The sequence below is a fragment of the Gastrolobium bilobum genome, unplaced genomic scaffold, assembly GCF_033153095.1.
Source record: "Gastrolobium bilobum isolate Gb01-03AN ecotype WA unplaced genomic scaffold, APGP_CSIRO_Gbil_v1 utg11686, whole genome shotgun sequence".
NCBI lineage: Eukaryota > Viridiplantae > Streptophyta > Magnoliopsida > Fabales > Fabaceae > Gastrolobium > Gastrolobium bilobum.
Window position 1 is genome coordinate 1 of NW_026897523.1, and position 107343 is coordinate 107343.

General features: G+C 33.5%; 5 protein-coding genes and 1 long non-coding RNA gene across 16 annotated transcripts; 3 read left to right on the forward strand and 3 right to left on the reverse strand.

Moving 5' to 3' along the window:
* Nucleotides 1-4765: 4765 nt before the first annotated feature.
* On the reverse strand, nucleotides 4766-6505 carry LOC133307631 (uncharacterized). Of its 2 annotated transcripts, none has more exons than XR_009751057.1 (3): nucleotides 6097-6505; nucleotides 5547-5826; nucleotides 4766-4814 (listed from the first exon to the last, which is right to left on the reverse strand). It is a non-coding gene; the product is annotated as an uncharacterized LOC133307631 (long non-coding RNA). The 2 variants fall into 2 exon arrangements; XR_009751058.1 differs by having other exon boundaries at nucleotides 5547-5838.
* An 11224-nt stretch (nucleotides 6506-17729) lies between these two features.
* Nucleotides 17730-29273, forward strand: LOC133307639 (signal peptide peptidase-like 5). Of its 2 annotated transcripts, none has more exons than XM_061508186.1 (14): nucleotides 17730-18023; nucleotides 18193-18351; nucleotides 18584-18695; nucleotides 19727-19843; nucleotides 20745-20902; nucleotides 21328-21498; nucleotides 24117-24151; nucleotides 24256-24412; nucleotides 25020-25073; nucleotides 25181-25273; nucleotides 25627-25769; nucleotides 28399-28469; nucleotides 28940-29023; nucleotides 29108-29273. In XM_061508186.1, the coding sequence occupies exons 1-14, from the start codon at nucleotides 17922-17924 to the stop codon at nucleotides 29203-29205; spliced, it is 1554 nt and encodes a 517-aa protein (XP_061364170.1). In that variant the 5' UTR covers nucleotides 17730-17921; the 3' UTR covers nucleotides 29206-29273. The 2 variants fall into 2 exon arrangements, with proteins under 2 accessions (XP_061364170.1, XP_061364171.1); XM_061508187.1 differs by having other exon boundaries at nucleotides 20826-20902.
* A 17244-nt stretch (nucleotides 29274-46517) lies between these two features.
* LOC133307632 (importin beta-like SAD2) lies at nucleotides 46518-58061 on the forward strand. Of its 3 annotated transcripts, none has more exons than XM_061508172.1 (22): nucleotides 46518-46674; nucleotides 46853-46988; nucleotides 47063-47153; nucleotides 47267-47416; nucleotides 47660-47822; nucleotides 49124-49308; nucleotides 49409-49582; nucleotides 50692-50837; nucleotides 50924-51047; nucleotides 51121-51301; nucleotides 52212-52371; nucleotides 52468-52509; nucleotides 52592-52710; nucleotides 52820-53018; nucleotides 53561-53692; nucleotides 54127-54230; nucleotides 54357-54543; nucleotides 55014-55146; nucleotides 55291-55430; nucleotides 55569-55732; nucleotides 56927-57053; nucleotides 57164-58061. In XM_061508172.1, the coding sequence occupies exons 1-22, from the start codon at nucleotides 46594-46596 to the stop codon at nucleotides 57322-57324; spliced, it is 3099 nt and encodes a 1032-aa protein (XP_061364156.1). In that variant the 5' UTR covers nucleotides 46518-46593; the 3' UTR covers nucleotides 57325-58061. The 3 variants fall into 3 exon arrangements, with proteins under 3 accessions (XP_061364156.1, XP_061364158.1, XP_061364155.1); XM_061508174.1 differs by having other exon boundaries at nucleotides 55572-55732; XM_061508171.1 differs by having other exon boundaries at nucleotides 54357-54536; nucleotides 55007-55146.
* A 3263-nt stretch (nucleotides 58062-61324) lies between these two features.
* On the forward strand, nucleotides 61325-76935 carry LOC133307635 (ATP-dependent DNA helicase 2 subunit KU70). 5 transcript variants are annotated; one of them, XM_061508180.1, is made up of 19 exons: nucleotides 61325-61495; nucleotides 61597-61674; nucleotides 61879-61995; nucleotides 62170-62284; nucleotides 63058-63163; nucleotides 63254-63371; nucleotides 63474-63557; nucleotides 63672-63730; nucleotides 65368-65501; nucleotides 65698-65741; nucleotides 66762-66838; nucleotides 71981-72128; nucleotides 72624-72685; nucleotides 73197-73257; nucleotides 74191-74283; nucleotides 74404-74524; nucleotides 75464-75566; nucleotides 75760-75943; nucleotides 76526-76935. In XM_061508180.1, exons 1-19 carry the CDS (start codon nucleotides 61427-61429, stop codon nucleotides 76637-76639), a joined length of 1887 nt encoding a protein of 628 aa, XP_061364164.1. In that variant the 5' UTR covers nucleotides 61325-61426; the 3' UTR covers nucleotides 76640-76935. The 5 variants fall into 5 exon arrangements, 3 of the variants coding, with proteins under 3 accessions (XP_061364164.1, XP_061364165.1, XP_061364166.1); XM_061508181.1 differs by having other exon boundaries at nucleotides 61325-61478; nucleotides 61583-61674; XR_009751060.1 differs by lacking the exon at nucleotides 76526-76935 and having other exon boundaries at nucleotides 75456-75566; nucleotides 75760-75893.
* A 540-nt stretch (nucleotides 76936-77475) lies between these two features.
* LOC133307654 (probable protein phosphatase 2C 33) lies at nucleotides 77476-79552 on the reverse strand. The gene is made up of 5 exons (XM_061508205.1): nucleotides 79349-79552; nucleotides 78998-79267; nucleotides 78786-78903; nucleotides 77801-78024; nucleotides 77476-77712 (listed from the first exon to the last, which is right to left on the reverse strand). The coding sequence occupies exons 1-5, from the start codon at nucleotides 79550-79552 to the stop codon at nucleotides 77476-77478; spliced, it is 1053 nt and encodes a 350-aa protein (XP_061364189.1).
* Nucleotides 79553-87830: 8278 nt separating this feature from the next.
* LOC133307634 (phosphoglucan, water dikinase, chloroplastic) lies at nucleotides 87831-102323 on the reverse strand. 3 transcript variants are annotated; one of them, XM_061508178.1, is made up of 19 exons: nucleotides 101935-102323; nucleotides 101116-101743; nucleotides 100775-100861; nucleotides 100548-100679; nucleotides 99822-99947; nucleotides 99552-99730; nucleotides 98733-98817; nucleotides 97745-97912; nucleotides 97592-97644; nucleotides 96586-96794; nucleotides 96368-96486; nucleotides 95840-95910; nucleotides 95549-95666; nucleotides 92136-92222; nucleotides 91971-92057; nucleotides 91802-91878; nucleotides 91497-91647; nucleotides 90460-90571; nucleotides 87831-89201 (listed from the first exon to the last, which is right to left on the reverse strand). In XM_061508178.1, the coding sequence occupies exons 1-19, from the start codon at nucleotides 102126-102128 to the stop codon at nucleotides 88297-88299; spliced, it is 3588 nt and encodes a 1195-aa protein (XP_061364162.1). In that variant the 5' UTR covers nucleotides 102129-102323; the 3' UTR covers nucleotides 87831-88296. The 3 variants fall into 3 exon arrangements, 2 of the variants coding, with proteins under 2 accessions (XP_061364162.1, XP_061364163.1); XM_061508179.1 differs by having other exon boundaries at nucleotides 87832-89201; nucleotides 102068-102323; XR_009751059.1 differs by having other exon boundaries at nucleotides 89064-89201; nucleotides 91520-91647.
* Between the last annotated feature and the right edge of the window lie 5020 nt (nucleotides 102324-107343).

Here is a 107343-nt window from a genome sequence, read left to right on the forward strand (position 1 = left end):
TGATGTTTATGTAGCCTACCTTTCGTTAGGTTAAGTCTATTGTGCTACTAATAGACACTTGATTATGATAAATGGATGACTGAAAATGCCTTGGTCATGACCTGGTTGACTAACTCCATGAATCCTGATATCAGTCAAACTTATTTGTTTCTTGATACGGCTCAGGAAATTTGGGATGCCGTTAAAGAATATTATTCTGACCTGGGCAATGCTTCTCAGGCTTTTGAACTCAACACCAAGGTAAGCGAGTTACATCAAGAGGGGATGTCTGTTACTGAATACTTTCTTACTTTAAAAACTTTGTGGCAGGAGTTGGATCTTTATGATGCAGCAGATCTTCAAGGTTTAGAAGCTAATGCAAGGTTTAAGAGTTACTTAGAGAAAAAAACGTCTCTATGATTTTCTTGCTGGCCTTAATCGTGATCTTGATGATGTTCGTGGTAGGTTATTGGGTCAGAACCCATTACCTTCCATTGCAGCTGCTTTTTCTATGGTACGACGGGAGGAACTTCGCCGAAAGGTAATGTTGGGAGACAAGAACTCTAAATCCTCCGATGCATCTGCCTTAGTAGCAAAACATACTCCTCGTCCCCCTAGCGATGCAAAACGTTCTGACCGATGGTGTTTTCATTGCAATAAGAGTGGTCACACTCGCGAAAAATGTTGGGAAATTCATGGAAAACCACCAAACTGGAAAACAAAGGGGTTGAACAAGAGTCGTGCTTATCAAATCTCTTCTGATGATAAGGGTGAGGAGTCTCGTGCCTCTCCAAATCCCGATGGTGTATTCATCCCTAAAGCTCAGTATGAGCAATTTCAGAAGGTGATGTCTCAATCAGCTGAGGCAACTAGCCATGTTGATCGTAGTAGTCGTTGGATTCTTGATTCCGGAGCTTCTGATCATATGACAGGTAATGCAACCTTGTTCTGTTCTTATACCCCTTATTATCACCAGTCACGAATAAGGACTGCTGATGGTAGTTTCTCTAATATTGCGGGACATATTACTCTGAATTCTGTCCTTCATGTCCCTTCTCTTACTTGTAACCTTATTTCTATTAGTAAATTTTCCTCTGAATTGCATTGTGTTGCTAAATTCTCTGCCAAAACCTGTGTTTTTCAGGAACAGGATTCGGGGCTGATGATTGGCAGTGCTAGAGAGGAAGAAGGGATTTACTATTTTGAAGAAGATTCTCATGAAAAGAGATTTTTTGCAAATCACTCTTTATGTTTATCAGATGATTGTAATGATGTTTTGTTGTGGCATCGTCGTTTAGGACACCCAAATTTCTTTTATCTTCAAAAGCTGTTTCCAAACTTATTTATCAATAAAAAACCAAGTTCCTTTTGTTGTGATGATTGTCAATTTGCAAAACACTCTCGTGTTTCTTATTCCCCCAGAGATTATCATGTTTCGTCTCCATTTACATTGATTCATAGTGATATTTGGGACCAGCTCGTGAAAAAAATATATCTGGTGCTCGTTGGTTTATTACCTTCATTGATGATCATTCCAGAGTATGCTGGGTATATCTTCTAAAGGATAAGTCTGAAGCTGCAGCCACTTTTAAAAACTTTCATGCTATGATACAAACTCAATTCCAGACTTCTATCCAAATCCTGCAAACTGACAACGGTACTTAATATTTCAATTCTGTTCTTGGTGATTACCTAACCAAGCAAGGTATTATCCATCAAAGTTCTTGTCCTAACACCCCTCAACAAAATGGGGTGGCTGAACGAAAAAATAGACATCTCATTGAAGTTGCTAGAGCCCTCTTGTTTACAATGCATGTCCCTAAATACCTGTGGGGGGAGGCTGTCTTGACTGCCTCATATCTCATCAATCGAATGCCCTTTCGTGTCCTGAATTTTCATTCTCCCATATCTTGCCTTACCCGCTCTTTTCCCTCCTTTCGGGCTCTATCTTACCTTCCTCCAAAATTGTTTGGCTGTGTGGTTTTTGTTCATATTCCTCCACATCAAAGGTCCAAACTTGATCCTAAGTCTGTTAGATGTGTCTTCATAGGATATCTTCCTAATCAAAAAGGTTATAAGTGCTACTCACCTTCTCTTCGAAAGGTCTTTGTTTCTATGGATGTTACTTTTTATGAAACACAATCATTTTTTCCCTCGACTTCTCTTCAAGGGGAGTCTATTGGTGTAAATGAAGACAAGTCTTGGATTCCAAATAATTCTACTGTCTTACCTTTACCCTTGGAAACATCTGAAACATCTGTTGTTCCTTTACCTTTGGAGACAGGGGGAGTTAATGTACAAGAGACAAGGACAGCAACTGTACCAGAGACTGGAGATCCTCCCGGTAAATGGGGAAAATTCTACAGCAGGCGTAAATCTCCTCAAGATCCTCTAGACTGCCAGGATTCTGACCTGAGTCCTAGTTCCAGCAATCCACTTGAGAACACTGGTACAGCTAACCTAGATATGCCTATTGCCCTTCGAAAAGGTACTAGATCTTGCACTGCTCATCCTATTTCTCATCACATTTCATATGAAAAGTTATCTTAAGGTTTTCATGCTTTCAACACTATATTATACGGTACAAAAATACCAAAAAATATCCAAGAGGCACTTAATGACCCTAAATGGAGGGATGCAGTCTTTGAAGAAATGGATGCACTCAGAAAAAATGGAACTTGGGAGTCCGTGGCACTTCCCAGAAGAAAGAAAACTGTAGGTTGCAAATGGGTGTTCACAATAAAATTTAATGCAGATAACAGCATCAACAAATATAAGGCCAGATTGGTTGCCAAAGGATTTACTCAGACTTATGGGATAGACTATCAGGAGACGTTTGCTCTCGTTGCCAAACTTAACTCTATCCGAGTCCTACTGTCACTTGCTGCCAACCTTGATTGGCCCTTGCATCAATTGGACGTAAAGAATGCCTTCTTAAATGGGGACTTACATGAGGAAGTTTACATGGATCTACCACCTGGTTTTGAGGAGGGAGATGGTTCAGTATGCATGTTGAAGAAGTCTCTTTATGGACTTAAACAATCCCCTAGAGAGTGGTTTGACAAGTTTACTCGTGCTGTTAAAGGAAGAGGATTTATCCAAGCTCAGACTGATCACACTTTATTTTTTAAACACTCCAATAGTGATAAAATTGCTATCCTCATTGTTTATGTTGATGACATAATTGTCAAAGGTGATGACTGGGAGGAAATAAAATCTTTAAAAGGGTGTTTAGCTAATCAGTTTGAACTGAAGGACCTTGGATCACTCAAATATTTCCTTGGAATGGAAGTTGCTCGTAGCAAGGCAGGAATCTTCTTATCTCAGAAGAAATATATCCTAGACCTGCTACAAGAAACAGGTATGCTTGGGTGCAAGCCTGCAGAAACTCCAGTTGAACCCAATATTAAATTGGGAATTGGAGATGGAGAAGATGTTGACAGGGAGCTGTACCAAAGGTTGGTAGGAAAGCTGATCTACTTATCTCACACTCGGCCTGATATTGCATTTGCAGTTAGCATGGTTAGCCAATTCATGCATTCTCCTAAGGAAAAACACCTTAGTGCGGTTTTTAGAATCCTCAAGTACCTCAAAAATACCCCTGGTCGAGGAATGCTCTTTAAAAGAGGACACAAAAGGATGATAGAAATCGATACATATGCTGATTGGGCTGGCTCTGCAATGGACCGAAGATCCACTTCAGGATATTGTACCTATGTCTGGGGAAATCTTGTGACCTGGAGAAGTAAGAAACAAACTGTTGTTGCCAGAAGCAGAATTTCGGGCGCTAGCCCATGGCATTTGTGAAAGAATCTGGTTAAGAAGACTCCTTGAAGAATTAAAGATATCTTATTCTCTACCTGTCAGACTCTATTGTGATAATAAGGCTGCTGTCAGTATTGCTCAAAATCATGTACATCATGATAGAACCAAACATGTGGAGGTTGATCGTCACTTTATCAAAGAAAAATTGGACGAGGGTAGTGTATGTTTGTCATATATACCTACCAAGGAGCAAACAGCCGACATTCTCACCAAAGGGTTACACAAACCCATCTTTGAGGATTTAATTAGCAAGTTGGGGATGATCAATATATATCTCCTAACTTGAGGGGGAGTGTAGAATATTCTAGAGTCTAGTCTCTTTGATTAGTTGATGCCTCTTCGTTTGTTGTGTACTTTTATTTATTTTTATTTATTACTTCAACTCCTTAACTACCTTGTAATCTGTATATATAGAACCCTTTGGGTGTCAATCAATATATGAAAAACATTTCTGTCTTATATTTCATCATATCCCCCTATCATAAATATCATATTTGGTTTCACCTTGTTACAGACGTAAGTTAGAAAATCATTCATGTGCCTTCCACTAAAAGCTTAAGCTTTTGAAAAAGTAGGTTCCCAACATGGTATTAGAGTGTTTGTGAGCAAGTGGTATTCAGTTTGATACCCATTCTTCCAATAAAATGTTGAATTTTGGCACAAAGTAGGTATGTTTTCACTCGTCAACGTTTTGAGTCTAAAGAGCTCTTGTATAAAGGGGTGTGTTAAAATAATAATATAGAGAGTCATCCATGTGCTTTCACCTAGCAGCTTAAACTTTCAAGATAATTGTTTCTTGACAAGCCTATTGTCATTAAAAATTAAGACAGAAAACATTCTTGCAAACAAGTTTTGTTGTTTCTTTATTTTAAAAACGGACACCAGTTCTTGAAAATAAAAACCAAACAGCCCCTTAAACACTATTAAGCCACAATACTAAGAGAAAGAGTACAACTTTATACCATATGATTCTTCCAATTTTCGTATGAATGCCAATTGCGAGAGAGCACCTGTAATTCCAGAACAGAAAAGAATCCATTAGATAATTATATAATGAAAAACTTTGTTGGTATTGATTCTTGTTAATAATTTAACAGTAAGAAACCATTTTATTACTGACATAATTCTTTTCTAGTAGTGCAATAAGCCAACACAGGAATATAGAAGAAATAAATCCACCAATTTGCAAAAAAAATTATTCAAAAACAGGAATTATCTCTAAATTGCACGCAACATAGTCTATAGATTTTTCAAAAAGGGGTGGGAGGGGAGTTGCCAACACCTAAAAATAAATGAACACATAATCACCCACGATAAGGAATTGCAAATATCTCTGCAGATATATCACAAAATCTCTTCTTCTTTAATCATTTTTTTTCTAGACATAATTGTGAAACGTGGATCACCTTTGGCATTCCACAGCTTTCAAAACACAAGAGCATCTATGAGCTAGTTCTGTGGTAACTGCAGCATTAAACTAAAAGCCAAGAGCACTTTTTCTTCATGAACTTGTAATACCAAATACAAGTATTCAAAGTAGTGCAGTTACTGTTGAGGAGGACAACAGAGGCATTTCTTTCAACTTTAATTAGCTCATTCGGTTTTGTTGGCATAGAATGTAAAATAAGGCTAGTTATGTAATTTAAAGAAGAAGATGAAATGCACGCACGGAGATCATGGCTCCATTATAATAAGTTGGTAACGTAATATGAAATCGATAAAGCATCTAAAATGAAAATTACCTATAATCATTCCGATGGTGACAAATGTGAGAAGTCCGAAAAGGATCCTCATAGCAGGCGCCATGGAAACGGAGAGAAGATGAAGATGAAGATCAAAGAGGGTATAAATGTCAAATTGAAAACTCACTCACTCACTCTCACACGCAAACGCAAACGCAAACGCTGCTAAATTTTGTGCGTCCACAAACCGCTCTCTCACTCTGACTCTGACGCCCATAGCTTGCTTTTTGCTTTCCAGTTTCATGCCACAAGCTGAAACCTTCTCACCAACTTCATGCCACTGCACACGCTTCTTCTCATATTTAAAAATATAAAAAATGGAAACAAACAAAACTTTATTCGTATGCAAAAGCAAAACCAATTAATTATAACCAATTAGTCGTACCCCTATACATAAATGTAAAGGAAATATCCCCTAAACATAATTTTAGAGCATCCTTTTATGAGTCAAACTTGGTTGATTTGTTTTCATTCAAAGTGTATCAAAAGTTTTGCTCAGCTATAGCCATCAAGAACAATAATAAAAAACCTGAGCATGATTTGTACCCACCTCGTAGGCGGCTAGGATTTGCATAAATTGTTGGAATCATTCCTTGAATCATTGAGGTTCTGGTGAGTTTCTTTGGTCAGTTTGCGAGACGACGCGATACTCCTGAGTATGCGTTCTCTACGGGAAAATCTATCCAGGCTGATTCAGAGGCACTACTGAAGCCATGTTCTCTGCAACTCAATACACAGAAATAGCACGATTTAGTGTCGGAAAATATCGGACAGAACATGTCAGGTTTTCTAAAGTGTCGGTGCATTATAGCTAGCGAGTTTGAAATGATGCCATTTTCCAAAGATGTTTCCGACATCGGTGTGGTGTTTCGAGAGTAGGGGCTAATTGGTGACGGAGCTATTCAATGGTGACAGCGATCGTCCAGTAACAAGGTTGGCAGGTAGAATTGGAAAAGGCTTGAGTTTGGAGGGGAAGGGAGGACATCCAAATAGGAGGGAGGGAAAGGAAATTAGAGATTATTCTCTTTCCTTATTTGGGATTAAAAAAATAGTAAAGGAGAATTGAAGGGTCAACGACAAATTTTTACAATTTTGCCTTTTTTTTATAATTAATACAATTATTATATTTTACAATAAAATAAAATTTAAAATTGCTAAACATAATTATTTATGTAGTTTTAAGACTACTAAAAAAGGTCATATTTTTAACAAAAATCCTATGTTGAAAACGACAAAAATTCTGTAAAAAAATATTTTTTCATCGGGATATTTTTCATCGAAGACGATGGAATTTTTATCCGATGAAATATTTTCGTAAAATAAAATTTCAGTCAAAATTTTGCACAGAATTTAGTTTTCGTTAACAGTTTTGACGAAAATGATTTGTTAAATATTTTTGACAAAAACAATTCCATCAAAGGTTTTGATGGAAAAAAGAATTCCTTCAGAAATTTTGACGAAAAATTTTCCGTCCAAAATCTTCGATGAAAATGTGTCAATGAAAATTTCAATGGAAATATTTTTTCAAAAATTTTGTGGGAAATGTTTCTGTGAAACTTTAGACAGAATTTAGATTCTGTAAAGAATTTTGACGAATTTTTTTTTTAAAAAAATTTTTACAGAAATGTTTTTCGTTGAAATTTTTTGACGAAAATATGTTCCATTGAAAATTTCGATAGAAATGTTTTTTATCGAAAATATTTTTTTTTCAAAAAATTTTGATATAAATGTGTTTCGTCAAAAATTTTGAGGACAATTTTTTCGTCAAAAATTATGACGAAAAAATTTTTGTCAAAAACTTTTGACGGAATTTGGATTCTATTAAGAATTTTGATGAATATTTTTTCGTCAAAATTTTTTACATAAATATTTTCCGTCAAAACTTTTTAAGAAAAATTTTCAATGGAAATGTGTTTCGTTAAAAATTTTGACAGAATATTTTTTCTGTCAAAATTTTTTACAGAAATGTGTTCCGTTGAAAATTTTGACGAAAATATTTTTTTCAAAAAACTTGACGGAAATATTTTTCGTCGGAAATTTTTAATGGAAATGTGTTTCGTTAAAAATTTTGACAGGAATTTTCGTGTCAAAAAATTTAACGAAAATATTTTCGTCAAAAACTTTCGACAGAATTTAAATTCTGTAAATGAAATTTTTTTCTGTCAAAAATTTTCGATGGAAATGTGTTTCATTGAAAATTTTGATGGAAATATTTTTCGTGAAAAATTTCGATGAATATGTGTTTTGTGAAAAATGTTGAGGGAATTGTTTTGACGAAATTTAGATTCCGTAAAGAATTTTGACAAAAAAAAAAATTACGTAAATGTTTTTAGTCACAAATTTTGATGGAAATGTTTATCGTGAAATATTTTGACGTAATTGTTTTTTGACGTATATGATTTTCATCAAAAATTTCATCACTATTTTGGACGAAATATTTTTCGTCGATAAATTCTGTCGGTATTTGAGATTTTTCTAATAATGTTACATTTAAAAATGATTCACATTTATGTAGTTTTCACATTTTAATGCTAAGGGTAGATAAATAATTTTTAATATTTTTCCCTCACTCCCCCCAACTTGGGGGAACTTAAATTTTAAGAAGAAGAAGAATTTTGGAGAGTTTAGTAAAAAATCTCAATTCCTTTCCCTCATTTTTTTTACTCACAAACAAGGGAAGAGCTTCCTAAAACCCTCTTTTTCCTTCCCTTCCCCTCCAAAAACCATCTCTCAAACAGAGCCTTAGACAACTTAGCAGGTTCTTAACAGGGTGATAAAATAAGTTAACCTGATAAGATTATCCTATCCTTTTGCCTTAGGATCACCAAACACATGATAAGAATAAGATATGATAAGTTATCATCTTCTTCTTCTTCTTTTTTCTTGAAGTTAATCTAACCCTAATTATCTTTGAGTTAGATCACTCGTATTCTTACAAACTTCGACTCTTTAAGCCAGCTATAGAACTAATTTGAAGTACACGACAGGTTAGTGATAAAGACATTTAGACTCCTCTCAAACATGACATAGGGTATATGATAAATTATTTTCTCATACCTTTCTAATCTAGAGCAGGAAACGGGTCCTTAAAGTTGTGGCAATGTTGTAGTTATTGCAATGACTACATTTCAATTCAACGTGCTTAAAATTATTCTAGAAAAAATAAATTTGTTGCACTTTATTTAAATAAATTTCTATATTAAAATTTGTTATAAAAAGATAAAATCAAAAATTACTCTTTTATTTTCAGTACTTTGAAAAATAATGAATTTTTTAAAATTTTGTATGCATAGCTTTTAATGAAATTATACGAATCTTTTTTTTTTCTTATTAGTCGAAAGAGGTAAAAGCACTTACAGTATATTCCTAGATGCAGGTAAAATAATTTGGTTTAGAGTTTGTTTGACACATTTTTTTTAAGCTAAAAAAATTAATTTTAAGTTTAAGTTAAAAAAAGAGTTTAAAAAATAAAGTTAAAAATGTTATAAAACTAGAGAAAAAGATTTGAGGGAAATAAGAGAAAGAAGATAAAGTATGATGCAGGAACCTTATTATTCATCGATCATCCACATTCTTACAAGAGTCATGTCCTTATATAGGACTTTGAACATAATGAAGGGATAAATACATTAAATACACTACTAATATTGCAGTTACATAATACACCAAAAGACATGGGCAACCAAAGAGTCATCCACATATTATACTATATATTTTACAACACTCCCTCTTAAATGACCATACACTACTAATATGCAACATTAAAAATTCCAAGAAAATTCGAGTGGAATAAAAACTTGGTAAAGGGAAAAATAGTGTAATGTATATAACTGCCCCTCAATTAAGTCATATAGTTACTGCTGAAGTTAAGGGAATAAATCAACATTTATATTTTTCTAAAATGATTATCTTATAATAATCTCCCAAAATAAATTGTAGTAATGTTCATTCAATTTGATCATTAACTTCCATTTACAACACATCTCGTTGGATATTATTTACTCTAATTTCATGCCTCGTTAAAATCTTGCTAAAAAACCCAATGGAAAAAAACTAACGAAGAAAAAGAGTACATGATGTGTGCTATTAAAAACCTCGCATAAATTGTCTCATTAAAAATCTTTAGCCAAGAAAAATCCTTTTGGGAAGAAAATCTTAGCAAAGAAAAATTATAGTAATAAACCTTCAGAGTTCCATTCTTCGGGGATAGTGATAATTAATTTGCTCCTGTGATGAAAGTAATTTATTAAGGAAATAGCGACTAGGCTTAGTTTTTATAGCTTTGCAGTGCTTCCACAAACAAATGCATATCTAATATGTTATTATTATACAAATAGTCAGCATCAAAACATTCCACCAATGTAAAATCTCCATATCATGTGTAAATACTTGAAGATAATCAAAATATGATTAACATCGTTCCAATGCATTAAATGGCCACATTATGTCTAGCTAGAACTTCTACTGCAAATGCAATATCAGACCTGTTGCAATTTGAAGAGTATAATAGTGTTCCCATGACGTTAAAGATTAAGAGCTTCAAGTCCTAATCCTTTTTCGTTATTTGGTCTAAATGGATCTATATTCGCTTCTAGTTAATGAACCATCATTAGGTCACTTATATAATAACATTGGTGAAAATAAAATAATCATTTTGGAAGATGCTCGATCTGCAGGTCGAGATAATAATACGCTTGAGACCATCATACAACGACTTTTGCAGCTCAATGCTAAACATACTGCGACTTTTATTCTTTCCATATAGGGTATGGAGAATCCTTAAGGGATTTTCATATAAATATCATTGTCAAGTGACCCTGTAGTCACGACGTCCATTAAATGCATTTTAATATGCATCCTTGTAATACCCCATACTTTTATTAACAAAATAATAATAACAATAATAATAATAATATAATAATAATAAACTATAAATTAGTAGTAATATATATATATTTTATGGTGATAGATAACAAAGTATAATATTAATTTTACCTTTGATAAAATTATTTTGTGCGATATGAGTGCTATTGGAAAACAATTTTGATACTTTGTAATAATCTAGATTATTTTTAATAAAATAATATTAATATGTATATATATATATTAGATGATAAATTATGATTAATTGATTTATTAGTTGTTTGATGATTTATGTATTAATGGTTGATTAGTAATGTTTGATTGGTAATTTGATTATATATGATGAGTCAATAATGAGTCAGCCTTAAGTTAGCAAATAAGTCAGTTATATTCTAAGAAATTAAGAATAAAAATAAAATAGTGTATAAAGTCAAAATCTGAGCCAGATACATCAATGAAGAAAAAAAGGAAATAAATGCACGAAACCCATATCTGAACCCAAAACTTCAACTATAAATAGAGGCCTAGCCTAACTAAACCAATTCACTCTTCAACATTTCTCCTCTACTATTCTCTCTTCTTAGTTCAAAAACTTAGTTTATTTTATATTCTTCTGATTACCAACCGGTTCTCTGCCCTAAATTACTCTTTTCTTCTAGAAATTAACAAAAACGGAGACCAGGTAATCCTAATCCCTATGTTGATAGATATTTGGATTATCATAATAGATATGAGTTGAATTTTATTTGAATATTTTAATACTTTTGAATAGTATGGAAGTTATGATGTCCTTGAGTAATGGATATATTGAAAGAAGAAATTTTCAAATGTGATAATTGTGATATGATGATTGTGTGTGATTGTAATAAATCAACGGTGGGAGGAAAGCTTTGGGGTGGTACCTCCCAAGGTGATGAACACAACTTTTGGGCTTTATGCCTCCGATGTGAAACTGATGTGAAAAAGATTATATCTTTTCTTCCCAAAGTGGTATCTGGCAACCGTGGTTATTTTTCGGAGTACTAGTAGCAACTTTGGGAAGACGTGTGCACACTAGGAAGATGTGAATTGATGATGGCCAATTTTGATTATACGTGGCTGGTAACAGTGGTTATTTTCCGGGTCACGGGGTAAACTGGCAGGATTTCCCGGGTCTACCATGGTTCTCTTCCCACTAAAGAAATTTAATAACGATAATTTATAATAATAGATTTAATTCTATATATACGTTGAATTATTATTTGAGTCAGCTGTTATTCGATTTCATCTTTTATATTAAGTTATATATTTGTTTTGATTAAGATTACCAGCTTTGCTGACTGTTTGTGATTGTTTGACTGATATGATCTTGCGGCTGTGGGGGAGCAGATTTTCAGTAAATCAGGTGGCAAGAAATCGGGCTAGCAGTGGGCAGTGAGGATACGACTTAGTATTTCTAGCTGTCATAAATATTATGTATTAAAAAAAAAACTTTAGTCTTAGATTTTTATTTGAATGTAATAGAGTTAGCTTTGCACTTTGTAACACCCTGTATATATCCGGTAATGTTATCATACTATCGTATTAAGCTGCGCTTAATAAAAAAATGCGGAATATCTTTTTCTTTTCAATTATGAAGTCATTATCATTACCAACTTGCTTATTAGTCCATTAATAAAACATCGTCTGTATGCAATTGCAATAAAACAGCTAACTGAAATATCTGATTAATTAAAATAACATAATATATGTCTCTAGTCACGGAACAACAACACGTAGACCGGACCAACTAGCAGTTTATACAACTCGACTCAAAAGTACTAACAACATAGTGGCATGGACAACTCCCATGCTCACCCAAATAAGGCAACAAAGCCCAACATAAGTCTCAACTCAAAACATAAAGAGCAGAAAACATAAACAGCATCCAATCCAGTCATGTCAGCAATACAGCATAAATATCATAATCAGCTAAGCTCTGGCCTCCTGCTACCAGAGGCATCAGTCACCATACTACTTGAACCTAAAATAAGCATTCCCCAAACGTGGGGTGAGATATCTAAACCAGAAATCTCAGTAAGACAAGGGGTCCTCAAGGATCTTCCACCCCAAGCTCATTTACATGTGCAATATAAGTTTAAAAGCAGTTCATCAATATCATCAATATCAAAGAATAAAATTTGTGCACTTTAAATTTATTATATTTACATGATGTCCTTTAGGGACAATTAGTCACATATTAATATTTGTAAATATTTGCAATATTATGCAAATTAATAAAATATAACTTCTTCAAGAAGTTAATAAAATTAACAAACTCAACATAAGATTATACTAGAAATAACATAACATAATAAAAATAATTAAGGAATGAATTCAATTAGTATAAAATAAAATAATTAGAATCATTAATTTAATTATGTATATGCTACTTCAGGAGCAATAACCAACAAAATGACTTTAGGCTTCTTTTCAATGACATGAGATTTAACATTTTTGCCTTTATTTTTTTTAACCATATTTATTTCATTAGCTATCTTCATTTGAATTCTTTTATTTGTCATGATTTGACCCAACATTGAATTTTCTTTCATCCTTTCAACGATTATATCATTACCTTATATCATTACCTGTACTCACAACCCTCAAAATAGCTAGAGTTTTGCATAGATTTGTCATTTGCTTTAGGCAATGCTTTTGAACCAACAGATCTGAAATCATAATTATTTTCACTTACTTCAATAATGTGAAAATGTGGCTTTTCAACAATTGATACAACGTTATATTGAAAAGATTCTGAAATTAATAATAAGAAAAAATGATATAATATTGCAAATATCCAATAAGGATATTTTTAAACACTCACCACCACTACACAATAGGAGGATATATGTTTCTCAAGTATTATTTCACCCATGCTACTTTAGGAGTAAGATAATGTATGTTATCAAATATCGAATATTTTTTTTAATTAAAACTCATTGCTACTTCAGGAGCATGAGACACTCACTACTGCTCGAGGAGTAGGAGAATATATATTTTTCAAATATCCATTACCATTTAAGGAGCATAAACAAAAATAAATGAAGAATTATAAATATTTTACATAAATTAAATTTTTTAAATTATATATTGCTGTTGTATATTATATCACAGGCTATTAGAAATTAAAGAGCCCATCTGCATACTTCTAAAAGTTGTCAAAATAACAATTATAAGTTTAAAAATTCTACCCAAAAGTCTAGTTAACCATATGCATCAAGTATTACAATAAGCCCCACACACCACTAGCCATTATTTTTGGCCATTAATAAAAAGAAAAATAAGCATTAAGAATAAATTTCGCTTTATACACAAGACTTATTCTTAATAAGAGGTATAAATAATTAGTTCAACAATATTTGAAACGATTCTAATAACAGTAACTTTAAATCATAAATGTGAATATTATAATATCATTAATGATGAAATGAAACGACAACTTTAAATCATGAATGTAATAATATGCACATAAATGTTGAAATGATTTCAAATAACTTTATAACAGTTTTCTTTAAACAATAGTTTTAAATCATTTTAATTGCCATTAATTCCTTATATATTCAGAAATAAACAATCATGGTGATAATCCTAATCACAATCATAATCATCAACACAATATGCTGAAATGTTAATCATAATCAACCAAATGGGATAGGATATCGTGACACACAAATAATGTTACGCACAATGTTACGACCACATCTTAACCGTTGATTTCCGTTAATCCACGGTTATCATTTTTCAAATCAAACTCATTAATTAATTATTAATTCACAATAAATGATAACCGTTGATTGGCAGAAATCAACTGTTAAGATATGATCGTAACATTGTGCGTAACATTATTTGTGTGTCACAATATCCTATCCCTAAACAAATTTATAAATATTTTAATTGCTTGAATGTTAAAAGTTTTGTATGAAATCGTTGAACGATTATAACATTCCAACCAACTTTTACAAGTTGCAGTCAAATACTAAAAGTAATGAATTAAATCTAAATAGAGATATGAACTCCCTCGAGGGGTAATTTATTTACCAATTCTTGATTTTATTTTGATTCATTAACAATAATAAAAAATAGAAAATCTTATTTTTGCAATTTAGAAATATAAATAAATAAAAATGGACCAAAAAACAAAAAACCCTCATCGCGTTCTACCACTTTGAGAAGAACAGATAACATCTCTTCACATCATATAAATATTGAAGGCATAAAGCTCAAAGACTTTTGTGTTCATCACTTTAGGAGATACCATCCCAAAAACTATCTTTCCACTATTAATTAATAACAATCACACATAATTTCAATTTCAATCATAAATCATATATTTGGAAAGTTTTCTTAAAGAGTATCACAATTTCAAATTCAATCATAAATCACATATTTGGAAAGTTTTCATAATCATAATTTCTACATTTATTCGCACATAATCAAATTTTTTATCATTTAATCAATCATAGTAAATTATTCGTCATCTCTATTTATTCCCAAAATAATAATCCTATTATTTTTCTAATAAAGTTTCCAAAAATACTATAAATATCACATGTAGTAATTTAAATTTAAAATCTACATATGATATCGTAAAGATCATCATATGAGAATTTTCATACTAAACTAACATAAGATCACTTTGGGATTAGGATTACCTGATCTCCGTGATTAATGACTTCTTTTGAAGAAGAGCGATTTAATAAATGCAGTTTGGTAGCAAAAAAGAATAATAATTAAAAATAAAATAAAATTTTAATTAAGAAGAAAGAAAAGAAGAGGAGAAGAGAAATGGAGAGATGATGAGTAAATATTATTTGGTTCGGCTAGACTAAACCCCCACGTATTTTGGGCTCAAGATATGAGCTTTGTTGCAAATGTTTCTTTAAAGAATTTATTTCCCTTTTTTTCCTATAATCATTTGTTTCCTTTTTCTTCTTAGAATTTCTTTCTTTTTTCTTTTCTTATAGGCTCATTATAGGATATTGTTAACTCATGACTAACTCATTTTCATTAAATAAGATATTACTAGGATGATGCTAAGTCATTCTAATCCAAAATATTTAATATTATAAAATTCATAGGGATAAATATAATTTTACTACTATTATTTTTCTTTAGGTTATCACAGTTGATATAATTTATTGTTACAAAATAATTATTTACATTATCAATTAAATAATAATCAATGTCCACCACTTTATGCTAGACTCAGTATATCTAACTTGATATATTATACATAAAGATATACTTAGTGCCTGTTTGGATTTTTTTAAGTTAGAAGCTACTTATAAGTATAAGCTAGGCCAAACAGGTTTTGAAAAAAGCTCTTATAACAAAAAATTCTTTTTTTATAATGAAAAGAAAATGAAAACTAAAAGTCTTAGGAGCTTTTTGTTAAGCTCTTATTTGTTTTTCTTGAATTGTATGCTCTCTTTTTTAAATGAAGAGTGATAAAGATAGAAAGAAAAATAATTTTCTTGAAATATGTGTTTTTAAGTAAATTTTAAGTTAAATTTTTTATGTAATTTTCAAACAGCTTTTAGTTTCTTTTTTTAAACTTTTTTTTAACTTTAGCTTATAAGTAGCTTCTAGCTTAAAATTGAGAGGATTCAAATAGGCTTTTATTATACTATTATTTATTACTATTAATCTTATTATTATTATTATTCTGTTATTTTTCGTGAGGTATTACAGTACTCTTTTTGTTGTTTGCATCCCATACAGTTATATAGCCGTCACAGCCTCTTTTTTGGTGGAATGCCATGGCGTTTACAAGATAGACAACGTCCCTTCTAGTTTCAATTTTCCCGTGACACTTTAAAAGCATATTTCTTTGGACAAGAATAGAAGTTTATCGATTTCACAAACGGCGCTAATATTTTCTTCTTGCTATAGAGATTGGTAATGTTTTCGTATGATTTATATGTCCTCTATCATGTATTTGAAAAAGATACCTTTGAAAGTAGGTCACTATGCAAAATAATGTTGACGGAGTAGCCAAAGAATATGGTGTATGCACACTGACATTCAAGAGAGAGAATTTAAAGAATGTGTGTACTTTGTTGGATTAACACAGGAAGTTTTGTTATGTTCACATATTTAGTGTTGGGGTTCGGGGATAACGCTTCCAAATTTTTTTTGTAAAGAAAGTTTAAATCAACATTTATATACAAAGTTAAGTTATGAACTTGTTCATAATCTAATTGCTTCCATGACAAGGTAATGCAGAATATACTCCAGTAAATTTATACATGTATGGTGAATAAAAAAGTCAACACTACATGTATGAATGGCTGTACAGAAGGCAAGCAAAATCACAATGAAGGCCCTTATCTCTGGAGATTAACTCATTTGAAAATGTACACCTGACATCAATCATCTCTTTTCAAGCGAGGCACATAAGCTGAAAGCAAACCCCAAAAAACATAGCTGGTCGATGATGCGAGAAGTATGAGAACTGGAGAACGAATTTTTTCATCTTTATTTCACCTTTACCTAATGAGTGAAGCCCACTTTGGATCCTAACGAAAAAACACGGTCTCCACTTTAGTCTCTCACAAAAACAATTAGTATCGTGGTTCTTATAAAATTCAAAGTAGATCCATTTTGGTCTCTTTTGAGGGATTAATGTGAGTCTTTTCTTAATTTGTCAGCCACGATTTAAACTAAATGGGTCCACTTTAAATTTCTTAACTTAAGGACCTCGAGACTTTCTTTTTAAGGGACGAATAATTTAAACTAAATGGATCCGGTTGGAATTTCTTAACTTAAAATCTCGAGACTTTTTATTGTAAGGGACGAATATGGAGATAGTGTTTTTTTGTTAACTGCCCATTACCTAATTATCCTTTTTGTAAAAAAAATAATAATAATTACTTGAAAGTTCATCAGGTGCGGGAGGAACAAAGTAAGTCTGCCACTGTTTATAGATGAGTTCCTATCAGTAGTGAGATTATGGGTCTCTTAGGAGTGTTAGAAGTCCGGTTCATGATTCATTATTATCGTAAAAGGGTTAGTATAATTAAAAAATATTTTTTAAATTTTCTTAATTTTGTCTTATCCATTAATACTTTTTTGGGTCTTCTAAATTGTGGAACTTTTTCAAGTCAATCACAGAGAAAAGGAAAGAACGATATCAACAAAAGGAAAGAAATGAATTTTAATGCTAAGAATAGTATGTGAATGAAACAATATAATCAATGGTGCAGAGTAAACATTGGTGTATTGTAAAATTGAATAAGATTGAATTTTGATGCAGGGAGTCATAAAAATGAAAGTAAATTAAATATAGACGAGAGTGAAATGGTTGGTTGGGTAGGATAGAAGGAGGGAGAGTCAGTAAAGAGTGATTTGAAAAGAATAGAATCCAATAATGAAATCCCTGTTTGTTGGCGCCACGAATTTCACGTTGATGCGAGGCAGAGCTAACAATTGCCGTTCTCATTCTAACGCCATCTTTTTCTCTCTCTCTTTTCCAATTCGGAGGTGACAACAATGGCGTATTCTCCCCCTTTTGCGGTGCCTATCGTCTTTCTCTTCTTTCTGTTCGCAGCAGCGGCCGCCGACGATGCCTCCTGCAATCATGAGATGCAATTGGTAATTAATTCATCGTCAAACTCAACTCATGTATACAATACAATACAATAGAATCAATATATGCATTTCAATCAATTTGGAAATGAGAATGTGAATTGGTGGCATCATGTATTTTATTCTCCGTGTGTCTGCGAACTTCCTAGTTCCTTATCCTGTTGAATTCTTGCAGGTCAAGGTGAAGAACTGGGTTGATGGCAAGGAAGGTGACATGTTTAATGGTATGACTGCAAAATTTGGTTCTTTTTTACCCGAGAATGAAGATCAAAGTGTCAGAACTCCTGCTGTTTTTCCTAATCCTATAGATTGCTGTTCCGCTTCAACTTCAAAGGTTTCACATACATTTACTATCTCATTTTCAGTTAGCTAATATTAAATGCCCATTGTAAATTCACAATTTATCCTCTTAATATTATGCATCAACTTTTTTTGGGGGGAACTTCATACATTTTTCTAACTTAACATATTGTATGTTGATATTTGGAAATCTTTTCAGTAATGGGTATTATATTATAGTTTCTCAAGCAGCATGCTCAGTGTTGTTGTGCTTTCCCGCTTTGCAGTTATCTGGATCAGTTGCTCTCTGTGTACGCGGTGTTTGTGACTTCACATCTAAAGCTGCATTCGCACAGTCAGCGGGTGCTACTGGCATGCTGATGATAAATGAGGCAGACGGTATGTTTCAGCACATCACGCATGACGTTTCCATTTTTAAATTTGGGAAGGGTCTGCCAGACTGATGAAGTTTCACTTGTTGTATTTGAATATAGGCACATAGATTATTTGTATTAAATATTAATAAACTGTCATAGTAATATAGATAAGAGTTTAGATTTGATCCAGTGTCACTGTAGAACATTATCCACTATCAGTAAACAACAAAGTGTCATATCATTGCACTAACTTTGGCAATTTAATTGCTGTAAAAGTTGTATTTTAAATAGGTGGCATCACATTCTAAACTAACATTGTACTCTTGTTAGAAATATAAAACTAGTAATTAGCCTTCGCATAACACCTCAAGCTTTTAGGAGAGTTGACCGTATTCTACACAAATAGCAATCAAAATTAAATCCTATAGTTTATTAGACCGAGCAGTATTGCTTTTCCAAAACATTACTTTCCACTAGTTCTTGTTTATCTCAGACAAAAGAAATATTTGTTAAGATAAGGAAGAGTATAATAGAGAAGGATCAGGTATCCTCCTAAGGCTATTCCAAAACTACAGAGGCGAGAAAAAAAAAATACATCAGCTCTAAAGAGAAACCCGATCCCATTGAACATCTGAACAATAACCTATGAACAGAAATCCACAAAGAAGCTATTAAAACGAGCTTGTCTCATTATTTGTTATTTGTCATGCTTGTTTTCATGCTTATTTTATCATAATATGTATTTTAATGATCCATGCAGAAAGGTCACATGATCCGCAACTTAAATTACAAAATCAAATGGCAACTTGCGTATACTAAGTGACATTGTCATTTTCTTTTTCTTTTGCTTCAATCTTGATTTATTCTTAAAGTTATTACGTGTAGCAGAAGGAATATCCACTAAATGTTTTAGCATTACAACTCCCTAATTGAAACTTACCTTTACTACAATTTTTTACTTATTCTGTTCTTTCAAATTTTTAATCTGTTTTAGTCAATAAAGTTTTCTATGATCATATTTTGTCTGAAATCTATCTGTTTACTTTCTGTCAGAGCTCTTTGAGATGGAATGCTCCAGTCAAACTAGGGTAAACATTTCAATTCCAGTTGTGGTGATAACAAATTCAACCGGAGAAAATCTCAAGAAAATTTTGACGTCTGGAAGGAGAGGTCAGGCCTACAATTCTTTAAACTTCTATTTGTAAAACTGCTGTGTTTGAGAAATATGAGTAACATGTTGGGTTTTGCTTAATAATTACCTAAGAACAGCTTTTCAGCTAAAAGCTCTTTCGGCAGCATTTTCATTATTAATTTTTTCTTATCACAAAAAAAGCTAATCCAAACACATTAAGTCTTTTATGGGATACAGACCTTTTTTGGCATCTTGATGGAGCTATGACGACGAATTCTTCAGGGGGATTTTCTGATGAATATGCAGAGATTTTGGAATTACAGATATTCTATTTGGATGTATATCAATCAATTTTCTCATCGATCTTTTCTCTGGTCTCCATTGGGGCATGGGTTTGCCACTGATGAACTTGTCTTCTTTCTGTTGATACATTTCTTAATTTTTAAAAGGAGACAACAGAAAAATATAGACAGAAGCTCTTTATTATTGAATGTGTCATTTAGATTTAACTAATAGACTAATGGTTTATAACTGGGGAACTTGGTGGGTAAAGCCTTAGTATTTGTGTTGATTCAAGTAATTTCACTTGTGATTGGTATCACCATTTAATACAGTGCACCTGAGTACTGTTTCATACTAATCCTGGACTTTTGATGTTGCCTCACTTCATATATTTCTTCAATGCATTAAACATTCAGTAAATTGTAAAATCATTCAATTGGTAGCACTACAAGGTGTTATTTTGATGGGAATATGCTTTTCAATCCTCTCTCCCTCATTAACACATGCATGCCATGCATTCTCATAAACCCTTTTGACTGAATAAGATTAAAGTAAAATGTTGCTGGTTTTATCAATAAAAAAATGCATATTTATACTGGATGCGAAGTTTGTTTCCCCATGATTTACAGATGATTAATTCTGAGTTGTCCATTGCAGTGGAAGTTTTGCTGTATGCTCCGACTCGCCCACTTATAGACTACTCAGTTGCATTTTTGTGGTTGATGTCTGTCGGAACAGTTACATGTGCTTCACTATGGTCAGATATAACTGCTCGTGATCAGTCTGATGAACGCTATAATGAATTGTCTCCCAAGGTTTTTCATGCAACCCTACATCTATCTTGAAGTTTATGATATGCACTTAAATGTTTTGTTGTGTACTTTTCTTCTTGTTTGGAGTGACTAAAAGTAATTTAAGAAATATCTTGATGGCAAGGTATGCATGCTTTCATGACTAACATACCTAATATTTTAACAATGGTTAAATGAGGAATTTGTAATCACAGGCTGACCATGACATTTGCGCTAATCTACATTTCCTTTTATGTTTGACTGCTCTTTGTACAATTAGCCATTGATCGTTTCAATCAATTAACTATTAGAATGGACGCAATGGAGCATGTCTTCTTTCGTTCATTTTGTTTACTGATTACAAATGTTTTCAGTTCACTTTTTATACATCTTCAAGCATATTTTTTGTGCATATTTTTTGTACATATAAATTTCTTTTCTTTTGCTAGGGATCTTCTAGGGCTGAAACAGCGAAGGATGAGGAAATTGTTAACATAGATACAAAGGGTGCTATCGTCTTTGTCATTACGGCATCTACTTTTCTTGTGCTACTGTTCTTCTTCATGTCATCTTGGTTTATCTGGGTGCTGATTGTACTTTTCTGCATTGGTGGTATTGAGGTAAGGTAACTCATTTCGGATTTTACTCCTAACCTTACTGATTGAAAAAAAAAGTATATATATCATATTTCATGGTATGCACGAGGCCTATACCATATTGGTGTCACTGCATAAAAAAAGTCCACGATTAAACTACTATCTGTATAAAAACTGAAGTGTGTAATTCTAATTCAATTAAACGTGCACCATTCAAAGTATATTATATTGGTCTTACTGGATTCATAACCAAGTTATAGAAAGGTAAGAAAGGGGGTGAGAGAGAGTACAAGTGTTTGAGAAGCCATGCCTGCAACTAGAAAGGATTTAAGAGCACAAATACCCACACCATTACTATCGTCAACATACACAACCAAAAGAATATAACTGAGTAGTTAGCTGACAGAAATGGGATGATAATAACTACTCTCCTATAAGTTAAGCTCGTGAACTACTTAACAATAATTGTTTAATCCAATTCCGTGGAGAATAAAGTAACCTTCCAAACTCTCCTTCAGCAACAAAGCGAGGCAATGCTCCATATATAAATCCTACAAATCACCATACAAAAATGCATTTTTTGTATTTAATTGATGAGAGGGACAATGGTGAGTGAAGTTAATAAGTAGGTGGACAAAGGCAAGATTAACAAGAAATTAAAAAGTCTTGGAGAAGTCTACTCCATAAGCTAGCGTAGCCCTTGTCAATCAACCAAGCTTTCAAGCAAATAATAGACCCTTAGAGATTTACTTCCGGTTAAAATTATAGGGATTTAGATATATAGATGGAAGGAAGAAAAGGAGATAATAGTAGCTGAATAGAGAACATGCTATGATATGGGACAAAAGATAAAGTAATAAGCCCTAATTATACTAAATAGGGGACTCCTAAAACAAGGAAACAAATAATGAAATATAAGAAAATAGGAAAACTATTGCTAGGAGATTATCTAAGATACTCTAAACTATTTTAAGATATAATCAAGATCGAAGTTATCAAATGCAGATTGCGGCATGTCACGACCAACCCCGAAAAACGCTATAACGTTATAGCGGGATGCGGTTGCAATATTGGAATAGATATGTGACAGAAATAATGACAAAAAGAAACATATTTTAAAGGTTGAGATAGTATAAGTGGCAGAGAGAGATGCAAATAGACTATAAAACCCTTAAAAAATATTCTGTTACACATTTAAATTTAGGACAAAATTGACATTTTGCCTTATGACAGTAATATGGCTGCAATTTGGCCACAAATGTGATCGCAATTGCCGCCATTGCGTTCCAGTGCGGCGCGGTGCGACTTCTTGGGCGAGGCACCGCAACGCCCATACGGAGCGGCTCGCGGCGCTATTGCGGTGCAATTAATTACTATGATCAAGATATAATACGGTATTTTCTAGATTTTCTAACACTTCTATTGTATAAACCTATTTCAACATCAATGTCACCTTTATCCTTATTTAGTTGGGGTCATACTTGTAAATAGCCCCGCTTTAGTGCGCTATAGCGAAGTTGCGTTGCAGTGCAGTGGCCGGCCGCCACAGACCGCGCCGCTATGGTCAGGTGAAGTGTAGCGGATGTAGCAGCCGCTATTGCGGTTGAATCGCGGCGCTATTGCGCCGCTACAGTAGTTTCTACAAAAGTGTTCCCATCGTAGAAGGAAGAGATTTACAACTTAGATACAAGTTAAAGTGAAGATGAATATTTGGATGTTCATGATTTCAATTATGATTAGTTCTTTGATTTTGACAATTCACTTAAGTGGCGGTTTGAATTTTGACTAATTTTGCCACTTTATTTTGTCGTGTTACATTATTTGAGATATTAATTCCTTTAATTTTCTTATGATTTGAATTTTAATATTTGAAATCAATTATTTTTGAGTTTGAGATCCTTCAAATTTATTTTTTTGTCACATTTTCATATTTTAAGTTTTATATTTGTGGAGTACAATTTAGTGTATCACTTAGGTACACTTTGCGCAGTAGCGTCGTAGCGCTACCCGCTATAGTGTTATAGCAATATGGAGGGTCAGCCGCTACGCGCTACTATCCGAGATTAATAAGTATGGTTGGGGTATGTGGTCGATGAAGCCAAATAAAAAGCAAGAAAAGATTGAGAGAAAAAATAAATAAATAAGAGAAGAAATGAATAAATAAATGTAGGGAAAGAGGACTAAAAATGCCATGTATAATAAAGGAAATAACAACCTAACCCTTCTTAATGCTAATTGCTTTTCAACCACTCCATCCTAAGAAAATTCGCATGCCAATCTATTTCCCACTCCATCAACATGTTTATTCACACATATTTGTTTCAAGGGAATTGTTGTTTCTCACATTCAAAGAGATTGGGCAGCTTTGCTACGTTCTTGAGTTTGTTTCTTGTTGTATCTACTTATCTGCTTCGGAGAATATTTTGTCTGCCCCCTAGTTGTATTTTTCCTCTTCTCTCTAATATAATTTATTTTTTCTATAAAAAATACATTAGGGAGTACTTAGGATTTTCTGTTAACTGATCTATTGATCTATTTGAAACCATATGCATATAAACTGCTGATAAGCATTTGGGTTTTGGATTTTTTTTAATTGCTTAAAAGTCCTCTTTTCAGTAATTGAAGTTTGCTTTATTTTTCAGGGGATGCACAATGTTATTGTTAGCCTCACTTTAAGGTACAATCAATGTCTTCTTTCTTCTAATAAAAAAGGGAAATTAATGTTTTTTCTGAATGTTGTGTTCTGTTCATTTCTCATTTGTTTTTCAAATGTATGAGCAGAAAACGTCCAAATTGTGGTCAGAAGACTCTGAATTTGCCTCTTTTTGGGGAGGTTTCTATTTTCTCACTGATAGTGTTACTATTCTGTTTGATATTTGCGGTTATATGGGCTGTTACTCGGCGGGAATCATTTTCATGGTTTGGCCAAGATGTTCTTGTAAGTTTCTGTTTCTAGTACCTGCACAATAGGTCTTTCTATTATCATTGCAGTTTCTAAATTAGAACTTTGAGACAGCGAGGTAAACATTGAAAAGTATTGTTCATGATGCTTACCATATGAAATTCAGTCTCATTTCTAGAAAGTTGTCATTGAATAATACTGACTCTAATTGAAAAGTTGAGAGGAACCCAGGAAATTGGTTTTATGAAAATGGGCAGAAGTTGCAATGGTTTCTAGTTCTAGGTCTGCCTGTGTTGATATGTTCATATTGCCTAGAAAGCTTTTGCATACATTTAATAGCACCCACTTATGTACATGTATACATGCATGCGTACATATAAATGCACACGTGAGCGTATATGTATAGGCACATAATATGGTTGCATGTATATATTTTTCGATTTAATCATTGTAAATGTTTGTGCTCATGTCAAATACAAAATTGGTATCTTGTTTGTTTTCATAGAGATCTTTCGGCCCGCATTGCATTGAAAAGTGCTTTTTTTTTTTGTCTTTATGGTTGTTACCATTCACTCGCGAGAAGCTGTTCATTTAATCTTTTATTTTGTGCAATTCACTTGAAATATGGCTTTATTCTTGATAGGGCATCTGTTTGATGATTACTGTCTTGCAATTGGCTCGATTGCCTAATATTAAGGTACCTGAATGGGTTCCTTGTGTTTATAATAATTGTTTCCCTACATATTTTGTTCCGATATCAATTATAACATATCGTGTAATTTGCTTATGCATCTGATATCATAGGTTGCAACTGTACTCCTTTGTTGTGCATTTGTATACGACATCTTTTGGGTATTCATATCTCCAGTGATATTCAAGAAGAGTGTTATGATTACGGTAAGTCTTCGTTTTTACTAGTTTAGTTATTTGGATTGTTTCATTTCATTGCAGTTTGGCTCTCAAATGTAAATTCTTAATCATACACCCAGCTCATCTTCTTTCTTTCTTATCCTTTCTTATATTTCCTTTCCTTTCTAGTCACGGGATATCTGTCCTTCATCTTGCTAAAAACATATAGATTATATATTTTTTCGTTTTCCTTTTCTTTTTCTTCTCATTGGTTCATTGCAGAGTTGAACTTCTTATTTTCCTTTTTAAATGTACCTTGTGTTTTCTCTTTCAAATATGAATTAATTTTTTACACCAAAAAAAAGGTGTCCTATAGTTGTATTACGTGCTTTCGTTTCTAGGTTGCTCGTGGTGACAAGGCTGGTGGGGAAGCAATTCCTATGCTTTTGAGATTTCCTCGGCCTTCTGATCCTTGGGGTGGCTATGATATGATTGGATTTGGAGATATTCTCTTTCCTGGTTTGCTTGTTTCATTTACTCGTAGGTATTGAATTCCTTATTTAGTCAACTTAAATAAATGGAAGGTTTATAAACTGAAATATAAACTTATAGCTTTGAATAGAATAAAATCCAATGCAAATTTTCCTCCATCTTTTTTAAAAATTTTTGGTAAATACTTTTCCTTTTGATTTTAAAGTTTAATTACTTTGTAATTTTTCTTTGCCTTATGTCTAGCAAACTGGGGGATCTACAATTTGGTTAAGTTACTTGTGAGCTTATGAAATAGATGCAGTAGTTTGAGCTTTGACAAATATCTATTGCTGTGAATCTTTTTGACATGTGTTCCATGACAATAATGATAAAGATGATTGTGAACTTTTCTTCCATGTCTCTATTGTTGTACATGGAAACACGCATGCAATATAAAAGGGGGCGATGATTGGGAGATGAGCATCTAGTCGGAAGAGGGAATAAAGTCTGAAGATATCTGAATAATTCTTTTCATGCAGCATACACAAGTTATTTTGAATTTAAAATTTTGTTTACATTAAAATTTCCCTGATGTCCGGGACAAAGGAGAGAAAAAATATAATTTATTATGGAGAATTAAAGTAATTGGATTGTACGGTGGATGTTACATTAATTTTCTCTCTGTCTATGAGAATGTGAAAATAAGTAACGATACCAAGTTTAGATTTCTCTAACTTGCAAAGCTAGTTTTCTATGTGCTACTAACTTGATAGTAAGCAGTGTACGATCACATGACACCTTAGTGGGGGAAATCTCTTTAATGCTGCTGGAGTACCGAGTTTTACTTTAAAAAGGAAACTTTTTTTTTCCATTTTAACCCATGTTTTCCTTTATAATTCCCCTTAAATCCCAAAAACTTCCCCTTTTGGCATGGATGTACTTTAGTGGTATGTCCTAGGGTTGACTCATTCCAGCCGTACGTGAAGAAGGTGCCGTGCTGCTTATGATGGCAGGGGGGGGATGAAAGGAGACTTGGAAATTAGATTTGAGTGAATTGAGAGTGTGTCCAATTAGACCACGCTATATATAGAGAGAGAGGGGGTACCTTCTTATAACCCCAAGACTACTTCCGAAGGATAACTATGAGAGGAGAAACATTAAACCCAAATATAAAAGCACATCTAAGCAAAGCTTGTGAGTTTCTTTGCACGATTAGCAGAGAAACCCTGCTAGAATAAAGAGGCCAAGAAGATCACTGCATCTCATCACAGCAGCAGCAGCATAAAAATGTCCTTTAAAACTCTGGTGAACTCTCCAACCATAACCACTAATAAATATATTACACCGCCTGAAAAGCCTTTCCATCTTTACTCTAGACAAGACTCTTAAACCAATCAACAAAGTTCCCAAACTTTCTGGACAGATTATGCACCAAAAACGCCAAAGTCTCTACACATCCACACGTATCTAGCAGTAGGAGAACGTAAGAATACAGGCTGCTACTTCTTAACTCCATTTTCTTTCAGGGTTGACGCAGTGATTGTTCTCGTGTTAGGTTTTGTGGGATAGGGATCATTCTTTCTCTTCCTTACATCCCCAGCTTTATTGTTTATCTACTCTGCATCATAATCCCATTGGCAGCTTCTATTTTCTCCAAAAAATTGTTTCTTGGAACATTTGTGTTGTCTTTATCATATATTGTGCTAGAATAGTCTCCGAATCTCAGAAAACAGAGATATTACTAGAGACACTTTTGTGAGGGTTGCTAACCTGCATCAAGTCATTATAAATCCAAATCAATACTGCTGTTTAAATGAAAAAGACTTAATCTTTGAGGAGGCGTTGGACTTCCAAATAGTTTTAGCAAAAGAAGTTGTTCTTATTAGGAGAATGAATGAGTTGTTGGGAATAGGATATACCGAAACACTCTTTAGAGGAATCTCAGGTCCATATTCTACTACCCACTGAAGAGTCTAGGAGAAGAAGAGATCCCAATTCCATTGCCTCCCTACCATTAACGTTTTGATAAAAGTGAAAGGTTCAATAGAAGGAAGAGTTCTGGAGAATACAGAAGCTATAAATGGATAAAGACAAAGATTGGAAATAAAGGAAGGTTGATTCCAACCCACGAATCCTCCCAAAATCTATTAAGAGAGCCATCCCCAAATATGAAAGAAACCAAAGAATGAAAGCAGTGATTACCAACATCTTATCAATCCCATACTTGCTCTGAATTACCTGATGCCATAGAGAATGTGATTCCTAAGAAAACTGCGTAAGGCAATGTTCTTAGATACCAAAGTACTGACATCCATAACTGATAACCCTCTCTTTCTTAGGTTTGCAACAATTCTCATAATCCAATTTTGTATCCCCAACTTCCGAACAAAGTAAATTTCTAATAATGCCGATGATGTTCTTAAATGGGAAATTTGTTTCTCATGCTTCAGCTTTGTGGGAGTCATATTGATCACATATATTAAGCATCATTCAGAAAATCATATCGGGTGATAAGGGGTGAATTTCAATTAAATTTTTATGAACTTGCTAGCCTTCTGTCTTTTAGATTGTGCTTCCTTGCATGAGCAGAAAGAGAACTGTTCTGTTTTTAATATTTGCTTTAGTCAAGTTTTTCTTTTTAGTGTATGTTTGACAAGATGCTTTGTTTTTAACGTATTTGTAATGACTTTTGATTGTCTCAGATTCGACAAAAATACCAAGAAGGGAGTCTTAAACGGGTATTTTCTTTGGTTGGTAATTGGCTATGCATTCGGTGAGTTCCTTTGCAGTATGTTTGTGTAGATAACTTGTTAAAATTCCTCCTATTTAGGAGAGTGTCTGAAAATGAGTTTTTTTTTTTTTTTTTTTCCCTTTGGGTATTTATTGACATTATTTAAACATTAGCTTATTAGAGTTGCTGACAATAACTCTGTTCCATTACCCTAATGTTTGAATATGCAATAACGCTCTGCTTAAGAACTGAAGCAGATACGCACGATGTCTGATTCCATACAAAAATGATGCGTAAGTCATTCATGATGCAGCGTCTTGTGTTGACGAAGTCCACACAAAAATTTCTCCTACACTTGAGTTAACAATATCCACAATGTCTTAAAGTCCAATATGTTATTATGATGCTAATGTGGCCTTATGGATGTCCCATGTTGATTACTCATTTATTCAGATTTAAAGCTATTATGCTCTTAGCCCCTGAAAGTGACAGAGGGTCGTTTCCTGTTTCAGGCCTCTTCTTCACATATCTTGGGCTATATATGATGAACGGTCATGGACAACCTGCACTTCTATACCTTGTTCCATGCACACTAGGTAAATAGTTTTTAGATTAGCTGTGCAGTGGTTCTCTTCATTAAACTCATCTCATGCCCAATTATTGTCAAATTAAATCAACAGGTGTCACTGTGTTATTGGGATGCATAAGAGGTGAGCTGAAGAGTCTCTGGGCTTATGATGCAGACTCGTCTTCGCCCAGAGCGCCTTCCGAAGTTTAAATCATTACACTGTAAAATGCAAATTGGGAAATATATATATATATATATATAGGAAATATACCGGGTGTACAGGCAACTCTTTCTTGGGCCTACATAACTAACTTTTGTATTTTATGATTAATAATAGATGAATGGTCTTTCTGCTGCTTCATAGTTTTATTAAAAGAAGGAAAATTAAGCTTCTGAAATTTACCATCATTTCTTGGCTACTGTTGTTGCTATCGTAGGTAGTTCTTGTTTTATTTTGCTTTTCAATGGCAATGTGATTGAAGGTACAACTAACGTGCTTTCAAGGAAAACGCTTCTGTTTGTTTCAGTTCATTTTTGGAAAAATTATTTATTTGTTTTTTTAAAAACAATAAAAATATTACTTTTTTTTCAAAAGATTTACCTAGAAATTATGAAAAATGATTTTTTTTTTTTAAATAAACTAATCCGGGCATACAAACCGAATCGTAAGTTTATTTAAGGTGCTTTGTAAATAGATGATTTAATTATCAGGTCTTAATATTCTGTGTAGTTTTAAACTTTCTCTTTTAAAAAAGTTGTTGCCAAGTGTCTTACTGACCAATTTCAGCGACAAAATTTTTGATGCAACAGCCGTAGGTATATTTATATTAAAAGGAGAAATTTTTTGAATTTAAAAAAGAATTATAAAGATAAAAAAAAAAAAATTAATAAAAAAGAGTACAGAATTCGATATTTCAGTAGCAAAACATTTCCCAGCCAACGACTGGATGTCGATGGGTAGCAGCGTTTAGTTATTAATTAAATTTCACGGCTGGAAGACTTCTCCCGCCATTAATCATCAATGCCAAAAACTAAAAGTGTATTTTTGCATCGGAAAATATTGTCTTATCTGAATAGCATCTTTGGAGCCATATCGACTGCTATTTGTCGTTGACTTAATAGATTTGACTTTCGTCTTGTTCATTAATTTCCTCTTTTAGTCTTATTTTGAGCTTGAACAAGAATCAAAACCGCTGGTTAATTTTCTGCTAAAGACATATAAAAAAGATGCAAAATAATTAATTAAGTCTCGTTTTGAGTTGAAATAATTCTTAAATCACTATTTTCATTTTTAGGTGAAATTAAAAAAAGAGGCCTGTCTAGCACAATGTAGATAAAAAAATAGACATTATCACCGTCATATTCATGCTTCAAACTCAAATGACTCTTATGTAAGGAGGTGTGTTATAAAAATACAAAATAATTAATTATGATTGTTAACATTTTTCGTGGTAACCATGTATTTGATAATATAGGAATATCTCTTTCTTTGTTGAATATAAAAAAATGAAATTTAGATAAAATAAGGGGGAAATGTTTCTGCAGTTAATGCAGATAGGTTATCTGTATTTATTCCTAAAACGACGTCGTTTTGGTATTAAAATCTTAAAAAGTTATAAATATAAAGACTATTATAACTCTGAAATAAATTAAAATTACAAAAGTACCATGATTTACGCCCCAAAACGACATCGTATTAGGCTTTATCTGCAGTAACAGCAGAAAAAGCGAACCCATAAAATAATTATAAAAAGGTGGATAGAATAGATAAAAATTGTTTTTTCTTTCTTTCTAATTTTAATAAAAGATGTATCGACGGTACTTTCCTTGTTCAGATCACTTCTCCGAAAAAGCTTGGGCCTTGGGATACTAATGTCGGACAGGATATTTTTTTTCAGCCTTTTAGTAGTCATGCGTCCTAAATATATGTTGGGATCATTGTATACATGGTAATATACTTACAAGAAGTAACATTCCATAGAAATCTCACAAAAGAAATAAGAGAAAATGATAAGAGGAAAAAAGTGGGAGAAAATGAAAGAGAAAACTAAATAAATAAACAGTCGATAGAAATTCAGAGGTTTGTGAGATACATTTAATGTATTATAATTATTATTATTAATAATATTAAAGAAAGGCAAAGGGTACATCATACATGAGAATGAAAGAAAGAAAAAACAACATAATAATTTGATATTAGTTTTCTTTCCCACTCATGACTCATTTTATTTGTGATTGAAATTTGACATCATGAAGCAAGAACTTGCATATCAAGGGTTGATTATAAAGTAAAGGGGTTTCCACTATTTGAATACTGATCAAGGGAAGCATTCAAAATTATTTAATTAGCATATTTAGCAATAATAGATAGATAGATGGTATGTATGATCAAATTAAGGGGTAGCTAGGTAGCAGAGTAATTAATTAATAGCAGGAGGGAGGGAGCTGAAGATGAAGATGGCACAGGTCAGGCAGTCTAATGGCGAGTTGAGGATCAATTCCAAGAACAGGCAACATGTTGGAGTTCATATAAGAGCAAAGGCATCGCAAGTTTGCGTGTGATATTGTTGCACAGCATTCGTTTGATGGTGCTGTTGGGAATGGAGGTGTCACCGATGGCTTGCATGCCATTAGTTCTCCTATTGAAACGTCGCATAGAGCATTCCCACTCCCACTCCATGCACCAACCAACAATATGATCACGAGTAGATAAGCCACACCCACACTAGTACCACTACCCATTACTCTCTTATCTGAAGTAGTACTCATCATCAATCATATATCATATATATGCATTAATATCTTCTATATAATATATTAATGTGTGTGTGCTTCTGGCTTTATATATAGCTAGCGCGGGCCCTGAATTAATATATCATTGATTCCGAGCTTGCCCCTGAGTGTAGGATAACTTGCCAGATTTCATAATTGTCCCATTTTGTTTGACATGTACAGTACGTACATGGCGCACAACGGGCGAGAAAAAAGTCGAGTGTGCAATGAATGATGAATGATTTCACTGCACATTCAGTGCGTTAGGTGTAACAAAAATTCATGTAAAAAATACAATGCCATGGGATGGGATCTTCTCTACCAACAATTTCAAATTTGTGTGATTATATATTTCGATAAAGTCGTCAAGATTTTCAATATATGCTAATATTATATATGATTTATTTGTTTTATTTCTTTATTATTTTAATGAAATTAGTTAATAACTTAAACAATCAAATCTCAAGTTCGAGATATCTAAAAATCTGTAGACAAAAATCCATCACCAAAATGAAATCTGTATGTGTATATATATAATTAAAAAAAAAAACTATTCACCTTTTGCAGATTAAGCCATTTATCACTTAGAAATATGGTTAAAATGAATTAACGGAGGTCTGATATATATTTTCATGTTAAAGAATCAAGTTTTTTTCATCACTGTACGTACTATAGTTATATGTGGAATTTCCAAGTAATCCAACAATTACTGGTACCAAAAGACAAGAGGGGAGAGACAGAGAGAAAGAGAGAGGTTTTGGATTAAATGTTCGATAAAAGGGGTTGGAATATGGCTTTTGAGGGAAGGCGTTCGGCCCAAACCAATAAAAGGTAGAATTGGAGGAGAAGGCCAATACTCTTTACGTGGTAATTTTTGCGTACCAGCCCAGCATATGGGTATAGTCCAATGGGTTAGTTCAGCCCATTTAGTATTTTTAAAAATATATCATTTGGAGTATATAATTTTTTTTTATTTTTGGGTAGAAGTATATAGTTATTTGAACTAATCATTTTTATCCTGATTTTGAAAAGAAAAGTCTTTTTGCATGTTTGGTTTTATTTAATTTTTGTAGAAAATGGATTTATGTAATAATAAATTTTTGATTTTGAATTATTTTGTATTTAAATTAAACTAATCCAAGCATTTATCTAGTGTTGTAGTCATTTGCAAATCCACGTATATTCCTATTTAACCAATTTATTGTTTGTCTGTTAGTTGCGATCATTTTACTGGAAATATAGAGCACGTTACATTGCGGAAATATTTCAAGACATATATATATATATATATAGAGAGGAAGGGTACGATCATTTGACATCAGTGTCAAATTTGAAATTTGACACCTCATCTGAGAGCCATTAAATCAAAAAAGATCAACGATTTTGATTTGTATTCATGTGACACCATTGATCTTTTTAATCTAACGACTTTCAGACGAGGTGTCAGACTTTAAATTTGACTACTCTCAAAGGATCCTGCTCCATATATATATATATATATATATATATATATATATGTGTGTGTGTGTGTATAGGATTTACATTTCTGCAGCCATTGTATGTGCAGCAATCAAATATTTGTCATATATATACTTGAAAGCATTAAATGCGAGGAATCATAAGGATGAAAGCATTAAATGTAAGGAATCATAATCATACATATGTCGTTGTTGTATGTGAAGCAGCTACAAAAATAATTTTACTTATATATATATATATATTATGGTGTTACACATTTCATCCAGTTATGTAATAAGATCAAAATTTTATTTTTTAATAAGACAATAGTAATACTCTATTATAGTATCTTATTTGATTATTATATATATATAGAGAGAGGGTTGATGTTTGTCATTTTGAATCACATAAGTTATGTTATGTTGGGAGAGCGATAAACACAAAAAATGAAAATCATACGGGAGAAAGTGAGTGGTTTTTTAATTTAAATTTTTAAAAAATTATTATTTTGTGTCTATCTCTCTTAAAATGACATAACTTTATTTCATTTAAAATGACAAATGTTTTTTTCATATATATATATATATATATATATATATATATATATATATTAAAAAATAAAAAATGCACATATATATAACAATAATAAATAAATAATATAAAAGAAGCCTAGCACCAATAGAGCTAGCAACGCGCCATATTGACCCAATGAGTGCAGCTCAGTTGGTAACTTGGCGCTGAGTTAGTGGGGTTGGATATGTATTCGATTCCCGCTGAATGCATTCTTGGGGAGGGGGCTGAACCTTTAGCCATCACTGTTCCTCCGCACTCCGGATTAGTCTCATAGCCGGCTCAAAGAGTCGAAGCTCGTGCGGATACCGGAGGGAGCCAACTCGTCTCAAAGAGATAATTAGGGTTGGGTAACTCCAAAAAAGCAACGCGCCATATTGTTAAATAAAATATTTTTGGACTTTTAGCTTCGTAACGGCGCAAATAGCATCAAACTGGTACTAGGTGGAATATATTTTTGGTAATCTAGGTGGTATATATTTTATTTATGAGAATAACATTTGTTCTTTTTTAAGGATATAAACATATATTATTTTAGATCTTAATCGTTGATTTTCTTTCCTCAATAGCTATAATTTATTGGATCAAAATTATTAATTAATTAATAATAAGTTTGGCCCATTAAGTTTGACTCAATAAATTATAATCATCGATGAATGAAAATCAACGGTTAGGATCTAAAATGACATATGATTATATCTTTTAAAAATGATAGATGTTTTTCCCAATATATATATATATATATATATATATTGTTATATGACACGTGGTGACATCCTGCAAGCCCAAAGACATAAAAGTACAATATTTTTATGCAGACACGTGGTGACATCCTGCAAGCCCAAAGACATAAAAGTACAATATTTTTATGCAGACTGAATTTATCTGTTCAATAAGTGTAATATAACAAAATATATATATATGTGTCATTATATAATGATTGTAGGAAAAGGGAAAGGAAAAACAGTAGAAAGGAATCGAAAGAGAAATAGGAAAGGAATAACCAGGAAAAAGGAAAGGAGAAAGGAAGAACATATAGGAAAAGGAGCGATCGAAATAAAATAAAAAGGAAAGAAAAAAGAGGAAAAAAATATTGGGAAAAAAAATTCATTCTTCTAAATTTTTTATTTATTTATTTTATTTATAAAGTTGATATTTTGAAGTTATTTCTTTAAAAGTTATGAAGATGTCGTTATTCTGTCCAATTATTTTCTTATGAATCTTTTCTATTCTATTTGTTTATCTTTTATCTTTGAGTTTGTAAATTTATTTGTATTAGTTATGAGAATGATTTAGAATCAAGATTATGAAACCAAGAAATTCTATTGGTACCAAGTGGATATTAACATAATATATAATCTTTGACTAAATGGTTCTGATATGAATTAATCCATAAAGGTTTGGGATCAGAATATTTGTACGATAAGGGAGTCTTATCATAACTCGAGCTCTACCACACAGAATCTTTTCACATACAGAACCCACAAAATTTAAACACTTACAAAATTTGAGCATTAGTTATTTCAGTAAAAGACTACACGTTCCTTTATATGTTTGAATGCAGAGACCCACAAAGATTCAGACTTATATTTATTATTCATGATATTATTTTTTTATAATAAACATATTTGAGATAATGATTTTTTCACTAAAGTAGTTGGATTGGATATAGTTCGAAAACTCTAATATTACTAAAATTTATTTCACGTGTGTTTGTTTTTTATGCTAACATTTTCAGAGAGTAAACATGACAGTATGTGTATCCTTGGAGTAGGATGGAGTATCATGATTAAAGATTACGAGGACCATACGAATTTTACGAAGATTGTGTATACAAGCATAATTAAAGTTCTTATTTGATGTAAAATAGTTTAGACACAATAAACCAGTGTATTCGATTCAGTCAAATGTATAATTAAATTTTAAATATATTTTATAATATGCTTTATTTTATATCCACTATGTTAAAATCAAATTATAATTAATGTTCTTTAATTTAAAATAACAAATTAAGAAGCAATGTGATATCCAATGCTGAGAATGTTATAGAATGAAATAGGATAAAATGCAATCACAATTTTGTATTGTTATTTTATTATTAAATTTATGTCATTATTATTTTATTATCTGATAGGTGAATAATATAATAATAAAATTAGCAAAAGATAATTAATTTTTCTATATCTCTTAATTAAAAGACGAAAAGTTGTTTACCGAAAAAAAAAAACTTTTTCACCCTTTTGTCCCTCATTAATTATTTGTCATTCTCCCAAAACTATCCACCATCTTGCTCCCCTTTAGTCGATTAAGATGAACTGTTAATCGACTAAATAGTGAAAATGCTGAAAAAATGCTCCCCGAAACTTAATCGATTAAAAATCCATCTTGATCGATTAAATTTTGGGACATTTAATCGACTACAAATGTTATTTAGTCGATTAAATGTAGCGGAAAACGTTTTTAAACCCCCCCATTTCGCAGAGGGGGTTATTTCAAACCCTAGTCGATTAAGGGAGCCTTCAAACCCCAAAATCGAACCTCATCCAGAACCGACACAAACCCCTCCCCCTGGACTGTCGATTGCACCATCAAATCGCTGCACCTCGTGAAATTGTGTGGCTAGGTAACGTTTTGGCACTTTCATTTTCAGAAATGTTTTGTTTTTGTTAAAAAAAAATTTGGTACATGATATTGTTTCTGGTTTTTTTTCTGTTTTATGGTAGAACGTTCTTTTATGTTTTATGTCTTGAGTTATTGACATTGTTTCATGAAGATACACATTAGGGATTTGGAACTCATTTTACCCCTTTCATGATTTTGAATTTTTTTAAATCACAAACAACATAAAATTTTGTCCATTTATTTTCTCTGATTGTGAGTTTTTCACTTACCTTTCTTGTCTTATTTTTCCACTTGCATTTTAGGTACGCTTGTTAAAATGGCTGGTCGTAGAAGATCAAGCAATGCCGACGGTGAGAGACGCACGAAGCAACGACAAGACCGGTCGTCTTCGTCAAGGCCACAAGACAAAGAGCCTGCTACTGTCAACCTCCCATTTGGATACTTGTTTGAAGATGACCCCTCGGTTCACGCTGTATTTGTACGTGACCATGTGAACTGACCCTTATGTCCTCCGAAATCATTGGATACAACATTTTTTATGGCAGAGGGATTTCACATTGTGGCGTTGTTGAAGGCAGCACATCTTACGGTTTTGGCTGAGATGTTATGTCTGTATTCAGAGCTTATGGTGCGGGCCTTCTACCATAACCTCAGCTACATACAGGGTGAGTTGAGGTCGAGGGTCTGCGGTGTGGACATCATCATGACGGCTCTGGTATGGTTGGAGATACTGGGCTATGACTTTGATGCTTCGCAGACTGTGGAGTATGATGCAAATAGCAGTGTATCACTTCCTGGATATGCCCGAGGTGATGCTGTGGAGGAGGCCAGGAGGCCTGATATCGGACGTGGGGGGAACATTCACTACACAGTGGGGTTGCTTAGTGTAGAGGCTCGTATATTACACTATGTCATCACCCACATACTGTTTCTGTGAGCTTTCAATCATTCTAGGGTGTTGGAACATGACATTCCTAGCATGTAGGCTATCCGACATGGTGTTATGGTGAACTGGAGGCACTATATCTGTTGGATGATGTTTAAGGCCAAACATAAGGGTGCACTTCCATTTGCCTATCTGGTACAGAGGATATTGGTTCACTTTGGTGTTCCCATGGACAATGAGCAGTTGAAGAAGACCACAGGCTATAATTGTAAGTTCGGAAAGCGTCTACTAGAGCAATGCAAAATCTCAAAGAACAGGGCGGGTGTGTGGCAGTTCACAGGTACGGTTGAGGTTGAGGTTCCTGATGTTGCCCCAGATGCATACATGGTTGAGCCCAAGGTGGAAGATGATGATGACGACGATGATGAGACTGACTTGCAGGATATAGCTGAGACTGAGGGTGGGTTTTCATTGCGTGATGTCATGAAGGGTATAAATGCCACACTGAAGAAGATAGGAAAGATGGCGCTGAAACATAAAAAATGGAGAAAGAGTCACATCCAGAAAAGGAATGAAAAGTTTAGACACATACATGGAAGGTTCAAGGGTCTGGAAGATAGGCTTGCTCGTCTAGAGCTTGCACGAGGACAGAAGGTTGAGGAGGATGCAAAGGAGGGGGCTCATGTGTCAGATGAGGAGGACGAGGAGACGACATCCGAGGAGGACGAGGATTAGATTTAGGGTTTATGTTTTTAGTTCATGTTTAGGGTGGATTTATGTTATGTAATTTCCTTTACATCATATTTGATGTAGGGTTTAGGGTTTGTATTTCGTTTAGTTCCTGAACTATTTGATGTAATTAAGTTGTTGTTTCATTATCGAAATTATGTATCATTAATTATGCCCTTTCAATGTTTAACAAATGCCGTGAATGGTACTTTTGCACTAACTTGATCAATTTGGTTCAAACCATAGGGCAACAGGTCAAAATTGTCCATAGCAACTCAGAACAATCACTAATATGTGTGTAAAATGAATTAACCAAGTTTTGGGGAGCCTAAACCAACGTTTGCAATCAATATATTTACATTTAGGTAATAGAACGTCCACGTTATTTTTTTGTGTCACAAATTGTGTTCCCCAAGTCACACTAACGTATTCCATGAGTGTAGAATCGCAACTAAGACAAAAAAAAAAATACGAGGAAAACAAAATGGGGTGCCAAAAGCAATGATTTACTCGATCAACCTGTACTGGTTTAATCGACTACAATTTTTAGTCGATTAAACCAGTACAGGTTGATCGATTAAATCATTGCTTTTGGCACCCCATTCTGTTTTCCTCGAATTTTTTGGTCTTAGTTGCTATTCTACACTCATGGAATACGTTAGTGTGACTTGGGGAACAAAATTTGTGATACAAAAAACAACGTGGACGTTCTATTCCCATAACGTGCACATATTGATTGCAAACGTTGGTTTAGGTTCCCCAAAACATGGTTAATTCATTTTACACACGTATTAGTGATTGTTCTGAGTTGTTATGGACAATTGTGACCTTATGTGCTATGGTTTGGACCAAATTGATCAAGTTAGTACAAAGTTCCATTCATGGCATTTGTTAAACATTCCATGTCTTCGGTTAAAAATTTCATCGAAAACAACATAAAGCAACATAAGGTTTACAATACACAGTAACATAATAGAAATACATGAACTAAACCATAAACACATGAACCGCCTCCCATGGTGCCTGCTAACATCAAGTTCATAAGTGAATGCACAATATTGGTTCAACTCTGTCTAATCTTCATAGGACATGTACGTTTATTGTGACCAATTTGTTTGCAGGTGCTACATCTACTCTGACTGCTTGTGGGTTGAGACTCAACCCAATCCATCTCGTTCGTATCCTTGAAGACTTCGGTCTTCCTTGTGCAAGTACCAAAGATGCATTTGGGATAATAGTTGGGCCATCTATTTGTGAAATCAACAACTCATTACCCATTGGATACCAATGTGCAGCATAGACCTTGTCAATTTGTGAAATTGAAAACACAGGATCGACATAGTCATAGTGGTTCAAATTTTCTACCTTGCACGCCGTTAACACGTGACTGCAAGGAAATCTTCTAGCTGTGAACCGTCCACATTGACATTTGCGATTGAGCAAGTCCACCCTCATTATGTCGCTGGCATCATGCGTAGATTGATTGTAGGTATCCTCAACTTCAAACAACTGCAAGTCTCTATCAAAAACACGCACACAGAGACTCACCGTTAACTGATCATTCTTTTGTATGTAATCCTCAACCTTTTTTGCAATTCTCCAACCTTTTGCCATTGCTTTTTGGATCTTTTCACGTCTCTTGACAAAATACTCAACAAGTCTACTTTGAGTCATCTTGACCAATGCTGTTACAGGCAAATTACGTGCACCCCTTAGGACCTTATTGACACACTCAGATAGGTTAGTCGTCATATGATCTAACCTGGGGCCCTCTTCATCATAAGACCTGCACCATTTCTCTTTGAGAATCTGATATATCCATGAAGCTACTTATGGGTTACTGTAGACAAATTCCTGAAATCTAATATCAAAATGAATCTTCAAACTCAGGTACGCTGCAAATCATGAAAATTGAACGAGTTATATATAAATTTGCATTAGATACAACATGTACACATTCACGAAATTGTATACCTAGTTTCATCAGGGTTTTCTTCAGTTCCACATCCCTAAACTTAGTGTTAAAGTTGCTTCCGATGTGACGAAGACAAAACACGTGATATACAAAGGGAGGCTGCCAACCGGCATGATCCTTCACAGCCCTGATGATGTTTGGGTGACAATAGGATATTAGACAAATATCATGCCTATGTGTCACGTGAAAACGCATTAGACTAATAAACCACGACAAATCTTCCAATCTCTCACCCGGCGGAACAATGGCAAAGGCAATTGGCAAAAGTATCCATCTCTTTCCTCTGACGTAGCAGTCAAAAGGGTACCTTTGTATTTACCGTACAGATGCGTGCCATCAATTTGGATTATGGGTTTACAATATTTGAAAGCCTCAATGCATTGGTGAAAGGTCCAAAATACCCTGCGAAAGACAGCCTTATCGGTGTAGACTCGAAGTTCATCAAAACATTGGTCCGTATCAATCTTGAACACGAAGTGGTGGCATAACCTGGGAACTCAGGTTTCCTGAGTTTGTGTCAGCATCAAAATTACCCTCTACGTCCGTAGCTGAGGTGTCACCTAGCGGAATAACACTCCCATGCTCCTCATCACTGTCCATATCCTCCTCATGCTCATCCTAGTCTATTTCCCTCAGAGTTATCTGACTTAAGACAGGTGCAGGTGCAGATAAACCGACGACCCTGTCTTCTTGACTCTAACTTTTTTCTTGCATAGGTGCAGATGAAGATTGACCACAATATATTTCAACATATATGTCAATAAAATTTTGAAATTTTCGGTCAACAATTGCATCTATGACACATTCCACATCTTCATCGTCACATATATCGTTATCAATGTAGAATAGAACATCCTTACCAACTGTAGACTCTACCATGGCGATCATCCGCTGAACGCATTGGCTGCCTTGTAGCCTCAATTTTTGGTGAATTCTCCCCTTCAGCTCATTGTATGTAGTGCCCCGTTTGATTTTCAACATTTTTGTTTTTCCTTCAGATTGAAAGTAGATCATTTTAACATACATGTTTGGACTTGGGCTCATCTTTCACACGAATTTGGAAGTAGGGTTCGGATTTTGGGGGCAACAAATGAGAATATAAGTGGAATGACAATGATTTCACAATATTAAGGCTTTAGAGATGGTGGGATGAAATGTAATCGTGATTGGAAGGATCACAGATGACAAACAAGAGATATAATGGTTTACAAAACGAAAATATTTGAAATGAGACCGAGAAAGGGCTACATATAGGGTTTTTCGCGACATTTAATCGACTAAATAACATTTTTAGTCGATTAAATGTCCCTAAATTTAATCGATCAAGATGAATTTTTAATCGATTAAATTTCGGGAGCATTTTTTCGGCATTTTCACTATTTAGTCGATTAAAAGTTCATCTTCATCGACTAAAGGGGGCAGGATGGTGGATAGTTTTGGGGCAGGGGCAAATTAGTTATTAATTAATTAATGAGGGGAAAAATGGTCAAAAAGCCAAAAAAAGAGAGACAAAAATTCAAGATATTGGTTGAGATGGAATAAAGTAGATTTCATCAAGTTTTATTTTATTTTACGGTATATTAAACTACTCAAACAATATTGAGTAATGTCATTTCATCCCCTTCTATTTCATTCCATCTCCTTAATAATTTAGGTTGAAGCTTTATTTTGATTATTTTTAATAGTTAGCGTCGCAATAAAAAAAATGAAAAATGAAATATAAATTTGGATATAATAAAAAAAATGTCATGCAACTTATGCCTCTAAAAAGAATAAAATTATCCAATGGATGGGTTCTGCAAAATCAGTGTGAAAAGAGGTTTGAAATTAAGTATAGAAACATATATTTTAATAAGGGAAAAAATATCTAATGTAACATTAAATATTTTTTGTCTGATGTTTACTAAAACGACATTGTTTTAGGGTTGAAAAGTTTAAAATTTAAAATGAAAAATACTATTACATTCTTTGAATAAATTAAAATTACAAATACACCATAATTTTTTTTACAAAACAACTTCATTTTAGTTAATATTAGATAAAATTGTCTAACTTTATAAAAAAGAACCCTTTCAATAAACACAATAAGTGTTGATAGAAGAAAGAAATAAAATAAAATCGGAAAGTTAATAAAGAAAATAACATAATAATATAATAAAGTATCTATTTCGTTGGAAATTAGTTTTGATTGAAAATTATATAATATATCAAGGGTTCGCTTTTTCTGTAGTTACTGTAGATAACTTATCTGCAGTAAGCACAACACGACGTTGTTTTGAGGCGGAAATAATTGTATTTTTGTAATTTTAACTTATTTCAGGGTTATAATAGTATTTATATTTATAATTTTTTAAGATTTCAATATCAAAACGACGTCGTGTTTGAAATAAATGCAGATAACTTATCTGCATTAACTGCAGAAATATTTTTCCCATAAATCAAAACAAATAATAAACATTCCTTTTAATAAAAAAGATACAATTTAATAAAACTAAAAAATAAATATAATATGGTAACTAGGGCTGTAAATGGGTTAGGCCACACTACATGTGCCTATGGCCTAGCCTATATTAGACGAGGTTTGGCATATTATAAATAGTAAAATAGAATAGGCCTAGACTTTTAAAAAGTTCTATTTAGAAATAGGTCATAGGTTTTTTTGTACATGTCAGGCCTATAAGTCTACATGCCGACCTATATGATATTATTTATTTTAAATAAAATAAATAAAATTATTATTTTAATAATTTTAAATAATAAAATGAGTAAATACCTAAATTGGTCCCTGACAAAAAATTCGGTACCCAATTTAGTCTCTAACAAAAATAAATTCATTGGATAGTCCCTAACAAAGACAAACAGGAACCACGTTAGTCATTCTGTTAGTCCAAAATTGACGGCGTCACTGACGGTGCTGAGGTGTAACGTTAAGGGACATGCTGAACGCCACGTTGGACCATGAACGACGTCGTTTGAAGCTCCACAATCCACGTTGCTCAGAATCCTTTGAAGAAACCTAATTGAACGTTGTCCTTCCCTATCAATTTCTTCAAAGGAACGTCGTCGTATGGTTTAGGGTTCTTCTTAAACCAGAGAGAAGGGGATTGAATCGAAGATCGAAGGTTCGAATTTGGGGATTACTGATTTAGGGTTTATTGATTTAGGGTTTACATGTAAGGGACCTGCTGCTCCTTCAAGGTCAAAGCAAAAACCAGTTAATGTTGAAAATTCAATCAAGGACAGTTGAAGAAATAGTCTTAAGTCAAGGATGCCCTGTACCAGAGACAAGCAGCGAGCATGCAACAACTGAGGCTCAACCGAGTTCAAGAGCATCAAGAGGCAGCAACCCACCTCCATGCAATCCTACTGAGGTTGTGACCAATGAGACAATTACTGCAGCAAGTAGTGGCACCAGAGCCAGATTCATGAGCTTCATGTCTACACCAAGGTTCAAGCCACCAAGACCAGCCCCACATAATTGATTGGAATCCATTCAGATTCACTGACATTAGGCCATTTTTTGGATGCCTCAAATATAGGAATTGATTGGAATTGTAATTAGTGTATTTTTTTGGAAATACTTCGGTATTGGCCCTCTGCAAATATGTCATTAGGCCATTTTTTGTATGCCTCTGGTCATGGCCATAGTTAGTAGGAACATTATGTTTTTTTGGAACATATATGTATTGGCCTTCATGGAAAGATGTCAGTAGGGTTTTTTTGTATGACTGTGGCATGTTGGCCATGGTTAGTAGTTGTAACTGGGATGTGATGAAATGAATGCAAAATGTTTGGTTACTATCTATCTTTACTGTCATGATTGTATTCAATGCTGCAATTTTTAAATGCTGGTCCAAACCATCTATCTGCTGATACACTTTCTGGTTTTTGTCAACAATGGTATGTTTGCTCTGTTTGCTGTGTCCATTTAAGGGTCATGTGTTGCTTAACTGCACTTATCATCCATCTGCTTTTTAAGTTCCCTTATAAGTCCTCAACATTTTTTATCGAGGACCTTTTTAGTCCTTGGTTTTTAACAAAGGGGACCGGTATGGTCCCTAACAATTTTATCGGGGTCCTTTTTAGTCCCTGATAAAGTTATGTTAACACCAGTGCCACCATTTGCTATTAACACACCAGCAATGTCATTTCCCCTTGTACATGCTGATATTAGTCATGCCTAACACAATCAACTTCTGCATAATTCACACCATCACATTCTTAGTTTAGTGTTTATACATTGTTTCCATTCCTTTTTTTTATCTCCATCGAGTTTATACAACATTTTGTGCCAATAAACATAGCTTCAAATACATAAGTCATGCTACATACATTGCATGAACAACAATTCATGACACCAGCAAATCTCAACAGAACCACATTTTTTATTTCACTCCAGCCTACTTGCAATATATATACATACTAGAAACACAATAATAATGGATCCAGCAAACACCCTAGTACACCTACACACATGCTTAATTTCCTTCTCCACCCTTTCAAACTCTGCTGCATCTTCATTGATAGTTCATCAATCTTTATATGGTGCTCATTAATCTTCTTTTTGTGGTCATTCACCTCCATTTGCAGTTCATCATTGAGCTTCATGTCCACAAAGTTCAAATTGAATTTCATTTAATTATATTACATTCAACTCCAGCTTATTAATTCTCCAATCTTCCAGCTCCATGGTATCAGATGTAGCATCATCCACCCATGTAAAAAAGTTGCAGTGTGGCTTCTTTTCCTAACACTAAATTAAACCAAATTGTTAATAACATTCAAACTAGACAGTTAACGCATGCAAAAATACCTCACCTTGAAATTGGGGCACCCAAAAAATGCTGTATTTGGGTTTCTAATGGTTTCAGAGGTGTAAACAAAATTGTGCCTCCCACATTTACACAATGGAGCAGCTCTCCTTCTTTCACTTCTGGACCCAAATGAACTACAAGATCTTGAGCTCCCTCTCCTAAACACCAAATTGAGGATAAACCCTAAATCAGTAATCCCCAAATTCAAACCTTCAATATTCGATTCAATCCCCTTCTCTCTGGTTTAAGAAGAGCCCTAAACCATACGACGACGTTTCTTTGAAGAAATTGAGAGGGAAGGACAACGTTCAATTGGGTCACTTGTACGAAACATTGAGCCTCACACCAAACCAAAGGTATTTCTTCCACCGGTTCCCTCTGATTGTCGAAGAACTTTGCAATCCAAACGCAGGCGAATGTTCTCAGAACGGTCGTCTTCTTCTCAACAATGGAATGTCGAAGTTTCAAGAGACGGAAATGGTAAAGTGACCAACGGTTAGGTGAGGGGCAATTTTGGGTTTAAGCAAAGGTGATTCTGAGCAACGTGGATCCCCTCTCACCAAATGACGTCGTTCATGGTCCAACGTGGCGTTCAACATGTCCCTTAACGTTAGACCTCAGCACCGTGTCAATTTTGGACTAACAGAAAGACTAACGTGGGTCCTGTTTGTCTTTGTTGGGGACTATCCAACGAATTTATTTTTGTTAGGGACTAATTTGGGTACCGAATTTTTTGTCAGGGACCAATTTGGGTAATTACTCTGATAAAATAATATTATTTTAGTTTTCTTTTTTGGGAGAAGTTATACTTATTACTATTTTTCTTACTACTTGTTACTATAAAATCTTAACCGTTGATTTCCACCAATCTAACGGTTATAATTTATTAGGTCACACTTATTAATTAATTATTAATTTTAATAAATTATAACTGTTAGATTGACGGAAATCAATGGTTAAGATTTAGTAGTAACAAGTAGTAAGAAAAAAGTAGTAAATATAACCTTTCCCTTCTTTTAATTGTTGAATGTTTAATAAGTTTATACAGGTTAACAAGCCTAGGCTAAGTCTTTTATTTCTTAAATATAGGTCAAGCCAGCCTGGAAATCTGGGGTCTACATAGGCTAACATGTCAGGTCAGATCAAATGTTTTTTATGTCAAAAAGTAATTTAGCCTATTTATACCCCTAATGATAATTACGATTGATTCTAATTTGATAAAATTAATTTACAACAAAACTAAATTAAAAAAAAATCAGGCAATCCTTTGACATTTAAGAAATTTAACGATAAAAATATAATAACATATTAAAATCTATTTAAGAGACATTATTAAACCAACAATATTGGCACAAAACATAAAAAAAAGGTAATATTTTTCTCATTTCACATGACACAAGCAATTTTCTTATACACACATAAAAGTGGGCCTATCAATTCTCTTACATTTCTTTTATTTTAAAAATAGTGACCCCATAATTGATTGTCTCTATCTATGACATTACCTAGGAATTTTCGTACGACATAATATTTGTTTTTCTCAAAAATAAAAAATAAAAATAAAACTCCATAGAATTAAAACCTTAAAAATAGTTCAATTGTCGTGAAAAGTTAAAGACGAAAATAAACAATAAAATAGCCGTAAACCCTAGCACTTAAATTTAAATAGCATAAGCATGTTGTGTGAGAGCAATGAGAAAAGCGCAAAGTTAATTTCTAAACCCTAGTGAAGTGAAGCGAAGTGGTGAGAGCAGAGGACTGAGGATTTAGATATGGATCTTGCTGTTATTCTCCAAGCTGCTCTTAGTCCCAATCCCGATGAACGTAAAGCTGCTGAACAAAACTTGGATCAGGTTGCTTTGCTTTGCTTTGTTCTTTCTCTTTCTCTTTCTCTCTCAATCAATCAATCAATCAATGTTATCTCAATTAATCTGATTTTGGAGATATAGCATAGCATAGCATAGCATAGCATAGTATAGCTTAGTTACTCATTCAATTCAATTCAAATAAATTAAATTGAATTATACGCAGATCCAGTACGCCCCTCAGCATCTGGTGAGGGTGTTACAAATCATTGTCGACAACAACTGTGACATTGCCGTGCGACAATTTGCCACCATTCATTTCAAGAATTTCATTGCGAAGAATTGGTCTCCTCATGACCCTGGTAAGTGCTAATGAATTGATACTTATAGCGCCTTCCATTCCATTCCATTTCCATACTCATAATTTTCATTACAGATGCTGCCCAACACACCATTTCACCCGCCGATAAAGACGTCGTCAGGGATCACATTCTCCTCTTTGTATCTCAAGTTCCTCCTTTGTTGAGGTACAATACTATACTATACTATACTATACTATACTGTAATTCTACTCTGCTTTGTGTTTTCTTCCTCTTCTCTCTCACATCACATAACATCACATCTTGCCCTATCATTGTAGGGTACAACTTGGTGAGTGCCTCAAAACAATTATACATTCTGATTATCCCGAACAGTGTCCTCGTCTTCTTGATTGGATCAAGCATAATTTACAGGATCAACAAGTCTATGCTGCCTTATTTGTGCTGCGGATTCTTTCTAGAAAATATGAGTAAGTTTATATTTATCATTATAGACTCTATATATCTTCTTTTAGTGGAAAGAATTTGTGTTATAGCTCTTGCTCATGCCTCTTGGTTATACCACTTGACTGATCTCTTTTGCTGCTTTTTACAAGCAAGACCTTGTGCACTACCTTTCTATCCTTCGAGTATCATATGAATCATCAGTAATAATCCAATTGATTCCTCCCATGTATGTTACTTCTGAAAACTTTCTCTTTTTCTGTTCTCAGGTTCAAGTCAGATGAGGACAGGACACCGGTTTACCATGTTGTAGGGGAGACATTTCCTCACCTTCTCAATATATTTAACAGGCTTGTCCAGATTGCTAATCCATCACTTGAAGTAGCAGATTTGATCAAGCTTATCTGTAAAATATTCTGGTCATCCATATATGTACGTTTTTTTTCACTCTCACTCACATGTATCCTTTAAGTGAAGGGATTTCATATGCAATATGAGATAGATCAAACCTTTCCTACCGTGCATGTTGCATTTATTATGTATAACCTGTGTTTTTTTTACAGCCATTTTTATCCATGCCTGGCGCAAGTCGTAGTTGTTTACTTGTTTACTAAGTTACAATATGAGATAACTCTTAGTAATAGAACTATAGGACAACAATTTGAAAGCGGTAGATATGTCTTTATCTTTTCCCTGCTGTTGGGTGGCCCTTGTCGATGCGGGATGGGTACAAGGATGAGAGAATTGAACTTTGAGAGAAGAACAAATTGAAGAACACTATTTCTAATGAAACAAGAGAGATATGGCTTGAGATTAAGGCTATGTCACTACTCAAAACCTAAGAAGAGTCCAACACAATTGAGAGAACTTGCAACACTCAATTTTCATGCATCAAATTATTGCTTTGTGGGTTACAAGTATTCCCTATTTATAGAGGAAACTAAAAGCATGAAAATGCCGAGAGAAATCAACTACTAATTATTCTCCAACTCCGCAGACTGATTTGCCTTCAAACTAGCTTAATAACAACTTCCAAGAGTTGAGTTGATTAGGAAATAATATAATTATATTCCCAAGACAAAGGAAAATGAAAACTAAGCTCCCAAGGCTGATTAGCATAGGAAATCAAAAGTGTTAATACTAATTTTTCGCCTCCCTAGGTCGACTTAGGAATAACCATCAATTATTTCTTTATAGAACTTAAAATGCTAATATTTGGACCATCCTTCATAATTGAGCCATTAAGAGAGCCAAATAAGCATAATTTGTCCCAAAACAACTCGGGAACCCAATTGCTTGAAGCTGGTACACAATTTTGCATCACTTGGGCTTAACATTTGATCTTCTCTTATCAAACTTAGCATATTTACTCCCGCATATTAAATGAATAAACAAAGAATAGAAAGCCATCTCGGAATACTTGTATCAGTTTGTGCGGCAGTACATGTTCACGTTGATGACAAATATAAAAGCAAAGTTTATGTCTTGAATAAAAGAAGCCAGCTTTATAGTTTATGTAAATAAAGTTAATAATAATTTTTGCCACAGTTTTTTTTTTGGGTGGTGGGGATTGGAACTTGCTATTACTAGAAAAAAATAGAGAATCTCAACCTCTTTTAAACTTGAGATAGCATTATCATTTTCAGTTGCCTCACATATTTTTATGTTTTTCTCCACTTAGGTTTTCTGAATTTAAATATGCAATTATGTGTTTATTGTTTGAATTTATTCAGTTGGAGATTCCAAAGCTTTTGTTTGATCAAAATGTCTTCAATGCTTGGATGGTGCTGTTTTTAAATGTATTGGAGAGGCCTGTTCCCTTGGAAGGTCAGCCTGTTGATCCAGAGCTTAGAAAATCATGGGGTTGGTGGAAGGTAAAAAAATGGACGATTCACATTCTAAATAGGCTCTACACTCGGTATGTTTTGTGGATTACTTTAGTTAACAAATATGAGCTTTGCTATTGAGTGGTTGATTGATTCTTAATTTCTGTGGGTGTATAAACCATCATGTTATAGTTTTGGTGACTTGAAGCTGCAAAACCCAGAAAATAGAGCCTTTGCTCAAATGTTTCAGAAGCATTATGCAGGGAAGATCTTGGACTGCCACTTAAATCTGTTGAATGTTATTCGAGTTGGTGACTATTTACCTGACAGAGTTATCAACCTGGTTCTTCAATATCTAAGCAACAGGTGGTTTTCAATTATTTTGTGCTCATTAATTTGTAGTGTCATTCCATGTTATTCAATAATGTCATTTCCAAGCTTTCAACCAGTTCTTATTTAGGTAGGGATATACATTGTTAGGTAAGACAATTCTGAGCATTAAGCACACAGGTTTAATTTATGAATTGTTGATTATTTTTGTGTTATTTAGTTCTCTTAATTTTGGTAGCAGCTATACCATGCCTGCAATCAGTTTTAGCAGAGAAATACAAATCTGATCACTTTCCCCGTTTCTACTGGGCATCAATGTTCCATCCAATGATAATTATTCTATATGCTGATAAATCATTTGAAAGCCAAAAACAAGCATTGTAGGGTATTAAATTAATCTCCTATGAGGCTATGACTTATCCCACAGACCCACATGCACGGGCATTAGGCAATAAGATCTTTGTCTTATAAGGATAGTTGGGCTTCCTAACTAATTATAAAACACTTAAAACGTCAATGAAAGCCCAATAATATCCCTAGTCCTGGTCTTCTAAAACTGAAAATATGAAACAAAAATATTAACATACAGATGCTAGTAAACCTAAGTAATTGTGATCTTAAAATGTTATGGAAATATACATCAGCCCTAAAATCAAGACTAAACCGATATCAAAATACTGGGATGGTCTGGTTTTCCGGCCTGTGGTTCTTGAAGCCGGTAAATCCCGACTCAAACTCTTTTGTCTTGACATAATTTTGGGGAAGGAGGGTGATAGACATTACTTTTGTCCTTTGATATGCTTATCCTTCCTTTCTGAGGTCCTCACTTTACACAGCTAAAGTTAGAGTAGCTTCTTGTCATGGTGGACATCTATGGCAATTCAGTCTAGAAGCCATGCTACTATCACTTGGGAAAATCTCCTGCTAAATGCTATTATGGGCTCATGGATATAGCTATTTCATTCCAAATTCCCAATCCAAAACTTAACAACTTTCTGCTGTGTGGAGTGTTGGACTTAGAACATTTTTAAATTGAAATATTAGTAGCTCTGTTGAATGCTTTTACTTGATACTGCTGAGTTTTTCAGGATATATATTTATTTTGGAATTAATTATTTTTCTTGGAACTTTTTTAACATATGCAGTATTCCAAAGAATAACATGTATACTGTGCTGCAACCTCGGCTTGATGTTCTTCTTTTTGAAATAGTTTTCCCTCTTATGTGCTTTAATGATAATGATCAAAAGCTTTGGGATGAAGATCCACATGAATATGTAAGGAAAGGCTATGGTAAGTCTTATTTGTGTATAAACATGGAAACCAAATGTCAAGGAATGACATTGGATGTGCTTATAGCTTCTAATTCTTTATTATAGACATCATCGAGGACTTGTATAGTCCTAGGACTGCCTCCATGGATTTTGTGACTGAGTTGGTCCGAAAACGCGGGAAAGATAATCTTCATAAGTTTATTCAATTCATAGTTGAAGTTTTCAAAAGGTAAATATCTTACTTTCTGTTAGAATAGATGATTTATGGATTGGACGCTATATTTAGGTTTTTGCTATGCTAGGTATGATGAAGCACCTGCAGAATACAAGCCTTATAGACAGAAAGATGGTGCTCTTCTTGCTATTGGGGCACTTTGTGACAAATTGAAACAAACCGAGCCTTATAAATCTGAACTTGAGCGTATGTTAGTTCAACATGTATTTCCTGAGTTCAGCAGTCCTGTTGGCCACCTTAGGGCCAAGGTATGACCTATATAGTTTATATTTGCATCTTTTTTTATGCATGCCAGATGCACTCTTTTGCTCTTTTTCCTGCTTTTGGGTGTAAGAAGGATGCTTCTAAAAAAAGGCGAAGTTGGCATTCACATTAAACCATACTAAAAGCACGTCCTAATTTTGATGTCCATATCTAATGTTGTTTTGGATGTGAAAAGATCTGCAAAAATTGGGAGAGGTAAGTTTGTAATAGGCTGAAGTGAACTCGTGCCAAGGGCTCCAATTTTCTGTTGCTGTCTTATGTCCATGCACTTATGATATTCTTATAAGAAGTAAGATGTTTCTTCATGAGCGCAATTAATTTTCTTTTATGGCATAGGTGGTGTAATGCACTCTCATTGCATTTGAAAGAAAGGAATGGAACAGATGAGACTTTTAATTCAAGAATGGAACAAAAGGGAATGAAACTGATATTCTTTTCATTATTTTATTTTGTATATAAAAGAGAAAGGAATATGTGCTATTTAATTTCATTAATTAAAGCAGTAGTGTTTGAGACGAAGATAATGCAAATATGACATTTATTGGCTGCAAAGTAAGTGTATGCCAAATTAATCATTTGTCCACTTGTGGCTTCCCTTGCAATCCTCCCACAGGTTGGGGTGTTGCCAAATGTGAGCCTCCATTGAAGTAGAACTAGACCTCTTCTTTTTGTTTCCCTAATATTTTGAAATGCAATGAATCTAGGGAATGGTGCAATGCTCTCTAAATTTCCTTCACAATAACCATACAAAACATTAGTGTTGCAATATGCAATTTAATATTTTGATTTGACTTGATGTAAATTAATTAGAAATTGAATCAGACATTGGTTATGGAGTTTTTATTCTGTATTCTTAAGAATTTTGGATATCCATTGATTTTCTGTGAAAAACAGGCAGCATGGGTTGCTGGACAATATGCCCACATTAGCTTCTCAGATCAGAACAATTTCCGGAAGGCATTACAGTGTGTTGTATGTGGAATGCGTGATCCTGAACTTCCTGTCCGCATTGATTCTGTTTTTGCTTTGCGTTCTTTTGTTGAAGCTTGCAAAGGTGTTAATGACTGTGTTTTGTTTCTATTTTGAATTGAATAAATCTTTCTAAAGTTCAATGTTTACTATGCTTATTTTTTATTCTGTATTGATGCAGATTTAAATGAAATTCGTCCTATTCTTCCTCAACTCCTTGATGGTATGTGGGTGTGATAAAATTGTCTGCACTTTAATTTTTGTTTTTGGCCTGGTGAACAAGTTTAACTAACAAATATATCCAGAGTTTTTCAAACTTATGAATGAGGTTGAGAATGAGGACCTTGTATTTACTTTGGAGACTATTGTGGACAAATTTGGGGAAGAAATGGCACCTTATGCATTTGGGCTGTGCCAAAATTTGGTAATATATATTTATTTAAAACATTTATATCTGCCTAGAAAGTTGTTCTTGCTTTAGAGAGCTAGTATTTTTCCGTATAGTAACATTGCAGTCTTCTTTTTTAAAATAGGCAGCTGCATTTTGGAGGTGTATGAACACTGCTGAAGCAGATGATGAAGCCGATGATCCGGGTGCTCTGGCTGCAGTTGGTTGTTTGCGTGCTATTAGCACAATACTTGAATCCGTGAGCAGTCTTCCTCAACTTTTTGTTCAAATTGAGCCAACTTTGCTTCCGATAATGCGTAGAATGCTAACAACAGATGGTCAAGGTATTTGCCCCTTTGAATCATGTTTACCTAGATGACTTTGGGCCTTTCTTTTGTTTGTATCGCCTCCTCTTTGCCAATGTGTCCTTGTATACACATTTATTGAAGCAAATGTGAATCTACTTAATGGCTTGGATTGAGGTATCACTCATTTTACTAGTTGCATAATTGAACGCATGTTGGTTGCTCTTAATTAATCTGATGAGAGTATTTCAGATGGAGAGCTCTAGATTTGAAGAATATATCAAGTATATTAGTCAAGCATCTCATGTTCTTGATAGTTTATTGTAAGCTGTTTTTTGGACAGCTGTTATCCTTGTTGCTTTAATATAGAATAGTATGCTTCAGTTTGTGTCAAATAATCTGATGCTGAGAATAGCTTAAGCTGGTTTATTTTACACCTTCAGCTTCTTGGATTTTCGAATGGCGTGTGTATTTCTGTGTCTTTAATGCATTGTGGTATGAAGACTATGGTTCTCAAATTTTAATTTCACTGGATTTTCTTGCTTGTAATTATTCCCATTATCTTATGTACTTGCCTGCAGAGGTTTTTGAAGAAATTTTGGAGATTGTATCATATATGACTTTTTTCTCTCCAACAATATCATTGGACATGTGGAGTCTTTGGCCATTGATGATGGAAGCACTAGCAGATTGGGCAATCGATTTCTTTCCAAGTATGTTTCTGAACTATATTTTGGTTGCAATTCATGTCAAATTCTCTTTGCTCTACAAAATTCAAGCACATAGTTTAGATCATCTTTTGGTTGGCTTTTTTTATTGTTAATATAAAGCTAGAGATGTTGGTGTCTCCCAGTAAACCTGAGGGTAGACTCAGCTATGAACATAATACAACATCTTCTCTGTTTTTTCCTTGGTGCAGTACTTGTCTGGTTACTTAATAAAAGGATTCTATTTCTGTGGTGCTGATATCCATACTATTCATAGTTTCTGTAAAGAACCTTGGGATACCCAAGGTTCTTTACAGTTTCAATTATATATCTTCTCGGTTGCTTTGTCTGGATAGAGCACCCCCAACATTTAAATTGATGTATGACTGGTATATAATTTTTCATTTTCTACATATTTATTTGGGTGGTTTCTTCTGCAGATATTCTGGTTCCTTTGGACAATTATATTTCAAGGGGAACTGCCCATTTCCTTACTTGCAAAGAACCTGACTATCAACAGAGTCTATGGAATATGATTTCATCTGTGAGTTATCTTTGCATTATTTGAATTACTTAAGCCACCACCTGTTAGGAGTGGAGTTGGGGATTGGAAATGATTGTTATTATTTTTTCTATCTTCTTACTGATGTCTCTGATTTGTACATTGAAGATTATGGCAGACCAAAATATGGAGGACAGTGATATTGAGCCAGCTCCAAAGCTTATTGAGGTTGTCTTCATGAACTGCAGAGGGCAGGTGGATCACTGGGTTGAGCCATATCTCAGAATTACAGTTGAACGCTTGCATCGAACTGCAAAGTCATATTTGAAATGTCTTCTCATGCAAGTGGTAAGCAGTTATTAAGATCCATATTAACATGTAGAAATGAGATAATTGGCTTCTGTTGCTTCCTTGGTTTACGGTGTTATGACATGCTCAATAGCTGGATTTTCTGTGGTCCATTTATACTACTGTTAGCTTAAAAACCCTTGTGTTTTGGAGCTTCATTGAAACTTCACAGAATTACACCGGCTTCTCAAGTTAGTTATGCAAATGCTTAATTTTGTGTGGGTTTCTATGCAAATGCTTTGTTCTCCTTGTTCATATGGTTTGTACTTCCTTGAGCGATTCTTTTACAAAGTTAAAATTTATAAAGAATAAGAAAACAAATGAAAAGAATTATTTTTTTGGTGTGATTTCTGATTGATCACTACAAATGAGTTCAGTTTGTATATCGTGTATGTTTGCCAATCTTCTCAAAGATGACAGGAAAGTGCCCCATAATGTAACTTCCTTCTAACGGGATATAATTTTTGCAGATTGCAGATGCTTTATACTACAATGCAGTACTGACTCTCAGCATATTGCAAAAGTTAGGTGTTGCATCAGAAATCTTCAATCTTTGGTTTCATATGCTGCAAGAAGTCAAGAAGAGTGGTGTGCGTGCTCATTTTAGAAGGTCTGTTTTTTTTTGCCTCTTCACCATCCCTCCTTGCTTTATTTTCTTTCTCCATACTAAGCTTTTTATTCAATAATGGAATTTATTGTGTGTGTGACAATGTGAAGGTGTAATTATTGCGCACTTACAACAATCTTTATGCAGGGAACATGACAAGAAAGTTTGCTGCCTTGGTTTAACATCTTTACTGGCACTTCCAGCTGATCAATTGCCAGGAGAGGCTTTAGGCCGGGTGTTCCGGGCCACACTTGATCTTCTGGTTGCATACAAGGATCAAGTTGCAGGTCTCTGTCATCCTTTTTCTGTAACTCTGAAATGTTGCAGACTTGCAATTATATGTTCAGCAGGAGTGGATTGACTTCCTTTTTACTTTAATCAGATTTGTGATTGTCTAATTGTCAGTTATTGTACTTACTGTGCAGAAGCTGCAAAAGAGGAAGAAGCTGAAGATGATGATGATGATATGGATGGCTTTCAAACTGATGATGAAGATGAGGATGGAAATGGTTCTGACAAGGAAATGGGAATTGATGCTGAGGATGGGGATGAAGCTGACAGTAGTAAACTTAGAAAGTTGGCTGAACAGGTTCGCAAATATCACCTACAAAATATTTGCATGGATATTTTACTTGAATATAGGATATTGAGTTTATCAGTTTGCATGCAATAAAGCAATTTTGTAGTTTATATGTGTATGAGCTTTTATATAGGAAATTATAGTATTTGCTAAGAGTTCATTTTCTTGCTCTTGAAAATTTTATTTGATTCTGAATACTTAATTAATTTAGTTAGAACATTATTTTTTTTATTGTTTTGAAAATCAAACTAGTTATTGAAGCAAAAATGGGAGCAGTTCATGATTCAATGCTTAAGAAATTTGATTTTAGATATTATTCGTGTGTATAGAACAAATCAGAGTATTGAAATGTAAAATATTTTGCAACTTTTTAAACTATTGAAATACAAAATATTGTATTTTTAATTATTTTTAGAGATTAATTTTTATTACTTTTTTTTTGTATGTTTGACATATATTATTGATTAGTTTTAAAGTAGTTACATTTCAACAATTCAATATAAATATGAAATAAAAAGCTTGCATTACTTTAACCATAGAAGTGTTTCAGCTTCATGGTACAGCTGCTGGCAATGCATAGTGGTGGACCACTGGGTTTGATCCCCAACCCAGCACTTGTGCAAAAGTGATGCTCACCCAGTAGAAGTATTCACCGCTGACAATAAATAACTGTTTCTTTAACTTATGGACTGGTTCAATGGACCTCCATAAGGTGCATAACCGATCCAGTAAGCCATCTTGCTCGGAACTGTGGTTGAACCAGCTGGTCTAGTCCAGTATTCAGAACTATGGTCTAATAAATTCAAATTTATATTTTTTAAGAATGAAAGTTTTGTTTTTTTCTCCTGAAAACAAAATTTGTGCACGTTCATCTTGATTATACATTCACCATTTATTTATGGGAAAAGTGTGTCATTTTAAATGACACAAAGTTATGTCATTTTTAATAAAATTACGTCATTTTAGTGTGTTTTGTCATTTTCTCTTTTTTATAAAATTAGAAAGAAAAAAAAGTGGAGGAGAGAGAATGTAAAAACATACTAAAACGCAGTTTCATTAAAAATGACATAACTTTGTGTTATTTAAAATAACAAATACTTGTTTACCAAAAAAAATAAAAAAAATAACAAATACTTTTCCCTTTATTTATTTGTATTCCTTATTTGTCATTTAATTTTAGATCTTAAATTCGTATTGTAACAGGCAAAATCATTCAGGCCCAACGATGAGGATGACGAAGACTCCGATGATGATTTCAGTGATGATGAAGAGTTGCAGACCCCAATTGATGACGTGGATCCTTTTGTTTTATTTGTTGATACGATGAAAGGTATGCTGATATTGCTGTCTAAACATGTTAAAAGTTTCATCAGTACTTTTATCATCATCATTATTGTTGTCTGATGATATTCCTGCCTTTCAAAATAAATTTTCGTGTAGTGATGCAATCGTCAGATCCATTGAGGTTTCAGAACCTCACCCATACACTTGAGTTTTCTTATCAAGCTATAGCTAGTGGTGTTGCCCAGCATGCTGAAGTGAGAAGAGGAGAGATTGAAAAGGAAAAATTAGACAAGTCATCGGCTGCCACAGACTCTTAAGGCTTTTGGATGTACATTCTTTGTTCTTGTTTTGCTTTTGTATTCTCAAGTAGAGCCTTCATCCATCCATTCTTGGGAAGAGAAGCAGAGGGTTGCGTATTTATTTGAGGCATTTGTTGGCTCAGTGGTTCTAATTGGTGTATGAATTTTGAAGAGTTTGCAGTTTTGAAATGCTGAGAGTTTGGTGCACTGAAATTCTGTTGACTTCAGAGGATGTTGGATTCGGGAAACTGCGGAATTTGGTACCTCGGACCATAACTTTGTCTCTTTCCCTTTGCTCTTTCAAGTCTCCATGTTTTGTCGTAGTTGAGAGTTTCGGTACTTCCAATGTATGGAAACCATTGTCTGGTCTTCTATTAGTGCAGCAACGGCTTCATATATACAAGTTTTGTGATGTTTCTCTCCTGTCACTCAGATGGGAAAACAAGGGGGCCAATGGTTGGATTGGTAAGTTTTGGTGAGGGATAGCATTAAAAATTCTTTGCATTTTTATCGTTCTTTTGGTTATAAATTTTTTTGGGTTGAGAGTATAACCCACTGCTTATTGAAGGGATGGGATTTAGGATTTGCAAAGCTTTTCAAGTGTGGCTTGCTGCACGTTGTAAAACAAGTTATATCCATTCTTTATATCAATATAAATTTGTGGGGAGAAATAAGCCAGCTGGTTGTTCTTGTCATTTTGTTCTAATATATTTTGTAATGCTTCAGAAGCTGACACACACCCGGATCATGAAACTTCTGTACTGCTCTCGATCAATCCCAATAAAAAAAAAATACGTTTAAATATAACTTTGATCCATATGTGGAATACTTATTTGTAATTTTATCTATACATAAAAGTTTTCAAATATATAATATATATGCATACATGTTTGTTTTATTTAATATACTTAAGTATTTTTCATCATGTTAAGAATTAATAAATTATTGACAATTTATTTTAACATGATATTCTTAATTTCTTGTTGGTATCATAGTCGTTTAAATGAATAATAAATGCTTTAAAGGAGATGAAAGAGAGATTAGGATGATGTTTTTAATATAATATTCTATAAATCTAGAAATAAATGATATTAAGAATTGATGGAAGAGCAAAATCAGAAAATTATTATAATAAATTAATGTTTATATATATATATATATGGTTTAATGTTTTTTATATTGTAAGAAATAATTTTATCTCCTACACATATATAAAAGTATATGAATTATATATATATATATATTTTTTTTCTCTTTTCTCTTTTCATATGGATCTTATACACTTTTATATGTATATAGAAGATAATTTTATCTCCAAGAAACATTAATATTTCTCACTCTATATATATATATATTAAGAAGTCAGAATGTTTTCTCATTTTAATTTGTTTTTAGCATAGGAAAAAGAAAACAATCATACTAGCTATGACAAATTCTAGGTAAATCAACGCCCATTCTATGACCGTACGTAGGGAGAGCATCTTGGGTAGCACGAATGTGGGTGTGACATTGGTATTTACACTATGTATTCTCTATAGTATATAATGTAAGGGAAAAACTATTCTTATATTATATATGATAACTTTTTCTCTTACACACTCTTTGATAACTGTGTCATTTTGTTCTTTTTTTTAAGTGGTGGAGTTCATAAATTTATCTCTATGACATAAGATAACTTATTTCCTTTAATACGAGATTAATAAAACCCATAATGTAAATACTAAAGTGACTTTTTCTTTTTCTTTCTCCAGTACAAAAGCTGGTGACATGCATGCTCTCATTGGTTTGCTGTACTCACATCCGTAGTAAGCTAGATTTTTTCCTATGTAGGATGTTAATGCTCTCTACTGATGGCGGATGGTAAAGGATCATGTCCAATGGGAGATGGAGATTCATAATGTGCTGCCAGGCAATGCCATTTGTCACGTTGTACACATGAGATATTTTTACAGACCATTGCTCTCGAGCACATCCCTATCCCCTTCAAGCCAGATAAGAATTTCCCACAACACTGCCTTAGGCGTTCACAATGCCACAGTAGCATGAGATTCTAATGAGACATTCTCCTACATTATTCCTTATCACTCACTCCCCCATGTACACTGAGTATTGTCCACCCATTGCAAGCAAAAATCTACTAAATGAACTGCTCAACTCTTAAATGGAGTATGAAGGGCTCCTTTTTGTAGGGATGATTTAACATCCATGACCACAGCTTCATAATACTCCACTCAGCGTATGAAAGTCATCTCTGGTGTATCTTGCTTGGTGCTGAAGGATAGTATTATTCCTAACTTACCACAACATCTAACAAGTGATGCCAAAGTAAATTGGAAAGTCCTAAGTGGTTGCAACCTTGCACGTTTAAGGCCAACAAAACCATAGTATGATTGGCCCGTATGTTTTGTGATGGATTGAAATTGGGACGAGTTGCTTATTTTGTTTTGGTATCCATAAGCGAGTATTGATGGGGGAGAGCCCCCACTAATCCTAGGCCGAAGGTTAGATTAGATTTGTCAACCTCCATATATTATATGGATCATGGTAAAAGAAATAAGTTATCTCATGTCATATAGATAAATTTGTGGGTCACAATCTGAAAAAAGAAGAAAAAGTGGCACATTTATCGAAAAAAGTGTATAGAAGAAAATTTTATCACATATAATATGAGAATAGTATTTCCCATATTATATAAGGGAAATATAGCTATGTTATTGATGAAAAAAAATAATTTCTGCAGTAATACATAAAAAAGGTAGATTACACCGACGGATTCTAACTTTTTTTAAAATGAGTGAGTTCCACTTTTTTTATATCTACTGCACAAAAAAAACACCATTTGCAGTTACCCGTAAAAAAAATGAACTCATTATGGGCTCGTTTGGATGAGTTTTTTTTTCTTTTAAAACTGTTTTTTTCTTCAAAAGCTGTTTTTTTTCTTGAAAAAAAGAACTTTTCAGTTTTAGTTCATTTGGATGTCTGCTTTTAAAAAAAGTAGAAGATACAAAAAAAGCCAAAAATCTACTTTTTCCAAAAGCTAAAAATTTTAACTTCTAAAAAAAGCAGAAGTCAAAAACCAAATATTTTTTTCAAAAACTAAATATTTTTATAAAAATATAAATAGCTTTAACTTTCATAAAAAAGACTTCTAAAATAAGAAAGAGATAAAAGTTACTTTTTTTTAAAGGGGAAACAAAGAGGCTCTATATTATATAATGATACATATTCTATACCAATCAAAATCTACTTTCAATTATGAGTTATACTATTTAATTTTAGTCTTTAATGTTTATATATAGATACATTATATATATTCATTTCAAAAATGATATCCTTTTAGGTTAAAAAAATTAAAAAATTAAAATGAGAAAAATTATTATAACCCTAAAATAAATTATAATGACAAAAATACATTGATTTCTGATCCAAAATAATAGTATTTTGGGTTCAATGTAGATAACTAGAAAAAATGAATCCTTAATTTTACTATATAAATTTATATTTTTTAAAACTTTTGTGATAATGCTTTTCGTTTTCTCATCAAAAATAATTAAACTCAAATTTTATTAAGTAATTTTATGTGAATTGTGTTTGTTTTTGGTATGTGAAAAAAGTTTAGATAAATTTTCAGAAATTATTTTTGGAAAAAGTGTGTGTCATTTTAAAGGATATAAAATTATGTCATTTCAAATTAGAGAAAAAGATAAATTATAGAAAAGAGAGAGTGAACAAAAAAATATATAAAAGTATAGGTCCCACATCTTTGTAAGAGTGAAATGACACAAGTTGTATCGATGACAAACATTTTTTTCACTTTTTTTGTACTATAATATTATTTTGAATTTGTTTAGAGGTTGCTTTTTTAACTTTTAAGAAAAATATTAAATTACTTTTTAATTTTTTTAAAACATGTTTAATTGTTATACATTTTTAAATTTTTTTTTCTTCTTCTTAAAAACGCCTAAAATTTCCTGAGCAAGCACGGTGAACGTGAATAGTTGGCAAGTGGCAATTTTAGAATAAGGCGAAATTGGTTTGGGCGCGCATCAGATATAGGGTTTTTTAGTAAAGAGTAGAGATTTTGATTGTTGTTCAGAACTCTCTCTTTGGTATCTTCAATATGGATTTTGACCCTGATGATATTTTCAGAGACGACGAAGATGACCCTGATGCTCAACTCTCTCTGCTGGTATGGTTATTACTCCCTCCCATCAACTTCTCGATTTTTTTATTTATTTATTTGCTTCGCTTCTACTTTCTCTTTTTTCTTTAATATGAACATTTTATCAGGATAAAGATTCAACCAAAGAATATGTGGTTTACCTAGTCGATGCTTCACCTAAAATGTTCAGCACGAGTTGCCCATCGGTTAGTTTTCTTCTTCTTTCACTTTGTGTGGAATTGGCTTATCTGAAAATGAAAATGTAATTTATGTACTGTGACTTGTGACTTGTGAGGCTGGTGCTTTACTTTTACTGTTTAGTGTATGACTAATACTATTACATCTGAATATACTGATTTATTCAAAAATAATCCCTAGTACAAGTAAGTACAATGTTTCAACTCTGGCAGGAAGACCAAACGGATGAAAGTCACTTCCACATTGCCATCAGTTGTATCTCTCACTCACTAAAGACTCAGATCATTAGCAGATCATATGACCAAGTTGCCATATGCTTCTTTAACACGGTATGATTTTTAACTTTCTTTCATGGAACGCCTAGCCTAGCACTTCATTTCACCACTTGAAACATTTTGCATTGCTGCATGCATGGCAGTAAAGTGCGGAAAACAAAAACAATTTAGGCTTCTTCTAAGGCAGCATTGTTTCAAAACTTGGCTTTGTGCTTGATGTATGTGCAGAGGGAGAGGAAGAATTTACAAGACTTGAATGGTGTTTTTGTATTTAATGTTGGTGAGAGAGAATATCTAGACAGGCCAACAGCGAGGCTCATAAAAGAATTTGATCTTTTGGAGGGTAAGTTTTTGTGGTTGTCAGTGGAGGTGGATATAAAGAACCATTTTGATTCTAAAATATCATACGGTTGTCTCCTATTTAGGATGAGATGATGTTTAAAATGGCGCTGCATAATGTATTCTTTTTAGATCTGTCGTTTACTCGTCATATCAACAGCCTTCATGATCATTAAAGTTTTGGCTTGCTGGCTGACTGTCATTTGTCTTTGTGTTGCTTGAATTAGCTTCAAGATATTATATAATCATGGGGAAGATATTTTTGACCTGACTTAAACTTTATTTCTTTTGTAGACTTGGAACCTGTGATGTTGCTATTGTTGTTGTTGCTGTTTTTTTTTTTCTTCTTTGGAAACTGTAACTAGGGTTTGGAATGATTTGGGATATTGGTATGGCTCTGGCTCTGATGCCTGGTAGAGAAAAAAATAGGGAGAGAGAGAATGTAAAGGAGCACAATTTTATTGATTGAATATGGCTTAAAAGCAGTGTATGTGATACTAACTCCTAAACGTATATTTATATTGATGCTATGACTGATGACTACTAATAAACATATTTTATACTTAGTATGAGTTACTTCTTTTTTAATCCTTAAAACCTTCCAAATTACGTAATGCCTTCTTAAGTTCCTAAGGTTCTGTTTTTAAAGTGAAGTTTATTATTTGGAGAACTATATTCAATAGGACTAATATTTGAGACAAAAAATCTATTTTGTTGTGTGTATTACATACTTTCTAATTCTGAGTGTAGTAATCATTTGTTCTTAATCTTCTCTAGAATCATTTTCAAAAAATATTGGAAGCCAACATGGTATCGTGTCGGGGACTCGAGAAAATTCTCTATACAATGCTATCTGGGTGGCGCAGGCACTTCTTCGTAAAGGGTAATATATGCTCAGGGAATATACACTTATTATTTACAGTTATAACTACATGATTATTGGTGAGTGATAATGGGGAATCATCTATACCAGGTCAGCAAAGACAGTTGATAAACGCATTCTTTTGTTCACAAATGAAGATGATCCTTTTGGGAGCATTAAAGGGGCTATAAAATCAGATATGACAAGAATGACACTGCAGAGAGCTAAAGTACCAATCTATATATATGTTTTATAGCATAGATGGTTTACATAAAGTTAAGTTTGAAGGATGCTAGTAGTTTATGATTACATTTTTTTTTGGTTTGTGAAGGATGCACAGGATCTTGGCATCTCTATTGATCTTCTTCCCTTGAGTGGCCCTGATGAAGCGTTCAATGTATCTCTATTCTATGCTGTATGGACACATCTTTGACATATATATTTGTTATGTTTTCTCTTTAATTTCTCTTCTTATTTGATACTGATTAGATAAATTTGTCATGTTCACTTGTTAACTGTATTTTTTCAGGATTTGATTGGGTTGGAAGGAGATGATCTTGTTGACTCTATGCCATCAGCAGGAAACAAGTATGGCATCCTATCTATGATTTTCTCTGGCTAATTTCTTGCATTTTTAAGGTCTTGGACATATCATTATTTACTGAAGTGGGGCAACTGGTTATAGCCTTTGGAGTTTGACTTATGCTGCTGAATCATGAAATTTCAGGCAAGAAATTTTTGTATAGTAGGGATGATAGCAAGCTTAAACTTGTTCCTGTCATTTTACAGTGTAAGCTTTTGGGTTTCAGTTAGATACCATAGTAAATTAAGAAGTATCTATGTGGATTCAAGTTAGAAAAATTGCAACGGGTATAGGTTTATTCAGTATTTAGTTTTCACAAGGAAAAGTTTATAATGCAAAGCGTGCGTAAATGGTGCCGAGCATTTGCAATGATATGATTCTGATCCATCATGTAGTTATGTTTTTTAGTTTAATGTGTTGGTAATCCTATTGGTTACAACACAACGATGGTGGATAGTTTAGAAACTTATGCTTAATACAAAAGAAAAGTGCAAAGTATACTTTAAGTTTAGACATTCTAAGAAGAGAAAAAAAAGCCGTGAATGGAACCAAAGCAATAGCAAGGTTGGTACAGTTCCTAGGCACTATTTTGTTTTCATTTAGTATTAAAAAAACTAGGAAATATTCTTCTCAAGTTGATTTAGGGTTAGGGCTTAGTCTTAGGGGGTTGGGGTTTATGTTTGTGTTTATGCCTCTTGTTATGGTATGGTTTAATGGCAGTTTGGGCTTAGGGGGTTAGTTCATTTGTGGGTCGTCGCATATATAATAATTGTAATTATTATATACTTTTTGATAAGTGTGTCATACATGGATACATAAATGTATATTGCTCCTTTTTGACCGGAAGGCACATGTTTGAGTTCAGGAAGTAGCCTCTTAGCAAAAATGTAAGGGTAAGGTTGCGTTATATATATATATATATACACACACACACACACTAGTTTTGTTGCTCTGTAGCACCCATCCGTAGTGGGTTTGACCAACAATCTCGTCACGCCTACCACTTATTGGTTATTTGATTGGAGTTAGTGATCATATTCCACACTTTTGATCCAAAAGTTATTGACAACTTTTTTTATTAAATTAGGAAAATTAATAATCTGTTTTAGGCTTTTAGCTCAATTTTAATATTTTGATTAATGAAATTGATTTGCTATAGACAGTGAAGGCATGGCTTTTTCAAGTTTTTAAACTGTTTTTTACAATGGGTAGTAATTTGTTGGGAATTGGGATGCTTCTATACTTTTGGCATGCACTGGTAATCTTGTCTATATTTTACTTAGATTTTTCCCAATAAAAGAGGTGAAATTCATAAAATGTGTACCAGATATTACAGTGAATACAGGACCAACTGGTCCTCCACTTTTGTCTCTTATTTTAAGGAGGCACATGTACTGTTGCTTGAAATCATTACTTCAATTTTGGAATAAAAAACTAATTAGTGAAATCTGTTGAACTAAACAATACATGCTTTTGTAACATTGTTTTGTTTCTCTGACATTAGTATTATGATGTTGATAAACTATGATTAGGCGGTCTAAACCAGGACTAGGAGTTGACGTTGGATTAAAATTAAAAAGTGTTTTTTATTTTATTTTTTTATTTTTTTATCATGCTTTGATTTTTAAAGTTTCAATTTCAGATTGGAGGATATGAAAGATCAGCTAAGAAAGCGCATGTTTACGAAGCGCATAGTCAAAAGACTTAAATTCACGGTATTTAATGGGCTATCGATAGAACTGAATTCATATGCTTTAATTCGTCCCACCAATCCAGGTAAGCATTTCTTGTCATTTACTAGCTAAAAGCTGTTATTATTTAGTTGAATTTATCTTCCTTCTTGTGTTTTCTTTTGCTCCAATGCCCTTTCAAGTTTCCCCTTGGTTTAAGTTTTTCACTTAGAAAAAGTAATATAGATTCTGCATTTCCGCTTATGTTGTAATGAATGACAATCCATGCTTTTGATGTGTAGGAGCAATCACATGGCTTGATTCTGTTACTAATCTTCCTTTGAAGGTGATGAATGTTATAACCACATTATGAAAATAGTCTATTTTCCAAGCTACAATGTAAATTTGTGAATTCACTCATCATATTCTTGTTGCATAATTTCTGTTGGAAACAATGCAATATTATGTTCAAGCAGTGCAAACCAACAGCGTGATACTGGAAAGGAAACTATGTAATAATGTGTTTGTTAGGAAGGCTCCTAGACTGGAGATGTACAAGGGGAGGCGCAACAGGGAATCACTCCCTTAATTAGTTGTGGGTTGGTTAGTGGTGAAGTGGAGGGAAAGGTTGTAAGCAGTTATAGCCCCTTGTGAGAGGTTAACAGGGGGAAAACATGATCTGTGGGAGATCAGAAGAATATAGAGAGAAGTAAGGAGAGAATAGATCCTCTCAAATTGCTCTATGTATCTATTTCTATTTCATTTCCTTTCAGTTTATGTTCAGTTCTGTAGTTTTCCTTCCATATCTGATATTGATTTGGTATTGGGCTTCAGATTTAACACAATAGTGTTCCCTTAAATTCTTGCTCACTCCCTAACAGTGTTCCAAAGTGTATACTGTGTAAATAGGAAAGTGTAAAGGTTGTGTCTATGTTCATTGAATCCCTTGTTATATAATCACCACTCTATCGTGTAACCAAGATACACAGACAAATTTTCTCTCTAAGTGCAATAATTTCCATGACAAGGCTATCATATCCCTTGTTTGAAACTTGATATGATCCTTGTATCCATACTCATTCTATATAGATACCCAAAAAATAGTACTTCAAAGGTGATTTTAGATACTAGAAGATTTTTTGGAGACTACGAATATAAGTATAGAGAAAGAACATGTAAGAATTTGTTATGACTTTATGATAGTTTTGAGAAAAGCCAAAACACTGCAAGCAATTTGCTGCCTCATACTTTTCCTGGTGTAGGTGTCTCTGTAATCATGCCTTTGATTGTATTCTTTTAGTTGGACCATAATGCTGATTACTCTCAGAACTGTATAACAAAATGGTTCAACTATTTGATGGTGCAGAGTGAAAGAACTTTCATTTGTGCTGATACTGGTGCATTGGTGGAAGAATCTACTAGACGGTTTCATGCTTATAAAAAGTATGCATTTTATGCTTCTATTTCATCTTATTTGAATTTTATCAATTTGATTTTTTGGACGTATTTTCTTCACTTTTCATTTTTTCTTGGCAAATGTCATGAACCAACTATCCCAAAAATTTAAGTCATTAGGTGAAGACATATGATCGGTTTTATATTATATTTTAGCTTGCTTCCTCGTGCAAGAGCTTTTTGGGCTTGAAGCATGCACATAATCACCTACCTTGTGTTGAAATTCATCTTTTTATTAAAAGAATAAGGTCGGCAAGAATCAAATTCTTGATCACCTGATCATAAAGACTAATATATTGGCACTAGAATTTTCTGATAAACACTACTGGATTATACAAACCAGAAAATAAGAACAACCAACTTACTGAATAATATCTACTTTATTGAATGAAAGAAACAGAGTCATAACACCATCGTGAATACAACCCGTGACAGTATCAAGAAGACAGTAATGACAGTAAACAAATTAATGGAACCTCCCACTCAATGGACCATCCGATTGAGAAGGAATCTGATAGGAACCAGATCAGAGAAAAACAATAACAGAAAAGAAGAACAACGATTTTGGCCCAGAAAGAACACTTTCTGGATTTTCTGTAATATATGGAAAGGAAATTACAATAAAAAATGAAAGAAGAACAACAACAGATAATCAACTCCATTACAAGGCAAATTCTACTATTGACTACAGTTACTATAAAAGAGGAAAATTAAGCTCAACACATTCGAGAGGTGTTGATCTCTCCCAATATCCAAAAGGATCCCAATATTTCCCAAATATCCAAGATACCAAGACTGTCCCTTCCTACTCCTATTTATACTGTGAATTTCCAGCCAATGTCCAAGTCCCTAACTGTTTTCTGTTTAGCTTTCTCTAGAATATTCTTTGTTAACAAACTTGCTGACTCAGCATAGCATGATTCTCCAGCCCACTTATTTCTCTTGCTTGCAAGGTGGGGTCGTATCAATACTCCCCCCAAAACTTTCACCTTGTCCTCAAGGTGAAGTGAAGTCCTCAAAACCTACCGTCGGGATCCCATACATAATCATCGTTGCAATACATAATCACCAAAACTTCATCTTTAAAACAGGATCCACATTGCAATTCTTCTTGAGATATGTCCAGACTTACTATACCCTCTTCACAAAAGGATAACAACCTTTTTAGACTACCATAATACTGATGCAATATTTTGGTTGGAAATTTAAGAATCTGGGTATAGATTTGACGAAGAAAAATCCACTGCTGAAAGGAAGACTCAAATTGAATATGCTGGCGTTGCATTGTATGATATAAAAAGTACCTCCATTCCTGTAGCATTTTCCCTTTTTCCTGCAATTCTTCTAGCAACTGGTTAGTCTTCCTTGGAGAATTATATTTTGTTGAATGCCCAATGCCTAATCTGCATCTCCAATTTGCTTGCATACTCCCAGTTTGTCTAGGCAGAATTTGCTCCCAACATGAACTCCAATCAGCAGTGTAAAACTCCATGAAAGCTAATTGCTTACAGTCAAGCAAGCTGTGAGACTTCCAAGGCCGCATAAGGGTAGCTGAACATGAACCCAAACCCAACCCATGCGTGAGGAGCTTGAACAGAACATGGTGGAGCATAGCCTCGTAGCAACATAAGACGGAGACGAGGGAAGGAAGTGGGAACAGATTTGTAACATGTATTCTATGTCTCATGAATGTAGTCAGAATTATGGGCTTAAATGCCCAATCATACCCAATAGAAGTTAAAGGATCAACATCCTTGGGTTGGGCCCGAATCCATTGAATATTAATTGGGTCCCAACTTCTTAAATCAAATAAACAGCCCACCTTTTATTTTATTTTTAACTCCCATTTTTTTTCCTTATTAACTTGGGCTTGGCCCACTAGGTTAAAAAATTGACCCAACATTGGTAATTTCAGCACTGACCTTGCACATTTCTTCTTGCAGCCGTGTTCCATGTCCGCTGCTGCAACAACCGGATCCGCCTCCCTAATCTGAACCACTTCTTCTTTTTCATGATGCATACATAGATGACCTCTTCCAACACCATTAGACAAACGTCCCTGTTGCTTCTTCTCTGGACAGCGCCAATTTGGTGGTTTTGGTAATGGTGGAGGGTGCTCTACCTTTTTCAATGGTTGTTGCTTAAACAGATCATGTATCCCCTTTTCCAACACATTCCCCGCATCTCTGGCTTCCTCAACTTCTTCTTTTGTATTTCTTTCTTCCTCCTTTCGAACAGCTAGTGGGTCCACCTCTTTGCAGATCACGTGGTGCTTCCCAACTGTTTCTGCTTTCTTTTCTCTTATGGCTTTTGTCTCCTCCAACACAATTTCTTTTGGCAACTCTGTTTCTGGTTTTGGAAGTTCTGATTCGACCTCCACATTCTGAACCTGTTCATTTTTTTGCACCTTCTCTAATTTTGCAGATTCTGGATCTGCATATTTGAGCAGTCCTTGAACCTCCTCCCTCATCTTTTCATCACCTTCGATCGTCTCCTCCTTCAACTTTTTATTTTCTGGTTCTGGTTCTTCATCTACCAAACAAATCTGAGGTAGATATTTTTCTATGAAAGCTCTCTCAAATTTCCTCCAGCTTACCTTAGGATTAAGCCAACTCAAACAATTATACCATCTCAGTGCAGATCCTCTAAGCCCTTTCACAGTCTCTGTCCGCCTCTCATCTTCATGAATTCTTTCTTCTTTGAAATATTTTTCCAGGTAGATTAGCCATCCCCAAGCTTCATTTCCTTCTCCATAGAACTTTGGGACTTCCCTTCTATTTCTAAGGCAATTCTTCATCTCAACAAACGGTAGAAATTGTTGGACTATATCCGCTCGGAATCGTGACCATGTAAATTCCTTAGTCTGAAGCTTCCACCAAAAATACCAGTCCCAAGCTTCTCCCCGCAAGGCTTTTCTCACTTGTGATAGCCAAGCAACTTCCGATCTACCATTCTTGCGAAAATACCACTCTATCCAATTTAATCACTCATATATATCTTCTTCACCAGAAAATACAGGGATCTTCATCCTATGAAATTGATTTTCTATTTTTTTTTTGATCGGTATCCTTCAAAGCCCCCTAGATCAGAGAGCTCTGATACCAATTGATAGGAACCAGATCAGAGAAAAACAATAACAGAAAAGAAGAACAACGATTTTGGCCCAGAAAGAACACTTTCTGGATTTTCTGTATTATATAGAAAGGAAATTACAATAAAAAATGAAAGAAGAAGAACAACAGATAATCAACTCCATTACAAGGCAAATTCTACTATTGACTACAGTTACTATAAAAGAGAAAGATTAAGCTCAACACATTCGAGAGGTGTTGATCTCTCCCAATATCCAAAAGGATCCCAATATTTCCCAAATATCCAAGATACCAAGATTATCCCTTCCTACTCCTATTTATACTGTGAATTTCCAGCCAATGTCCAAGTCCCTAACTGTTTTCTGTTTAGCTTTCTCTAGAATATTCTTTGTTAACAAACTTGTCGACTCAGCATAGCATGATTCTCCAGCCCACTTATTTCTCTTGCTTGCAAGGTGGGGTCGTATCAGAATCACAAAGAACTAAGACACCTTATAGCAGCTGAGGCTACCCCTTGCTCAACGCCACTACCCAACAATACAATATTCTTCACACCCATCCCTCTCCCTATAACAGACTTATGTCTCTCCATCTTTCTTCTCTTTCTCTCTCCAATATTCCCCTCTCCATTAATCGTTTGCCATGTGTCCTCTCCCATAACAGATTTTGATTTCTCTTTAGCTCCTCTTTTATGGGCCTTGCATGTGTAAACCCTGTCATAGAATATGGGAGGCCCATCATAATACCATGAACTAACTATTCAAAAAGCTTAAGTAATTAACTGAAGATACATGAAAGGTTTTATATTAACAACTAATAACAACCCTAGTACCCTCATATGTAAGACATTGCAATCATTCCTGAGCATAGGAGTCTCTAGGATCTTGATGGTAACCAATTCTATGTTCTTGGAGAAATCTGTTATTAAAGGAAGAGGTGAGATGGCTTTATTTAATGAGTTGGCCGGAGAGAAGGTCTCATGCTGCGCCATGCTCGTTAGGTAGGGTGCACCGCAGAGGAAACTTCGATGGTTTGGCCGGGTTGGTCGAGGTGATCCAGGTTGTGTGGTCACCGGCCAGAATGCTTGCTGGAAAAACTTTTTGGTGGCTAGAAAAGTCGCCACAGAAGATTGAAACAACGGCCGGATAATGGTTTGGGTGACCAGAGATGCAGTGGGCATTTGGAACGAGAAGGACGATGTGGCTGGAGATGCTGGAAACTGGATAGATGACACAGTTTCATGAAATTTTTTTGTCATCGGTGGGTAATGCACCCTATAAAATAATAAGGAAAATGAGAGACGTGATGTAATCTGTGTCTGAAAAGTACAATGGAGATTCTATTATATAGACAGACTATAATAGTTACACAGGAAAAAAAATATATGTAAAGCGCCAAATCAACCCAAAAGATCAAGTTGTTTTGGTTGAGGTTACATTAATGATTTTATATTTCTCTAACACATCTCCTTACGCAAGAGCCCATGGGCTTGAAGGGTGGATGATGCATGTTGAGATATATAAAACCATTAATGTAGCCTCACCCACTGGCTTAAGCTTTTGGGTTGAATTGGTTCTTTACATGGTATCAGAGCCTCGATGTATCGGGTTTGATCCTCACCGCCCCCACTTTCTTTCTAGTGGAATTTCTTTCTTCGTACAGGTAGGTGGGCTTGTGCATTGTCCACCCTTCAAGCCCAGTGGGCTCTTGTGTGAGGGGGTGTGTTGAGATATATAAAACCATTAATGTAGCCTTACCCAATAGATTAAACTTTTGGGTTAAATTGGTTCTTTACAATGCATCAGACCCAATCTATCCGTGCTAAGAACTTATGACCACGTAGTTATGTTGGCTCTGATATCATGTAAAGTGCCAAATCAACCCAAAATGTTAAGCTATTGGACGAGGCTATACCAATGGTTTTATATTTCTCTAACAATATACAATGTGGGTATGCTTTTCAGCAATAATTTTTGAGGTTGTGTTGTTTCCTTTTGTTTGTTATTATAATATGACAATTACACTCTTTTTTTTCCAGCCAGAATATTACATTTTCAATGAAGGAGCTATCTGAAATTAAGAGAGTTTCTACTGGACATCTGCTTCTTTTGGGGTTCAAGCCACTAAGTTGCTTGAGAGATTATTACAACTTGAAGCCATCAACTTTTCTTTATCCAAGTGATGAGGTTACTGTTCTTCTAGTCATCAATGAACTATTTATTGCATCTTTGGTTATCAGCAGCGTTTGGTTTTAACTGCAACTTGTCTACTTGGTGCTGATTTCTTATCAATGTACTTTTAACATTGTTCAATTTTGGTGAAACTTGCGAATTGACATTGTGGTGATCTATTCATTAGCCCTCAGATGTGCATTCACCACTTTCAGCCACCAGGAACTTTGTTTTGATGCAAAGTGTTCCAACAACTTTACTAATAATAAATGTCTCTGAAGTTAAAGAATAAAGATATGTATAAGCCTTCTGCTCATCAAATGGGTGCTTATACTGTCCTGTTGTACCGTCAAGTAGTATTCTTATCAAGTCATCTTTATTATTTTCGAAATTCTTTGACCAGTATAATAGTTGCATCCAAGTGTATCTTATATGCTTCTTTACTTTGTATGTTTCTCGCTTTCTCTATTTTATAATATTTTCCTTGTGATGGCTCTCTTTGTTTTGCAGGGTACGGATGGTAGTATGTGTATCTTCATTGCCCTTCATAGGTCCATGATACAGCTCAATCGGTATCCTTGCAACTAAGGCTTTGTTTAGTTTCACTGTCACATCCTTCTATTCATTCGTACATTTTCATTTTTGGTGATTTGAAAATTTCATTTTTAAGAACACATTCTGATCAAATACTTCCCAATTGGATATCTGTGTTTTCTTTTCCCTCTAAAATTAGTTGTTTATCAAATTAGAATTTGAAATTGTAGAACGTTGAATCCACTCAAGATCAAGAAATCTTGGCTAATTTTGGGCGGTTACATGATGTAAGTAGGAAAAGGGAAAGAGAGAGGGATTTGTGAAAGCCACAACTGAAATCAAGTTAGGCAGTGTCTGTATTGACAAATATACAAGAGTGACAAAGATATTATAGATTAACTAAACATAGTCTTACTAATACTACTAACACATTATTAGTATCACATTCAAAGTTTTGTGATTGTGACATAGCTGATGTTAAATGACTTGTTAAAATAATGTTTACTAATAATTGCTGCTCTAAGTAATGCCCTGGTGTCTGCCTTTCAGTTTTGCGGTTGCATTTAGTGGTAGTTCCGCTCGGCCTCAATTGGTTGCCCTTGTTGCGCAGGTACAATATGTTGAATTCTAAAATGTTTTTGCATTGTAATGAATAGTTGTTTTCTTGAGTTCAAGAGCTTACATGTGATGTTTTAGTTTGATGACTTTGGCTCTAAACATGTGAACAATTTTAGAATGCTACTTTACTGTCAAAATTGTGCTGCATTCTCTTGCATACTGATCCTTTTTGGTTATGCTCAAACTTTCTTGTGATCATCTAAACATTAAAGCTGCATAAATACTTGGCAGTGGCTTTCAGATATTATACTTAATAGGAGTCAGATAGCTATAATATAAAGGGCCCGTTTGGATGAGATTTTTTTTAGCCAAAAGCTTTTATTTTTTTAAGAAAAAAAAGCACTTCTACTACAAAGTCCGTTTGGATGTCTGTTTTAAAAAAAAGTATAAGCCACAAAAAAATCCAAAAACCTAATTTTTTTTTTAAGATAATATTTTTTTCAAAACCCAAATATTTTTTTCAAAATCTAAATAACTTTAGCTTTTGCAAAAAATACTTCTAAAGTAAGCAAGGCATAAAAAGCATTTTTCTCATAAGCCCATCCAAACGGGCAAATTTGGTATGCTGCCAGTGGTTGCTTATAATTATATATTGATGTATTTGGGTCATTTGTTTCTGTAGGACAGACCAACAGAGTGGGGTTACTCTTTTTGTGTTCTTATTTTAAAAATGGAATTTGGTTTTGTGGATTAAATTATATGCTGTGTGTGAACTTACTCAAACCTAAGCTTCCAATGTGCAGTATATCAGTATACTAAACAAATACTATGCAGTTATAAATTAGGTGTTCTGTTAGCTTGTTTTAATTAATAAATTCTAGTTAAATTATAAGTCCCTCAAGTCAAATTGACAGTTTGGATCTCTGTTGTATCTTCATTAAATCTGTTTGTATCTTAGTCTTAGCTCATATGTCTATGATTGTAGGAGGAGGTTATTCAATCAGGTGGTCAGATTGAGCCGCCTGGAATGCACATGATTTATCTTCCATATTCTGATGACATCAGACTTGTTGAAGAGGTAGAAAACTGCAATAGTTGGACTTGGTTTTAAACTTTAAATGTCAAAACAGAGAAAATTGAATTTGAAGTTTTAATTTTTAAATATGAAGTTATTATTAAGGTATCAATGATTTTGCAGCGTTTTTCAGATAAAAGTGGGATGGTGACTAGAGCAAGTGATGATCAAATTAAAAAGGCAGCTGATTTAATTAAGCGTATTGACTTGAAAGATTTTTCTGTATGCCAATTTACCAACCCTGGTAAGCAGCTTCCTCTACCTCTACCTACTTCTCTAGCTCACCCCCTCTCCTAAGTCTAACTAAATATTCTGTTCATACTTTCTTCCTATATCAGCCTTAATGTTAAAATGATGTCTGGAATTTCTTCAAGATGTCGGATTAAGCACGTGGATGATTTCTATATGCAGATTGGTTGACAATGAACACATGAAAATGATTTGAAAAAATTATGCTGCCATTTGGTAGCAGTTTTAGTCATGATTTCACAAAATCTATTTCAGAATATTCATTTGATTGAAGAAAAATTCAATTGGTTTAAGTTGAATTTTTTTAGCAGAAATTAAATGTTATTTATGTTGATGAGTTCATTGTTGAAACTGATAAATTATAACAAAAGCTTTTTCTCCTTAGCTGGGGTTGGTTACATAGATCAAATGAAGCTTCTGTGATTTGTTAAAAACCAAATTTTTGGAGAGGCCATTTAGGTCAAGGTTGTTTTTAATGAATCCTAGAGTTTTCTTTTGTCTTCTACCTCTCTTTCCAACTTTCTCATAACTTTTTATATGTTTCATCTACCTCAACGTTCTCATCTGCCTCAACATTTTCATCTCAACAACCCTGATAAATTAATAAATATTTTTTTTGTTGAAAGTGTGGTCTATAGCATTGCGTTTTATACATACCATTCAATTATCGGTGCATAGGATTTAGACCTCTTATTTTTTGTGCTATGTTGAAAAATTGCTCTATCAAATCAATAGAATTATATCAACTTCGTAATTACATTTAACATAATCATGTTCCTCTTGCTTCCTTATTTGGATAGGATTCCCTGATAGTGTAACATCACTAACCTGTATGCTTCACTTTTGTGATATGTTACAATTCTTAAAGTTATTAGTCCCATTTGACAAATAAAAAGTTATTATGATTCTGTGTTTGTAACAAATAGGTTTTCAGCATTGCAGAGACACTATGCAGTATTGCAGGCATTAGCTCTGGAAGAGGATGAAATTCCAGAAATGAAAGATGAAACATCACCTGATGAGGAAGGCTTGTCCAGGTAAATGCAAGCAATGTGTTCATGATATATTGAATACTTTATTGTGTCTGATTTGCAGACTGTAAAATGAAAGCAAAAGAAGAAAGAAATTCTGCCTGTTTTATTTCGTGTTTGACCCTTCCTCTCTTCATTGGAAAAGGTTTGTTCAAGACTCTGGTATGAAATGATAATCCTTCTTATGTGTCGCTTGCAGACCAGGAGTGGTGAAGGCATTAGAAGAATTCAAGACCTCTGTATATGGGGAGAATTATGACGAGGAAAGTGAGCATGGCATTGGGAAGCCGACTGAAGCCTCCAAAAAACGAAAAGCGCATGCTGAGTTTGCAGCAAAAGAGTGTGAAACCTATGACTGGGGTGAGCTCGCTGACACTGGAAAGGTAAACCTTGAAATTGTTCTGCGCAGTGCTTTTTTATAAAAAGTTTGATCAAATTTGGGACAAGCAGGTTTACTAATCCTTGAGCCAATTTTGCAAAGATAACCTACTTTGGAAGGCCATAAACAGGAGAATTTATTATATTCCACTAAAACAATACAAGCCTAGAGAAATACAGGCAAAACTGTACTGGACAAGCTATACAGTCATACCTAGCTTAGCTGTCCATGTTAACAGAAGCCAGGCACCATATACATATTTGTTATCAATCCTTTAGCGCCTACACAATTTTCTGTTCACGCACTCACAGTTAACCCAGAATAATAAAAGGGTGACAGTGAAATTTATATTCATGTATACCAATTTTGAAATGGATGAGTAACAAGGTTATCTATATGGTCCAAAGTCGCAGTACTGCACTGACAAGAGGTTAGCTGCGCAGCAAATCTGAGTTTATGAATTCTGATAAACACTACTTTTGGTGGGACGACCCATGTAACAGCTTCAAATTTTCAATTGCCGAACAAGCACCTCCCTTGTAATTTCTGAGATTTTATTATCTAACCATTTGGTCTTGTTTTGCAGTTAAAGGATTTGACCGTGGTGGAGTTAAAGTACTATCTTACAGCACATAATCTTCCTGTTTCTGGGAAGAAGGAGGCTATAATTAGCCGAATATTAACTCATATGGGAAAATGAGCAAGCAGGTGCCAACGTTTTCATTAATGATTTTGCAACCTCGATAACTAGAATGTCCAAGAATCCAAGTACTTACAGGAGCTGCTGAAATTAATGTTTTTGTACGTAGTTTGCTGTTAACCCGATCGTGGATAAAATTCTGGTTTGTACTTATTAACTAACCAAACATGGCAGTAATGGAGATATAGCAAATTTTACTGTTATATCCACAATCCGTGATAAACCTCCAACCGGCAAATTAACACATTTCAGTTTGCAAATTGTTGTAAATTTTTTTATATCTTCTTTTTGATTCACTTAGCACAAATATATAAATCATTTTTAGTAGTTTATAATTCAATTGGTATCAACTCAAGTTTGTCTATATCTACGTAACTTCAAATTTGTGATTCTGATTACTAATACCAGTCCAATTATGACTTATATCTCGATTAAAATTATATATTGAAAAATAGCAACTCCTATATATATTTATTTTAAACTGCTGAGGATATGGAGAAGCATATTTGAAGCTACCCACAGGATAAACTAAATAATATGAACTAGAGACTTGGATTTACAAAAGTCAACATCTACCAAATATACAGACTACAGAGAAGGAAAATGACCTCGACCAAAAAGAGAGGCCATTATCCCCTTTTCCTTCTGATATAAAATATATGAAAGCCCTTTCTTTTTCCTTTCAAATGCTGTCGAAGGAAAAGATAAATAACGAAAAGAATATTGGCAGAAAAATAAACCAAAATAATCATCAAATGAAAGATGCAGCCTACTTCTCCCAGCCTTCTTTAATAAAATCAGCGAGGCTTGGGAAAAGACATGTTATATAAGATATGCTATTGCTGCTTTTGTTCAGGTTTCACTCCTCCAATCATCAAATTTTTACGTTGTGATTTAAAGTCTGAATTAGAATCAAAGAAGAGGCAAACTACTGAGCAATCATCAACCTTAGAAGTGGGAAGCTTGGTCATCCATGCTTGAACAGCTGACTCAACCAGTATTCGAGCTGCAGAAGACCGTGGAACAGATGCCACTATGCCCACAACTTCTTTGTTTGATAAAACATCCCAAACCTGCTTAGAAGGACCAATGACAGTTGAACACAGTTCAAATATTATGTTTAATAATCATTATACTTGTGAGAAACAAAACTTGCCTTACCCCATCTGTTGCTAATACAACAAATTCATCCTTTTCAGTGAGGCGGTGATATGAGACATCGGGAACAGAAATCACTCCAAATTCCTTCAGGCAAAAATCTCCAAATGTCCTTGCCATAGCAAGCCCTGGGGAATCAACGTTTGGCAGCCAAACTCGAGCAACCTGAGGTTCATTCTCAAGGGCAAACACCCTTCCTTTACAAAGCCTTATCCTCTCTGCTTCCCCTGCCTCAAATTATAATTATTATCCTCCATTTACCACTTTCATCTATCTCATTAATGCAAACAAATTTCAAGTCACAGCGTTTATTATGTCATATAATGAAGATACCGTTCAACTTCTAAAAGGGAAGGGGAAAGAAAAACAAGTGAAAAAGAAATACAAGAAATGTTACTTAATTAGTCCATTATTTGGCGTTAATTACTCACTCTTGAATTACCAACAAGTACTAAATAAAACCCAAAACAAGGCACAACTAGGGTTGGACCATACTTGAAGTTGAAAATGTCAGATAAGTATAAAATTATCAATGTAACCTGACAACTTAAAGTTTTTAAGTTGAATTGATTCTTTATATGGTACCAGAGTTTCGGTATCACGTGTTCGATCCTCACCGTCCCCAATTTAATTAATAATTAATTTTGTCTTGTGCAGTTTTTTTAGCGCAGGTAGATGGACCTGTGCATTATCCACTCTTTAAGTCCAGGGGACTTTTGTGTGAAGGAAGTGTTAAAGAAGTATAAAATCATTAATGTAACCTCACGTAATAGTTTAAGCTTTCGGTTGAATTGTTTCTTTACATCATCAAAGTACCTAACTACAACAAGTTTTATAGAACTTCATATTACCTAAATTGGTTTTAATGGTTGCATACTAGTGTAGAAGTACATACTCAAGTAATATCACAATATGTTTTTTTTAACAGGCCGCTATCCAAATTTAACAGTAGTTATTGGTTGATGCAGAGAGAAAGAGAGAGAGATACTTGGAAGATTTGGTTTAAGGTCGGTGGTCAACTGAACAGGAATAAGGGAATCTTCATGATCTCGGGTACCCAATACAGCTCTGGAGTCCCCGACATTTGCAATAACAAGGTCGTGCCCCTGAAAGATGATAAGGAATAAAATTGAAGTGTTAAACAAAAAAAAAAAAAAAGGGAGAGTGAAGAAGAGTAAGTAATGTGGGTGGGTAGGGTACCTGCTTGACCAAGGTAACTGCTGTAGTCCCACTGCAATAGCAATGAATAAGATGGTGGAGTTTGAGTTCTTTGTCTATAAGCTTACAAGCCTTCAGAAAGGATTCTGTGAGTGTGGCAGTAGTAGGATCTTTGTTGTTAGGATGCAAATCCAATTGAGCAATAAGCTTTAAAGGTAAAGAATCCCTGACTTTCTTTGCAACCATATGGCCATAAGGTCCATGCCCATCAAAAACACCACAAAAAATGGTATCCTCCTTTGAACAAAAGTTCTGGGAAAGTAGGTAAGCAAAATGAAAATGATATCATCCCAAAGAAATTAAATAAAAAAAAGGATTTAAATTTGAGAGAACCTCCCAAAGAAGGACAGCATCCTGGTTGATCCCTTTTCTGCCTTGCTTACAGAACAAGGATGCAACCTGAGATGAACCATTCAAGAAGAGTCTGCCAGGAACTCTGTGCAACCGCATTTCCATACTATAATCATATGATAATTGAGAAGAAGAAGAAGAAGAAGAAGGATCAGAAGAAGGAGAAGCGGAGAGGCACGATCCCATCATATCCCCACCAACAATAACAATAACAATAACAATGCCCAATTCAATTCAATTCAAATCCAATCATGTCTCCACAAATAGCTAATAACTGGCACAGGCACACCAATTCTACCCTCACCGCTCATCTTCGATGCCATTCACATTCCCCCATGTAGTAATAGTATGTATGCATGCACGTACAAACTTATAATCTTTAAACAAATCAAATGGATTATCATAACCAATATTAATTTTATCGGACACGTGGAATCAGCTTCACTTTACAGAACAGCAGCAACCCATCTTTCATAATTATTTGATAACTTATCGGTATTAATCTGATCATCCTTCAAATATATTTTAATCAATAATAAATCTATATATTAACTATAATATTAGATTATTAATCAAATCAGATTACAGGTTCACATATATCCAAAGGTAATTTATATTGTATTTACATGTTGAAGATTATAAATATAAGGAAGTGAGTTGGAATAGGAGAAGAGGAAAAATAAATTTACTTGAGATAATTATCTCTAACTTAAAAATACATTAAATCTTTATATTAACGAGCACTCAATTAGATAATTAATTATTATTATTTTGTTTTTGAAAACTCAATTAGATAATTAATTTAACTATTTAAAATAGCAATGTGTCAGAGAGATTCGAGGTTTCGCTTTGCTTTGGTGCTAACATGGCAAGTGTTCAACATTAAATGGACCATCCCTTATATATCCCCACCATTGGAGGAATACTAGTTAGCTCATCCCCATTCATTTACACCATATATAAATATCTTTTCAGATTTTCCACAACTTTTGTGGCCTCCGAGATTAATGTACATGAGATTCAGCCACCACTATCCAATAGAAGGTTGCCAAAGAAACATGAGGATGTGGACATTCTCATGTTTGGGATGAAAGAGACCAAAAAATAACTTTGTTGCCACTTGTTGCTATGCCTGCATATGAGAACGAATTGAAAATGCAAATAAAAACCCTTGTTCTAAGTATGCCGTATATTAATATGTCAACCGTTACCTACATAAAAAAGATTACCTCTACATATGCAAAAGAAAAATATAAAAATAAAAAATACACCGTTACTTCGTTCAGCAAATGAGGATATTGATATTCCCCATCGAATTGATTCTGAGACTAGGAATTAATATCATTCAACACAAAAACATAATAAGTCGTTTATGACTTGCGAGGTATTGGTGGCCGTTTGATCCAAAATCTAAAAAACATGTCGATCCCATTTTGTTTTCTTCTATTTCGATTGATAACGATAAAATAATTAATTGGCAGAAAACCCACTTAATTACAATGTTAAAATTCCAGGAAAAGTTATAATCTCAAAGAACTGAGAGATTGCAAATATTGAATTTCAGTTAGCGCACTCATACGTGAACTCCGAAAACATATCAATCAATAATCTACAATTACAAGCAAAAAATTGGAAAGCCAATAATTAACATTCCCACAATTGTTTTTAAGTAAAATTGGAGGAAGAATGGAATGGAATTGAAGAGTAAGACAGTAATTCATTATTATTTGTGGTGATTGACCCATCAAGTCCTACATGTGCCACATGTTTCACATCTGTTGGATACCCAATCTCCATCTCTGCTTTCTTCTCCTCAATACTCTTTTTGTAAACTGAAATTCATAGAACATAATTCAACACATTAAAAGAGTGGATTTGCTCATGTAATGTAATATAGCCAATTTAAGAATGTAACTTCTGTCTTGCCAGCTTACAAAAAAGAAATTTATTTATTTTTAAATAAATTGTTGATATATGATTCAATGAGTAATTTCACTCTTCGATTGAAATTTATGTAGTCTTCTCCTCCTATAATCAAATTACCTTAATTAAATAAGTTTTTTTTCTCATTTTTATTTCAATATATATAATTTAAATTATTTCTTAAATACATTTACTCGGAATCTTTCATCGTCTTAAAAACTCAAGTGTTATGAATTTCCATCTCCGCTACACTATTAAATTTAGCATGCCTCTAACTCCGTGTGAAAAGTTTTTCTAGTGCAAAGTTGTTTTATGTTGTTCTAAAACGATGTTGTTTTGAGACTGAGAGAAAAAATAATAATGATAAAGATTAATATAGTCAAAAAATAAATTAAAATTATAAAAATATCTTTCTCTAATTTGAAAATAAAAATGTTTTCAAGTCATGAAAGATAAGTTATCTCTATTTACCGGAGAAACATGAAACCATAGAAAAATTTAAAAGGACTACAAATATGATTAATATTTTTTATTTATTTAAAATAAATCATCAAAAGCAATTCAAAGAGAGACAGTTGTAGTTTTCAACTTAGTATGCTAAAATTTTGTAGAGATAAAAGAAACTGTTATTATTTCATGGAATAGTAACTATTAATCCCCTCTCCCCCCAAACTAACTCTTTTTTTTTTTTTTTTATGGCGGGGAAGGGACAAGAAAGAGGAAAAATTCTCCTTTCAGCAAGGCACGTGAATATCAACAAAGTAAAAAAGAAAAGTATTCAATTACCACAAAATTTTAATTATAATTTTTATCAGAATGATTTTACATTATTTGTTACTGTTAAATAGATCGAGGAGTAGTCTTCTATATTTTAATTCATCCAACACCATCCTTAAATTTCGACAATTTCTAATCGAATTCGGTAAGGTTTTCTATGATTTTGTAACATGAATCAAGTAAAAATACTTATATATTCCGATTTCCTTATTCGCTTAGTTTTGATTTTAAATTTAAGAAAAAACTAAATGTATGAATTTTAGCTAGATTGGAGCGTGCCAAAAATATATGTAATGGGCGGGTAGGACCCATTTTGATGGATCCCGCCTTCAACGTGGGCCCCTCATTATCTCTTCCTTCCAGCATATATTTGGGGGATAAGATCCGTTTACAATTTTTTTTTGCAAATTACACTAAGTACGACCAGTCGTACACTGCATTATTAAAGTATGACCGGTCGTATTTAATATAATTTGTAAATAAAAAATTTATAAATATAACCTGCCCCCTATATTTGGTACTATAAAACTAGGTATTCTTTTACTAAAAAATAAATAAATAGAACTGAAGTGATTATAATCATAAAATGGTGTATAAAATGATAAAAGTTAATTGTATTGTTTCTTTTCAAAATTAATAAAAAGATGTATCCAATCTTTAGTACTATAAAAGTACTGAAGATATTTTCCCTTCCTCCCACTGATCTATTTTTTCTTGTAAAAAAAATTTGGTGGATATATCCATAAACTTAATTTGACAGTTAGCTTATCTCACATGTTATGCAAGAAACAAAATAAAAAGGTTAATTCCAATTATAGTAAAAAATGTAGGAGAGAGATCTATTTATAAATTTTTTTTACAAATTACACTAAATATGACCGGTCATACACTCTTGATCGAAGTATAACCAGTCAGACATAGTATAATTTGTAAACAAAAAGTTTGTAAATATAACCTTATCCAAAAATGTATATCGAAAGATTTGTTTAACTTAAAAGTTTTTAACTAAAAATTAATAATTATGTTTTATCTACCAATATAATATATATTTGAATCAAGTTTAAATCTAAAAAGTGAAAGTAATTGACTTAATTACTATTATTCAAATGATAATATATTTATTATTGGATGAAATAGAGTTTCATGTGCGTGTGTGAAAACAAAAATTAGCATAAAGTAAGAGAGATTAATCTACTCACAAAATGACTGAGAAAAAGTTTTGATGGCCGTGAAGAAGCGGTGTATGGCTGCAGCTATGTTAGGCTTTGGACTTGGTAAAACCAGAAATCCAGAAGAGGGTTTCCTTGTCTTCTTCATTTGGGCTGTCAGTGATCTCTCTTCTCCTGCTTCTCTTGCTTACATATATAACAAACAACTCAAATCAAAGAGATAGTACACAAAAATAAAGATATATATATTGGGGTTACTGATTGTCTTTATGAGCAAGTTATAATGATTTACGTGAGGAAAACGGAATTATATCGTCAATTCAAGTTTGGTATATATGTGAGAGAAAGAGTATATATACATAATCATAATGCAATGGGTATTAGAGTGGTTAGCACTTAGTTGGTTAAGCTGTGCAACTCAACTTGCTTTTGCTGATTACTAGGCCACTACGTAGGATTAGCATTGAGTTAATTATAAAACCAACTTTTAATCCTCTACAAGGTCCCAAATAATTATCATTATATTCCCAAGTGGGCTCCTCTTAACTTGCATCACTTGTGTACCAAGGCATCGATCATATGTAGTTTTTTAACATCTTTACCTGACCTTTTGTTCTTTTTCGACCTTTCATTTGTTTTCTTCACATTTTTGTGTGTGTGTGTGTATGTTTTCCATTTTGAACTACATTAATTAACTCATCTTAATTTGAGCCTATGATTGACACTGACTTAACTTGTTTCTATCAACATCATTGAGTGAATCACAAGGAAGTTCCGCAAATAACATTCAAGCACGGTCTCAAGTGTTTCTTTGTTTTATTGGTACAAAGTTTTTCTTGGTATTCGAGTTTGGTGGCTAAGATAAGTTCATGGGTCAAAGTTTTGAATATTTTACTGCTGTTTGTTTGTGGGTGAATAAAAGGTTCAACAATTAGATAAGTATAGGCTTTCCCTGATTGTTTTTGGAAAATAATGTGATAGTTATAATATGGATTTGAAAAAAAAAAAATATTTTTTAGAATTTTTTTTTGGGTAAAAACAAAGAGATTGTTATTTATCAATTGAAAGTACATAGAATTATATCATTTTAAGTGATAAAAAGAGATATATAATAGAAATTATGGGGAAAAAGTGAGAAGTTTTTTTTTAATTTAAATTTTAAATAAAAACACTAATTTTAACTAAAATGATCATCATTTCAAAGGACAAATATTTTTCCCAAAAACATAACCTACCAAAAAAAAAAAACATAATGCTAAAACATATTTCAAGATGATTTTTTTTAACTAAAATTGATGTTCTTATTTAAAATTTTGTTTGACTTTTCAAGATTGACTACCCCTTCTTAAAAGGGAAAGTCATTTTTCTCTTTCAATATATAAGTAGTAAAAGTCAAACAAGGAAATATTGCTCTCAACACATGCGGAGAATTTTTTCCATCGTATAAAAAAATTTAAAGTATTTTTGGATTATATTTATCTTATGTTTCATGGGATAAGATATTGTGACAACCAAATAATGTTACTACCAATGTTACTACCACATCTTAACCGTTGATTTCCGCCAAAGTAACTCCCCCAAATTTCTAACAATTTTAACAACAATAAAATATTCCTATAATAGAGAAATTTTCAATAAAATAAAATAAAAATAATATTTAATAATTTATTAAGATCTTGTATCTATTGCGGAAGCTAATCTAAAACTAATTTGGAGAAATGTTACCGCCGCACCTGTACAGGGACAAGTGCAAGACTCTTTATTACATTAATAAATATTACAATAAAATCAGAGATATGTCTTATACATAAAATTTGGGATTAGCAAAAATCTCTGAATAGTTATCCTCACTGCCCACTGCTAGCCCGATCCCTTGTACCAATAACATTAATAACATTCACATAATATTAATCATAATCATAATATTTCATAAATGGTAATACTCACAATTCAATAACATTCATCATAATCAAATCAAATAACATTTTCATTATTAATCATGTTTAAGTTCATTGTACTTAGTGGGAAGAGAACCATGGTAGACCCGGGGAACCCTGCCAGTCTACCCTGTGACCCGGGAAACCCTGCCAGTCACAAACAAATCACATTGACCATAATCAATTCACATCTTCCTAGTGTGGACACCTCTTCCCAAAGTTGCTACTAGTATCCCGGGGAACCCTACCAGACACCACTTTGGGAAGAACGGATATAATTTTTTTCACATCAGTTTCACATCGGAGGCATAAAGCCCAAAAGTTGTGTTCATCACCTTGGGAGGTACCATCCCAAAGCTATCCTCCCACTATTTAATTATTTACAATCACACTCAATCATCATATCACATTTGATATACCTATGACTCTCTAGGGATTAGGATTACCTGGTCTCCTTGTTTGGTGACTTCTACAATTTGGGGAAGAGAAGCGGTTGGTAACCAAAAAAAGATAATAATAAAAAATAAAAATTTGAAGTGAGGAGAGAGAGAGTAAAGGAGAAAAAGAGTAGCGGGGAATTCTTGAGGATTCAGAGTGAATTGGTTTGGTTAGGTTAGGCCTCTATTTATAATTAAAGTTTTGGGCTCAGATATGGGTCTCGTGCAATTATTTCCTTATTTCTCACTGATGTATCTGGCTCAGATATTGGCTTCATACACTATTTTCTTTTTATTCTTAATTTCTTAGAATATAACTAACTAACTTATTTGCTAACTCAAGGCTGACTCATTATATCTAATCAAATTACTAATCAAACATTACCAATCAAACATTAATGCATAAATCATCAATCAATTAATCATAATTGATTATTATGATTAATGGTGATAAAGGAGGAGAGAGAAAAAGGGAATCATAACCATTCAAAGGTGAATCAATTAATATAAGAAAATAAATAAATAAAATGACGTAGTTTTAGTGTGGCCGGAGATAAGCTTATCTCAAGCAGCTTGAGAAATGTTTTTCCCATATATATATATATATATATATATATATATGTATGACTTATTGTTTCTCAAGCTGCTTGAGATAATCTTATCTCCGGCTACTAAATCATAACCGTACAAAAATGGATCAATGGTGATAAAGGAAGAGAGAGAAAAAAGGAATCATAACCATTCAAAGGTGAATAAATTAATATAAAGAAATAAATAAATAAAACGATGTAATTTTGAGATAGCCAGAGATAAACTTATCTCAAGCTGTTTGAGAAATATTTTTCCCATGTATATATATATATATGGGGAAAATATTTCTGCAGCCACTTTAGATAAGGTTGTCTACAACTATCCTTTTTTAACTAAGTACGACCGATCATACATTAAAAGTGCATTTTCTCAGTGTCTGAGGAGAGAGAAAAAGAGAGCAGCTTTATTGTTATAACTAAGTACGACCGATCGTACTTAGTTAGAAAGGGGTATCTGTAGATAACCTTATCTAAAGTGGCTGTAGAAATATTTTTCCATATATATATATATATATATATATATATATATATATATATATATATAGGGATAGATTATTTTACCTACTATTTTTTTTTGCCTACCTTTGCCTACCACCCTAAAATATTGTTAGATCAGAATCTCAAGAAGAGAGACAAAGATAAATGTTAATTAAGATTCTGATCTAATGGTGTTTTAGGATGGTAGGCAAAGGTAGGCAGAAAAAATAGTAGGTAAAATAACCTATCCCTATATATATATATATACACACACATATATATATATAGGCAGATCCTTTGACACTGATATCAAATTAAAAAATTTGACACCAAATCTTAGCAGTTAATTTTCGCGAATCTGATAATTATAATTTATCGGATCACACTTACTAATTAATTAGTAATTAATATCAAACTTTTTAGTTTGACACCTGTGCCAAATGATCTTATCTCATATATATAACAATATCTATTAAAAAATTAACAATAATAATTAAAAAGAGAAAAATATTTATCCTTTTAAAGGATATAAGCTTATATCATTTTAGATCCTAACAGTTGATTTCTGTTCATCAACGGTTATAATCTATTGGGTCAAACTTAATGAGCCAAATTTTTTATTAATTAATTATAATTTTAATCCAATAAATTATAACCGTTGATGGACGAAAATCAACGGTTAGGATCTAAAATGATATAAGCTTATATCCTTTAAAATGACAGATAGTTTTTAAAAATTTGACTTTATTAACTAAATAACAAAAGTCTTGACCTAACTTATTTAGTAAGCATGCTTGTTAAGTCTAACGTCATGAGCTCATAAGCTCTCAATAAGTAACTTGACCTATTTACATCCTAAGGAAGATATATATTTATAATTTTCTAAACAAAAAGGATGTCAATATTATAATCAGTCAATATTAGTACCACTTTTTATTTTTTTTCGATCTTGGTAATTTTTAACTAATATGATGTCAAAATAATATTCTTTCTAGTACTAAATCGATGTTCTAAAAATGTTGAAGGCCAAAATAATAGTTTACTTTTAAAGAATAAACAAATAAACTTAGAAGGCAAATAAAAATAAAAACAGAAAAGCAAAATTAATTGCTAGCTCTCTCAAATCTCAATAGTGTTGGACATCAGCTATCTTTCTGATGTGTTTCACTTCTCAAACACCAATAGCTGGCTTCCCATTGTTGCATTTGCAAATCACATATGTTATATCTCAACATTCTTTTAAGTTCTCTGAACAAAAATATATTACATCAATATACGATACAGTACACAGGCCAACTGTGACGTGTGATCTCATATAAAAGGAGTAATTAAAACCACAGGCATACGACTAACTTCCTTCAGAATAACTTCATTCCACTTCCATCACCTGCATACAAGACAGCTTAGTTGGTGCCATATAGAAGTATGTCTTCCTCTATTAGGTGTCTAATCTAAGAAATTCCCATCAACTAAGGGTGCAGTAACTGGTTCACACATCCACGTAAAATATCCAGATTAAAGGCTAATGTTTGTGTATATATATATCCCAATCCCATGTGCCGTAACCATTTCAAGAGGCCACCGTGTCAACAAACACTAATAATTACAGACAAAAGATTTCTACAGGGGTTGGGGTCGTGTCTGGACAATAAAGATGTCTTTTCCAATAAGACATCCTTCCACATCTTGAGGGCAACCAAACTTTCTCTCGAGGAAAAACCCAACTGCACAAAGGCGTTGACCAAGTTGTCGACGGAAAACCGGGTCAACTGTCAATGGTTTCTTGCTGTAATCCACAGTCAAACGGAGAACCTCCCCATCGGCAGGCCCTGCACCACGTACCAGCAATTCCTCGCTGAAGTTTGCAAAAGCCAGCGTTTGCACTAACCCATCAAATTTCCCAGATGATATACGCCATGGTGTACCCCGGGTTCCAGAAGCCAAAGTTTCACCAAGGCCAGAAGCAATCTCAGCTTCCACATAATTATTATCCTGGTTTGTTGGGCTGACAGTATGTAGTACAAATGATAAATCTGGTGAAAGCATTTCTTGGATCAGAATTGCCATTGAAGCTTCCTTCTGAGGCACACCAGCAGCACGACGGCTCATAACTGCCCTCCGTGTGTACAGTGAAGCCCATACTTGGCTAACTGCCTTTCCAAAAACTGTTGGATTGGAAGGACTAACGTTGGGTATTGATTCATAAAGTCCTGCCGCTGACATTCCAGCCAAGTCCTCAACGTTGGCACTGGATCGAACAATTAAACGTGCATTGCTTGGAAATATTCTCCCAATCCTTTCAATGAGATCTTCTGATGGCATCAAGGAAGAAATCAATTGCTGGAGTTGATGGCATAGAACATCAAGTTCACCACCCTCCAGTGTTGCTGTTTCTATCTTTTCGAGTATGGACCTGAATGTTTCAGTGGAATTGCTCTTCTCTAGCTCCAATTCCATGGATCCAAATGGTAAAACTGCCCCAGAAGGAACTCGAAAAGAAGCAGGTACTCCCTGATCACTGTAAACTGTCATTCAAAAATCAGATTTTAGAAATGTGATTTGCAAAAATACATAATTGTTAATTATTATAATGTGCATCCTAGATATCACCAATCAGTCTATGACTCTGATCACTAACAAATAAAATTGTACAAGCATCTTCCAAAATTTATCTTAACCATTTAATTGATCATCTTTCAAGATCTCATTTAATTGACAAGATCATAAGACAAAATACTATGGTTTAAGTTAGCACTTCAGTCTATTTGAATACAAGAAAATACATATAGCAAAGCTCTATGAAAAGGGAGAGAAAAATTCAGAAACATGAAATTTGCAGAGAATTGCAGCTGATATATTGAGTGAGTGAGAGCACAAATAATCTTTAATTATATGAGTTTTAAGATAACGAGTTTAAACATACATACCTCAAAATAATCTCAATGTAACAGCATGCATATAAGACGTGGCATGGGTGGACCAAATTTTTTAGTGATCAAAGAATTTTATCAAGAGGAGGAAAGTGAGGGTGGCACATAATCCAGAAGGACACTAAATAAAGTGAATTTTTGAAACTAAAACCTGTCCATTTTTTATGAAGGAAACGTCCAGTGGCCTTTGATGTGACTAAAACAGTTACAAAAACCATTATTGGGCCCATGTATAACAACTTATGTTTTTAGGTTAAGTGGCTCTTTGATGGGCATTTGAGTCTACCACATATGAATGTCTTCATGCAGAGCCCTGCACATCATGCCAATACATCTGTGTTCCCCCCCAATGACGGGACAACAATATTAACCTTTCTTTTATAAAGTATATAACTGGTTATTTTGAGGATAAAAGAAGAATTCATTGAGAGGAAAATAAAGTAAAGCATTGGACCACAAGACATACTCATAGAATATGCTATAGTTTCCAAACAAAAACCCAAACAAAAAATAAAAAAAAAATCTTTTAGCTCGCAAAAAGAAACCACTCCCCAATTAAACCCGACTAGCGAGTGTGAGGTGAGTGCAATTCTTGTATGCAGCTTTACCCTTGCAAATAATTGCAAAGAAGTAGTTTTCTGGATTCAAACCCGTGACCTCTCAGTCACAACCCCCCCCCCCCCAAAAAAAAAGAAGAAGAATGTTTTAAATAGTACATTGTAAATTTCCATAGATAAATATATCATTGGAAAGTAAATAATGGCACTACTGGAGTTGAGGTTACTCACTGCAATATTGATGGTCCGACATAGTTATGCAACACAACTACAATGTTGCTTTTATTGAATCTTACCTTTATCAGAAGCTGTAGACAATGATGACAAGCGACCACATGCAGCAGCCTTTGCACCGGAAGTCTGTGTCTCTGCATCAGGAAGCAAGATAATTCCTCCGGAAGAAGCACCCTTGATATGAATAGAATAATTATTAATTTGAGGTCCTTATTGCAGAGAAATAAATAAATGATAATTGAATAAATGCTCGCCATATGAAAATCATTACTCTGAATAAAATGAGATTAGATTCATATGATGTATGTTATAATATAAGCATTAACACCTATTTATACTAATAATTAAGTCAATTACTAGTGTAGTACTACCCATACAAATTCGGCCCAATAGGACTACTAACTAAGGTTACCTACCTACATGTGCAGTTTTAAAAAACAACTCAACCTAAAAGATTAGGTTATTGGGTGAAAGATTAGAATTGTCAGCTGTCTCTCAACAGGCTCCCTCACATGAAGGGGAATCTGGGCACAATGGTAGGTGTTGTTGCCATGTGACCCAGAAGTCACAGTTTGGACCTTGTGCGTAGCAGGAGCTATATAGCACCAGGCTGCCTTTTTATGATAATGAATCCAGTAGGGATTGACCTCTAGACTAATTAGTTGTGCATGCTTCGTTACCATGTTCCTCTAAACTAAAACTGTTAAGTGAAATATGAAGAAAGGTGTAAAGGATTTAATAAAATAATTAGTATTAGGAAATTGCTATGGGATTTAGTAAGTAGTTACTCGTAGTGCACCCGAAGTGTTATCATACATATCAATATTACTCAGAGTCGTCTTGTTGAATTACATTACCATTCTCCCTTAAATTCTCTTAAGAAATGTTTTCTTCTCATCTCTCTAACAAAAGGTTTTAATCTCTACCATGCAGAACCCATCACCAACATCATTAAAATGCTAGTCCAACTTTTCAACTCTAAATCTCACCACTTTCACCAAGCTGGAAGTTTATTTCTAAATGCAAAACAATGTCAACTCAGCCAAAAAAATAAAAAAAAATAAAAAAAATCAGAATGAATAATTTTATCATTTTCTACCTGATTGAAATTGGAAATTCTACCAGCAGAGAAAGAAGGAACCTCAACTCCAGAGAAACTGTCATCAGAAGCACTTTTAACGGAAGAATTGCCATCAGGGTCAACTGAAGAGGACAACGTCAAATTAACACCGGCAGTGGATGCTTCCAACCTGAAAGTTTAAATGAAAGTAGAAAAGGAGAAAATGAAAAACATTGGATCTGTTCACAATATTATCAAAATAATTTGAAAAAAAAAAAAAAAAAAACTGATTCAGTTTTCAAAATAAATAATCATTGATGGGAAAATTGTCTTGACTAAATAACCTCACACGTGACCCAACAAGCCTTTTTATATCAGCAACTATTTCATCATCTTCACAAGTGACAAAGACAACCTTTTCCTGTAATAAACAATAGCTGTATGAATGTCATTGACATACATGTAAGTTCAAACTTCAAAATCATTAATTGGATATTTAGAAAGAAGACTTGCCTGTCGGGCCCTAACACCCAGGTGAGATAAGTGAGGCAGCTCTTGCTGAAGTATAACTCCCACTATGTTCTTCCCAGCAGCTGTTACCTGTAAGCGTAATCAACCTTATAAATATTAATATATTTAATACTTCTGTATAGTCTAAAAAAAAGTGTACAAATGTACCTCTTCATCACCATCAGCTCTGTTAACAATAAGGATAATGGGTCCTTCCACTGGTGATGGTAGCGATCCAGGAACAATTTTTTCAACCTAGGTCAAAGAAACCCAAATTCAAGTTAGTCATAGTAAACCTCCGAGAGGCAGGAAGGGGAGGGGGGAGTAGAGTGAGCCCAAGTTTATTATCTATATCATTATTATTTATTCTCAGGTTTTGCTGGTGTGGAGGGCCAGAGAGACCCCTCTTTCCACAAAATGAGGATTTTTGTTTGATTATTGATAATAAAGAATTTTGAGACTTGTACTCATATGTCTTGTTATTTTGTGTCTTACAACACTTGTCTCCTTTCTATTAGTAATTTACTGAGTCTACAGAAGCAGTAATTTTACTAATTCCGCAGACTCTATTGATTGCCACGTGTAAATTTTCAGAGGCTCTGGGCCATGATGGGTGGTGAGAGGGTGTGCGGATGGAAATGGTGGCTCTGGAGAGAAATGGAACCTGGCATTTGGTTCCTTTTAACACAAAAATGTAGGCTGCAAGTGGGTCTTTCCGGTCAAAATAAATATGGGTCAATTACAAAATTGAAAGCTAGACTATGCCGCTGCAAGTGGGTCTTTCCGGTCAAAATAAATATGGGTCAATTACAAAATTGAAAGCTAGACTATGTGTTGACTGTTGAAACATTTTTTCTAGTTGCCAAAGTTCAATTCGTCAACATATCTTCCTTTTTGCTTCTCAACATTGGCCACTTCATCAGTTTCAAGAATATATTTCTCCATGGAGATTCGATGGAAGAGGTCTACATGAAACAACCAATGGGCTTGTTGCTTGGGGAGTAAGGAAGGGCTGTCGACTTTCAAAAATCTAGGTATTTTTTAAAACAATCTCCCAAGCCTGCTTTGGAATGCTTAATGAAGTGGTCGTAATTGGTTAATACAATGTTTATGACCGTTCCATACTCTATAAGCAGCCTTCTATGGGGTGTACCTTACTTGTTGTAGAGTATGTGCCTATGTGGCTAATGTAATGATCGCTAGCAGTGACAATGAAACCTTCATTGCTTTAAAATCCTTCTTGCACATCAAATTTCAAACAAAGGAATCGGTTGATTTTAAGAGAAATTACGCTCTAGATTTATTGTTGGCACCCTATATTTTCTTTGAAGGGAGCTTTGTCCCAACAGTTGGTGTTGTCAACATGTGACTCGGAGGCCACAGGTTCAATTCATGTAATCAGTCACTTGCAAATGCTAGGTAAGACTGCCTACTATAGCCCCTTCTGTGGATCCTGCACAGAGTGGGAGCTTTTTAGCACCAGAATGACTATGTAATTTCCATATGACACCCAATATGAAACTTGTAGCAGATGGAGAGTTAATTAAAAATCATAGCTGTAACTGGAGATTAGTTGGCAAGCTGGATTATATACCCTTGACATTCCCTAATATTAACTTTTCTTTTAGTGGCCGCACTGAAGCAATTTGTTGTAAGAATATCTTAAAGGACACCAGTGGCATTCTATATAGTGATCATGGTCAGTAGATAGGTTTTTTTGAAGGAAATTTGGTATTGTGGAAAGGTAAGAAATGTATCATTGCTGCATAATGAGATTTGCAACAAATTAAGCATTATTATCATTTATGATCCAACTTGAAGTAGTGTTTTTAAGACACCTATTCACTTCTGTAATTCAATAATAAGAGTTCTCTAAAGATCTCTCTCTCTCTCTCACACACACAGAGCAACTATCGTAATAACACTATACGAGATATTTCTAAATGAATCTCAGCTATGTTGCATCAACACCAACACGGGACACGACACGATATGCCGACACGTTAATTCTAAAATTTTGACGTACTAGGACACGTTTTCATATTAAATAATATTTTAAATATATATAATATATTAAAAAAACTTAATATGAGATATAGATTGACGAACGGTGTGTCTTAGGACGGAAAGGAGAAAAGCTATAAATAGGGTGGAAGGTTAAACCCGTTGTTATTCCTATGTTCCAGATGGTCCCTTTTTAGTTCTTTTCCTCTTTAATCCCCCCTCTCTTTCTTTCCCCTCCTTGTCTTTTATCTTATTCCCCCTTCCCCAATTTTTTATTTTTATTTTAATTTTATTTTTTTATTTTATTTTATTTTTTTATTTTTTAATCTCCTCGTATTTATCGTTGGGTTCATCTACCACCGACCCCAATTATAATTGCTTGGGTTAAATGTGCTGTTGATGTTGATGTTGATGTTGATAATATAGTTTACATTTAATACATATAGCAGTTCATAATAAGTCATATAACTAATCAAATATTCAAATTCCATAACATAAATATAAAGCAAAAATAAATTTCATGCCTTGTTTAATTTTTCATATCAAATTCCATAACAAAAAATATTTGAGTTATAAATTAATTTTTCATATTTAGTTAAAAATACTTGGGCTCCATTTTACTAAACGGTGGAGAGATTGATGAGGATGTAAATCACAGAATCAGAGCAGGGTGGATGAAATGGCGCAGTGCATCTGCATTTTTGTGTGACCGCAAAATCCCCTTGAAGTTAAAAGGAAAATTCTATAAAACGGCAGTAAGACCGGCAATGCTATATGGAGCGGAATGCTGGCCAACACATAGGCAACATGAGCATAAGATGGGAGTAGCAGAGATGAGGATGTTAAGGTGGATGTGTGGTTACACAAGGATGGATAAGATAAGAAATGAAGATATTCGACGAAAGGTCGGAGTAGTACCGATAGCCGAGAAGATGAGAGAACATAGATTGAGGTGGTTTGGGCACGTGATGAGAAGACCCATGGATGCCCCTGTAAGAACAGAAGTTTGTTACCAAGAGCTAAACACAAAAAGAGGCAGAGGTAGGCCGAAGCTTACTTGGGGGAAGGTAGTAAAACAAGATTTAATGGAGTGGGATATAGATTGGCGGACAGTATGTCTTAGAACGGAATGGAGAAAAGCTATAAGTATGGTGGAGGGTTAGACCCGTTGTTATTCCTATGTTCCAGATGGTCCCTTTTTAGTCCTTCTCCCCTTCATTTCCCCCACTTCTTCTGGTCCCTTTCTTTTTTTTACTTTTATTTATTTATATATACATATATTTTTATTTTATTTTATTTTATTTTTATTTTCTATTTGTTTATTTTTATTTATTTATTTATTTATTTTTTGCTTTTTTTACTTTTTTTCAACCGTTTTGTATCTTTTATGTGGGTTCATCTACCACCGACCCCAATTAATTTGGGATAAAGGTGTTGTTGATGTTGATGTTGATTTAGTTAAACAAATAAAATAAAATAAAATTTAGATTTTAAAAAAATCGTGTCGGAACGTGTTGGTGTCCGATACACATTTTTTGTAAAATAAAACGTATCGGTGCAATCTTGAAACTCAGTACCTGAACCAATGTTCCTATAACAGCTCCTGGAACAAGAACATCCCAACCTTGAGAATCAAGTGTGCTTCTAACAGCCTTTAGAAGAAGAGTACATAGTTTTGAAACCTGAAAAATCACACTAAGAATTTACAGTAGAAAAGTTAGTTAATATACTAGTTATATTTATGGTAATGAAATCCACAGTCTAGGGATAAATATGACAAGAAACCACAGATAGTAGTGAAAACATTAGACTATGATTTCTGTAAATTTTCTATTAATGAAGTGTCAAAGGATAATCCGTTATCATACCCAGCACGAATCTCAGCTTCCGTGTATGTCCTGACACTATTTTCCGGGATTCCTAGAGCTTTGCCTAGCATCTGCAACATTGAAAGCGATAACTTTGTTTATTTCAAAATATATATGCATTCATGAAGAGGAACCTGGCTTCAAAAACCAAACAGTACCAGTATCACAACACGTTCACTTTTAGGTTTGTACATTTTTAGGTTTGAAACGAAGGATGCAACAGTATCAAGATTCATTAAGTTTGGAATGACTTTGTCTCAATATTCTGCTTTATTTTTTATCACAGGGCTGAGTGTAAAATTTCAAAGATCCGAGTAGGACACAACACAATTATTTAGGGGTATTACGACTATCAAACTGTTTATTTATTTAATAATATATTTTCAGTCTAGGGACTTTTTGTAGTTTTTGTATTCCCTAGTGTTGGTTGTACTTTTGCTTCAGTTTATATGCTATGGGTTCAGTAATTTTTTGCATTGGGCAATCAAATATCAGGCCTTTAACAGAACAATAATATTACTCTTTGACCTGGACTTTTTGAGGGAATATCTTAAGAAGTTCTTCAGTATATTCATCAGTTAGCCTCTTTGATCTATCAAGGGTGGCTTTCAGTCTCAATGTCCAAATCGTCTTGCCATCTTCATTTCCTGGAAGAAAAAAGAGTAGATTTTAAATGAAAAATAAGTCAACATTGTCTACAATGATTTAACAGGACAACAATTTGAGCAAAGACCGAAGAAAGCTACCTTCCCTTTCAGAAAGGCCTCTTTTACTCCAGGCAATGAGCTCATTTTCAATAGCATCACATTCTTCAGGCTTCCAACTTGATAACTTCAGCTGGTGGACTCCAATAATAAGGGCCCCAAGGGGATCATTCCATGAGTTTACATTTTTGGACTGCACATTTGCAGCCAACCAACGAGCACCTCCCATAACGTCAAGCACATTGAGAAATCTATTCATATGACTTCAGAAGTCAATGCGTTACCAAGAGAAAGGTGTTGCAATTACAATTTACAAGTATTGTGCAGCTGGAAAAGTTCTATATCTCCATCAAACAAGTTCTACAAGGTTCAATCATACTACATCCTTATCAGGAGAATCTAGGAAGCTTGATTTCACTACATTTCTATCATTTGCGATTATTTAATTTTGACATGAAATTTCATATACTTCTTATTATGGTTTCACAACAGAATAACAATTACAGATATCAAGAATAGAGAGAAGAAAGGAAAGAAGAGATCTTTATTGATTATGTTCGCTCAACTACAGATGACTTTCAAGGGAACACTTCCCTTCACAATGAGAGAATCTCATTCAATTACAAACTAATACATCAGATACCCCCTAAAACAGACTTACCTTTCCTATTTAAACAATATGTCAACCCCAAAGAACTAACTGACTAATAACTAACTAAGTCGGATTTTTATTTCTTCTGGAATACATCTTCCAACCCTTTTGATTCTCTTTATTATCCTTCTTATCCGTAACACTTTCCCTTCTAAAGTACAAGATAGTTGATATAGTTCTTTAAATAAATTTAAGGTCTAATAAACATCTATCAGCATATAATTAGAGTAAATAAGCATTATATTCTAATGGCATCTAGTATTGTCTCAGTAGCTAACAAGTACTCCATGCCTTTTGCACAATCACGTGCCCTTCATATATTTCACAAGTGTCATTCAACATCTGAGTATATGACAATTGTTCAAAGGGTAAGGTAGGAAAAGGTGTGCTAAGAACCTGCTTAAAAGAACAAATGAGTAATCCTCAAGTCCAATCTCACAGAGGCGCCACTGTACCTCCAAAAAAACAAGAATGAAAAGATGTTCCAGCATTCTGTAAATACCTATCAAACTCAAGCTTTTGCTAAATAATTAAATAAAATAATGTCACCTTTTGACGCATAGCTATTGCGGAATCTGGAGCATCATTCCTGAGGCCACTTTCAAGGCCCTTTACAATAATTTCTCTCAAAGCATTCAACGATTCCATGGTTTTAAATAAAAGTCTAATTCCTTTTTCTTCTGCATCAGTAGTTGATTCTGCCGCAGCATCCATATTCTGGAGAAGTACAAAACATTGTCCCTTATCAATAGACGTTATTGTAATTAAAAGAATCCACAGTACTCATTCCCCTCCCTCCCAAAAAAAAAAAGGAAAGGAGAGAGACTTCTTATCCAAGCAACAGCTTGACAACCACAATATTTCACCTTCATTCTGAGTCTGATGAGCATTAATTATTCAGAAGTTATTCTTATGCCATATCTATAATTTTGGGAGAAGTATTTGGACAAAAAGAGAAGGGAGAGATAGTAAATGGTTGAGAGAGTAATGCATCATAGAAGATAATATGTTACATCCAAAATTAGATGCTAATTCACAAAGATACATTTTGTTTTTCTAATTACGGCTCAGTTCTCCCCACCAACAGAGCCTCCACTCCCATTGCAGTTACAAAAGACAAGACAAGACCCTGTCCACAAGAAACCACGAGCTGACACGTTTCAAAATTCTATTTGGAACCAGACTAGTGAAACAGCTAAAATGAATGTAGAACTCTACCACAAATGGCACAAAAAATGAATGTAGAACACTCCAGGGTCCTCAACGCAACACTAGTTTGTATGTAGCTCAATGAAAATAGCAGAAGGACAATGATTAGCTCAAGGATATGGATTAAGAGGACTTTTGAAAGAGAAAATTCAAACATAAAATTCAATCTTAAAGTTGAAGCACCATAACAGACTGATCGGATTACTTCTGCATATAATTTCAACTCGTAAATCCATATTCCATCATTAGAACATTCCAGAGTCAAACCCTTAGACTGAGACCAAATCAAGAAATAAAAATGCAAGATAATCAGAAAAAGAAAATTCACCTTTTTGCACTCCAAGAATGAATTAAGTGCTGACATGGCATATTCATCCATGGATTCCCGAATTGATTCTAGCTGTTCGGCAAGACTGCAACATGACAAAGTCATGAGTGAAATCATCAAAATTATGATTTTCCAGCAACCAATTAGTTAGATATCAAAAGGATTTGAATATCCCCTTGAGGTTTAGTATAGTGTGTTCACTCAAAAGTGTATTCCAATATTGTTACATAACAGAATGAGGTTCGCTGTTTTTTGTTCCCCACGACTTGAGGCTTCACAAGAGTCGGCCAGCCTTGGTGCAACAATAAGGTTGCTGTCTTGTGACCTTAGTGGTCACAGCCCACAGGTAAAAGTCCTAGAAACAGCCTCTCCACACATGGGTAAGGTTGCATGCATATGACACTCCCCAGACTCCACTAGATGGAGATGAATGCACCGGGCTACCCTTTTCATTGGAGCCGTCTGAGCAAGTTGCTTCCAATGGGATTGAACATGAGACCTCCAAGGAGGAGATACAAGTACCTAGTGCTCAACCAGTTGATTTTCTGACTTATGGAAACATATGATTACTTCAAAATGCAGATTTTCTTGTCAACAAATGCATGAAGTTTCATGATCAGTCTATTATTAGTTTACAGCCTAATTGTGTATTCAAATGATGGGGCTGTGATCATGAAGAAAGTTTCCAAGAGATGACAACAACACAATGTTTAAATAAAATTAAAATATCATATCATAATAAGAGATTTTGATCTGGGGAAGAAACATAAAACAAATCTACATTTAATATGAGTCAGGTTTGTGATATTCAGGTCAAACCTGCCAGCATTAAAGAAGTCTTTGAGTTCTCGATGAAATATCTTGAACTGCTCCACAAATGCTTCACTATATTCTCCAGGGTTCTTTGTGATTTTAGCAAGCATAGCTTCTGTAGCAACCAAATCTTCAGGACCAGCATTTCGGTGAAGCTTGTTTTGAATTGTATGCTTAATTTGTAACTGGAAATAAACAATACATAAAATAGCTGACCTATTATTAACATTAAACTACAATGAGATTACATAGTTCAAGTACGTGGGGGAAAACAACCTTGAGGTCATGCGGGATGTCATTTCGATGAGCAATATCTCTAATTCGAGTCAGAGGAACAGATGCAGTGAATTCTGCTTTGAAAGATGGCAAACATGGATGAATCTTACGAATGACTAGAACTTCCTGTATGTCAATGAATTTATGGTAAATGAAACAAGTAAGGCATAAACTTTATTAGACAGCAAGATATAAAAGGTGGCAAATGAAAACAATTACATTAGCAACACTGTTGGAGCAATTTCCAATTCTCAGACAATTTACATAGAATGAAGATCAGACATTTAAAAGTACATAGCTATACCTAAGCACATCATCTAAGTCATAACGACTGCTAAAAAGGTAGGACTAGGAACACATTAAGTAGATATGAAACAAATTGACTGCATTTGAGCTGTACAATTTTCAATATAGTACCAACCAGAAATGAGGCCAAAATTTAATAACTACCAAGCTATCCCCATATCAAAGTTCATTGTTATTGGTAGAAGAGAAAAGAAAAGAGAGAACAAAATTTGTTGAAGCCGTGGCTCAATTCAGTCAGGCACTAGATATACACGTGTAAAAGGTTACTGAAAGTAATATAGAGCCAATGGCTGAAATACCCTCATACAGTCTTGTGAAATATCAGCAACACATTAACAGCTATTAATCAATCAGGACTGGGATAGAGAACCAAAAAGGATACCCTTCAACATCATTGTTTACAAAAAATAAAAAAATCACCTGGGGTGATATATCCTTCCGACTCGTATGTTGCTCTAATTCACGAAATATAAGCCTTGAAATCTCAGCATGCCTATTGGGCCGGTGGTGACCTCCATCTTCAAAACAAGCTATCTGCCCCGTGTTTATCCACTGCGTAAGATGATGCAAGAAGGGCTCGGATGATGATGATATAAGAAGAGCATAGATGAATCAATGTCAATACAGAGGACAAGACAGAACAAGACCTTCAGATAGATAGAAGAGTATATGAGAGCCTCCAATCGATCTTCCCCTTGCAGACTTTCAGCTATAATATCACGTACAATTTCAAGCTTCAAAGTGAAAGTTGTAGTAAAAGTTAGTAGGTTGGTTAAAACGGAAAGCTATTGATTTTTACAACAGGCATTTTACAGCAGTTGACTTTTAAAATGATAACACTAGAGGAAAGAAATAACTGAAAACTAGAAAGAGAGTTTGCAGGAGACAGCTTTACAGATTGAAAATAAAGGTATAAAATACGAACAATATTATATAATAAGAATTTTGGTATCAGTTGAATAAATCAGAAAATTATGAATTGCGGTACCTTTCTCCACCAATTCCTTGCGTTTTGATCACCTTGAACCAAGTTGAGAGGCAAGCCTTCAAGACCCGAAGTGTCCCATTTTCTTTCTGCTTCATGGCTCCGATGGTCGTTGGATCGCATGAAAGAAATAGCTTTACCTTGCCACTGTCCAACAAAAGGACTTGGCTCTGCCTCTGCCTCTGCTTCCAAAAGAGGAGGAGGAGCACCATTAGCCTCCTCATCAGACTCAATATATCCGAAATTGTTGTGATCTTGTTCATCCCTGGCATGGGCATGGGCATGATCCAAAGGTAGTAGCTCCAAATTCTCGTGCGTTGCGTTCCATGTAGCAACAGTCCCAAAATGACCTTGGTCGGGCAAGTTGAAGACTCTATTTTCCCCAGTTTCCCAAAGTAAACTCTTGTCGTTGCTGACTATCACGAATTTAAACTCAATGTGGTCGCCCCCTTTTAATTCCAAGTCGCATACCCATCCATCCGGTGTCCATTTCAAGGGAACATGTTTCTTCCACGATCCCAATTCTTTGGTTGATCCTAGAATGACAACATGATTACCAAACTCAACTTGGTGATCTAATCGAACGTGCAGCATGACTTTCTCTTTCGTGCTTTTTTTCTTTCCTTCTTCCCTGGGAAAAGCAAAGACATTCATGAGTTACGAATGAGTTACGAGTTCTAGCCTAGTCTATTATCAATCATAGCATTAACATGAATTAAGGGGAAAACAATAACAATGTTGTGTTGTGTTGTGTGTGTAATAGTAAGCTACAAGAGAAGAAGGAACAAGAGAGAGAGAGAGAGAGAGAGAGAGAGAGTAGACCTAGTTTGTGTGGAGGAGACAAGTGCAGGAGGGAGACGGAGACGGTGACGGTGATTGTGATTGTGACGGTGAAGAAGAAGAGGGATTCGAGGGATGGAGAAGGATGAGGGAAGGTGGAATCTGAATTGCTTACGGTTCCGAGAAGGATGGGTGATCTGCAATTGGCAGTGCAATACACGCACAGAAGAATCCATTCCCTACTTGGTTTGCACTCAACACTCTTAACTCAATGATTCATTGAATTGGGGTTTAGGGGAGACTGGGAGAGTATCTGAGTGAGTGAGTATAGGCAGCAGCAGAAGCAACTTAATTTGTTTTGTCTTCTCCCATCCCAATCCCAAGACACGTGGGTGGGTACTAGTGCTACTGGATTACAATTCAACGGCTCAACTCAACAAATGTATTCTATTCTAATCTACTCCTCTCAACCAAAGATTTTTCTGCTACTCCTCTCTGATATTTTTTTTTTTGCACGTCATTTCCCCCTCCACTGCTACACTTGCATAACTGTTTTTACAACTAGACCTCCCCGGCTCGGTTCACCTAGAAATCAAACCGCCAATCCGGTATCAATAAGATAATCGTACCATTTTCACTATTAGTATTATCCCTTGTTCATTATCCACTTACCATTATACTTATTAGATACTAGTATATAAATTTAATTTGGAGAACGGTTACAATTTTTTTTTTTTTTTACAAACTACATTATGTCGTAAAATATAGTGTAATTTATAAGAGTTTGTAAATGATGATAGCTCAGTTGGCGTCAGAAAATTGAGTAGGTTGGGATTAGAGTATGTGTTTGATCCTGCCTAATACTATTTTTGGGATCAGTTTAAAGCATTAATCTCGAGACTCGCCCCAAATTCCCGATTAGTTGTGAAGTGATTAACCGATTGAAATATCTTCAAAAAAAATAAAAAAATGAGGCTGAATAAAAAAAAGGCTTAGAGGTTAATTTTATAAATTCGTTCACATTCTTATCAATATTTTACGATCAACTAAATGTAGAATCAGAAAAAATTGAGCCAATATTCATGGAAAATTTTTGGCCTATCAAATAGCTTTTTTGGTAACATTTTTAAAAAATTCACTTACCTATCATATTTTTGAAAATTGTAATTCTCACGTACATTTTTTTTCTCATGTACCAAACGCTGCTTTACATAACAACCACATGTATAACATATAATTAATGAAGAATTTAAATTTCAGGTAACATAATAAATTGTTAAATTAATTTGAATTCAAATTTAAAAAAAAATTGTTAATAAGAATATTTTTGCAAAATTTATAATATGAGAGAAAAATAAAAATTTTAAAATATTTTTTATTTTTTCCTAAACCCTAAAATAAATTATTTAAAGTTATTGAAGATAATCTTATCTCGTGTAATAACATAAACACTTTCAAAAATAAACTTATTTGACATTCAAACTACAACAGCCTATTTATATTTATAATAACTTATTTCCATTGAGTTTGTTATAATCCATTTTATTTTCAGTACTATTTTGATAGGAAGGTTTTGCACGTTTAATTTCTTTAATCATTTTCCTAAAAACTGTTTATCTTATTTTTATAAAGTCAGCCATTATCTTCAATTTAAAAAGATTATGTATATTCTTTGTGAAATATATTTATAATTTAAAATTTTATGTTATTTTAAATGAAACGATTGTGTTTTGATGCTTTTTTTTATCTTCTCTCTTTCATAATATTATTTCTTTCCCTCTCCTTTAGTTTTGTGGAGGAGTGAAAATATAAAAAATCAGTAAATATAATCCAAAAGTTTATCCTTTAAAATTATAAATACTTTTCCCCATATTTTTTACATAAAAATATAAAAATTTGAGCTCAACTGAATTTTTTTTTGACATTTTGCAACTGATACGAAAAAATGATCATGGAGGCACGATCACTTAGCATATGGGCGAGTAAGGTTGAAAATACGTGTAAGTTCGACTATGTTTGATTCATGTTCAAGATAAAAAGAATAGAGCTTGTTTTCTTAATTACAACTTAATTTCCCTTAAAAGCTAATTAATTATTTAAATTTGATAAGTTAAAATTTTATCTCCGTATGAAATCAAGCAAGATAAGTGCTCATTATGAAAATTTAGTTGAGAAAATAAATGTCAAATTTTTAGTATTTATTTGTCTTTTTTTATTTTTCATTTTTAAAGTATAAATTATGAGAAAAAATATCTAATGTTACTTTAGATAACTTTATTTAATGTTCATCGAAACGACGTCGTTTTGAGATTGAAAAATTAAAAAATTAGAATGAAAAAGACTATTATAACCCTGAAATAAATTAAAATTACAAATACACCATGATTTCCGCCTCAAAACGACGTCGTTTCGATGAACATTAGATAAAGATATCTAAAGTAACTTTAGAAAAAACAAACTCATAAATGATTATGCCTACCCTTTTTTTTCTGCCTATTCTACCTACTCGTCTCCAATACCATTGGATCAGAGTCTCTAGAAAAGAAAGAAAGAGTGAAAGTTAATTAAGATTATGATCCAACGATGTTAGATATAAGCAAGTAAAATTGGTAGAATATCATATTATTTTTTTAAAGAATAAACTTAGCCAAGTATATTTTTATAAAAATTATTATCATAAAGAAAAACAATTCATACTGAATAAAAAAAAAAAAAAAACTCTCATGAAGAAAGTTTTTTTAAAAAAAATATACAGAAGCTTTTTAAAAAAAAAGTTAAATGTTACTTTACTAAACAAATTATTTTTAGTTTTAATTTTAAAATAATTTATATATAATTTTTTATATAATAATCAAACAACTTTTAATTTTTTTAAACACTTATTTCTAGTTTTAATTTAAAAGTAATTTTTAACTTAAAAAAAAAGCCAAACATATTCTTAAAGCCAAACATATTCTTAAAGTTTATCCTGACCTAATTGTCTAAAAATAAAATATTTATTTTTAAAAAAATTTAATATATTTAAATGTTTATATTTTTTATTTATAACTTCTATTTCTTTCTTTAAGAGTGAACTCTAATAAATTTCTTTGAATAATGTCTTTTGGATCATCGGCAACGAAGGTGAATATGGAGTACCTGAGAAGAATTATTGGAGAAGAGTGGTGGTATGGGGTCTGATTTTGAAACTCCAGGGTTATTCGAGTCGTCATAATTAATAAATATTTTTAAAATAATAAGTTATTTTTATCTCAATAATTGACTTTCATAATTTATACCATCATAATTTATTAAATTATATTTATATTTAATAAATTATAATGGTGGAAAGTAAAATTTCTTATTCTTGTATAAAAATTATATTAACAACAACTCTCGGGCATTGTAATATTTCCAACTTAATAAAGGTTACGTGCTAAAATCATTTGACTTAAAAAAAAAATTTGTATATATATATATAAAAAATAGGTTATTCTACTACCATTTTTTTGTCTACCACCCTCCAACACCGTTAGATCAAAATCTTAACTAACATTTATCTTTCTTTCTCTTCTTGAGATTCTGATCTAACGGTGTTGAAGGGTGTTAGGCAGAGGTAGGCAGAAAAAATAGTAGGTAGAATAACCTATCCTAAAAAACAATAATCTTGATGACAAATGTGACACCTGCTAATACAAGAAATTAAGTAAAAAAGAAAAAAATGACAATGAAAATTTCAATTAAAAATTTAACATAATAAATTTAAAAATTATATCAATTTAGAATGTTGATATTAATTAATTATAAAATATAAATGAGGAACATGATAGGTGTCAACACGATAAATTATTGAAAAAATTATAATACATAAATAAAGAAATAAATGTCTCCATTTGAAAATATTAATTATAATTAGTTAAATTTAATTTGAGTTTCAATATGTATTAAATTAATTAAAAAATCTTAATGAGCCTAAAAGTTAATTACAATTTACAAATTATGCAACAAGTACCAACACGAGAACTTAAGTAAAAAGCTCATTTTAAAAAATAAATTAATAAAGTAAAATAAAATAATGAAATCAATTGATATATAAATGTCTCAGTCAGTAAGACTGATTCTGATCATTAAAATCTAAAATTAAAGAATAATAAATTTATGATTTGTTGTGTAATAAAATTTAAGAAAATAATACCGAATGAAATTATAGACAATTAAAAAAAAAATATATAGTGTAATAAAATCAATTTAGAATATGTCATTACATTGTTTGTCCAATTATATGGAAAATGATACAATGTATTTCAATTATATATATAAGGTTTGTTTTTATATTGATTTTTTTATGTATTTCCATTTCAATTACATGAAATATTTATCCGCTGATAAATTATTTCTTTAAAATTATAAATTTATTGCTTTTAAATTTACACGTTGATAAATTGAGTAAAAATTGTTTTGAAATTAGGTAGGATCAAATTTAAGAATAAATCATACTGATGAAAAAAACACACATATGAAGGCAGTAAAAGTGATTTAGTGACGAAGAAGAATGATCCGTTTATAAATTTTTGTTTACAAATTACATTAAAAATGATCATTCATATATTTTTAATTAATGTATGACCGGTCAAACATAATATAATTTATAAAAGTTTGTAAATATATATATATATATATATATATTTTTTATATATACAATTCATTTTCGATAAAGTTGTTTATCACTTAGCCTAAGATTTACTTACCAGTTATCACGTGAATGAATCATTGGGCAGTGAACTTAGGAGGTGGCGGTGGCTATTATGGATCGTATAACCGATGGCTGGACGGGAAAGTCGATCCTCATGCTATTTAAATTTAAGTGCTAGGGTTTACGGCTATTTTATTATTTATTTTCTTCTTTTACTTTTCACGACAATTGAACTATTTTTATATGTCAAATGAATACTATTTGAACTTACTCAAACCAAAAAAAAAAATAAAAGAAAAAAACAGTGTGATTCGTATTTGGCTGAAATCTCTGACCCAAATAATAAATGATTTGCCTATTACATTTTAAAAAATAAAAATAAAAATATTTAATGAAAAATCATAATTATTTAAAAGTAATTATTACGCTTTTCTATAAATAATTAAGAGAACTAATAAGCGTGATTCGTATTCAACTCTGAAGTTAACAAAATCCTAAAATTAAATTTTTTAACAATTATTGCATATATTCAAATGGGTATTTTAGGAAGATCTCTAATTGGGTTTGACTTTAAGACAAAAAAGGCAGATCTCTTAGTGTCAACATTAATGACTTAATTAATAAATTCATATAAATATATATATATAATATATATATATATATATATATATTTGTTTTTGGAGAAATAAATTTATATATTTCAATTTGAAAAAATCTCCTCATTTAATTCCCAAACTTCCCGTTATTTTTCCTTTTGTCATAAAAAATACACAAAAATT

Coding starts and splice junctions, on each gene's coding strand:
- LOC133307639 (XM_061508186.1), top strand. CDS start 17,922: ATGGCGTATTCTCCCCCTTTTGCGGTGCCTATCGTCTTTCTCTTCTTT. Junction 24,413..25,019: donor GGTTTGGCCAAGATGTTCTT/GTAAGTTTCTGT, acceptor TATTCTTGATAG/GGCATCTGTTTGATGATTAC. Junction 29,024..29,107: donor CCTTGTTCCATGCACACTAG/GTAAATAGTTTT, acceptor TTAAATCAACAG/GTGTCACTGTGTTATTGGGA.
- LOC133307632 (XM_061508172.1), top strand. CDS start 46,594: ATGGATCTTGCTGTTATTCTCCAAGCTGCTCTTAGTCCCAATCCCGAT. Junction 50,838..50,923: donor ATATGTAAGGAAAGGCTATG/GTAAGTCTTATT, acceptor TCTTTATTATAG/ACATCATCGAGGACTTGTAT. Junction 53,019..53,560: donor GCTAACAACAGATGGTCAAG/GTATTTGCCCCT, acceptor ACTTGCCTGCAG/AGGTTTTTGAAGAAATTTTG.
- LOC133307635 (XM_061508180.1), top strand. CDS start 61,427: ATGGATTTTGACCCTGATGATATTTTCAGAGACGACGAAGATGACCCT. Junction 63,731..65,367: donor ATGCCATCAGCAGGAAACAA/GTATGGCATCCT, acceptor TTTCAATTTCAG/ATTGGAGGATATGAAAGATC. Junction 72,129..72,623: donor TTCTTTATCCAAGTGATGAG/GTTACTGTTCTT, acceptor TTTGTTTTGCAG/GGTACGGATGGTAGTATGTG.
- LOC133307654 (XM_061508205.1), bottom strand. CDS start 79,552: ATGGGATCGTGCCTCTCCGCTTCTCCTTCTTCTGATCCTTCTTCTTCT. Junction 79,268..79,348: donor ATGCTGTCCTTCTTTGGGAG/GTTCTCTCAAAT, acceptor CTACTTTCCCAG/AACTTTTGTTCAAAGGAGGA. Junction 78,025..78,785: donor CCTTAAACCAAATCTTCCAA/GTATCTCTCTCT, acceptor AATTTGAGGCAG/GGGAAGCAGAGAGGATAAGG.
- LOC133307634 (XM_061508178.1), bottom strand. CDS start 102,128: ATGGATTCTTCTGTGCGTGTATTGCACTGCCAATTGCAGATCACCCAT. Junction 97,913..98,732: donor CATTCTTGGAGTGCAAAAAG/GTGAATTTTCTT, acceptor GTACTTCTCCAG/AATATGGATGCTGCGGCAGA. Junction 97,645..97,744: donor CAATAGCTATGCGTCAAAAG/GTGACATTATTT, acceptor TTGGAGGTACAG/TGGCGCCTCTGTGAGATTGG.